At 49.0% G+C, this 140,910-nt stretch overlaps 5 protein-coding genes and 1 pseudogene across 13 annotated transcripts; 3 read left to right on the top strand and 3 right to left on the bottom strand.

Annotated features, from left to right (window-relative positions):
• Positions 1-6,400: 6,400 nt before the first annotated feature.
• On the bottom strand, positions 6,401-11,752 carry LOC138806633 (zinc finger protein 844-like). Its single transcript, XM_069992072.1, has 2 exons — positions 11,276-11,752; positions 6,401-10,437 (listed from the first exon to the last, which is right to left on the bottom strand). The coding sequence occupies exons 1-2, from the start codon at positions 11,750-11,752 to the stop codon at positions 10,291-10,293; spliced, it is 624 nt and encodes a 207-aa protein (XP_069848173.1). The 3' UTR covers positions 6,401-10,290.
• Positions 11,753-26,400: 14,648 nt separating this feature from the next.
• On the top strand, positions 26,401-53,067 carry LOC138806625 (complex I assembly factor ACAD9, mitochondrial). Of its 2 annotated transcripts, XM_069992065.1 has the most exons (19): positions 26,401-26,557; positions 27,104-27,163; positions 28,805-28,898; positions 31,887-31,988; positions 34,842-34,948; positions 35,865-35,965; positions 37,293-37,371; positions 38,971-39,145; positions 41,689-41,762; positions 43,043-43,118; positions 44,701-44,771; positions 45,232-45,351; positions 46,448-46,576; positions 49,188-49,267; positions 49,798-49,924; positions 50,138-50,215; positions 50,703-50,831; positions 51,745-51,817; positions 52,504-53,067. In XM_069992065.1, the coding sequence occupies exons 1-19, from the start codon at positions 26,429-26,431 to the stop codon at positions 52,602-52,604; spliced, it is 1,905 nt and encodes a 634-aa protein (XP_069848166.1). In that variant the 5' UTR covers positions 26,401-26,428; the 3' UTR covers positions 52,605-53,067. The 2 variants fall into 2 exon arrangements, with proteins under 2 accessions (XP_069848166.1, XP_069848167.1); XM_069992066.1 differs by lacking the exon at positions 27,104-27,163.
• On the top strand, positions 40,289-41,682 carry LOC138806626 (ATP synthase F(0) complex subunit C2, mitochondrial pseudogene; annotated as a pseudogene).
• LOC138806623 (uncharacterized) lies at positions 50,825-110,285 on the bottom strand. Of its 7 annotated transcripts, none has more exons than XM_069992060.1 (17): positions 100,441-100,457; positions 99,672-99,727; positions 92,192-92,490; positions 88,863-89,053; positions 87,654-87,858; positions 84,218-84,361; positions 82,952-83,039; positions 77,591-77,712; positions 73,240-73,380; positions 71,610-71,794; positions 67,122-68,026; positions 60,037-60,231; positions 57,953-58,250; positions 56,511-56,672; positions 55,780-55,986; positions 55,542-55,698; positions 50,825-51,148 (listed from the first exon to the last, which is right to left on the bottom strand). In XM_069992060.1, exons 3-17 carry the CDS (start codon positions 92,454-92,456, stop codon positions 51,000-51,002), a joined length of 3,414 nt encoding a protein of 1,137 aa, XP_069848161.1. In that variant the 5' UTR covers positions 92,457-92,490; positions 99,672-99,727; positions 100,441-100,457; the 3' UTR covers positions 50,825-50,999. The 7 variants fall into 7 exon arrangements, with proteins under 7 accessions (XP_069848161.1, XP_069848159.1, XP_069848160.1 ...); XM_069992058.1 differs by lacking the exon at positions 100,441-100,457 and adding an exon at positions 100,251-100,364; XM_069992059.1 differs by lacking the exon at positions 100,441-100,457 and adding an exon at positions 99,979-100,012.
• LOC138806632 (platelet glycoprotein IX-like) lies at positions 107,851-109,147 on the top strand. The gene is made up of 2 exons (XM_069992071.1): positions 107,851-107,886; positions 108,587-109,147. Exons 1-2 carry the CDS (start codon positions 107,860-107,862, stop codon positions 109,145-109,147), a joined length of 588 nt encoding a protein of 195 aa, XP_069848172.1. The 5' UTR covers positions 107,851-107,859.
• A 1,734-nt stretch (positions 110,286-112,019) lies between the features above and the next one.
• On the bottom strand, positions 112,020-140,517 carry LOC138806622 (ras-related protein Rab-43). 2 transcript variants are annotated; one of them, XM_069992056.1, is made up of 3 exons: positions 140,192-140,517; positions 120,136-120,319; positions 112,020-116,049 (listed from the first exon to the last, which is right to left on the bottom strand). In XM_069992056.1, the coding sequence occupies exons 1-3, from the start codon at positions 140,387-140,389 to the stop codon at positions 115,799-115,801; spliced, it is 633 nt and encodes a 210-aa protein (XP_069848157.1). In that variant the 5' UTR covers positions 140,390-140,517; the 3' UTR covers positions 112,020-115,798. The 2 variants fall into 2 exon arrangements, with proteins under 2 accessions (XP_069848157.1, XP_069848158.1); XM_069992057.1 differs by lacking the exon at positions 140,192-140,517 and adding an exon at positions 139,878-139,927.
• Between the last annotated feature and the right edge of the window lie 393 nt (positions 140,518-140,910).

The following is a 140,910-nucleotide window of genomic DNA, read 5'->3' as shown; positions in this document are numbered from 1 at the left end:
ACCCTGTGAACACACACAGATCACACACCTAGATACCCTGTGTACACACACAGATCACCCACCTAAATACCCGTGTGTACACACACAGATCACGCACCTAGTGCCCGTGTGTACACACACAGATCACACACCTAGATGCCTGTGTGTACACACACAGATCACACACCTAGATACCTGTGTGCACACACACAGAGCACACACAGATCACACACGTAGATGCCCATGTGTACACACAGATCACACACCTAGATGCCCGTGTGTACACACAGATCATGCACCTAGATGCCCGTGTGCACACACACAGATCACGCACCTAGATGCCCATGTGTACACACAGATCACGCACCTAGATGCCCATGTGCACACACAGATCATGCACCTAGATGCCCGTGTGCACACACACCTCAGCACAGGCGATGCCAACACCGAGGAGACGCGCTGGTTACACACTCACCCTAGGAGGCCCCGCCCTGCTCCTGCAAAGCACCGCTGGCTCCGCCCTGCTCCCCGCAGGCCCCGCCCTGCTCCCCGCAGGCCCCGCCCTGCTCCCGGCCCCGCCCTGCTCTCCACAGGCCCCGCCCTGCTCCTACACAGCCAGAAGACCCCGTCCCTCTCCGCAGGCCACGTCCTGGTCCCCGCAGGGGCCCCGCCCACCTTGCGCCGAGAGGCGACCCAGCGGCAGGCAGCCGACCAACTGTGGCAGGCCAGCGCTGCAGGATGTGTTGATCCTGGGAGTCCGTAGCCGCGGGGCCCAGGGCCAATCTCGGGAGAGGAGTGACAGAGGAGGAGGAGGGGTTAAGGCGAACGCCCGTGGGCGGGGCCAGCGGGGTGGGTTGGGGGCGGGGCCGGGATTTCCCGCCAAGCCCCCTCTCAATAGTGGGGTGCTTGTGAGGCTTGGCGGTGTGGGTGTGGCACGTGGGCAGGGCCTGGATTTCCTGTGGGGCGGGGCCAGGGGAGGGGCCTTGAGAGGAGCGGGGCCTTAAGAGGGGCGGGGCTAGGGCTTCCCGGGCGCGGTGGCCGGGGCAGTGCAGCAGCAGTGGCGGGAAGGCGGAGGCGCCCACGGGCGGAGCCTGGGTTCGAGACCCTACAGGAAAAAAGAGAAAAGAAAAGCACAAAACGTCCCGAACCCGCGTGCTCTGACCCAGAGGGTGGAGTCCGTGTCTGTGCAGGGGTGAGGGGAGAGGTACTGGGGTCAGGGTCAGGTGGAGGAAAAATCAGGAGGACAGGAAGAGGAGTTGTCAGTAGGAGGGGTCAGGAAAGGGGATCAGGAGGAAGGGTCAGGTAAAGGAGGGATCAAGTGGAGGACGAGCTCAGGTGGAAGAGGGTTCAGGTGGAGGGGGTCAGGAGAAGGGTCAGGAGATGAGGTTCAGATGGATAGGGGAAGGTAGATGGGGGCAGGGTCCCCTCCTCTGAACCCAGAGACATTTGGGGACAGGGACGAGTGGCCTTGGTGTGGTCAGAACTTGAGAATAAGGGACCAGGCAGGGGCCGAGATCAAAGGCAGCAGCAGAGATGCCTCCTAGACCTGGGGTCAGGGTCTCCTGGGGGTCAGGGTCTCCTAGATAGACCTGGGGACCCAGGTCTCCTGGAGGTCAGGTCTCCTAGGGGTCAGAGTCTCATAGACCTGGGTACAGGGGCTCCTGAGGGTCAGAGTCTCAGACCTGGGGACAGGGTCTCCTGGGTGTCAGGGTCTCCTAGACCTGGGGTCAGTGTCTCCTGGGGGTGAAGGTCTCCTAGATTTGGGAACAAGGTCTCCTAAGGGTCAGGGTCTTCTAGTCCTGGGTTCAGGGTCTCCTAGGGAACATGGTCTCATAGACTGGGGGTAAAGGATCTCCTGGGGGTCAGGGTCTCCTAGACCTGGGGACAGGGCCTCCTAGGGGTCAGGGTCTCCTAGACCTGGGAGACAGGTTCTCCTGGGAGTAAGGGACTCCTAGACCTGGACAGGGTCTCCTAGACTTGGGGGTCAGTGTCTCCTTGGGGTCAGGATCTCCTACACCTGGGTTCAGGATCTTCTGGGGGGGCATGGTCTCCTAGGCCTGGGGGACAGGGTCTCCTAGATGTAGGGTTAGGGTCTCCTGGGGGTTAGAGTCTGTCTGGGATTTCATTAATGTCCACTGGTCCTCTTCAGGGGCTTGGGCCTGAGATCTGGAGTTGGTGTCTGCATAAAGGGCAGCAGAGAGTGAGGGTGGGGACAATGGGTAGCTGGAATGTGGCACATTCCAAGACCAGCCCTGTGCCTCAGGTCACCTAGCATTCCTCTTGGGTTACAGGAGCAGAGGCAGACACTGGAGGTGATGAGTGTCCCAGCAGTGGCTGAGTGCTGAGTGCTGAGTGTCCCCACACAGGCCTGAGTGCTGAGTGTCCCCACAGTGGCTGAGTGTCCCCACAGTGGCTGAGTGCTGAGTGTCCCCACAGTGGCTGAGTGCTGAGTGTCCCCACAGTGGCTGAGTGCTGAGTGTCCCCACGGTGGCTGAGTGTCCCCACACAGGCCTGAGTGCTGAGTGTCCCCACACAGGCCTGAGTGCTGAGTGTCCCCACACAGGTCTGAGTGCTAAGTGTCCCCACAGTGGCTGAGTGCTGAGTGTCCCCGAGGTGGCTGAGTGCTGAGTGTCCCCACGGTGGCTGAGTGTTGAGTCTCCCCAGTGTGACTGAGTGCTGAGTGTCCCCGAGGTGGCTGAGTGCTGAGTGTCCCCACGGTGGCTGAGTGCTGAGTGTCCCCAGTGTGACTGAGTGCTGAGTGTCCCCACGGTGGCTGAGTGCTGAGTGTCCCCAGTGTGACTGAGTGCTGAGTGTCCCCGAGGTGGCTGAGTGCTGAGTGTCCACACAGTGGCTGAGTGCTGAGTGTCCCCATGGTGGCTGAGTGCTGAATGTCCCCACGGTGACTGAGTGCTGAGTGTCCCCACGGTGACTGAGTGCTGAGTGTCCCCAGTGTGGCTGAGTGCTGAGTGTCCCCACGGTGACTGAGTGCTGAGTGTCCCCACACAGGCCTGAGTACTGAGTGTCCCCACAGTGACTGAGTGCTGAGTGTGCCCACAGTATCTCAGTGAGTTTTTCTTCCCACCAAAGGGTGCTCTTGGCATGCACACTGTCCTCATCAGGACCAAGGATCTAGTAAGGGTTGCTTCCCACCAGAGGGTGTGCTGGGCGTGAGCACCATCCTCAGCAGAACAAGTGGTGACATGAAGGCTTCTACCTACCAGCGGGTGCTCTAGGCACATGAGCACCATGCTTCTCTCCTCAGGACCCGGGTTGTAGTGAGGGCTTTGGGGTGCATTCAGGCCTTCTTCTCACCACAGGGTGCTCTAAGCCGGCACACCAACCTCATCAGAACCAGGGGTGCAGTGAGGGCTTCTTCCACCAGAGGATGCTCTAGAGGTTCACACCGTCCTCATCAGGGTGCAGTGAGGGTTTCTTCCCACCAGAGGGTGCTCTAGAGGTGCACACCATCCTCATCAGAACCAGGGGTGCAGTGAGGGCTTCTTCCCACCAGAGGGCATTCTAGACATACAGTCCTCATCAGGGCCAGGGGTGCCATGAAGGCTTTTACCTACCAGAGGGAGCTCTAGGCATGCATACCATCCTCTCTCCTCAGTACCCGGGTGCAGTGAGGACTTCATTCCATCACAAAGAAGAATGAAGCCCTGCAGCAAGATTGTGTAACCTTTTGCCCTTTCAGGCGACCAGCTGGTGACCACCCAAGAATGAAGCCCTGCAGCAAGATTGTGTAACCTTTTGCCCTTTCTTATGGAGACTTTTTGCTATAAAAGTTTGTTATCCTCTGCATTAAATTGCACTCAGCATCCACTCCTCTTGTGTGTGAGTTGTCTGTTTGCCATCTCCCCACTTATTTCAGTTCCTCCACTAGGTGTCCTCCGTCGTCCCGACAGAGCCGGTCCGCGGCACCGGCACACCCACCTCATCAGAACCAGGGGTGCAGTAAGGGCTGCTTCCCACCAGAGTGCTCACTAGGCTTGTGAGCACCATGCTCCCTCCTCTCCTCAGAATCTAGGGTGCCATGAAGGCTTCTTCACACCAGAGGGCGCTCTAGGCAGGCACACCATCCTCATCAGAACCAGGGATGCAGTGAGTTTCTTCACGCCACAGGGTGCTATAAGCCAGAGCACCAACCTCATCAGAACCAGGGATGCAGTAAGGGCTTCTTCCCACCACAAGGTACTATAGGCATGCGCACCATCCTCGTATCAGGACCAGGGGTGTAGTGAGGGTTTCTTCCCACCAGAGGGCGCACTAGGCACATGAGCACCATGCTCCTCTCCTCAGGACCTGTGATGCAGTGAGGGCTTCTTCCCACCACAGGGTGCTCTAAGCCGGCGCACCAACCTCATCAGAGCCAGGGATGCAGTGAGGGCTTCTTCACACCACAGGGTGATCTAGGCATGCACACCATCCTATCAGGACCAAGGGTGTAGTGAGGGTTTCTTCCCACCAGAGGGCACACTAGGCACGTGAGCACCATGCTCCTCTCCTCAGGGTGCCATGAACGTGTCTTTCCACCGGAAGGTGCTTTAGGCATGTGAGCACTGTCCTCATCAGGACCAAGGGTGCAATGAGGGCTGCATCCCCCTAGAGGGTGCTCTAGGCGTGCACACCATCCTCCTCTCCTCAGGACCCCGGGTTCAGTGAGGGCTTCTTCCCAACACAAGGTGCTCTAAGCGGCACACCAACCTCATCGGAACCAAGGATGCTGTGAGGGAGTGAGGGCTTTTTCACATCACAGGTGCTGTAGGCATGTGCACCACCCTCATCAGGATCAGGTGTGTATTGAGGGCTGCTTCCCACCAGAGGGCGCACTAGACATGTGAACGCCATGCTCCTCTCCTCAGGAGCCGTGGTGCCATGAAAGCTTCTATCCACCAGAGGGCGCTCTAGGAGCGCACACCAGCCCTCAGTACCAAGGATGCAGTGAGGGCTTCTTCCCACCAGAGGGTGCTCTAGGTCTGCGCACCGTCCTAATCAGGAACAGTGGTGTGTAGTGAAGGCTGCTTCCCACCAGATGGCATGCTAGGACCATGAGCACCATGCCGCCTTGCCTCAGGATCTGGGTGTAGTATGGCTTCACCAGAGGGAGCTCTAGGCATGTGAGCGCCACGTTACTCTCCTCAGGACCAGGGGTGCAGAGCTGCTTCCCACCAGCGGGCGCACCCCTCCCCTGTCCTGCTCAATCCCTCGACTTTGCCCCGCCTCTTGTGCTCTGGCCCCTCCTACAGCCCCACCCTCCGGCCTCAGCCACGCCCGCTCCAGCCGCCTTTCCCCGAGGCTGTCCCTCGCCCTGGCTCCAGCCACTGCCCTTCGAGCGGCGGTCCGGCTCTGCCCCTTCCCACCTGGAGAGACAGGGCTGCGAACCGCAAGGGAAGCCGAGCCTGTGGACCAGACGGCTTCGGCTGCCTCGGTGCCTTGCACTGGCCTTGAGTCCGGCCTTCCCTCCCCGCCGAGGCCCGCCCGGGAGCCGCCCGCTCCACCGCCCGCCGCCCTGCCGGCCGGGCCCGGGTTGAGCTCCACGCCGCGGCCCCGCGCGGGCCAGACCGCGAGCCTCGGGACTCTGCGGCGCGGAGCCGGCGGGCCGCGGGGACTGGCGAGGGACGGAGGCCGGTCAGGCATGGGGAGGAGAGGTCACGGAGGGCACCGGGCAGACCGGAGAGCGGAGCGAGGCAGAAACCAGGGCTGCCCGTTACATCGTCTTCCGACCCCACCTCCCGCCCTCCCCTCAAAGGCGGAGAGGTCAGGACAGACGGAGCGGGACAAACAGCAGCAAGCGGGACGGACCGCAGCCAGCACAGACACACGGAAGCACAGCCCGTGACTTTGGGCGAAGGGACAAAAGCGGCAGCACACGGTGCTGAACAGGGATCCAGGGCTTTGCGTGAGCCGCGGCCGGGGTTCGATTCTTAGGCGCGACAGCAGCACACACGCCACAAAGGGAAACCATGAAACCGCATCCCACCCAACCACTCCACAAAGACAAGCTACAAACGGGAGAAAACCATCAAGGACAGTCATAGAAGCCTAATCAGAACAGCGACGTACCGAGGGGCCGGCCATGTCACCAGGAGATGATCAGCCGCCGTCTTTGCCTCGATAGACTACCACGGACCGGCCTGGAACAGAACTGAATTCCTCTTCGCTCTGGGTGTTGGGAGTCTCAGATCCAAGCTGTCAGGCCTGCTGGCCTGAGGCTTCTCCTGCAGCCTGCCCAAGGCTGCGCTCCTCACCAGGCCAGTCACAAGAAAGTGGACCCTGCCACTGGCCCTCTCCTGTGGTCACCACAGGAGGTGCGAGGGGTCTGCGCTTCCACATATGAATCCAAGGAGGCAACCGTCAGCCTGTTCAATCCACTCTGGAATCAGTTTCATGGAGTAAGACAGACATACAAATGGAGAGGAACCACTTAATATTTTTATTGTGCAAAGCACTGCTCTCCACTGACTTTCACCATTTGCTGTCCACGTAATAGACACAGGAATCACTCCAACACGGGAACCTTCATGAATTAAGCGATACCATCAAATGCAAGGTGAAACTTCAGTAACAAAGTGCTCAGTTCTCATCTTTTATGTCACACACTGGCACACAATAGCCCGGTTAATTGCCTACTATCCTGGAGAGGTGCAGAGAGGATCTGCAGACTAATCTCCTACGTTTGATACCAACATAGAAAGAACCATTACATTAAAGTTTTCCTATGACTTTTGAAGTCTAGGTGATTCTGGAGATAGTTCATACAGTGAAATAGAATTTTTTTATGTTGTTGGGGCTGGGAAGGTGGCTCGGTGGTAGAGTGCTCGCTTCGCATGCATGAGGCCCTGGGTTCAATTCCTCAGCACCACATAAGCAGAAAAAGCTGGAAGTGGCGCTATGGCTCAAGTGATAGAGTGCTAGCCTTGAGCTGAAGAGCCGAGGGACAGCGCCCAGGCTGAGCTCAGGCCCCATGACCGAGAAAAAAAAAAAAATTTTTTTTTCATGTTGTTAATGACAAGATCATCTAATTTCCAGAAATTTATGTCAGTCTGTTTCTGGGGGTTTTAACTAACCATTTCTAACATAATATACAGAAATCACTGCAATGAGGATATGAGATTGTTTTTATTTTTATTTTTAGCCAGTCCTGGGGCTTGAACTCATAGCCTGGGCACTGTCCCCAAGCTTCTTTTGCTCAAGGCTAAAGCTCTACCACGTAAGTCACCACACCACTTCTGGCCTTTCCTTTTTATGTGGTGTTGAGAAACTGAACCCAGGGCTTCATGCATGCTAGGCAAGCATTCTGCCACTAAGCCACCTTCCCAACCATATTTATTTCCTTATTGAACAGAAAGTGCTAGCATTCACAAGTTTCAGTTAAGGTTAGCTCTGTTATAAATTTTATTCAGTCTCATTCACGTCACTGAGCAAAAGAACTTTCAACACTTACCTCTTTGCAAAACACTAGAGACCTTTTATAATACTGTTACGATGCTTGTGGCATTACAGAACCAGTACCATGCTTGGCATGTAGTAGAAACCCCAATGTTTTGAGTGGTGGGTGCTATTTCATAACAGGTACTGTGCAATCACATACAGATTCTGACCTTCAAAAATCAATAACCGTCACTGCAATATAATCTCCACCTAACACAGCAATGTAATTATCTCTGGTTTTGCTCATACCAGGAGAACCCTGTTTTGGAATAAAGCAATTCAAATATGAGGTTCTCTGCTAATATTATATCCCATTTGTGTTCTTTGTATCTACAACAAGGATTTTAGAATTACATTGTAATAGGGCCAGGAAGGTGGCTCAGTGGTAGAGTGCTTGCCTCCAACGTATGAGGCCCTGGGTTCAATTCCTCATGACCACATACGCAGAAAAAGCCAGAAGTGGCACTATGGCTCAAGTGGTAGAGTGCTAGCCTTGAGCTGAAGAGCTCAGGAACAGTGCCCAGGCCTACAGTTCAGGCCCCATGACCAACAAAAAAAAATTACATTGTTATATACTGCCAAAATTTACATCCCTTCCCCCAAACTTATCAGTGTCCTTTTTCTCTAGAAATAACTACAGTCCTGAAATGGTGAGACTCAAGAAGGACCAACTTTCCAGGAAACCTGGTCTAGAAGCATGGATTCAATATTCATGACCATTACTGGTATTTTGCAGGCATATGGCCATGTGTTTTTGTGTCCCCCGTCAGTGTATCCCCATCCCCTTTGTTCCCTGGATTCCTTGCAGTTCTGTGCTTTTTTTCTTAATATAAATTATTGTTTAGATGATGATGTAAACAGGCTTTACAGCTTCATGAGTACATTTCTTGTCAAGCATTGTTACTCCCTCCTTTTTCTGCTACTATCCCTTCCCTCCCCCAGTTCTGTTACTTTTAAAGCAAGGCTTCCTTCTTACTTTGTCCAAAATGACCTGCAAACATCCTCATCAGAGGCCCATTTATTCTTTGGCGTTTAGGTCTGCCAGGGAACATTGCTAATGTTTATACAGCAAGACAAACAGACTTACTGCCATGGATATCCTACAGAAATATAAAAAGCACAGTGAAGTATTATTAAAACTAAGACTAGAGGTAGGGGATTCAGCTTAGTCAAAGTCCTAGCAAGTGCAAGGCCATGAGGTCCATCCTCAGCTAATACTAAAATACTAAATGCAAATACTAAAAATGACATAGCAGCTAGGCACTGATGGCTGACACCTGTGACCCTAGCTACCCTGTAGTACTATATCAAATTCACCCACAAAAAAAAAGCCAACCAGGCACCAGTGGCTGTCATCCTAGTTACTCGGGAGGCTGAGATCAAGGATCAAGGTTCAAACTCAGCCTGGGTAGGAAAATCCATGAGACTCTTATCTCCAATAAACCACCAGAAAACCAAAAGTGGCGCTGTGGCTCAAATGGTAGAGCACTAGCCTTGAGCTGAAGAGCTGAGGGACAGTGCTCAGGCCCAGGGTTTAAGCCCTACAACTGACAAAAAACAAAAACAAAAAAGCCTAAATGGTGAGCTGTAGCTCAAGTGGTACATCACCCTGGTATGCAAAAGTTCAGAGATAGCATCAATTCCGAATTGAAGCACAACAACCAAGGGGAAAAAAGTAACTATCAGTCATTAGAGAAGGGGAGAAACACATAACTTAAAAAAAAAAAAAAAGATACTTGGCCAAGGGAAGGAAAAATTGGCTTTGGCCATGCAAAAGTGTTAGTTACAACTTAGTAAGCGATTCAGACAAGGGTCTTGATGCGCTATCTCATTTCCATCTGTCTTTTTGTGTGTGTGCCTTTTTGCGTGTAACACATAAGAAGTATAAATCAGGGATCTTTGTTGGAGGTGCTATGTTTTGAAGCAGCACCCATGCTTGGATGGCACTATGCCACTTGAGACACCCCAACACTGCTTACTACTAGTTATTTAGGAGACTGTCTCAGTTTCTGCACAGACTAGATTCAAAACACCATCCTCTGAGCTCAGCCTCCTGAGACATAGCCAATTAACCATTCATGTCAGCACTTGTAAATAACCACAAGAAAGGCTCCTGAGCAACTAGGACAGACTATGTACATCCATGGATTATGGAGCCAGATAACCCACAGCAATTTCAGTTGCAATGTCCACTGTCAAAGTACCTACTACTTAATTTTTTTAAATTTTCATTATTATAGTGTTGATGTACAGAGAGGTTACAGTCACATAAGTCAGATAGAGCACATTCCTTTTTGGACAATGTCACCCTTTCCCTTGCTCTCCGTTTCCTCTTCCATCCCCACTGTCAAGTGGTATGATGCTCACAGGTGTCTAATGAGTACCACTGCTACATTTTGTTCACCCGTAGTGCCTCCATTTCTGTGCACACCCTTACCGCCTCCTAAGGTCAGATAAACAATACAAAAAGAAAACAAAAAAGGCACAAGGAAAAAAAATTTCCATTTCCTGGAGTTCACTGTTATGATCAGAGGCAAACAGGCATTGCGACTTTGTGTTCCTCTTCTAAAAGTATTATCCTTTGGTCTCACTGTATGACTGGAGTCACACAGAATTTAGCATTTACTGACATCTTTTAGATCCAGCTTCAACATGAGAAAAAACACGTGCTCCTTGTCTGAGTTTGGCTTTCCTTACTTAACGCAATTTGTTCTAGGTACCTCTGTGAACTATTCTACTTGGATTAGCTTTAAGCCACAACTCTGAGAGCTTAACCTCCTTCATCGCTAGGATTACAGGTGTGAGTCAATGCCACCTGGCTTAGTCTTTTCTTTACTATGTGTTCATTCACTCAGAGGTAACCATTCTCTGTAGGATTCACACATTGTGGGAATTCAGTATCACTTTCAGATACTTCAAAGTAGCTGAGGAACCTAAAGGCCTTTCCACATTGTTTACATTCATAGGGTGCTTCTCCATTATGTTTTCTTTCGTGGGCATGAAAGTAACTGAGATATCTGAAGGCTTTTCTGTTTACACATTCATAGTTTTTCTCCTGTATGTGTTCTTTTTACAAACTTGACTATAACTGAAACATCTAAAAGCTTTTCCATATTGTTTACATTTGTAGGGTTTTTCTCCAGTATGAATGACAGAGATGACAGAATGACAGAGGACTACTCAGACTTTGCCACATTGTTTACATTTATAAGGATTTATTCCAGTATGAGTACTTTCATATATCTGAATGTAGCAAGAACTCAAGGTTTTACCACAATGTTTACATTTGCAGGCATTTCCTTCAGTATGAGATCTTTCATGAGTTTGAAGATAGCTAAAACACCTCAGCGTCTTACCACATCCACATTCACAGGGTTTTTCTCCAGTATTTGTTTATGGAAATTTATATGTCTTTTTTTTTTTTTTTTTTTAAACTAGGGCTGAGAACCGAACCCAGGGCCTTGGACGCGCCAGGCGGGCGCCCTTCCGCTGGGCTAAACCCCCAGCCCCTGTTTATGGAAATTTAGAACTCAAAGCCTTACCACACTGTTTGCATTCATAAGGACTTCCTTACCATGTGTTCTCTCATGTACTCAAGGCATCTGTGATCTCTGAAGAATTTTTCACACTGTTTACATTCATGGGGTTTGGCTCCACTATGAGCTTTCATGGACTTGAAGGGAGGTGAAATATCTGAAGCTTCTCTAAGACCGTTTATATTTGTAGGGTTTCTCTCCAGTATGGATTCTTTCATGTTTTCAAAGAGACAGAGAAGTACTAAGAACTCTATCACACTATTTACATTTATACATTTCTCCAGTATGAGTTCTTTCATGTATTCTAAGGTAGCTAGAACAACTCAGGGTTTTACCACAATATTTGCATTTGCACGGGTTTCGTTCAGTATGAGTTCTCTCATGAGCTCGAAGGCAGCTGAGGTATTTGTAGGTCTTCCCACACCGTTTACATCGATAGGAACATATTTTAGCATGAGCATGTTCGTGTACTCGAAGGCAGCGGAGATATTGGAAGGATTCACCACATTGTTTGCATTCATGGGGCTTTTCTCCAGTATGAATTGTTCGATGCACTTTAAGAGAAGCAGAACAACTGAAATTTTTACCACATTCCTTACATTCATAGCATTTTTCTCCACTATGTATCCCTTCATGTATTCGAAAATAACGAAGACTTCTGAAGCTTTTTCCACAATATTTACATTCATAGGCTTGTATTCCACTATGAACTCCTTCATGTATTTGGAGGCTGCTGTGACACAAGAAAGCTTTTCCACATTGTTTGCATGCATAGAGGTTTTCTCCAGTATGAATTCTTTCATGCACTCGAAGATAACTAGAACAACTCAGACTTTTGCCACAATGTTTACATTCAAAGGGATTCTTAGCACTATGTGTTCTCTCATGTTCTCGAAAGTACCTGGCATGTCTGAAGGCTTTTCCACACTGTTTACATGCATAGGGTTTTCCTACACTGTGAGTTTCTTCATGAACTTTAAGACCATTAAGAGAACTGAGACTTTTACCACATTGCTTACATTCATAGGGGTTTTCTTCACTATGTGTTTTTTCATGCATTCGAATGGAACTACGTTGTTTGAAGACTTTTCCACATTGTTTGCATGCATAGAGTTTTTCTTCAGTATGAATTTTTTCATGCACTCGAAGATAACTAGAACAACTCAGGCTTTTGCCACAATGTTTACATTCAAAGGGATTCCTAGCACTATGTGTTCTCTCATGTTCTCGAAAGTAACTGGCACGTCTGAAGGCTTTTCCACACTGTTTACATGCATAGGGTTTTCCTACACTGTGAGTTTCTTCATGAACTTTAAGAGCATTAGGAGAACTGAGACTTTTACCACATTGCTTACATTCATAGGGGTTTTCTTCCGTATGTGTTTTCTCATGTATTCGAATGTATTTAAGTTGTTTGAAGGTTTTTCCACATTGTTTGCACGCATAGAGTTTTTCTCCAGTATGAATTCTTTCATGCACTCGAAGATAACTAGAAGAACTCAGACTTTTGCCACATTGTTTACATTCATAAGGATTCTTAGCACTATGTGTTCTCTCATGTTCTCGAAAGTACCTGGCACGTCTGAAGGCTTTTCCACACTGTTTACATGCATAGGGTTTTCCTTCAGTGTGAGTTTCTTCATGAACTTTAAGAGCACTAGGAGAACTGAGACTTTTACCACATTGCTTACATTCATAGGGGTTTTCTTCACTGTGTGTTTTTTCATGCATTCGAACAGAACTAAGATGTTTGAAGGTTTTTCCACATTGTTTGCATGCATAGAGTTTTTCTTCAGTATGAATTCTTTCATGCACTCGAAGATAACTAGACGAACTCAGGCTTTTGCCACATTGTTTACATTCATAAGGATTCTTGGCACTGTGTGTTCTCTCATGTTCTCGAAAGTAACTGGCCTGTCTGAAGGCTTTTCCACACTGTTTACATGCATAGGGTTTTCCTACACTGTGAGTTTCTTCATGAACTTTAAGAGCACTAGGACAACTGAGAAATTTACCACATTGTTTACACTGATAGGGATTTTCTTCAGCATGTGTCTTTTCATGTATCCTTAGGTACCCAAGTTGTTTGAAAGTTTTTCCACATTGTTTGCATTCATAAGATTTTTTTATACTCTGATTATTCTCATGTAGTTGACCTGAACTGTAACAAACAAAGGACTTATTTTGCTGGCATTTATACAGTGATTTTGTTTGGTGAGTTTGTTGATGTACTTGAAATGAACTAGAAGTATCAAAGATTTTCAAACATACCTTACATTCATAAGGTCCATTTATATTGTGAGATGCCATGTGTTGTTGAACACTTTTGTGAGAGATAAATGTTTTCCCACATTTTTTATATTTATATAGCTTCTCTCTGCATTCTTTATTTTCATATTTGTATCCAGAGTGAGATATTACATGCCTATTAAAGGAAGAATGACACATGAAAAATTGGGCATTGTCCCTGAGCTTCTTTTGCTCAAGGCTAGCACTCTTATCACCTGAACCTCAGTGCTACTTCTGGTTTATGTAGCACTGAGGAATCAAACCCAGGGCTTCAAGTAGGCAAGCACTTTACCACTAAGCCACATTCTCAGCCCCATGAAAATCTTTACAGTATTTTCACATGCTTTTAGTCCCACTGAACTTTTCTTCCCTATATTAAGATTTGGAACCAAGTGAAAGTATCGCCACACAAACCAAACTCTATCTGCCAAATAGCTTCTATAAAATGACAAGACATCAGTAGTAAGTGCTTTACTAATGAATATTTATTCATAGGTCTTAAACATAACACTGCTCCACAAATGAGGTGAAATGTGTATTTTCTGTTGTCTAGGTAGGATTAGTTGAAGCAGATGTTTCATTTACTTGGCAACATGGCTTCCACAGAACTATCACAAGAGCAACATTCATGTGTCCTTTTTTTACTACTGTTTGCAAGTGAAATGTTGTGCCAAACATTTAACATCCTTGTTACATCGAAATATATTTTTTGATAATTTTTTTCTAATAGTTAGAAGTTGTGCTCATTTGTTTTCTTCTTTTTTTTCATGGGGAGTGCCAGTCCTGGGGCTTTAACACAGGACCTGGACACCGTTCCTGAGCTCTATCTACTCAAGGCTAGTGTACTACTTCTTGAGCCACATCCCTAATTCTGGCTTAGTTGGGTGATTAACTGCAGATAAGAGTCTCAAAGACCTTCCTGCCTGGGCTGGTTTCAAACCATGATCCTAATATCACAGCCTCCTGAGCAGCTAGGATTACAGGTATAAGCCACTAGCACCCAGCCTTTTGCTTCTTTTTATTTTTATTTTATTTTTTTGCCAGTCATGGGGCCTCAATTCTGGGTCTGGGCGCTGTCCCCCCAGCTTCTTTTGCTCAAGGCTAGTGCTCTACCACTTGAGCCACAGCACTATTTCTGGCTTTTCCTGTTTATGTGGAACTGAGGAATCAAACCCAGGGATTCATGGATGCTAGACAAGCACTTTTCCACTCAACCACATTCCCAGCCCCAGCATTGCTTCTATTATGCACGTAAATTACCTGATATTTCTCTGAGAATTTTTGTGCTGATCATTCATGTTCAGGTCTGTCCATTTGCGTCCTAAATATGACCAAAAAATATTACCAATTATAAATTATAGAAAAGTAATACTAATTTCTAGGTTATATACATGGTAACCATGCCTGAAATATTCAACTTTTTCCCTATCTACATTCCAAATCTGTTGTCTATTTAGAAAAGAGAAGATATTGTGTATGTGTGTGCACATGCCCCTAACACTCTTGCTGGGCTTTGTCATTCCAGGCTGGTGCTTGGCCACTTAAGGCACACATCCATCTCTGGCTTTTGTGGTGGTTTACTGGAGATAAAGCCTCACAAACTTTCCTGAAAGGCTGGCTATTTACCACAATCCTCACATCTCAGCTTCTTGATTAGCTAGGATTACAGGAGTGAGCCATCAATTCCCGTCCAAAGGATGGTATTCTTACCTATACAGTTGAAGTTGCTGAAAGTTTCCAGCATTACATCTCTGTAGAAAGTCTTCTGAGAAGGATTCAGCAAAGCCCACTCCTCCTTGGTAAATTTCACAGACACATCCTTGAAGCTGAAAGACTCCTAAAACATCCCATATACATATACAGAACAGGTAAACTTACAGTACTATAAATGTACAATAATTCATAAACTGTTCTCAAGATTCTGTGGTCTCCAAATATTTACTGATTAGCTGTTACTCCCACATACTTATAGTACTAGAACTGAGCTTTTGAGGAAAAGAAATGCAGCAGATATATGTGATACACACATATAAACTGCCTAAAAATTTTCATGAATCTTGTCTTTTAATACACAGATACTACCTCACTATGGATATAAAGTATATGTTCCTCTCATTAATGGGACAAATAAGTAACATGTGGTGCTGAACTAACCATAAATTCTTTATGGCGAGAATCACTAGAACTTGTTATAACCAAGTCCTGCCACCTGAGGTGCATAAGAAAAATCATTACAACAGTCATGACACTGTCCTTATAAACTTAAGCTCCAAAAGTTTGACCTTGGGGCTAGGATATTGCTCAGTGGCATGGTGGTTACCACTAAGTAACATGACACAACCACAAAAGTGGCCCTGTTTGGAGGGGGAAACCAGCAAGGAGGGGGAATGGAGAGGTGAATGGAGGTACATTATATACATATGAAAAATAGCATAATAAATCCCAGCAAAAACAGCTAAAAAGCGGAGGATAGAAGGGAAACAGGAAAAATTAGATGGAGTGAATATGATCAAAGAACATTATATGTACATTGTCAATATAACATGAAGCTACTTTGTCCAATTATTTTTATTAATTATTTATTTAAAAACAAATTTAAATGTAGCAGTGGTACTAATTAGATACTATGTTGAAAATGAACTAAATACCTTGTGGGAGAGGACAAAAAGGAAAAACTGAGAAAACTAGGGAAGAAGTGACATTGTACAAAAAGATGTACTGCTGGGTGCCAATGGCTCACACCTGTAATCCTAACAACTCAAGAGGCAGAGATCGGAGGATCATGGTTCAAAGCCAGCCTGGGCAGAAAGTCTGAGAGACTCTTATCTCTAATAAACCACCAGAAAACAGGAAGTGGTCTTGTGACTCAAAGTGATAGAGTACTACCCTTGAGCTGAAGAGTTCAGGGACAGCACCCAGGTCCTGAGTTCAAGCCCCATGATTGACAAAAAAAAAAATTGTACTTATTACCTGACTATGTAACTGTAACCACTCTGTACGTTACCTTTATAATAACAATTACAAATTTACTTAAATTAAAAAAAAGGAAAAATTCTGCCAGGCACTAGTGGCTCATGCCTATAACCCAAAATACTGAGGATGATCACAGTTCAAAGCCAGCCCAGGCAGTAATTTCAAGAGCCTTATCTCCAATTAAGCAGCAAAAAGATGGAGGTAGAACTGTCGCTCACATTAAGAGTATCAGCCTTGCCAGGTACTGATGGCTCATACTTGTAATCCTAGCTACTCAGGAGACTGAGATCTGAGGATCGTGGTTCAAAGCCAGCCCGGGCAGCAAAGTCTGTGAGACTCTTATCTCCAATTAACCACCAGAAAACTGGAAGTGGAGCTGTGGCTCAAGTGGTAGAGCGCTTGCCTTTAGCTAAAGAGCTGAAGGACAGCACGTAGACCCCAAGTTCAAAGCACCATGACCAACAAAAAGAGTGTCAGCCTTGAACACTATGGACAATATGAGATGCTGGTCTCAAGTTCCAGGACCTGCAACAAAAAAAAATTTTTTTTTGGAAACAAGAGGTTCTTATTATGTCCTATATGCAGTTATTTCTTTTTTTTCTATTTTAATTTTCTGTATACCCTTTACCTTGTATATAAGCTTAGCTGATTAGTGGAGGGTAAGGGAACCACAGAAACAGCAGGACAAAAGATGAGCTAATACAACAATGATACTCATTAGACACTGTGTTGGAAATGAACCTTATAACAGGAGGGAGGGTAGAATGGGAAGCAGAAAAAAAATGAGGGAGAGGGTAACAGTGTTTAAAAAGAAATGTACCTTCCTTATGTAAATATAACTCCCGTTTATCCCCTTTATAATAATTTTTTTAAAAAAGATCATGCTCTCATTATGCCAAAATGGGAATTTTCAACCATCGCAGAAGTTGAGAATGCTGAGGCACTTATTAGATTAAACCCAACTTATTCAGACTCCATATTGACATCCCTGGCATTTTCTCTCCTAGCCTGGAATCATATTTGAAGAATACAGTAGAACTTTGGGCAGGTTAGTGCTTCTGGATCTTGCACATCTCGATTTCTCTGTGAAACTGTGACTCTTGTCCACTGGGAGAGTGACAGCTTGACGCTGGGATACTGGTGGAAAGCCAGTTTCAGGCGCTGTCCTGATGAGTTCACTGGGGGTCACCTGTGAGATGACCCGGGGCCTGCAGCCCAGGCAAGGCTCATCCTCCATCAACTCTCACTTCTGTTTTATCTACAACCAACTTTTTTTTTTTTAATGGTGGAGTTTAAATTTTTTTTTTTTAATTGTGAAATTACCGTAAAGAGGGGTTAAAATTACATGGGCAAGGCAATGAGTGCATTTCTTATCGAGCATTATTGCATCCTCCTTTGTTTCCCCTTACCATCCCTGAGCCCTGTCCCTCAGCTCACAGACTTTCCTGCTGGGGCTGGCTTTGGACCGTGATCCTCAGATCTCAGCCTCCTGAGTAGCTAGGATTACATGCATGAGCCATTGGCACCCAGCTTTTTTTTTTTTTTTTCCTTGACAATCCTGGGGCTTGAACTCAGGGCCTGAGCACTATCACTGATCTGCTTTTGCTCAAGGCTAGTACTCTACCACTTGACCCACAGCACCACTTCCAGCTTATTTTTTTTCTGTGTATGTGGTACTAAGGAATCAAACCCAGATCTTCAGGCATGCAAGGCAAGCACTCTACTACTAAGCGACATTCCAGCCTTTCCTCCAGTTCTTAAAATTCGTGTTTTGTTTTGTTTTTTCCATACATGAGATAGCTTTCATTTTTATCTGGCATGTCATTTTACACAAAAGACATTAATGCCATGTAGGAGGCAAAATGCACTAATTAAAAAACATTCAAACATTCTATTTTACAAGAAACAAAAATCTTGTCTTAAAATTTATATTGAGATTGTACAAAATGATATGAGAATATCTTTCTCTGGAAATTTTTCCATTTAAGAAATGTACACATGGGCTGGGAAGGTGGCTCAGTGGTAGAGCGCTTGCTCTGCATGCATGAGGCCCTGGGTTTGATTCCTCAGCACCACATAAGCAAAAAGTAAAAACCCGGAAGTGGCGCTGTGGCTCAAGTGGCTGGGCCCTAGCCTTGAGCTGAAGAGCTGAGGGACAGCACCCAGGCCCAGAGTTCAGGCCCCATGACCGGACCAAAAAAACCAGAAGTGGTGCTGTGGCTCAAGTGGTTCCACACTCACTTTGAGCTGAAGAGCTAAGGGAGAGTGTCTAGGCCCAGAGTTCAAGCCCCACAACTGACCAAAAAAAAGTGATAATTTTTTTAAATTTTTACTAGTCTGTATTTTCCATCCCAAGACAAGCACATATAAAATAATGTTAAATTTTTCATATACATATGTATGAATAAACAAGCCTGTACATATGTAAACAAATCTAATCAATGATTAATAGATGAGCCATGTGCTGGAGGCTGATTCATGTAACCCTGAAATTGAGAGAGAACGTTTGTGGTTTGAAGCCATCAGGGCAGGAAAGTCTGTAAGACTTTTATCTCCAATTAACCACCAGAAAACCAGAAGTGGAGCTATGACTCAAAGGGGACAACACCCAGGTCCTGAGTTCAAGTCCCAAAACAGACAAAAACAAAATAGCCTGAAGCTGTGACTCAAAAATTAGTTTCACCCTTAAATGAAGAAAGTACAGCACCAAGGTCCTTAGTTCTAGACCAGTACTGGCACACAACACACAACAACTGTGCGTTACAAATGATGGAAAAGGCCTATATGGTCTCACTAAATTCTTCCATTAAGAAGAACTGACAGGCTGGGAAGGTGGCTCAGTGGTAGAGTGCTTGCCTTATGTGCATGAGGCCTGGGTTTGATTCCTCAGCACCACATAAGTAGGAAAAGCAGGAAGTGGTGCTGTGGCTCAAGTGGTAGAGTGCTTGGCTTGAGCTGAAGAGCTGAGGGACAGCACCCAGGCCCAGAGTTCAGGCCCCACAACCAACACAAAAAAAAAAAAAAAAAGAAAAGAAAGAAAGAAAGAAAGAAAGAAAGAAAGAAAGAAAGAAAGAAAGAAAGAAAGAAAGAAAGAAAGAAAATGAAGGGATAGTGGGAGAACAAGGGAAGGGGTAACAATGCTCAATAAGAAATGTACTCATTGCCTTACTCATGTAACTGTAACCCCTCTTTACAGCATCTTAACAATAAAATAAAATTTAAAAAATATAAAAAAATAAAAAATTAACAAGCCGGGCGCCAGTGGCTCATGCCTATAATCCCAGCTCAGGAGGCTGAGATCTGAGGATCACAGTTCAAACCCAGACTAAGCAGGAAAGTCAGTGAGAGTCTTATCTCCAATAAACCACCAGAAAAACAGAAGTGGCACCATGGCTAAAGTGATAGAGCAATAGCCTTAAGCTGAAGGGCTGAGAGACAGCGCCCAGGCCCAGAGGTCAAGCCCCACAAAGGACAAAAAATGAAAATAAAAAACTGCAATAAGAACAGGGCACTGGTGGCTCACACCCGTAATCAAAGCTTCTCAGTAGGCTGAGATCTGAGGATCACAGTTCAAAGCCAGCCTCCTGGGCAGGAAAAGTCCATGAGACTCTTGTCTCCAATAAACTCAGAAAACCAGAAGTGGCACTGTGGCTCAAGTAGTAGAGTGCTTTCCTTGAGCTGAAGAGCTGAGGGACAGCACCCAGGCCGAGTTCAAGCCCCATGACCGACAAAAAAATAAAAAATAAATGTTGCAATTACATTTCAAAATATATTTTTTAATTCGACCCAACAAATTAGGACAGATGTTTTATTTGTTTTGGGTGTGCTAATTACATCCAAACTTCAAAAAATGGAGCCTAGCATTGGTGACTCATGCTTACTATAATCCTAGTTACCTGTAGGCTGAGATCCGAGAATCACAGTTCAAAGCCATCATGGGCAGAAAAGTCTGAGATTCTTATCTCCAATCAACTACCCAGAAGAAAAAGTCAGAAGTAGTGCTGTGGCTCAAGTGGTAGAGTGCCAGCCTAGAGGTGAAGAGCTGAGGGACAGTATCCAGGCCGAGTTCAAACCCCACAACCGACAAAAAAAAAAAAAAAAAAAAAAAAAAGAGGTAGAGCCTAGCCTTGATCTGTAGAACTCAGGGACAGAGCCCAGGCACAGATTTCAAGCCACATGACCAACCAAAAAAAAAGGAAGAGTTTGTTCAAGATCACGCAGCTGGGCTGGGAAGGTAGGTCAATGATAGAGTGCTTGCCTCACATGCATGAGGCCCTGGGTTCAATTCCTCAGCACCACATAAGTAGAAAAAGCAAGAAGTGGTGCTGTGGCTCAAGTGGTAGAGCGCTAGCCTTGAGCTGAGGGACAGTGCCCAGGCCCAGAGTTCAAGCCCCAGACCAAAAAAAAAAAAGATCACAAAGTTTACAAGGAGGGGCTCAGAGTAGAGCTCAGTGCCCCTTTGGCCCCAAGTCCAAGCAGTTAAGGTGGTAAATATTGCCATCTAGAAGGCAGGGTTCCCAAAGACAAGGGACTCTCAGAGGTGCTAAGAGCAGAGGCGGAATGTTGAGTGGATACTATGGTAGGTGTGCTAAGGGCAACCAACAGGACACCAGCAACAGTAGCCTCCAGTGAATACAGGACTACCAAGGATGACAGGCAGATAACCAGGGAAGGGAAACAGCCCAGATGCCCTATCACCAATGGATGGATCAATAACATAAAGTGTGTGTGTGCGTGTGCGTGTAAGCGTGCATATGTGAATGTGTATATTTTTTAAAATAAACTGCCATCAGCATTTCCCGGGGCATTTTTCATGTTAAATAGCTCCACACTCCTCTCTTGCCATCTAATTTTTCTGTAATTCTTTGATAATTTTGTTACTTAGCTTGTTGATGGACTATATTACATTCATGTGATAGGATACATTACATTCATCACGGTTTTTTTTCTTTTGTGTGTTGAAATTTGCAACTAGGTTCTTACATGAGTAGCATGTGGTCTGCCACTTAATTACACACAGCCCTCCCCTTTTTCTTAAATTAAAATAGACTGGTAGCATAAAACTGATATACAAAGGCCCCTCATATGCATATGAAATGAAAAACCAAAAGCCAAGAATATCGAGAAATTCTTACATACATAAATCTAAATAGAACCAAGACACAATTTCCAACGAAAATGGAAAGCTGACCTTAGAATTAGATATTTATTTATTTATTTATTTATTTTTCCTATGGTAGGTCCTGGGGCTTGAACTCTGGGCCTGGGTGCTGTCCCATGAGCCACAGCGCCACTTCCCGTTTTCTGATGGTTCATTGGAGGTAAGAGTCCTTTCCTGCCCGGGCTGGCTTTGAACCGCGATCCTCAGATCTCAGCCTCCCGGGCAGCTAGGATGACAGGAGCGAGCTTCTGGCGCTCCCTAACAAGAATGTGGGGAACGCGGAGGCGGGGCGCGGAGCCGCCCCGGGCCGGCGGGGAAAAGGCAGCCCCGCCCCGTCGGCGCGTGCGGGAGGCCCGCGGGCCTGGGGGGAGGGGAGCCTGAGGCTGTGCGTACTGAGACGGGGAGGCCCGGGCCGGCTCCGCCGGTTCCGCCAGGCTCAACGCAGGGTCCCACTCACCATTTCCCGGACTGCAGGGCCGCCCGGGTCTTGGCCCCGGCGGCGCAGACAGCGGGCAGGAGTTCCACGGGAGGCCGAGTAAGGCCCGCGGCACCGCGGGACGTAAGCAGCAGCCAGGGCGAGGCGCAGCGCGCCGTCCTTCCCGACGCACGGACCCCGATTGGTCGGACGGCCCTCCCGACGCGCCACCCCTCCGATGCGCGGGCCCCGATTGGACGGCCCTACCCCTGACGCAACGCGCCTCCGACGCGCGGGACCTGATTGGACGGCCGTCCCTCCCGACGCACCGCGCCTCCGACGCGCGGGCCCGGATTGGACGGCCCTCCCCAGACGCACCGCCTCTCCGACGCGCGGTCCCCGATTGGACGGCCGCCCGCCGTACCCTTTCAAGACCGAGAACGAGGAGCCTGATCCCCGCCAGCGCTGGTCGCCCTCTCGCAATCCCGGCGGCGCTGGAGGCTGAGGTCTGAGCGTCGCGGTTCCCCGCCAGCCGGGCGGGACAGTCCGTGAGACGCACACCGGCACAAGGCAGGGAGCGGTGGCCCGAGTGGTAGAGCGCTGTGGTTTACGAACGAGCGGGTAAAACGCAGGCTTGAGGGGAACCCTTCCTCGGCACCCCAGGCCTGACGGCGGAACCCCAGCGGGAGCGGGAGCGGGAGCGAGGAACGCCCGCTGCGGCCTTGGAGCACCGACGGCCGCGGGGAGACGGCGTGGTCCACGGGGACGCCGCGTTCCGGGGACCGGGACGGAGCCCCGCGCGCGGCCGTGGGAGCCCCGCGCGCCCGCTGCTCGTGGTGCTCTCGGGATTCGAGCGAGTGGAAACGTGGGGCCCCTCTGCGCGCGATGGCTTCCCTGGAAGCACACAGAACGCTGCAGATGAATTCTGTTCTGCCGCCTGCGGCTGCAGCCCCCGTTACTAGAAGCCAAGTAAAATGTCTGGGCACCAGGGACTCACGTCTGTGACCCTAACTTCTCAGTGCGCTGAGTCTGAGGATTGGGGGAGAAAGCAGCCGGGCAGCACAGTCTCCAGCCCGGCCTCAACTCCCGGCCTCTGCAGGCCCGGAGTTCAAGCCTAGGACTGGCACGTAAAAGGTAAAGTGTGTTGATCTCATTACAAAAATGAGAAACTCGCTTATTTAACACTGAATTGATTGTCTGAAATACACCGTTATGTCTTTGTTCATTTCCAGGTACTCATCCAATTATAAAAATTAAATAGGCTATCTTTGGTCCTCTTTTGTTTTGGCACTTTGACTGTTTGCATGATTCTACTTGTGGACTCCATATTACATTCCATTTACAGATGTGTACATTATTTCCCCAACATCACTCTTAAATCCTACGGCTTTATAGTAAGTACTACAATGGGAAGCTAACTTCTTCAACATGGTAACAATATATCATATGTATCTTAGCGGGTTATGTTTGGCTGGCTGAAGATTTCTCTCCCCCGAACTAGAATATAAGCTTTATGAGACATGAAACTTCATTGTACTTGATTGTTGTTTTTTTCCCTTCCTATATCTAGCATAATAGTTAGAATGTAGTAAAGTGCCAACGGAAATATTTTAGTTAAGTGAATGAAGATAGGAATGAAATAAAAGGCATGGAGACGGGCTGGGAAGGTGGCTCAGTGGTAGAGTGCTTGCCTTGCATGCATGAGGCCCTGGGTTCAATTCCTCAGCACCACATAAGCAGAAAAAGCCAGAAGTGGCGCGGTGGCTCAAGTGGTAGAACACTTGCCTTGAGCTGAAGAGCTGAGGGACAGCGTCCAGGCCCCAGAGTTCAGGCCCCATGACCAACCAAAAAAAAAAAAGACAAGGAGAATTATTCACAAGTGGGAGGACATAAATGGTGATACCATTCATCTGGTGAAGAAAGATCCTAACCTTCCCTCCTGGGAGAACAACTTTTGGTGAAGATGGAAAATAACTGGCTCAGTGTGGGACACGGTTCCCACTATACCTGTTATCCCAAGCCAGGTCCATGTCCTTCATCCATGCTCTGCCTGGCCTGGCCCTGAAACACACATCTGGGCCTCTTTCTGGAGCAAAGGTTAAAAATAATTTTTTTAAATTTTTTGTTGGTTATGGGGCTTGAACTCTAGGTGCTATCCCTGAGCTCTTCACCTCAAGGCAAGTGCTCTACCACTTGAGCAACAACACCACTTCCAGTTTTCTGGTGGTTTATTGGAGATAAGAATCTTACAAACTATCATGCCCAAGCTGGCTTTGAATCACAAGCCTCAGATCTCAGCCTCCTGAGAAGCTAGGATTATAGGTGTGAGCCATGATGCCCGGCTCAAGGTAAAAATATTTTAACCTGGGACCCTTCCAGTCACCACCACCTTGAATCTCAAAGACCAAATTAAGCCATAATTAGCAAAAATTACAGTGTCTTTGGCATGTTTTAGGAAGGGAGGCCTCTCACAGTTCCTTAGATGTCTTTCTCCCATCTGGGCCAAATGAACAGGAGAATATCATTTATGATGAATGTAGGTACAGGGAGTCTGGGGTTTTTTTTTAGACGTTTGAGTAAGGCTGTCAAGAGAATACAAAATCTTATGTTTTTCCCAAACCTCAAAACATTTGTATCAAAGTAACTAGTCTTCCTAACATCCACTGCATGGGCTGGGAAGGTGGCTCAGTGGTAGAGCGCTTGCCTTGCATGCATGAGGCCCTGGGTTCAATTCCTCAGCACCAATAAGCAAAAAGAAAAAAGCTGGAAGTGGCACTGTGGCTCAAATGGTAGAGCGCTAGCCTTGAGCTGAAGAGCTGAGGGACAGCGCCCAGGCCCAGAGTTCAGGCCCCATGACCGGACCAAAAACAAAAACAAAAAACAAAAAAAAACATCCACTGCATGCAGTGAAGAAGGAAGATACAAAAGTCCACACAATGGATGTGCACTGGCCACCAGAACTGAGAAATCCTCCAGTCATCTCTGTCATGCTAATTCTCCCTCACAGGGAAGCTGAGAACCTCCTTCCACACACCAGGGACCAGGAAATCACCACCGCCTAGCTCAGTCCCCTCCTCTGATACATACCTTAGATCAAAAGAAACTTCTCCCCTTCAGGAGTGAAACGGGGTGCCCATAAAACAAAGCCAACCCAAAATCCACCCTTCCTGTGGCAGAATCTAGAATTCTAGGGGACAGGGAGGTAGCAAGGAAGCAGCACTGTGAATTATAGAGGTTTCATGTCATCAGCACATGTTTTACTGTCTAACACTCCACATCTGAGCCTATGGTTCTGGGGAAGGATGGCCCTGTGTGACAAGGGGAGACTGACTTCTGCTTGACAAGGTCACACCATGGGAGATCATAATGTCCCTCACTCTTTAACACAGAGCCCTCCGAGAGGGGTGCCCAGCCACGCCCACAAATACTTTGCAGCTAAGGCTGCAGGCTTTCTTCCTGTAGGATTGGCAGTCAACCTTGCAATGGGCTGGGCTGAACACACTGAGGTAAGGGTCCTGCTCCCAGAGCATACCAGTCAAGGTGCAGGAAGCATTTTCAGTACTGCAGCTAAAGCTGTAATTAGGAAAGGCACTCAGTGAGAAGGCTGGGAAGGAGGGTGTGTACTTCCTGGATGAAGCTGGGAAGCTGGACCCTCCAGGGCAAGTGCACTACTGGATGCCTGGCCTCTCCTGCTTGCCCTGTCCTGTCAAACATTCTTTCTCTGTGTATCTTTGTAGTGTGTCTTTGCTAGGGATGGTGGAAACACAAGAGTTTTATAACAAAGGCTAGGCAGCTGGGCACCAGTGGCTAATGCCTGTAATCCTAGCTACGCAGTAGACTGAGATCTGAGGATCATGGTTCAAAGCCAGCCTGGCAGGAAAGTCCCAGGGAGACTCTGATCTCCAATTAATCACTAAAAAAAAAAAAAAAAAAAAAAAACTGGTAGAGTGTTAGCCTTGAGCACAATGAGGCTCAAGGACAGGGTCCAGGCCCTGAGTTCAGGACCCACAACCGACAAACAAGAACAACAAAAAGGTAGGAGGTTGTTTGGGCCTGAAATACCAACACTTGAGAGGCAGGAGAACCATGAGTCCTAAGACAGCCTTGGGGCCTAGTGAGAAAGCCCAGGTGCAGTGGCGCTCCCCTGCAGTACCGGATACTTGGAGGCAGGGACCGGGAGCTGGGGTGGCCCGCGTCAAGCACGCCAGGAGGCTCAGGAGGACCGTCGTAGAATGCGGGCCCTCGGCAAACAGGCCGCATCTGAGAGGAACCACCGCGGCGAGAAAGGGCTGGGGCTGGCTCAAGGAGCAGGCCGCTGGCCGGGTAAGCCCCGGGCCTGGGCCCGAAGAAAGACCGCGACCGACGGGGGGGGGGGGAGGGAGGCCTCTCCTTCATCAGATTAGACGGTAGGTGACAGACAGACAGACAGATGTCCTTAACGCCGCCAGTCCAGGGACACAGGCAATGGACCCGGAAGCGAGGAGGCGAAGCAGAACGGGTCCCGCGACCCACCAGCCCCGCCGGACGCCGGCTCGCGCGAGCGGCCGCGGGGAGGCGCAGGCCAATGACGTCACCGGGCCCCGCCGACGGAGCCCCGCGCGCGCGCAGCGGCTCGGCCGCAGCTTCGCAGCGCTCGGCGGCATGAGCCTGCGCGCGCTCCTCCGGCCCCGCGCGGCGGCGGCGGCCCTCGCGGCGAGCCGGCGCTGGCTGGGCGCGAGCGCGCGCAACCGCGCGTTCGCCAAGGAGCTCTTTCTGGGCAAGATCGAGCAGGTGAGACGGGCCCGGTGTCCGCGCGGCGTCGGCCGCCCGCGCCCTGCGCACTGCCCGGGCACCGGCCCGACCCCCCCCCCCCCCGGCTCCGAGCGCCGCGGGGCCCGGCCGCCCCTCCGCCTCGGCTGCGGGCCGCCCCGCGGGCTGCAGCTGTTGCCTTGTTGTTTGTTGGTCGGTCGGTCGCGGGGCCTGGGCGCTGGCCCTCAGCCCCGCAGCTCCAGGCGCGCGCTCCACCACTGAGCCGCGGCGCCGCTTCCGGCGTTTTCTGCTGATGTGGTGCTGAGGAATCGAACCCAGGGCCTCGTGCATGCGGGCCAGCGCTCTTTTGCCGGGCTCTGCAGAGCCGGGAGGAGCCGCCAGTGCAGCTCCGGACTTGTCCCGCGATCTCTGAACGGAGCTCAGTGCTCTGGCACCTTCCGGGGACCGCTCGGGAGACCGCGCTTCCCCTGCCAGAAATCTGGCTCCAAGGTTCTTCCCAACACTAACCCTTTCAGCCCCAGACCCATCCTGTAGCAGCCATCAATAACAAAGCACTCCTCTTCTTAGAAGACACGGCTTCTCGTGGGTCTCTTCCCGGGGCTGCTACAGAGACAAGTGAGAGACCGAGTGAGTAGGGTTTGGGCAACCCCAGCAGCCTCAGTCAAACCACTTGGCTTTAATTTGTTTGGCTTCTGCGATAGGTTTACTTGAACAACGTACTGGTGTGGGTGTGTTTTGTGCCGATCCTGGGGCTTGATCTCAGGGCCTGGGCACTGCCCTTGAGCTTTTTTGCTCAAGTGTGGAGCTCTATTACTTGAGTCAGCTCTACTTCTGACTTTCCAGGTAGTAAACTGGAGATGAGTCTTACGGACTTTTCTCCCCAAGCTGGCTTCTAACTTTGATCTTCAGATCTCAGTCTTTTGAGACTCCAGGGGTTTAGGTGTGAGCCACCAGTGCCAGGCACTGTTCATTGAAATTGAACTCTTCATTCAATTTTTGTTCATTGTTATTAGAGTCCTTTCTTCTGTGCAACCAGGATCTCTCGCTGTAGCACCTTGGCACACATGAGGTGCCAGAGTGCCTCCTCATCTGTCCTTCCCATCGGTGCCAGAATCACCTTTCTCTCACAGCTCATTGCCAAGGGCTAGAGCTCCAGTGAGGAGACAAAGGTGATTGTGGTGGAGATGGGTTGAGCCTCTGTGAATTCCATGAAGGAAACAGGTTTGTTCTGAGGAGCAACACTCCTGTTTTCCTTCTTGACCACCTTGACTATGGTATGCTAAAGGACAGAAGGTTGAGTCAACTGTCTCTTAAATAGAGACCAACCTGTAGCCTGGGCCCAGAGAGGAGCAAACAGATCTGAGCACATTGCTAGAATGGATGAAGTAGGTAGATAGAACTGCAAAGGCCGGGGAAAAATTGAAGGCTCCTCTGAAGAACTTTCTGGCCATGAGTGTAGACAAGAGCCAAACACTGGTGCAAACACTTTGTTACTTCATGTTTCTGAGTTGCATGGCTGCTCTCTGAAGAAGTTCATATGGAAGGGAAGGGAAACTTAGTTTCCCGAGGGTGATCTGGTCTCATTCCATAACCCAGCTCACTTAGACACTCATCTCAGGGAGCTGATGTTGGTAACAGGGACAGTGGTAACCTCAAACAGATAAGGGGCACAGTGGAGATCCTCCCTCCTGTGCTGATCACAGGGAGCTGATGTCAGTGACAGGCCCAGTGGTGACTCCATCCATCATGCTCAGCACCAGGTGTCAGTGTCAGCCACAAGAGGAAGAATGGCCTGAAGGAGCAGACAAGGTGACCATGATACGCTCTCATCAGTAGGGATCTTTTGAACTCACAATGCCTGATACAGAGTTGATTGGTCTATTGAAGAGCTTTCATAAATCCCATCTTCCACAATTTTTACAAGGCCTTGAGTAAATGTGGGTGCTGAAGGGTGATGGGATTTGTCCATGGCTTTGAGTTGATAAGCAGCAAAGACTAAACTTAGACTGTAAAAATACTTCTTGTTTATGGGACTGTCATTATCACTTCTTGAGAAGGAAGCTGGCAGAAAGTGATCATCTTATCTGCTTGCACCAGAGGAAGGTGGACTAGGTGAGTGGGCACATGAAGCATCTCGTGAGATTTGCTTTGGCCTCCTTCCATGGGTCACATCCTGTTGTTCAAGTGTCTTCTTCCTTGCCTTTTGACTACTATCCCATGCTGAGAGGTATTCACTTTGTAAATTTCTGTCCTGTTTATCGTTGTTAGAAAGCCGTTTTCCCATTTCCAGAAGTTAGCCAAGATGAACTTAATGAAATAAATCAATTTGTGGGACCTGTGGAAAAATTCTTCAATGAGGAGGGTATGTAAGATTATCAATACCATTTCCATTATAAAGGTGGTTATCCTGCTGTATTAGAAGCACTGTATACAGAGTCTTTTATGAGGAAGAAACAATGTCCTCATAATATTAACCTAAGGCATCATTCCAACTACTTCATAATGTGTAAACATCTAGTTCAGCAGTGCTTGTTTTCTCCATGGTTCACCATGGGCCACTTTGAAATGTTTTCAAGTAATAACCTCTACATTCCTCACCTGTACAATTAAAAAAAAAAAATGTAGCTGGGCACCAGTGGCTCACGCCTGTAATCCTAGTACTCAGGAGGCTGAGATCTGAGGATCATGGTTCAAAGCCAGCCCAGGCAGGAAAGTCCATAAGACTCTTCAATAAACCACTGTGGCTCAAGTGGTAGAGCACTCACCTTGAGCTGAAGAGCTGAGGGATAGCGCCCAAGCCCAGAGTTCAACCCCACGACCAACGCCCCCCCCCCCCAAAAAAAAAAAAATGTTTGTAAGCTGTTACAGACCAACACTTGAGCAAAATACAATAAAAGTAAGCAACTGTGGCTGGTCATGATGGTGCACACCTGTAGTCTCAGCTACTTAGGAAGCAAAGATTAGGGAGGTTACAGTTTAAGGCCAATGGGGCCAGAAAGTTACCAAGATCCTATTTTAATGAACAAGATGTGTGTGGTGGTATGCATCGTAATCCCAGCTATGCAGGAAGCATAGGTAGGCCAAGTTGTGTTTAATAACAATTTTAAAAATCTTTTTAATGTTTACCTTAGTAGAATACAGCAGAATTCCCCCTATCTGCTTTTGTTTAATTTATATATCAAGTACCCCTGGAAAAGTCGGCTGTACACCTTGGAGAGAATTAGAATTAGAAAGACAACAATAAAACAACCTTGAACATGAGGGCGCCTTTGAAGGTGTTACATATACTGAAAACTACTGCAGTCAATGTTACTATGTTGCTAGTGTTCAAAGCTGCAGAGTTGTCCACAGATACATTTTATATTTAAAAATATGCTGTTCCTTTTGTTCTGGTGGTTATCTTTCTTCTTTAATCTGTTTTTAATATCCTTGGTCCTTTGGTCTTTATTTAAACTTGAATATCTCACACTTCTAAGTTGTAACCTAACAAACAATCAGCACAATCCATTTGTTAAACAAATACATTTTCCATAGATGTTCCCCACCCCAGCTTCTTTTTGTCATCTTGGCTCTTGAACTCAGGCCTAAGTAGCTAGGATTACAGGCATGAGCCTTTCCCATTTTATTCTCTCTCTGTCCCTAGACAACTGTTCACATGCTTTTCCTCACATTAGTTTGTATTTTGTGGAATTTTATTTAAACAGAACCATACATTATGTATGGTTTTATTCAGCTTCTTTTACAGCATTTTCAGTTTTCTTCATGTTACATGTAACAGATTTGGCCCATCCTAGAGCTTGAACTCAGGGCCTGTCTCTGAGCCTCTTTGTGCTCAAGGCTAGATCTCTATCACTTGAGCTACAGCACCGCTTCTGGCTTTTTTGAGTAGTATATTGGAGATAAGAATCTCATGGGGACTTTTCTGCCCAGGCTGGCTTTGAACTGTATCCTCAAATTGTCAGCCTTCTGAGTAATAGGATTTTAGGTATGAGCCACTGACACCCAACCCAGTTGTCCCTTTTAATGCTGAGTAGCAATTTCCTTGTTTGAATATATGAAAGATTGTATCCTTATGAAGGTTAACATCAAGTGCCAGGATAACAGGTATGTGCTACCATGTATCGCTAAGATTGTTTATTAATGGAACCATACCACAAAGAAGCTCAGAGAAGTTCCCAGGCCTGAGTTCAAGCCCCAAAACCGGCAAAATAAGTAAATAAAAAAATAAAATAATAATTCAGTGCCTTAGGAGAGGAACACAAAGGTCCAATGCCTATGTGTGTCTGATCATCCAAAATTATACTTAATAAAATTAACTCCAGGAAATAGAAACAAAAGGATATTGTTGTTTGTTTGTTTTCAGTTTGGGTTTGTTTTTTTTTTGCCAGTCCTAGGGCTTGAATTCAGGCCTGGGCTCTGTGGCACTGTGATTCAATGTGGTAGAGCACTATCCTTGAGCAAAAGATCTCAGGGACAGTGCTCAGGCCCTGAGTTCAAACTCCACGACCAACCAAAAAAAAAAAGAGAGAGAAGAATTGTACTTTTTACAGGAATTACGTAATTGTAACCCCTCTGTACATCACCTTTATAATAACAGTAAAAAAAAATCTTTTAATCTGAGTACTTTTGTTGTGTGTGAACATACCATATTTTTTTTTGGGGGGGGGGTCCGGTCATGGGGCCTGAACTCTGGGCCTGGGCGCTGTCCCTCAGCTCTTCAGCTCAAGGCTAGCGCTCTACCACTTGAGCCACAGCGCCACTTCTGGCTTTTTTCTTATGTGGTGCTGAGGAATCGATCCCAGGGCCTCGAGCATGCAAGGCAAGTGCTCTACCACTGAGCCACCTTCCCAGCCCCACCATATATATTTTTTTTTTTTGGGGGGGGGGGATCCAGTCATGGGGTCTGAACTCTGGGCCTGGGCACTATCACTCTACCACTTGAGCCACAGCGCCACTTCCGGCTTTTTTCTTTTTGCTTATGTGGTGCTGAGGAATCGAACCCAGGGCCTCATGCATGCAAGGCAAGTGTTCTACCACTGAGCCATCTTCCCAGCCCACCATATATATTTTTAATCTTTATTTTTTTTTTTGTCAGTGGTAGGGCTTGAACTCAGGGCCTGGGTGCTGTCCCAGAGCTTTTTTTGCTGTAAGGGCTAATGCCCTTGAGCAGCAGCTCCTCTTTGGTTTCCTGGGGGGTGATTTGGAGATAAGAGACTCTTGGACTTTCCTGACTGGGCTGGATTTGAATCACAGTCCTCAGGTCTCAGCCTCCTGAGTAACTAAGATTACAGGTTTGAGCCACCAGTGCCTGGGTCTTATATTTTGTTTAATCAAAATTATTTCTTGTCAGTGGACTCTCGAAAAATTGACCGCGAGGGGAAAATCCCAGATGATACTTTAGAGAAATTGAGGCAACTGGGACTCTTTGGGATACAAGTTCCAGAAGAATTTGGTAAGTCGGGACAACAGCCACCTATCTGGTCTAGCACTCTAGTAAGCACCCGTATTTGTCCATGAAAGGATTCTTAACTGTTCAGGAAGACTGACCTTTAAATGTAGTACCTCTGCAATCTGGGTTGCAAAGCCTAGATGTATTATTGTGATTCTAGGCTCTGGAGCTTTTAACTGTCTGTCCTCTGATTATATTCTAGTGCTGCTTCCATGTACAATCAGCTAAGGATTTTGAGAGAAATAGCAGTTGGCAGCCCTTCAAGGGCTGGGCATGTTTTCTAGCTGTGAGTTGATTGTTTGGAGATGTCCAAAACAATACTTTTAAAAACTAATAGTTCTTGCCGGGCGCTGGTGGCTCACGCCTGTAATCCTAGCTACTCAGGAGGCTGAGATCTGAGGATCTCGGTTCAAAGCCAGACCGGGCAGGAGAGACCGTGAGACTCCTATCTCCAATAAACCACCAGAAAAACCAGAAGTGGCGCTGTAGCTCAAGTGGTAGAGTGCTCGCCTTGAGCTGAAGAGCTGAGGGACAGCGCCCAGGCCCAGAGTTCAAGCCCCACGACCGACCAAAAAAAAAAAAAAAAAAAAAAACTAATAGTTCTTGGGGCTGGGAAGGTGGCTCAGTGGTAGAGTGCTTGCCTTGCATGCCTGAGACCCAGGGTTCGATTCCTCAGCACCACATAAGCAAAAAGAAAAAAAGCCAGAAGTGGTGCTGTGGCTCAAGTGGTAGAGCGCTAGCCTTGAGCTGAAGAGCTGAGGGACAGAGTTCAGGCCCCACGACCGGACCCAAAAAAAAACAAAAACAATAAAAACTAATAGTTCTTAAAATAATAGTTGTTAGCTGGGCATGACTGAGATTGACTCAGGAGAGCACCTCAGCAAGGGGACCTTGATGTTCTGTGTCCCTGCCTGTTTGTCTCTAGAGATCAGAGGGTGGCTTCCCTTCTGCTTTGAAGACTGAAGGTAGAGTTAAGTTCCTGCTAATACCTAACTCAACAGGTCAATGCTGAGACAAATAGGAAAATGAAGGATAAATGAGTGTGATGCTCAATTTTCTTTGGGTGTGTATTTAAACTGTTGTGACATATCTTCCTGTCATGTCATTTCTCTCATCACATTACCAACCATATGAAAGAATTTGTCCTGTCCTTGCAGAATACCTAAGGTAATGAGTAACACTGCTAACCTAGTGGTGGGAAGCACAGAGCTCACCTCTACAAGTGACAACAGATATCCTGTTGTTTGTTTGTGTGTTAATACCTTGTTTTTCTTTTCTTTCTTTTTTTTTTTTTTTTTTTTTGGTTGGTCATAGGGCTTGAACTCTGGGCCTGAGCACTATCTCTCAGCTCTTCAGCTCAGGGCTAGCGGTCTACCACTTGAGCCAGAGCACCCCTTTGGGTTTTCTGGTGGTTTATTGGTTTCTTGGCCCATCTGGCTTTGACCCACAATCAAATCTCGGCCTCCTCAGCTAGGATTACAGGCATGAGCCACTGGCTCCCAGCTTACCCTGTATTTCTTAACACAAGCCCACTCTGTCTCTGTGTGAGGCTGTGGGAAAGACTGAACTTAGCCAGCTCTTTCAGGCATCAAGGTTGTGACTCCCAAGTGCTGGGTATTACCAGCATCACACGCAGCCACACTGCATGAAGATACGAGTGGAAAGGAGGTGGGCTTGTTTCTCATCAGCTTAACAGAATTAGGCAGCAGTAACCTTATGTTCACGCCCACAGGTTGAGCGAGAATTTTCCCAGGCTAGAGAATTGTCAAGGCTAGGTGGGAGCTACTATACCAGAAAGCTGAAGTGTTTATTGACCAAGCCTGGATCTCTTCCCTTCGTCTCTGCTTGCTGGCTACCCAGGGCCTACAAGTTGTTGCTTTGAGTCCCTCGCACCGCCAGCAGCCCCTTGCAGCTGTCAGCTGTTCCCCTGTGATTGCCGTGCCCACCCCAGCCCCAGCAGGACCCTTCTGCACCCTCAGGGACACCTTCCCATGGGGTGGGCCTCATCCTGAGGTCAAGACTAGACCCACTCTTTGTTGGCCTGATACCCTTAGTCTTTGAATTATCATCTATAAAGTGAACGTAAAGCCATTAAGCTATACCTGGGAGTTGAAGATTATGCAGAGCACATACTTGAGTGGATTTTGTATTTTTCTGCGTTTTTTTCTTGATATTTGTTTTTGCCAGTCCTGCAGCTTCAACTTGGCCTGGGTGCTGTCTCTGAGCCTATTGGTGCTTACATCCAGGGCTCTCCCACTTGAGACACAGTCCAGCTTTTACTTGAGTAGTTTATTGGAGATAAGAGCTTCACAGACTTTCCTGCCTGGGCTAACTTCAACCCACAGTCCTCAGATTTCAGCCTCCAGAGCAGCTAGGATTACAGGTGTGAGCCACTGGTGCACGGCTATTTTTCTGTTTTTAATACTTTTGTATTTTTACTACTGGAGCAGTGGTTCCCAAATGAGGAAGCAGTGTTACCCCTCATGGAACATTTGGCAGTAGTCAAGATGTTTCTGATGATTGTGGCTGGCATAGAAGCCAAGGGTGCTGCTAAAGGTACTGCACAGGACAGATCACACAGAAAGTCGCAACCCAAATGGTGCAGAGAAAGCCTGTCATGGAGCCCAGCAGATGCACTAAAAGTGTTAGCCTGCATGTATTTCTATACCTAGAAAAAGTATAAAAAGATGTACACAGAAAGTTTTTCCTGTATAGTTTGATTATGGGCAATTTTTGTGTTCTTTGTGCCGTTCTAGATTGTGATTTTAAAAAATGGTGATCTGCTGTTACTTATAATCACTTTCCTCAATGGAAGGACTTGGGCTAGACTGAGACAAATTGATGTCTTTCTCCTAGGCGGCCTGGGGCTCTCCAACACCATGTACGCTCGGCTAGGGGAGATCATTAGCTTGGATGGATCCATCACTGTGACCCTAGCAGCACACCAGGCTATCGGCCTAAAGGTCAAGTGTCTGGAATTCCTGTTGGGGGCTTTCTGGAGGGAGGAGCTTCTTCTCTGCTATTAGAAGGGAATGGGGCCTGATAGCTCAATATCTTAGAGAAGAACAGGCCCAGCTGCTCTTGGCACCTTGCCTTCCAGTTCACTCTGGCATCGGTTGACCCACGACCTGTACTTGGCTTATGTAAGCATAGCCCTTGGCTCATGGTGCCCCTTCCCATCAGACTTTCCTCCTGTGCCCATTACCTTGGACCCATCCTTCAAGATCTAGATCAGGTGCCACTCCTGGAAGTGAACCCATTCTGAGCTGTCCCCTGCTTTTTGTGCATGTGCTTCCCTACTCTGTTCAGCTCAGAGCACAGTGGGACAGGTCCAAGGGCACACAGCTATCAGTGGAATTGCATTACATAAACACAGACCACAAAGAGAGCAGAATGATCCCTCTGTCCAGCTCCTCAGCCCTCAAAGCAGGAACCCAACCCCATTTGGCAGTACCGAGTAGGGGTGGGGCACAACTGAACTTGCTGTAAACCGTTTCTGTGCCAGTTCCGGTGCTCCCACATCCACACACCATCATTCCACCCAGCCTGCCAGTGGCAGGGGAAGGGGCTGTCCAGCTCATACATCGTGAAGTGAAGGATCAGAGGGTGATTATTTTTGGCCCAAGGACAGGAGAGGAGCAGAGATGAAAATGGCAAATGCTGATTCCCAAGTTCTGTTGTCATGTACACATCACTGTAGTACATATCCAGAGAGGGTCCACCCAACAGCACAGTTCCCTGCCTTCCCAGGCTGAAAACCTGGTCTCGCAGCACCTTCTTCACAAGAAGTAGATATCCTCAGGGGAGTTGTCTTACAGGGATGTCTTGGACTCTTGTGGCTTACACTGATGTGTCTGTGTGCATGTGTGTTTCATTCAGGGGATCATCTTGGTGGGCAATGAGGAGCAGAAGACCAAGTACCTGCCCAGACTGGCATCCGGGGAACACATTGCAGCCTTCTGCCTCACAGAGCCAGCCAGGTCTGCCACCCTCCGTAGGATGTTCGTCAATTTCCAAGGTTTCCCCAGTCAAGGGACTATTATTGTATACAAAAGCTGGCTTAGTATTTCTCCCCTAACTGATTAATTCTAAAGAATTAACACAGTAACCATTCCTGCTAGCTCTCTGGATCTTATTTCTCTTTTTTTTTTTTTTTTTTTTGGGGGGGGGGCGTCCGGTCGTGGAGCCTGAACTCTGGGCCTGGGCGCTGTCCTTCAGCTCTTCAGCTCAAGGCTAGCGCTCTACCACTTGAGCCACAGCGCCACTTCCGGCTTTTTTTCTTTTTGCTTATGTGGTGCTGGGGAATCGAACCCAGGGACTCATGCATGCAAGGCAAGCGCTCTACCACTGAGCCACCTTCCCAGCCCATGGATCTTATTTCTCTGTCCTAACAGGACTGTGAATGATGACATTTGACAGCATCCACCAAGTCAGTGTTGGTTGTCCACAACTCACAGTACATTCAGGACTGCATTCAGGCTTCAGAGTACCTTTCAGAATACATGGAGTGGTCGTATGTTCACTCCTCCAGTTGAAGAGCTGAGGCTCAGTGAGGCTATATGAGCAGCTTCAGGTCACACAGCTAGGATGGAGCAGGACCAGGCAGGGTTCCAGGCGTCTGTTGACTGTCACTGGGATCTCACCAGGCAGGGTTCCAGGCGTCTGTTGACTGTCACTGGGATCTCACTTAGCCCTCCTTCCCTTCCCCTGAACCTGCACCAGTCACCCTTCTGCTGAGGCCCAGACTCCTCCCATTAGCTCACTGAGCCCCTGTAGAGTTCACATTCTGTTCTCGAAACCTAAACTCAGGTTGTTTTACTGTGTGAAAGAGACATGGCCGGAGGTCTGGGAATGTGGCTTAGTGGTAGAGTGCTTGCTTAGCATGCATGAAGCCCTGGGTTCAATTCCACAGTTCCATATAAACAGAAAAAGCCAGAAGTAGTGCAGTGGCTCAAGTGGTAGAGGGCTAGCCTTGAGCAAAAAGAAACTCAGAGACAGTGCCTAAGCCTTGAGTTCAAGCCTCAGGACTGGCAAAAAAAAAAAAAAAAAAAAAAAAAGAGACATGGCCGGGTTTACCCTTCCACTAGTTTTGTGAGAACACTTTTATTAGAACCTGCCTGTATCTTTACATAGGATTTTCTGTTCAGATTTTAGTGTTGAGGTGGCATCAAAATCATATAACTCAGAAACCCGAACATAGCTATTGTCTAACCCCACATTTTAAAAACTTAGCAACTTTCCGAGACGCTTACACATCTTTTTCTATTCCCAATAATGTCCTCCCTTGACCACATGGCTCCTCTGCAGTGGGAGTGATGCTGCCTCTATCCGGACCAGAGCCACACTGAGTGAAGATAAGAAGCACTACATCCTCAATGGCACCAAGGTACAGCCCACCCTCGCCAGTCACCCTCAGGCAGCACCTGTAGGTACAGCCCACCCTCACCAGTCACCACCTGTAGGTACAGCCCACGCTCGCCAGTCACCCTCGCCAGTCACCCTCAGGCAGCACCTGTAGGTACAGCCCACGCTCGCCAGTCACCACCTGTAGGTACAGCCCACCCTCGCCAGTCACCCTCGCCAGTCACCCTCAGGCAGCACCTGTAGGTACAACCCACCCTCGCCAGTCACCACCTGTAGGTACAACCCACCCTCGCCAGTCACCACCTGTAGGTACAGCCCACCCTCGCCAGTCACCCTCAGTCACCACCTGTAGGTACAGCCCACCCTCGCCAGTCACCCTCAGTCACCACCTGTAGGTACAGCCCACCCTCGCCAGTCACCCTCAGTCACCACCTGTAGGTACAGCCCACCCTCGCCAGTCACCCTCAGTCACCACCTGTAGGTACAGCCCACCCTCGCCAGTCACCCTCAGTCACCACCTGTAGGTACAGCCCACCCTCGCCAGTCACCCTCAGTCACCACCTGTAGGTACAGCCCACCCTCGCCAGTCACCCTCAGTCACCACCTATAGGTACAGCCCACGCTCGCCAGTCACCCTCAGGCGCCACCTGTAGGTACAGCCCACCCTCGCCAGTCACCCCATCAGTTCTCAGACACCACCTGTAGTCATGTGCAACCACTCTTCATAAGCCAGGAGTTATAAAAGATCTGCACATCGCCTCCTAACAAATTACTGGGAGCGTTATGCTTTGTGTTCACTAAAGCTGAGAGACTGGCCCAGGGCAGGCCTTTGAACCTTCAGCAACAGAACCAGAACTAGAGCAAGGCATTCTGGTTCCAGAGTCTCCTTTTCTGCAGTCCCAGATCTGCCTCAACTGCCATTGTGTGTTTGTTTTACATTTTTACTATACAAAATTGCAGTATGCTACACTTGGACAGCTCCAGTACCTGTCTTGAGTGGTCACGTGCTCACAGCCGGCAGTGTCTCCTACTGCCAACATGGTTACGGCTGGATGTCATCTGTGGCAGAGTACATGGCTCTCTGAAGGAAAATTCCTAACTAACCTGCATTCAAGTTTCCTTGATTTTCTCTTTTTTCTTTAATGGTTTGCTTGACTCAAGATTGAAGTAATTCCCAACCATTGCAGTTTGTCAGACAGTCTCCCTTTTTTCCTTTCCCTTTCTGAATTTTCATCTCTTTTCCTTCCTTTTTTTAAATTGACAGATATTGGGTATGGTGTGTGCACTTATGAAAATCTTGTGAGATGACCCAGTTTCTCTGTCCTTGAAGGTCTGGAGTCTGGTGGCAGGAGGAATGCCAACTGCCTCAGTGCCATTGGCTGTTCTCCACCCCGACCCCGGACATAGCCACCTGTCTCTTAGGGAGCTCCCCGCTATGGGAGAAGCTGGGTTGAGCCCCAGATCACAACATATGAGCCAGGCTTATTCATCCATATGAGTTTGGCTTCTTTAACACTCTGCTTATGACATTTCTTGCCTGAATTTTTACAGGCAGCTGGAACTATACAAACAAAGGTAGATCTTGCTAGGTGTCTAGAAAGACCTTTTGCTCTCTTCTCAGGTCTGGATCACCAATGGAGGACTAGCCACCATTTTTACTGTGTTTGCAAAGACGGAGGTGATTGGTTCTGATGGCTCAGTGACAGACAAAATCACAGCTTTCATAGTAGAGAGAGATTTTGGTGGAATCACTAATGGAAAACCTGAAGATAAATTAGGCATTCGGGGATCCAACAGTAAGTAACACAGGCACGTGTGTGACAGGAACTCTGAGCGAAACTATGCAGATAAAGTTGTACATTTGGGGTTTCACAGACTGACTTCTTTGACAATTCAGATAAACTGAACCCTGGCTGTGGCTTCGTCAGTCAGGGCTGTGTGCCTCTGAGCTTTCAGTTTTGATGACACGAGGCAGGTGAGGCCAGTGGACTTCTCAGCATGGCCAGGGATAGTGGGCAACATGGAGGCGGGATGGCAGGTGTCCTACGTAAATACTTCTTTCTTCTTACTGGCCCTCCCAGGCCTCTCATTCACCCATCCATTTGTTTACTTACCTAGTTTTTCCTTTAAATAGTTGCACAAAGGCTTTTACTGCAACGTGCCCACCCTTAGAAAGCCATTTGAGTCCTGCGGTCCATGTACTATATCATGAAATAGGAACCATCGGCCAATTTCAATGTACTTCATCTCTGGGCTCTTGGAGCAGGCGTGCAGGAAGTAGTTGAATGAAGATCAGCAGACCCAATTTGCCATGCCTGGTCTGGCTCCCCTTGAGTCCAAACTTTTCCAATCCTGAGTATCTTTTTCTAGGGTGGAAACTGCTGTGCTTATTTTAGTAGAACATGCAAACGTGTTTTACAGAAAATGTGGTATGGAAGACACTATACTATGCCTTCCTAGGCCCTGTCCTAATCCCTTTAGCTCCTTCCTCTGGCTGTGCTTCACAGTGATCTCCCCGTGAGAATGTCTCCTTTAACAGTAGCTAGCAGTCCCTGGCCACAGTAGCCCTATCTATCAGATACCTCAGAATGGGGCACACAGCAAGGACATTTTATTCTCACAGTATTCAGGTGCCTAGGACAGGCTGAAGCAGCCCATGATTTGGGTTTACGTCGCCCGTGTGCTTTCTTCATCACCCTGGGGCACAGGCACTCAAAGACTTCTACTCACATTGCATCACACTAGCCAAAAGTAGACTTAGCGGCAGAGAAAGCAAGGTCTGCCCTCCATTCATCTAGTGCTGGGAAGGGGGCTCAGTGGTAGAGCGCACGCCTACCACGCATGAAGCCCTGGGTTTGATTCCTCAGCACCAAATACACAGAAAAATGGCGCTGGTAGAGTGCTAGCCTTGAGCAAAAGTAAACCCAGGGACAGTGTCCAGGCCCTGAGTTCAAGCCCCAGGACTGGTCCCCCAAGAAAGAATACACAGCTGGAACCAAGAGTCCCATCTACTCTTTTCCCATGCTGCCTCTACCCCACTTCATCCTCAGGCCCTTTGTATCCATTCAACCTCTGCTAAATGTGATCTTAAATAAATCTTGGGGCCCTCTCTGTCTTCTCTGCCCTGGGAGCAGCTCTCCTGCCACATCCCCTCACCCCTGTGAAAATGCATGACTCCTCCAAGTTTGTCTCTACTCCTTCCTTGGTCAGGAGCACCTGTCAGCTGCTGAGCCCACCACTGACACCCAACAGATAAGGCCCACATTCCCTGACTTCACTTGTCCCCAGCCTCAACTTCTAGGCCATCACCATTTCAAGGGACATCGACACCACAGCCAAGGCAACCGAGTTCTTTGGGGCTGGAGCCGCCACAGTCGGGTGGCTGCCTCAGGCCGGGATTGTCCCAGTGTTGGAGAGCCTCCTCATTGGTTATGCCAGCAACCTTTCTCTGAAGCAGCAGCTCTTCTGTGCCATTCTCGGCTTTGCCCTCTCGGAAGCCATGGGGCTCTTTTGCCTGGTGGTAGCCTTTCTCATCCTTTTCACCACGTGAAAGAGCCAAGAAGTCTGGGGAAATTGGTAGACTCAGGGTTTGACAGGGAAGACAAAATAAATAGTATATTAATAAGGGAGGAAAAAAAAAGTCTTGGGTTAACCTCCCCACTCCCTCACCTTGCTCTTGGCTTTTTACACTCACAGTTGGTGCTTCTTATCACTTCTCCAGCTCTGACTTCATGCTGGTTAATTGGAGATGAGTCTCTTGTCGCCAGGGCACTGGCAGCTCACGCCTGTCATCCTAGCTACTCAGGAGGCTGAGATCTGAGGATCACGGATCAAAGCCAGCAGGAAAGTCCATGAGACTCTTATCTCCAATAAACCACTCAGAAAACCAGAAGTGGCACTGTGGCTCAAGTGGTAGAGTGCTCGCCTTGAGCTGAAGAGCTGAGGGACAGCACTCAGGCCCAGAGTTCAAGGCCCACAACAGACCCAAAAAAAAGTTGCTTGTCTTCTCCAGACCTTGATTCTCAGATCTCAGCCTCCTGAGAGTAGCTAGGATTATATATGTAAGAAGCCACTGGTGCTTGGCTTGACTCGGCCTTTAATATGAATGTTATGTAACATCTCCTTTAACCCCTCCCCATGTCTCTTCTGTGCCCTTTTTATTTTACCCATAGCACTGAGTATCACATCATGTTACCTTGTTTGTCTCCTTGTCCAAAGAATGAGCTCCATAGACAGGAGCTTGGGCATTGTGTCCTAACCTTCCAGACTGAATGGTACACATGCAAGTCAGGTGCAAAGTGATTTGCATTTGTTAGATGTCTTAATTTTTATGTTTCAGCTTGCGAGGTCCACTTTGAAAACACCAGGGTGCCTGTGGAGAATGTCCTTGGAGAAGTTGGGGGTGGGTTTAAGGTGAGTTGCTATCCAAGGCTCAGGTGAGTGCTGTGCATTTAGGGTGAGTTTGGGAGGCTGCTGCTCAGGCCAGAAAAGGAGAGAGAGAAGCAGAATCTAGAAGAGGGATCTGAATCTCACACACAGTGATATAATCTAGCCAGCCCACATTCCTGACTGGTATAAAAGCTGGCCAGTTCCAAGGACCACATTGTCCCTGAGTTTTCCAGCCGCCTTAATGTTGCTGGAGTAAACACTGGCCCCTTCACAGGGGTATACGAAACCATTTAGTCTCTGAGAATCTACTTGTTCCTCACACAGGATTTGATTTGAGAGATTCTACCCTTCAGATACAACAGAGTTCTACCTAAAGGAAAAATATGGTGTGGTATATTTTCCAAATCATACATAACCAAACACCCCATTAAAAATAATAGTTGAAATTGAGCTTTGGGGAAAACATACCATTCACAGCATTGTGGGGTTTTTTGTCGCTAAGCCCTGGCCCTGCCTTTAGGAACTGTCCATCAGTATCTCACACTTGGTCTGTGCTGTCTTAACAAGGCTCTACTGCTCACCCTCCGCTCAGGTGCTGCTTTCTCCCTGCTTGTCTGGGAAACCCGCCTGCAGTGTCTCTCCGAGAAACCTTTGCTTCCCAGCCTCCCAGCCCTCTCCAAGTCCCATAGTGCTGCAGCTCTCCCTCACAGAGTGGCCTCCTGTTGACTCACTGGCTGTTTGCACCCAAGACTGTGGTGGGTCAGGGCGCTTCCCGGACCGGACAGTGCTGCGGACCTTGTCTGTCCGAGGAGTGCACCTGTCCCTCTCTCAGCTGTTGGCTTTCTGCACTGGGTCAGCATAGTGAGGAAAGAGAGATGCCAGCAGCAGCATCGGGTCACTGTTGTTGGCACCTGGCTGAGCTCACGCTGGGAGGGCCTTGGGAGTGACTTCGCCGGGCTTAGGCTCAGCTTCTTGGTCTGCTGTTGTGTTTCTCTCAGCACTGCTGAGGGCCTTTAGGCCGCCTGGGGTTTCCGCTCCCTCTCCTGAGTGGGAGGGACTTGGGGAGGTGCTTTGACAGTAAGGCTCAGCGGCTGTAGTAGTCTCTTAACCACGTGGGTTTGAGAGCCAAGATTGCTTTCTCCCAGCTTGAGGGCAGATGGGATGACTCACTTGGCCTGGGTGCTAGCAGAGTTCTTTTATACTTGCCATTGTTTCTTAAAAACAATGTTTTTACAACATTTTTTAGTAGGTAAGTGTTCTCCCCTTGCGTCTAGCGTTGTATCTACCCTTTCCATCCCCTGCAGGTGGCCATGAACATCCTCAACAGTGGGCGGTTCAGCATGGGCAGTGCTGTGGCTGGGATGCTCAAGAGATTGATTGGTAGGTGGTCAGCCATGGCCAGGAGCCCTCTGCTGTGTCATGTTACCCTGGCTGCTCACACTGCAGCCTAGGAGGGTCTGTCTGCAGTTCCCCTGGGTAAGCCAGGGCTGACAGACCACCTGGACAGATGGTCAGCTCCAGTCTAGCATTTGGGCTTTGGTTTCAACCAGACAATGTGTATACTTTTCCCGGAGGTTAGGCTTTGTATCTCAACATTACTGTTTTATCTGCACACTGGGGTAAGAAGGAGGTAAGAAAGGACCACTGCCCTAAGAACAGCTGCTTGGTAAGCTCTAGCCGGGAGCTGGGCACCAGGTCAGTGTTAATTCTGATCTTCTTGTGTGCGTCCACATGGAGAGTAAAGAAGAGAGTTAGAACCCAGGTCCCTCAGCCTCTAGACCGTCACCTGATCCTCTCTGTCAGGGTAAGAGTCTCCTTTGTCTGTGAACTGAGAGCAGCCTGTGGCCATTCTCGTGAGGTGAGTGTGCCATGGGGGATGCCCGGGAAGAATGCGCCATCAGTGCTTTGTGCCTGGCATAGCTCGGTGCAAGGTGGGTACATACGGGCTTTGAGTAGGGTTCTTCCCTCTGTTTGGTAGATAAGGAAAGTGGGGTCCAAAGAGAGCAAGTGATTTGTCCAAGACCATGCGCCTGAAGTGCAAACCTGTCAGGCCTCAGGCTCAACATTCTTCTCTCTGTGTTGTGGTAGTTGTATGGGCTGTGCCTCCCAGAGTGGAGAACTAAGTGAAAAAGCTTCCTGGGTTCCTGTGGCCAACCTGTTCCCAAAGAGGCAGGACCTCTGATAAGTCCCACAGCTCAGAAATATGGATGTCAGCCAGGCACCGGTGGCTCACACCTGTCATCCTAGCTACTCAGGAGGCTGAGATCTGAGATTGCGGTTCAAAGCCAGCCCAAACAAGGAAGTCCATGATACTCTTATCTCCAATTAGCTACCTGAAAACTGGAAGTGACACTGTGACTCTACCAGCGCCAGGCCCAGAGAGAAAAAATAATCCTTGGGGATTATTTGGTGATAGTTACACCAGTGGAAGCATTTGGAAAATGGACTTCAGATGGAGCTAGGGGTGCTGGCTTGTTTCTTGGAGGGTCTCAGAATTCAGCCTTCAACTGTGTACCATGAAGCCCCAGGCCTGAGCTTTGAAACACCTAGGGTGTTTGAATGAGCACCTAGGGTGAAGAAGGGCTCTCCCACCTCTGGGGTGCTCTGTGTATCCAATTTGTGCCAGGCGTCTCCCACCTTCCATCAGATTACCTCTTCACAGCCATTCTGTCTACCAGGGAGGTGGAGTACTCGGCCCTGGCCTCCCACCAGTAGGAAAAGGGCCAAGACTCCATGTCCTTTTGCTCTTGCTGGCTCCCCTCATGGGTGAGGACCAGGTACCCTGTCTCTGGTCCACTGGTGCTGGAAAGGGGGAGCTTCTACATTCAGGGCATCTGATCTCAACAGATGATGTTCATAGTTCTTGTTGGATGTTGGAAGGAAAATGGTTACAGCTTTAGGAAATCACTTTCAGATAATGAGAAACGTTCTGGCACCTTCTAACAACTCTTCTCTTCGTCAGAATGGACCGCTGAATATGCCTGCACGCGGAAGCAGTTCAACAGGAATCTCAGTGAATTTGGGCTCATCCAGGTACTGAGGACAGACTTCATGTGTGGACGTGAACAGGGTGCTCTATTGCTGCCTCTCTGCTAGTGCCTTCGGTGCAACAACCTGGGAGTAAGACTGGATAAGACTTTGTTGACATAGGCCCTTTGATTAATACTGGATTTGATTCTTCAGTGTAGAAGGCTTCTGACAGTTACTTCTGTCTTGGGTTGTGAGTTTGGAACTTGGCACATACACATTGCTTCTTGATTGTGGTTTTATATTTTTGTTTTTTGTTTTTTGGGTCCGGTCATGGGGCCTGGGCACTGTCCCTCAGCTCTTCAACTCAAGGCTAGCACTCTACCACTTGAGCCACTGCGCCACTTCTGGCTTTTTTCTTTTTTGCTTATGTGGTGCTGAGGAATTGAACCCAGGACCTCATGCATGCAAGGCAAGCACTCTACCACTTCCCAACCCCTTGATTGTGTTTTTGTAAACACTCCAGGAAAAGTTTGCACTGATGGCTCAGAAGGCTTACGTGATGGAAAGCATGTCCTACCTCACCGCTGGGATGATGGACCAGCCAGGGTTTCCAGACTGCTCCATTGAGGCGGCCATGGTGAAGGTAATCGCAGTACATCCAGAGAGCTTGCATAGGAGAGAGATACAGAAAGCCTGCTTAGCTGCAGTCTCCCTGACGCACAGTGCTACCTGCCGTCTTCCTCTTCTCATCAGTTCATAGGTCAGCTTGGCCTTGGGCTAGGATTTTTGCTGTGCTCTGATGCAGCACAGAACAGCGTTGCTTCTTCAGACAGCCCACTGCTTCCCAGTGTGGTCTGGGCTGAGTTGTTATTGGCCAACTTATGGCTTATAGAAATGGGAGAAAACAGACATTGTAACTTCACATTTCTATAAAGTAGCAGCATTCCTGGGAAAGAGTATCTTTTGCTCCCTAGGTTGATGGCCTTTAATCTTTTTGGTATCAGACCATACTTTGGTAAAATGTTTGATAAGGTAAAAGCAGGTTACTAATTACAGAAACTCTTTGGTGAGTCACAGTACCGAGTTGGTACTCAGTCAGTACCCTGGTTTTCAATTTGAAAACAGACAAATCATTAGGCTAGAAACAGTGCTTCTATGCTTGGAGATTCTGAAGACATGTAGGAAACTTCCTGAAACTGTTTTAGCCAAGAAGCAGCCTAAGGCCCTGTCCCCATCTGCGGCTTTGTCAGCTGATCCCCTAGAAAGGTGGGTTGCTTCCTTCACCCAGACCAGGGCTCTCCAAGGACACTGACTGGGGACTTGGAGCTCAGGCCAGGCCTACAGCTAACTGCAACAGTGTCTCAGAGTGGACAGAGAGAAATGAATCACGGTCCTGCCGGGTGGGGTGTCCAGACATCTATCCAAGTGCAGAGGATCAAAATGCCAAAAGAGTTGATATCTAGGTGGGTTTTTAAAGCTGGAGTTACACCAGGTGTGGAAGGGGTAGAAGGCGGCCTAGAGGTAAGGAAAGGCATTGTGGGGGTAGAAACCACAGCTGGTCATTGTGATCTGGGAAGGCCAAGGGCTGGCTTGGTACCTAGTAATTTCCTCCTGCGGTCACTCATCTCAAAGCTCGGGTTCTTCACAGACAGCCACCGCATCCTGAGCAGCGGCCTCTGAAGTCTAGGTTCTCCTGTGGGCAGGGATGCTGTGCTGACCTCACCCAGCGTCTTTGGCAGGTATTCAGCTCTGAGGGTGCCTGGCAGTGTGTGAGCGAGGCGCTGCAGATCCTTGGGGGATCTGGCTACATGAAGGATTACCCCTATGAACGCCTGCTGCGTGACGCCCGTATTCTCCTCATCTTTGAAGTGAGTGGCCCTGCTGCCAGCCGCTGTTCTTCCTGTGTTCACCCCTTTGCTTCCTGCATCTGAAAGGTGTGCTGCCAAGGGTCCAGCAGAGGCTTCCCAGAGCCCGGGAGGGGGCGGAGAGGCCAGGCAGTGCTCAGGTCAGGAGCCTAAACCCTCCCTTCTGAGCCCACTGCCTCCGATTGATCTGCTGTGGGTCTTTGCCAAATTTCTTCTCACTGGAAAAGCAGGTCTTATTGGAGACCTGAATTCCAGTTCCATCTTAGGCTCTAATTCCATCCCTTACCTTTTGGGTCTTTACTTTTCTTCTTGGTATATTGAGATAGCTTATAAGGTCTCTCTGTTGGGTCATTAATTCTCACACTGTATTCTTCCATTTTTGCCCTGATGACTTCACAAGTCTATAAAGGGTCAGTTTGGGTGCTGGGAATGTGACTGGGTGGTGGAGTGCTTGCCTCCCACGTATGAAGCCCTGGGTTCCATTCCTCAATACCACATACACAGAAAAAGCCAGAAGTGGCACTGTGGTTCAAGTGGTAGAGTGCTATCTTTGAGCAAAAGAAGCTCAGGAACAGTGCCCAGACCCTGAGTTCAAGCCCCAGGGCAGCAAAAATAAATAAATAGATGAATAAAGGGTCAGTTCATTCAGCAGGTAGCAATGAGGAGTGGGGTTGGGCCACAGAGGCTGCCTTCTGGTGTGGTCCGATGGTGTGGCCTGACTGCACAGGGGCCTGGAGACACAAGATTGTAGCCGGGCGCCAGTGGCTCACGCCTGTTATCCTTAGCTACTCAGGAAGCTGAGATCTGAGAATCACGGTTCAAAGCCTGCCTGGGCTGGAAAATCCTTGAAACCCTTTATTTCCAGTAAACCACCAGAAAACCAGAAATGGTGCTGTTGCTCAAATGGTAGAGCACTAGCCTTGAGCTAAAGAGCTGAAGGGGACAGCACCCAGGCCCAAAGTTCAAGCCCCATGACCGACACTAAGACACAGGATTGTGTTCTCACAGAAGGAGCTGGAGTCCGGAGGAACAAACATGCACTTGGCCTTTGAGGGTTGGGAAAGACAGATTGGGACTGAGGACAGTTTAGACTGAAAGGCTGTGTCAGGCCTACACAAGTCTTAATGGCTAGTACTAGGGAAGCAGTAAGGAAGCCTTTCTGGGAACATTGGTTGGCTCAGGAAGTAGAATAGGAAGGAGGTTGGGAGGTAAAGGGTCAGTGGGAAGATAGAAAAGCAGCTGACTGTGGAAGACTGAGCAGCAGGGATTCTGGAAGTCAGAGGAAGTTTTCAAAGAAGGAACTATAATTTTCTAGGGAACATAGCGGGAAGAGAGGCCCGGGTGCTTCTGACAGGAAGGAGAGCAGACTCGGGGCCCGTGGGGGCCGGCCCCCAACAGGGAGTTTGGAGCTGTGCCCTGGTCCGCTGGAGTACCACCCCGCCGTCAGGTCCTGGGCCGTCTCACCCAGTGGAGGGCTTCCTTGGCCGACTCTGTTCCTAGGTGCACATGCCCCACCCAGCATCTCCTTTCCATTAGCCATCAAGGACCCACCTGAAGGTAAAAGAGCCGGCTCCTGAAGGACAGAGTGTATCAGCCCTAGGTACACAGAGTCTTCAAAACCCCAGTCCTCAACCCAGGGGGCTCCATTTTCTCTAAGGCCAGCAGGTCAGCTAGGTTAGGAAACTCTCAGGCTGTGCTTCTCATGTTGCCAGGTCTTCATTGTGAGACCTGCTCAGAGCTGGACAGTATTGTGAGAGCCTATGCATCCTTCTTGCCCCCTCTGCCGGTGGGGCCAGCCCAGCCACAGGCACGCAGGTCAAAAAGCTGGTGAAGGCCCTGGCTCACAGCATCATGGTGTTTAGTAGGCAGAAACCTTTCAGCCTCACAGCAACAGGGTGGAATTAGGTGGGGAGGGGCCGTGAGCATGTGAGCAAACTTCCAAGCCCCAGTACTGTGCTCACCCCAAGGAGCACTGCCCAGGTGCCCTGGGCTGCGCCTGCACTGAGGGTGGTATGCGCTAACAACCCCATTACTGCTGGGCCTGCACTGAGGTGCTCCCATCAGCTGTCCCAGCTTTCGTAAGGAATCTGACCTCAACCTAGGCCCAGTGGAGTCTGTCCCATAGTTGCTGTGCCCTAGGCATCGACAGCCCAGAGAGAACTAGCATTGGTTTTTGGGGGGATTTTGTTTGTTTGTTTGTTTTGTCGGTCGTGGGGCTTGAACTCTGGGCTGGGCACTGTCCTTTAGCTCTTCAGCTCAAGGCAAGCGCTCTACTTCTTGAGCCACAGTGCCACTTCCGGTTTTCTAATGGTTTATTGGAGATGAGAGTCTCATGGACTTTCCTGCCTGGGCTGGCTTAGAACAGTGATCCTCAGATCTCAGCTTCCTGAGTAGGATTACAGGCGTGAGCCACCGGCACCCGGCTTTAGCATTTGTCTTAATGAGTTTCGGGTTTACAGGCAGAGTGACCTATGCAAGACTAGCCATCTGGTCAGCTCCCTAAGCCACGCCTGTGCATGCGCGACACTGTGCTTCTGTCACGCCTGCCGAGCTGGGGCAGTCCTGCAGGTGCTGCCAGTAAGGTGTCTTTTCATCCCCACGTTGCTGGTCATAGGGAACCAATGAGATTCTTCGAGTGTTCATCGCTTTGACAGGCCTGCAGCACGCCGGTCGCATCCTGACTGCAAGGGTCAAGTATGTACCTCCACATCCCGCGGGGAAGGGGACCGTGCAGCCACACACACAGGCTCCATCCAGGCTTGTCAGGAGGGGAGGAGGGACTGAAAACCAGCCCTCCAGCTTGTCCTGCACCTGGGGGAGAGGAGCAGAGCCAGCAGCCACAGGGAGCCCTCACTCCTTACGCCTCAGGTCACACCCTCAGATCCCACACAGACACTCCATCGCCCCTTTCCCTGTGGCTCCCATCTCCCACAGCTACCCTGAGGCCATTTCCTCTCCTTTGTGTCCTGTTCTCTGCCCTGTCCTAGGTCACAACAAAATGTAATCCTTGATAATAGCATTTTCTGAGTCTTTGGTGAAAGCCAGGCACTAGAAAGCTGACCCCTTGACAGGCTGCTCCCTAAGTAGGCATCGGGAGTAGGCATCCAGGAGCCTGCATGCCAGCTGGGCATGCCGAGCTCCAGGGGACATGCTGATTCCCCGTGCTAATGGACCGTGGGAGCCAGCCGTGGGGACCTCGGGTCACAAGGCTGGACTTCCTGCAGGGAGCTTAAACGAGGCAATGTGACAGTAATCATGGAGACCATTGGACAGAAGCTTCGGAACTCTCTGGGCCGATCTGTGGACCTGGGACTAACAGGCAATCTTGGAGTTGTACACCCAAGTCTGGGGGTAAGTAGGCCCAACACGTGAATCCCTCGGTAGGGTGGCCTCCAGCAAGATATTCCCCTTCCAGAGGGATGAGACTGGAGGCCCAGGCTCCCCAGGGATGTTGGAGAGTCACCTAGAAGGCCCACTCCATCTCTCTAGGGCTCCGGGCAGTGGGTGTCAGGTGGGCGCAGTGGGGACGGGGTACTGAGCCCAGTTTTTCTTCTGCCTATGTAGGAAAGTGCCAACAAGCTCGAGGAGAATGTGTATTATTTTGGCAAGACTGTTGAAACCTTGCTACTCCGCTTTGGGAAGGTAAGCCTGCAGACCCGGGGCACAGCTGGCCCCCGGTATGGTCAGTAGCCATGAGATTCATTTGTGCCCATTGCTCAACCATGGGACCATCCTAGAACAGAATCCTTGAGTGTTTGGGTCTGGGTGATGTGGCTACACAAACACTGGGGAGGCCTCTGCTTGGTGAGTCTTCGACAGAGTTCTCTTAGGAGCCTTTCCTGTAGACTTCCTTCGGTGAGGTGAAGGGCCACTCACCGAGGGTCTAAATCTAGAGTGTCTGTGAACTCGGACTGCTAGAGGTCTCTAGTCTTGCCTTGGCACCTGTCTGAGTATATAAAAAGGAAAGCATTAAGTCAACCGAGAGCCTACCTCCGATAGCCTGAAGGAAAAGTTACACAGACCTGTGTTACTCAGGAGCACAAGGAGACAGGGACGGCACAGGGTGGCTCCAGAGGGCCGGCCAACTGGGCCAGGCGGCAGGCCTCTACCTCTGAGCCTCTGTCCCTAGACCATTGTGGAGGAGCAGCTGGTACTGAAGCGGGTGGCCAACATCCTCATCAACCTGTATGGCATGACGGCGGTGCTGTCACGGGCCAGTCGCTCCATCCGCACTGGACTCCGGAACCATGACCACGAGGTGAGCTGCATCCGCCCGTACAGGACAAGAACGGGTCAGATCCACTAGTTTTCTGGGTCAGGGCAGGAATCAGCAACTCACTGACTAAGCCAGTCCTGGTGTTCCATTCCAGTTTACTGAAGCCCAGGGCTGGGGAGGTGTGGGGTTGGGTGCCTAGGGAAGGAAAGGCTACGGTGTCAGTTGGTGGTCACTGACCATGGGTGAGTCTTGAGGATGAGTGGAAGTGATGCCCAGAAGGCTATGTATGCTTGTTCTGCCAGGGCCTTGAGAGGGACCGTGATGGTCTGGAGACAGGGCTAGCGTCTTTGGTTTCCTGCCTGAGAGAAGAGAGGGGAGTTAGTGATGGGTCCACACACCCATAGCCTCCCCCACCTCGCCATCTGTCGGCTTTGTGCATTCCTCCCTTCACCAGAAGAAGGCGGGTGCCGTCACCAGTGCTTCTGTGTACATGCCTGGTTCCAAGGGAGCATACCAACATGGATTATGTCATCTACCTCACAGAAGAAGCTGTCCCCTGGGCTGGGAAGTTGGCTCAGTGGTAGAGCCCTTGCCTTGTATATATGAATCCCTGGGTCTGATTCCTCAGCACCACATAAGTAGAAAAAAAAGCCAGAAGTGGTGCTGTGGCTCAAGTGCCTTGAGCTGAAGAGCTGAGGGACAGCGCCCAGGCCCAGAGTTCAGGCCCCCCGACCGGACCAAAAAAGAAAGAAGAAGAAGCTGTCCCCAACATTCTGTGTAGGTGGCTCTTGAGGACAGAGTGAGTTTGAGTTAGGGCTGAACATAGAACACAAAACTGACTTACAGGCTAGGGCTGAACCCAGCTGCCAGGAAGGAGCCCTGCCAGATTTCTCAGAGTTCAAAGTTCAAGCCAAAGCTCTCAGCAGCTGTCCTTTTGTGACCTCGGTTCTGGCAGGTTCTGTTGGCCAACATGTTCTGCGTGGAAGCTTACTTTCAGAATCTCTTCAGCCTGTCTCAGCTGGACAAGTGTAAGTGGGTAGTTTGTGGGAGGGAAGCCAGTCCAGACATCTGTCAGTGGGCCCGTTTCTAGGCCTTGTTTGCCTCTAGGACCTGCTAGCGGCTTATATGCAAGCAGGGATTGCGCTGCAGATGGAAACCAGCCTTCACACAGCCCTCTGTGTGGGTCCTGCGGGGTCTGCCTGTGCCTGGCCTCCTCTTGCATCTTCCCAAGGAAGGTCACAAAGGAGCATACATTATACCTGGTCAGAAGACAGCCTCCCTCCCTTTAGCCTCTGAACTTCTGCCAAAATAAAACTTGCAGTTCTCTGCAGAGAACATGGCCCTAGAAAATAGGAGGCTTCCGCTTGTCTAGAGTGTTGTTCCATAGGTCCTGGCCACATCTCGGAGTGTGTAGCTCAGGGTCTTCCTCCGACCCTTAGAGTTCTGGCAGCCTGCCTAGCTTAGCCCTTCCATCAGGAAATGGTGGTTAGGGCTATTAGAGCCATGCTGAAGAGGGTGGAATGTGATTTACTGTGGCTCTGGGAACTGATCAGGGGCCCCAGGCAGCTGGCAGGACTTTTCAGGCGTGGGGGGAGCATTTATGAATGGCCTTCTCCACCCTCGTGCTCTGAAAAACCTACTATCTGCAGCTCAGAATCGTACCTCAGAGGAGGTAGGGGCCCAACTTTGTATTGCCTCCTCTTTTTCCTCCCAGATTCTCCAGAAAACATGGATGAACAGATTAAGAAAGTGTCCCAGCAGATCCTTGAGAAGCGAGCCTACTTGTGTGCCCACCCTCTGGACAGAACATCATGAAACAGTCCGTGTCCCTACACCAGATGTCCTAGGCCCAAACTGATGTGGGACAGCCTCCTCACAAGTAGGAGACCTTGAGGCCCCAACTAAGGCTTCTCCTGCCGGGAGGGAGTCTCAGATTTGAACCTGCCAGCGCCTGTCTGCTGAGTACAGCTTCTGAACGGATGTGAAGAGACAGGAGTCACGCATTACTGGAACTGAGCGCACTGAGGGTTCTGTAGGTGCCATGGTGGAAACCGGGGTGCACGCTGCCACCTCCTGCTTGGGGCCTGGAAAGCTGTTTCTACTAGACTCCATATTCCAGAAACAGCTAAATGTGTGCATACCACTCATCGGAACTAGGAATAAAATATACCTACTACCTGTGTCAGGAACCATTCAGTTAACGAAAGAAAGAAAAATGTGCTATTTTGTGTGTCCCTTCTAGCCTGGCTGTGGAGCTTATATTACTACTTATGATTTGTTTTGTTGTTTGTCTATTTTGTTGCCAGTCTTGGGGCTTGAACTCAGAACCCAGGCTCTGCCCCTGAGATTCTTCCCCTCCCCCACCCCACTTCCTTTAAGGCTAGGGCTCCACTACCTGAGCCACTTCTGGCTTGTTCTGAGTGGTTTACTAGAGATAAGAGTCTCACAGAGCCAGGAGCTGGTGGTTCACGCCTGAAATCCTAGCTACTCAGGAGGCTGAAGTCTGAGGATAGTAGCTCAAAGCCAACCCAGGCAGGAAAGTTCTTGAGCCTCTTATCTCCAATAAACCACTAGAAAACTGGAAGTGGAGCTGTGGCTTAAAGGGGTAGAATGTTAGCTTTGAGCCAAGCCCTGAGTTCTAGTCCCATGACTCACAAAAAAGAAAGTCAACAGATTTTTCTGCCTGGGCTGGGTTCAAACATGTTCAGATCTCAACCACCTAAGTAGCTAGGATTACAGGCATGACCAACCAGCACCTAATTCAAGTTTGTGTCCCCCCCTCTCTCCCCGCCCTCCCTTCACCTCCCCCCCTCCACCCCAATCCTGGGGCTTGAACTCAGCCTGGGCACTGTCCCTGACCCTTTTTGTGCTCAAGGCTAACAACACTCTACCACTTGAGCCACAGTGCCACTTCTGGCTTTTTGTGGGCATGTTAAGAGTCTCACGGACTTTCCTGCCCAGGCTGGCTTTGAACCACAATCCTCAGATCTCAGCCTCCTGAGTAGCTAGGATGACAGGCATGAACTGCTGGCACCCAGCTAAAATTGGCTTTCAATGGATACCCTTTGATGATGGCTTCTCTTTAGTTTTTGGTGGTCCTAGAGTTTAGAACTCAGAGTTCTGTGCTTTGCCACTTGAGCCACACCTCCAGACCATAGCACTTAGCACACACAGGCTCAGTTCACACAGTCCTCAGCGCACACAGCACAGTGCTCAGTACACCCCTTTCAATTGACTTGAAACACTGCATTGCTTGGAGTATAACAGTAGTGTTGTTTGAGGTTTTGTTTTTTGATTGGCCTCTGCTTCTGCAAAAAGAACGAGCAGACATTTTTTCTGGTCAGTCATGAGCCTGAACTCAGGGGCGTGGGCGCTGTCCCTCAGCTCTTCAGCTCAAGGTGAGCGCTCTACCACTTGAGCCACAGCACCACTTCTGGTTTTCTGAGAGGGTTATTGGAGATAAGAGTCTCATGAGGACTTTTCTGCCCTGGCTGGCCTTGAACCATGATCCTCAGCTTTCACCTTCCAGAGTAGCTAGGATGACAGGTATGAGCCACTAGCGCCCAGCTTCTACAAGAGTTTTGATAACTAATCTTTTTTTTGGGGGGGGGGGTCTGGTTGTGGGGCCTGAACTCTGGGCCTGGGTGCTGTCCCTCAGCTCTTCAGCTCAAGGCTAGTGCTCTACCACTTGAGCCATAGTGCCACTTCTGGCTTTTTTCTTTTTGCTTATGTGGTGCTGAATCGAACCCAGGGCCTCAGGCATGCAAGGCAAGCGCTCTACGACTGAGCCACCTTCCCAGCCCTTGATAACTAATCTTAAAAAGGGGAAAGTTAGCAGGGAGAAACAGGTAGGCTGTATGCCACCACGCCTGGAATGGCAAGCTTCCCTGGCATGGGAACTCAGCAAGCTGCCTGTCTCTGGCAGCATAAGCCTTTATGACCAGGTAGAGAACCCTTGCAGACTAGTTTTTCTGACACATATCTTCACCTGGCACTGGGCAGGCTGGTAGTAGAGCCCAGGGAAGGAGAACTCTAGCCTGAGAGTGAAGCCATGTCAGGGCAAGTGCAGAAACTGACATTCCAGAAACTTAGCAATTCTTCCTACTTCAGGAAGATGTTACAGTGTTATCAGCTGTCCTCAGGAGTAAAGACAGGAACTATTAGCCTTGTTTTGGTTGCATCTAACTTTCTGGGAATCTCTTTTTGCTAGAGAAACACTTCTGTCTCCCTGAACAAAGTGTCTATGTTCTATATCCACTTTTAAATGATCCTGAGCATCTTCCTAAACAGGATGAAGGAGACAAGAATACTCAGGAGTATTAGTGTAGCAAGCTTCATGCTGCTTTTCTCCCTGGGGGACTGGTAATAGCCTAGAAAGGATTTAGAAGACACCTGTGAGCCCCAGCTTCAGCACTGACGGGCCCAGGGGCTGTGGTGACAGCTCTGATGCTCCAGAAGCCTTGACACCAGCCTCCCACGCCCCTCGCCTCTTCCCCCCTTGTATAGCCATACCCAAATCGGGGGGGGAAATGTGCTCAAAATTGCACAACGACTACCACACATGGGACTAGAACTCAGGCTTCCTGTTTTCCAGCTGTGTGTATAACAGGCAACAGACCAACCCTGGTAACTATCTAGAATACAGATATTGGCTGCATTCTGAAAACAAGTAGCTAAGAGTAAGGATGCAGTGAGCCAGAGCTTTGCCTGCCAGCACATCAAGAGTGTCAATGCAGAAAGGTGCTGTCTTACCTGTTACAGGCTTTGAAACTACAGGAGGAGGCAGCTCTATGAAAGGTGGTGGCTTCTTGTACAGATCAAAGTCTAAGTGGCGCTGTTCCCAGCTCCACCTGTCTCGATCCAACACAGGCTTCAGCACATTAGCAAACAGTTCATTTGCCTTCCACTCCTAAGTCGGGGAACAGGCGGGTTAGGAGGAAAGAGGTGTGTGAAGACCCCTTCCCCCGAGGCCCTGCTGCCCGCTGCGCACCTCATGCAATCCTCCGATGGTGCTCAGGCTGAGAGGCTGGTGATGGCTTTCAGTGTCACTCTGAAGCCCCAACACTTGGAACCCATTGGCTGTGAGCCAGGCCTGGCGAGACTTCTTCTGGGCTTTCTTCTTCTCTTCCTCTGAGTCTTGAGGCTGCACGGTAGCTGAGAGGTAATTCTGTGAGTATGTGAATCTCCTTCTCGGCTCCTAGAAATGAGTGAAAAACAGATATGGAGAGATATTTGGGAATCGTGGTGATAGGGTGGAGTGATCGTCAGGATCCCAGGTAAGTATCAGAAACAGCTGGAAGTGTAATGGAAGTTACCGACACTGGAAACAGTTCACTCAGATTAAGCTCTGGAACCCCAGAACAGTCACATGATTGCCCCACCACCACACCCTCCCACCAGTTCTTTGTGTAAGAAGTACTAACGGCCTAAACCAGGGTGACAGCTGCTGTCAATAAGCAGCAAAAAGAATCCTCCCAGAAGTCAAGTCTCTGCACTCTCAGCATATTTATCCAGACCTATGCTGAGGATTCTGGCTCACCTTTGAGCATGAAGGATTGCACTTACTGTGCAATGGGACTCCTTTCCCAATACCTGATCCCTTGTCCATTTCCCATGGCTGAGTGGTTTTCTTCTCCCGGGAGATCTCTTACTGACCTGTTGTCAGAGACGAGTTTATTGTATCAGCTAATTACCTTTGTCCTGTTTGGGCCTCTTACTCACCTTGGCCATCTCTTTGTACAGCTCCTTCTTGGCAAGTTCTGCTGAATTCAGGGTCTGAATACTATAGTTGTGCACAGCCTTGTTGGGAGCTGTTGAAATTCTGATCATCTTTACTGTGGCCTTAGAAGGCTTCTTGACCTGGTAGACTTCCACGATATTTTTCTGAAGAAAGAGAATATAGTTGTTACCATACCAGACAGCCAGCTAATGTGCCAGGAGATAGTCTCATACACAGAGCAGTGGGCAGTTGGTTAAAGATTTTTAATACCTATGGTATGTTTTCATTCTAGCAGCTTTTTTTTTTCCTTTTGTCGGTTGTGGGGCCTGGTTAATTGGAGATAAGAGTCTCTGGGAAGCCGGGCACCCATGGCTCAGGCCTGTAATCCTAGTTTCTCAGGAGGCTGAGATCTGAGAATCGTCATTCAAAGCCAGCCCAAGTAGGAAAGTCTGTGAGACTTTTATCTCCAATAAACCACTCAGGGGGCTGGGAAAGTGGCTCAGTGGTAGAGTGCTTGTCTTGCATGCATGAGGCCCATTCCTCAGCACCACATAAGCAGATAAAGCCAGAAGTGGTGCTGTAGCTCAAGTGGTAGAGTGCTCGCCTTGAGCTGAAGAGCTGAGGGACAGCGCCCAGGCCCAGAGTTCAGGTCCCATGACCAAAAAAAAAAAAAAAACCAGAAAGCTGGAAGTGGTGCTGTGGCTCAAGTGGTAGAGCACTAGCCTTTAGCTGAAGAGCTGAGAGACAGCACCCAGGCCCAGAGTTCAAGCCCCATGACTGACCAAAAAAAAAAGTCTCACGGACTTTCCTGTCCAAGCTGGCTTGGAACTATGATACTCAGATCTCAGCCTCCTGAGTAGCTAGGATTACAAGCCTGAGACACCAGTGCCTGGCTGGCATCCATGCTTTTAAGCAGCTTGAAGATGTTACATACACACACACATTTTTCTCTAGATGCAACATGTCTTAAGAACATTCCTCCTCTTCAGGAAGTACAGCTGAGATAAGACAAGGCTTGGAAGCTGGGCGCTGGTGGCTCACGCCTGTAATCCTAGCTACTCAGGAGGCTGAGATCTGAGGATCGCGGTTCAAAGCCAGCCCGGGCAGGAGAGACCGTGAGACTCCTATCTCCAATAAACCACCAGGAAACCGGAAGTGGCGCTGTAGCTCAAGTGGTAGAGCGCTCGCCTTGAGCTGAAGAGCTGAGGGACAGCACCCAGGCCCAGAGTTCAAGCCCCACGACCGACAAAAAAAAAAAGACAAGGCTTGGAGTGAATAGTTTCGGATGGCTTCCTTCTCTATCTGATGTTTCTGGCTTCCCAGCCTTCTGTCTCAGGCTAGAAGCGTAGACAGGCCAGAAGTGCCCAGACTACATCTCTCAGCCAGTGTGGAGACAGCCTAGCGGGGCTTGGAACCCTGGGACAGAGGAAGGAGAAATGCCCACCTGAATCAGGCTGTCCTTCTGGCCTTTGTTTTTTAGCAACATTGCATTCCGCCACTGCAAGTACTTCTCCTTGTGAGCATGGATCTTGAAAGTGAGAGTCGAGGTCTGCTTTTGGGTACCTCCAGTGGTGGGAGTAGACGGAGGTACTGTGGTCAACAGTGCTCCACCTGTGAGCTCTTCTTGTGAAATGGGCATCCCGAACTCTTGGCTCAGGTCTTTGATCATGGCAGAGGAAGGCATCAGGTCTCTCACAATCACCTCCTTGAGCCTAGTGCTATTGTGGCAGATGTCGTAGACCCTGGAACAAGAACAGCCACCTACTCAACCTCACCTGCCTTGCAAGATAGGCACAACCAGCCCCAGCTTACAATGGGTGAAAATCAGAAAAGCAGAGTCTAGTTGGGTGGTCTGGCCTCCTTTCCTTTTTCTCTGAGTCCCCAGAAGTTAAGGTTTCCCAAGAACTACTGAGTGCCTTTCTATGACTACAGTGTTCATGTCCTTCATTAGCCTACACAACTGGGGAGCAGTCCCAGTATACTAGGGGTACATCTCTGCACCCTCCTAAACCAAGAGGGGACAACATGCACACCTCCTCACCTCTGAGTGAATCTCAAGGCCTGCATGATCAACTTTCCTCCTCAGGCCCTAGAATTCCCTCTTGGTGCCCTCTTCAGGCCTGGCCTGCAATGGGCCTTTGGTCAATGCTGACCAGAAAACACACCTGGGAACTGTCACATGACGCCCCGTCTCTGGGTCCCCAAGGCTGGTGAGGTGAATGCCTAGCAGATTCTGCCTCTTGCTGGCCTTTGGTGACCCTCTACTTCCTCAACTCTCAGACAGGAAAAATGCCTTGTGGACATAGCTCCCGAATGCAGAAAACACTTCATTTGACAAGCAATGGCTTTCATTTTCCTGATAGAACCTCAGCTACTTCTCAACACCTACCAGGCAGGACAGGCCCAATATCGCCAGCTGAGACTCAAGGTTGCCAACACCCAGGCCACCAGCACCTCCATATGTCCCTCCCTGAGAATTTCTGTGTGAGGATTACTTATCTATGCCTGTTCAGTCCCTGGCTCAGAGCTGGTGGGACATTGGGAAATAAAAGCCTTTAAGCTCTGAGTTCTTGTTCCATTTCTCTCCCTCCTGAAGTGCTGCTTCCACAACTCTTTCCTCCTCCTCTTCTTCCTCCTGATTCTCCTCCTCCTCCTCCTTTATCAACACACTCCACAACCTTTCATAGGAGCCTCTTGTCCAGATCTACTATGGGCTGTGCCAGTAGGAAGATGGGAGTGGCTCCTGAGCACTGAGGGGAGCTGTCTGAAGAGCGAGCTGCTGGCTTCCCCAGCCCTGCCCAAAGAAGTCCTGCTCTTCTCTCTCCCAAGAGGCTGCACAGAAACGAACCCTGTGCCTATTCCTTATGCCCAAAGCTTCTGAACCATGGAGAGAGGAGAGAAAGGGGTCTGGCCCCCTAAGAGGCCGCTCAGTTGTAAGCCATTGAGTACAGGAATGCGGAGAGCCCCGGAGGTGGCGTGGCAAAGGCACCAAGTGTCAGAAGATGCAACCCTTTAGCCCCTGTGGGGCAGAGGGTGAAACAGGCTTAGGGACTAAGCAGAGGAGAGGCATCAAAGCTGGGGGAAAAGCTATGTTGGCCAGCTGTGTGTATGGCTGCTGGTGGAGTCCATTTCCTCAGTTCTCACTAGAAAATGTTTTATGTTTTTTGTTTTTTTGTTTTTTTTTTTGCTGGTCATGGGGCCTGAACTCTGGGCCTGGGCGCTGTCCCTCAGCTCTTCAGCTCAAGGCTAGCGCTCTACCACTTGAGCCACAGCACCACTTCCAGATTTTTCTGCTTATGTGGTGCTGAGGAATCGAACCCAGGGCCTCATATATGCAAGGCAAGCACTCTACCACTGAGCCACCTTCCCAGCCCCAGAAAATGAGTTTTAACCAGCCCTTTCTCAGGCCCTTCTGGGTGTATCAGACATAGCGGCATCGTAAGGGCACACAAATGCCCAGTGCTCCTCCAGAATGTCAGCTTGCACCTGAGGTCCCCTGGGGTCTACTAGTTTTTTACCCATCCCCACCTGGCCAGTGCCAGGAAGGCTCTGCGTGGCACAGCGTTGCGCACATAGAGTGCTGGGTGTCGCATGAGCAGTGACAGGGGCCTGAACAGGTGCACGTGGTACAGAATGGTCTCCAGGTCTGCATAGAGACGGTGGCGAAACAGGAGCTTTGAGTTGTACAGCACCTTGCATGTCCCGTGCACAGATGGGGGTGCCCTGCAAGAGAGAGTCAGACAGTGAAGGAATTAACACCACTGCAGCCCTGGAACATTAGCTTGTTTTGCTCTGCCAGCAGCTTCATTTTATTTTTGCTTGTCAAAAAATAAGCAAAAGAGCCAGGTGCCAGTGGCTCACACCTGTCATCCTAGCTACTCAGGAGGCTGAGATCTGAGGATCACGATTCAAAGCCAGCCTGGGCAGGAAAGTCCATGAGACTCTTATCTCCCAATTAACCACTAGAAAACCAGAAGTGGCACTGTGGCTCAAGGGGTAGGGAGCTTGCCTTGAAATGAAGAGCTGAGGGACAGTGCTCAGGCCCAGAGTTCAAGCCCCATGACCGACCAAAACAAACAAACAAACAAAAAAAAAAAGCAAAAGGAACCTACTGATACTACATGCATTTAAAAGACTCAAAATCTGGAAAGGAATTGTCAGTGAACCTAGCGGGCTCTCCCTCCCCTCCGAGCCCTGGGTGCCAGCACTCTGGCACTTCTCGCACTTCGTAGTCTGTTAGGGACCCTGAGTCTGTGCCATGCTGTCACTGCTGTGGTGTGCGATTTCCATACTGCCTTCACCTGGCAAAGTCTATGCTCACCCTTCCAGCATCACTCTGAAAACCCTAATTACCTGCCCAAATAATTTGCCATCCTCTCAGTGGAGTGTTTTCATTGCTGTTCCATTGAATCATAAAGCCTGCTGGGAGACAGTCTCTGTTACGTAGCCTAGGCTGTCTTGGGGCTCAGGACCCTTCTGCCTCAGGCTCCAGTGCAGAAATTTTAAGCATGTACTATCATATCTGGCAACAAGACTTTTTAGATAAAGGGTTCTAACACTGTTCCATATGTTGAAAGCATTTTTTTTTCTGCTTGTGACTTGTCTTTTTATAATTTTGTGGTGATTTTTTTTTAGTAGTGATTTGTTTTGGGTTGTTTTTTTTTTTTTTTTTTTGGTCGTAGGGCTTGACCTCCAGGCCTCGGCTCTGTCCCTGGGCCATTTCATTCAAGGCTAGCGCTCTACTACTTTGAGCCACAGCACCACTTTCAGTTTTTTTGTGGTTAATTGAAGATAAGAGTCTCACACACAGTCGGGCACTGGTGCCTCACGCCTGTAATCCTAGCTACTCAGGAGGCTGAGATCTGAGGATCGCGGTTCAAAGCCAACCCGGGCAGGAGAGACGGTGAGACTCTTATCTCCAATAATCCACCAGGAAACCGGAAGTGGCGCTGTAGCTCAAGTGGTAGAGCGCTCGCCTTGAGCTGAAGAGCTGAGGGACAGCGCCCAGGCCCAGAGTTCAAGCCCCACGACCGACAAAAAAAAAAAGAGTCTCACACACAAATGACAAAGGGTGAACCAATGCAACAGCAATACTCACAAGATAATATGCTGGAAATGAACTTTATAACTTAGAGGAGGAAAGTTGGGGGGGAAGTGGGAGAAAATGAGGGAGGGGTAACAATGTTCAACAAGAAATGTACTCATTACCTTACATATGCAACTGTAACACCACTATACATCACCTTTACTATGAAATTTTTTTTTCTGCTTATGTGGTGCTGAGGAATTGAACCCAGGGCCTCATGCATGCAAAGCAAGCACTCTACCACTGAGCCACCTTCCCAGCCCCTACTATGAAATTTTTATAAAAAGTTTCACATACTTTCCTGCCCACACTAGCTTTGAATCATGATACTCAGATCATATATCCTGAGTAGCTAGGATTACAGGCATGAGATACAGGCACCTAGCTAACATTCCATATGTAAAAAGGAACAGCTCTAACATTAAAAAAAATGATTGTAATGACATCATACATATGATGACTGCTTAATACCTCATCAAATTGGAGATGCTTCATCAGTCATTCTCAAGAAGAAATCCAAGCCATGTTGGAATAAGTAAAGAAGAATTTGCAAGAAGAAATCCAGAGCTGTACTCAATCCAGCAAATTTGTTAGCAAATTAGAAAGTTATATACAAAATTTAGTGGCAATTGGGGCTGGGAAGGTGGCTCGGTGGTAGAGCGCTTGCCTTGCATGCCTGAGGCCCTGGGTTTGATTCCTCAGCACCACATAAGCAAAAAGAAAAAAGCCAGAAGTGGCACTGTGGCTCAAGTGGTAGAGCGCTAGCCTTGAGCTGAAGAGCTGAGGGACAGCGCCCAGGCCCAGAGTTCAGGCCCCACAACCGGACCCAAAAAAAAAAATTTAGTGGCAACATAAACTTTGAAGGTGATACAAGTTAAACATTCTATAATACTATTGGGGGAGGGGGGATCTCTGGGGCTTGAACTCAGGGCACTGTCCCTGAGGTCCTTTGCTCTCAGCTAGACCTCTACCATTTCAGACACAGCTCCACTTCTAGGCTTTCCAGCCTGGGCTGGCTTCAAACCACAATCCTAGGGCTGGAAGGTGGCTCAGCAGTAGAGCGCTTGCTTTGCATGCATGAGGCCCTGGGTTGGATTCCTTAGCACCACATAAACAGAAAAGGCTGGAAGTGGCATTGTGGCTCAAGTGGTAGAGTGCTAGCCTTGAGCTGAAGAGCTGAGGGACAGCGTGCAGGCCTAGAGTTCAAGCCCTACGACCTACCAAAAACAAAACTAAACTAAACTAAAACAAGCCACAATCCTCAGATGTCAGCTGCCTGAATAGTTAGGATTACAGGCATGCATGATCCCAACTTATAGTACACTTAGGGTTTTTTTTGTTTGTTTGTTTGTTTTTTGGGTCCAGTCATGGGGCCTGAACTCTGGGCCTGGGCGCTGTCCCTCAGCTCTTCAGCTCAAGACTAGCACTCTACCACTTGAGCCACAGCGCCATTTCTGGGTTTTTTCTTTTTTGCTTATATGGTGCTGAGGAATCGAACCCAGGGCCTCATGCATGCAAGGCAAGCACTCTACCACTGAGCCACCTTCCCAGCCCCTACACTTAGTTTATGTTTAATTAATTTGAGCATTGCTTTAAATAATTTCTCTCCTTCAAATGACATGAAAAGGCAAAGTTTCTTTTTCTTTTTTTTATGAATTTAAGTTTTTATTTACATATTTCACTGTAGTTCTGTGACAACAAAATTATATCTGTGTACCAGACCATACATACATTAAAGGCAAAGTTTCTTTTTGTAAAAATGGAAACATGCCTATTTTCATGTCTTGTTTGTTTTATATTTTAAACAATACATTATTCATCCTTGTGTTTTACATAATGATTATATTGAGGTTAGGTTTTAGGTCATGTTATTAAAATTGTTTAAGCAATCTTTATAAAAAAGAAAGTCTGAATGGGGCTGGGAAGGTGGCTCAGTGGTAGAGTGCTTGCCTTGCATGCCTGAGGCCATGGGTTTGATTCCCCAGCACCACATAAGCAAAAAGAAAAAAGCCGGAAGTGGAGCTATGGCTCAAGTGGTAGAGCGCTGGCCTTGAGCTGAAGAGCTGAGGGACAGCACCCAGGCCCAGAGTTCAGGCCCCACGACCGGACCCAAAAAAAAAAAAAAAAGAAAGTCTGAAGTATTTTTTCTAAAAAAAAAACTCTCTAAACCTATAAATAAAAGCAATATCACTTTTCAATAAACCTTTCTTTTTTACTATAAAAAATATTAGAAAGCAGGGAAAAAATTTGAATTGCTGATCTGGGTCTCCATGGACCAAAGGAAGGCCCAGTGTAGGTAAAGATACCAAAATACAGGCAAAAACTAGTGAAAATAAAAATTACTGAATCTTAAACCTCTAAAAAAAAATGCAGGAAGAAAAGAAATATTAGCCAGGTGGACCTGTGGGGGTGGAAGCCCTCTGCAGTAGTAGAAATTCCTCCTGGATCTTTTTTTCTTCTTTGCCCTTTCTCAACTTCCCTCCTAATGAGAGAACAATAGGCAAGCTCATCTTGGGGAAAAGGCAAAGCAAATATGCAGCTGTGTCCCTCAGAATAAACCGGAGGATGGAAAGACAACCCGTGCTCATAGATGAGTAGATTACTACTGTGACTACCAAAAACTATCAACCGCAATGCAATCCCAGCCAACATCCTGATGTCATTCAAAAACATGGAAAAATCATATGGCAGCATGAAAGACCCTAAATAGCAAAAAGCAATCCTGGGCAAAAAAAGAGCAACCCTGGAAGCATCACAGCATCAGACTTCAAATTATACTACAGGACACAACAACAAAACCAGCATGATGCAGACTAACTGATCAGTACAAGAATGCAGGAACAGAACCACACAAGCTACAACCAACTAATTTTTGACAAAGAAACTTAAAAAGAAAGCACCTTCCATAAGTGCAGCTGGGAAACTGGTTATCCAAGTAACAGAGAAGTGAAACTTGCTGTCCCACACTCTGCATACAAACCAGCTCGAAATAGATCAAGGATCCTAGGGTAAAATCTGAAACTTATTTATTTATTTATTTTTGTCAGTGGTGGGGCCTGAACTCTGGGCCTGGGCGCTGTCCCTCAACTCCTCAGCTCAAGGCTAGCTCTCTACCACTGAACCACCTTCTTAGCCCCAAAACATGAAAATATAAAAAATTACAAAGAAAACTCTGGAAGATATAGGGATAGGTAATTTTGTTAAGTAATATTCCAATTGCTTAAGAAGCACAAGAATTGACAAATTGGATAAAATCAAATTTAGAGGGCTGGGAAGGTGGCTCAGTGGTAGAGCGCTTGCCTTGCATGCTGAGGCCCTGGGTTCGATTCCTCAGCACCACATAAGCAAGAAGAAAAAAGCCGGAAGTGGCGCTGTGGCTCAAGTGGTAGAGCGCTAGCCTTGAGCTGAAGAGCTGAGGGACAGCACCCAGGCCCAGAGTTCAGACCCCATGACCAGACCCCCCCCCAAAAAAAATCAAATTTAGAAGTTACTGCACATAAAAGAAACACTTGCCAGAACCAAGACATAATCCATGGACTGGAAAAAAACTTTGGCAGCTATGTAAGGTATAAAAGCTCACTATCCAGAATATTATATAAGAGTTCCAAAAAGTAAACAGCAAAAGGACAAATAATCCAACTAACCCATGAGTAACTGAATTGAACAGACAATTCTCAGAAGAAAAAAAATACCGCTAATACATACAGAAATGCTCGTCAAAACTATACTAGGATTCCATCTTACCCAAGAAAACAAACCATATGTAAGCTAACAGAACTTCAGTGGCATTCAGTATGGAGGCTCCTCAAAAAACTAAACATATGACACACAGACGCATGCATGCACATGCTTGGACTGTGGAATATTTCTCTGCCACTAAGGAAAACGAAGTTTTGTCATAGCTATGAGACTTTCAGTGAAATGGAAGTGGAGATTCAGTAAGCCTGAGCCCCATTTTCTCCCTCATTTGTGAAGTATAGGTGGAAAACAGATGATGAAAACGATGATGATGATGACGATGACGAAGACAAAAACGATGATGCAGATGATGACAATGATGATGGTAATGGGACAAGAATGTAAACAGAACTGTCTAGGAGGTTGTCAGTGAGAAGAGGAAGAGAAAAAAAGGGAAGAGTGGTATTGAAGAATGTTACACACACACACACACACAAACACACACACACACACACACACACACAACCACACCCTAAAACCTACCAAAGCTGTTTGAAAAGGAGCTGCAGAGGGAGAACAGGAGGACTGGAAATGTAGTGGACAGGATGAAATTTCTTTAAGTGTACTGTATGTATATATGGAAATATAAGGCCTGGAATAAAACTGGTTCCTTCCACAACTTCTGTCTCTGCGGTCTGGTAGAGTGTGGAACACTGCTGACCTCACATTCTAACACTAGGCAAGATGGCTCTTTGTGCCTAGCTTCTTTATATAGCATAATGTTTTCAAGGTAGAATCATGTTAAAGTGTCTCAGTACTTGAATTCTTCAGCTCAAGGCTAGCACTCTACCACTTGAGCCACAGCGCCACTTCTGGCTTTTTTCTTTTTGCTTATGTGGTGCTGAGGAATCAAACCCAGGGCCTCATGCATGCAAGGCAAGTGCTCTACCACTGAGCCACCTTCCCAGCCCCAGTACTTGAATTTTTCTGACTGAATAATATCTATCTTATAAACATACCACACATTGCTAATCCTTTGATGAACTTTAGGTTGTTTCTATTTCTGAATACTTATGACTGTCATGTATTATGACATTACAAGTTTTTCTGTGTCCTAAGCACAGGCCCAGATGTAGGCCAGATTCCTTCTGGTGCCTTGTGGCTTGTCAGCGGGTCAGGGCAAGTTTGCCTAGTGCTGACCACTCTCTTGGGCAAACATACTCACTTCTGGATTCCTCGCTGCCAGTACATGTGAGCTCTGTGGGCCAAAGAGGGTTCTTCCCACTAGAGGGGAACCTTATTTACTCAGATGTGGATGCTTCCAGATTGTCACAGAAGAAGAGTTATCACACCACTGAAACTCAAGAATGCGAGACTCATGAGAGCTGCTCTGGCACAGAACCTGATGCTTTATCTCTACGATGTCCTCCAAGGATCCATGCCAGTGCCTCTGAGGAGTCCAGAGACAAGCAGCTTCCTATTCCTGAACATCCTCACTGGGCTCAAAATGGTTACATTAGTATTTCTTGGGATGAACTGAAAACTAATACAGAAATTCTGCCCTGGCTGTCAAAGATAGCCCTTGCTCAGACGTCTGAGGCAAGATTCATTCTCTGAATTACCAGATCTTATGTATTCCATTCAATTCTTCACCTCAACCAAAGGCAAAAATTCTGGTTATCAACTCCCATTCCTGAGCTCTGACAGGCAGCTGACAATAAACTCTTGAGGGGAACAGAATCTCTTTCTCAGACTAAGACACTAACCCTAACCTTGGCTTTGAAAGGCTGTTCTACTCTTTACGACCAGAACACTGTTTCCCATCTGAGATATGGAGGGAGTCACTCACCTACTCTGATGTTTCTCCCACAGTTGCTTCAAGCCTTGGTCTGCCAAGCCTTCCAGGATGAGGAGGTGGATCTTCCCATCCAGCAGGTGGAAGCCGGTGAGCAGATCCATATCCAGTTGGTCCTGGATCTTCACCCGCATCTTGAAGGCAGACAGGATCTGCCGGATATTCTCGGCTGGGTATGTATCCAGCTCCAGGGCCTTGGCATTGATGGCAGTGATGTCCTGCAGCAAGCTCTGCAGAAGGAACACCTTCTTGGAGTCAAACACAAAAACAATGCGACCAAACCGGGTGGCTGTGAGGTCTGCACTGGGGGCTTGTACCCCAACATTCAAGGGCACTGCCACATCCACTCGCAGTTTGAGCAGTGAATCAGCCTCCAGGTAGTTGCCCATGGGCATCGGGCTGAGCTGGAGGATATCTGTGGGAACTTGGGACCTCACAGCCTTCCTGCTCCTGAGGGCCCAGCTGTGGCTTGTGCCCTTGGGCTCACAATTGTGGATGGGGACAACCAGGTTCAGGTACTTGTGGCCAAGGAGGAGGTCAGCAAAGCTGACCTGGGCAACCCCGTAAGGGTCCCATGTCTTGTTCTGGGACTTAAAGGGATTGTTCTCTGTCTCTTTGGAAGAGATGAGGGTCTGGAGGTTGATGTATGGATCCAGAGTACTCTCTCCAAAGGGGGTGAGCTTGTGAGAATACTCTTCTGACTTCCGGTCCCGGTCATGAACTTCCACCACCATTGGGGGGCCCTCCAGGTACTCCCTCAGGTCACTGGGATGGATGGCTCCAAGGAAGATGACATTGATGTCCTGGAAGTATACATGGGTCCCGTGTGGCTCCCCCTTTGTCTTGTGAACTGGCGTCTTGTAGAATTGATAACTGCAGTAGACAGGTGCGCACAGCCTCTGTAAGACAGCAGGTGACAACAGCAGGCACTCAGGAGGGAAATGCACAGCCTGGGCACACCCCACCTGCTACCCGCAGCCCCAGAGCCTGAGTTTCCTCTCCACAAGATGCCTAACATGAAGCCCACTCTGTGAAGCCAGTGCAGGCCCACACACAATACACATGAACATACTCAAGATGGTAGCTGGCACAAGACAAGACTGACTTGGTGATGGGCACTCAGAATCATTTTCCATCCACACTGCAAGATCCAAAAGCACAGGTCATGTGTCTTTGATTCTGTGTTTCTGGTTCCTGTACTAAGGCTAAGTATGAAAAAAGGTGGAGATAAGCAGGTTTTTGAAAAGATAATTCCACTGGTGTGTGAATAAGCAGAACACTTTCCCAACATGCTGGATACCCTGAGTTCCATTACCAGCTCCACAAAAGAAAAATCTAATATCAGGCTGGGAAGATGGCTCAGTGGTAGAGTGCTTGCCTCACATGAATGAGGCCCTAGGTTCATTTCCTCAGTACCACATAAGCAGAAAAAGCTAGGAGTGGCACTGTGGCTCCAGTGTAGAGTGTTAGCCTTAAGCTGAAGAGCTGAGAGACAGCGCCAAGGTCACACGACAGACAGGAAGGAAGGAAGGAAGGAAGGGAAAGGAAGGAAGGAAGGAAGGGAAAGGAAGGAAGGGAGGGAGGGAAGGAGGGAGAGAGAGAGGGAGAAAGAAAAAGAAAGAAAGAAAGAAAGAAAGAAAGAAAGAAAGAAAGAAAGAAAGAAAGAAAGAAAGAAAGAAGGAAGGAAGGAAGGAAGGAAGGAAGGAAGGAAGGAAGGAAAGGAAAGGAAAGGAAAAGAAAAGAAAAGAAGGCAGGCAGGCAGGCAGGCCTCATGTCTACAAAAGTTTATCTGCTGTTTTCCTGACATGCATCTGGAAGTTGGCAGGAGCCTCTTTTGGCCTGGCATAGGTATCCAAGCTGAAAGCAGTCACAGGGAACAAAGGAGGCATGCAAGGAGGTTGGGGTTACAGAGAGTGTGGAGAACAGGAGGAAGCAGAGGCAGAAGGTGGAAAGGTATGCATGCTTCAAGCTTGGGGCAAAGACTTTGTAATCAACCACGGAGCACACAAGTCTGCAGTCAGGGTGTCCAGGTGACTCAATGCATGTTTATAAAGGAAAGCCATCATCAGGGGGGTGCTCTTGCAAAGTACATATGGAAATATGTACAGTAATGTTCATGGAGTCATGGAAGGTGAAGAAATATGGAAACCAATCACATGTATACTTCAGGCAAGAGGACAGAATGCAACAGAATTTTTTTGGGGGGTCCAGTCATGGGGTCTGAACTCTGAGCTGGGCACTGTCCCTCAGCTCTTCAGCTCAAGGCTAGCGCTCTAGCGCCACTTCCAGCTTTTTTTTCTGCTTATGTAGTACTGAGGAATCGAACCCAGGGCCTCATGCATGCGAGGCAAGCACTCTACCACTGAGCCAACTTCCCAGCCCGCAACAGAATTTTTTTTTAAAAAATGAGGTACAGTTGCCATGTGAGCATGGATGAATCCCACAGGATACACTATGAAATATCAACTAAATGCACAAAAAGTAGTAATAAAGGAATGGAGAAATGCATGAGACATACAAAAATAAACAGCAAAAGCAAAGGCTTCTTTTTCAGCAATTGATCATGTGTAACTACAGTCAGGTTATTTTATTTTATTTTTTTTTTTGGGGGGGGTCCGGTCGTGGGGCCTGAACTCTGGGCCTGGGCGCTGTCCCTCAGCTCTTCAGCTCAAGGTTAGCGCTCTACCACTTGAGCCACAGCGCCACTTCCGGCCTTTTTGTTTTGTTTTGTTTTTGCTTATGTGGTGCTGAGGAATCGAACCCAGGGCCTCTGGCATGCAAGGCAAGCACTCTACCACTGAGCCACCTTCCCAGCCCAGTCAGGTTATTTTAAATAAGGGCAGAGATTGAGATTTTTTTGTACCAGTTGTGGGTCTTGAGCTTTGGGCTTGGACACTGTACACTTTTTTTTCTTGAGGCTAGTGCTCTACCACTTAAGTCACAGCTCCACTTCTGGCTTTTTGGTAATTAATTCAAGATAACAGTGTCATAGACTTTCCTGCTTCAGCTGGCTTTGAACCACAACCCTCAAATTTCAGCTAGGATTACAGACATGAGACATCAGCACCTGGCTAACAGATATTTCTTTTTAAGGTTCCCCTGGCTGGGTGCCAGTGGCTCACTCCTGAAATCCTAGCTAGTCAGAAGAGTTATATGTCCTTATCATGAAAAAATATTTCTGCAGCTTGAGGACAATGGACATCTACCCACATGATAAAATGGCATACACACATTGAGCCAATGTTAATGTCTTGACTTTAATATTTTGCTGTCATTATGTAACAAATAGGCACTGGAGAAAATTGGAGGAGACATGGGTCTTGCTATGAATCTTTGCAACTTCCTATGAATTTACATTTCAATATGAAAAAGTATAATGAATCTGTATGGATATATTCATATTAAAACACATAAATAGTTTCAGAAGACAAAAGGAAGGTTCTACAGGCTTTGAGAAAAATAAAAAAGAGCATGTGTGTGTGTGTGTGTGTGTGTGTGTGTGTGTGTGTGTGTGTGTATACACACACAGAATATACCAGAATATGAACAATGCTTTTAAAACTGAAAGAAAATGATTTCTTTTTTTTTTTTTTTTTTTTTTTGTCGGTCGTGGGGCTTGAACTCTGGGCCTGGGCGCTGTCCCTCAGCTCTTCAGCTCAAGGCGAGCGCTCTACCACTTGAGCTACAGCGCCACTTCTGGTTTTCTGGTGGTTTTATTGGAGATAGGAGTCTCACGGTCTTTCCTGCCTGGGCTGGCTTTGAACCGCGATCCTCAGATCTCAGCCTCCTGAGTAGCTAGGATTACAGGCGTGAGCCACCAGCGCCCGGCAGAAAATGATTTCTTAAGGAAACAATTTTTAACCTGTAGTTCTATAATCAGCCAAAATATCACCAAGTGTGAGGGTGGAAAAAAGATATTTTCAGACATATAAATAAAGAGGGCAGGCTGGGTGGCAAAGCGCTTGCCTAGCAAGTGCAACGTCCTGGGTTCGATCCCCAGTACCAAAAAAGAAAAGACAAAAAAAATACAGTTAAAAAACAAAAAATAAATAAATAAATAAATAAGAGGGCTGGGGGGAGTATCACATTGACTTTTTCTCAAGAAGTTACTGGAGGATGTGCTCCAACAAGACCAGAATAAACCAAGAGGAACACAGAGCCCAGTACACAAACCCAATCAAGACAAGATCAATCAGCTGCAGCACTAAACCTGTCAGTTCACAAGTGACCACCTGGATGGCTGTTGTTTTAACAGAGGAGCCGCAATTTTCTGAAGAGAAGTTAGTAACCAAGAACCTGTGTTGTGGTGAGGAACCTCAAATTTTGTGGCTCCTAGCCTCAGGAGTTTAATCTCTTTCATGTCTTCCTGTGGAATCCTGAGTGTCAGAATTCTCCTCAGTGACCTTTCTCACAGAGCCACTGGAAGGTTTAGAGAGGAAATGCAGAAAGAGCATGTCACCCAGGGGTCCTGTTTGGTCTTACCTCTAGATCATTCACAGGCACAGGCTGTGAAGGAAGGCAGGAGGCACACTTGATCTTTATGGTCAGGGGGTTTAGATCCTGCTTTTGCTCCTCTGTCATGATAGGAACTTCTGTTTTTAAACTCAAAAAGCAATCTAAAATGTTGGCAGACTTCTCACTGCCACGACTTACGACAGTGTAACATCCTGGGAAGAAATGCAGTGTTAGCCCTTGCTCTGGACAGCCACAGATCAGAGGGCACGCACTCCATGGTGAGAGGCGATTTAAGACTTCCAGCTTAGACTGTACCACCCACCACAGTAGAGCAATTAGAACTTAAATTAATTCATATTCAATGCAGTTTACAGTGCAGTTTTAATCAAGACATTCACAGATTATGACCCTCAGCTGTCATCTGTGTTTGCACATAGGTTTATCTTTCCAGCCTCCTTGCTGAAGTCCCAGGACCCAGCACTGGCCAGTCCCTTGTCCTGGAGGGCAGGCACCACTCCCATCAGCCATCACTCGGTTCTGCTGTGTGCAAGGCCCCCTGCAAAGTCGTTTACACGCATCACCCTTAAAATAATACTCTGGAACTGGGTGCCAGTGGTTCATGCCTAGAACCCTAGCTATTGAGGAGGCTGAGATCTGAGGATCATAGTTATGAGCCAGTCAGGGTCAGGCAAATCTAAAAGACTATCATACCTAACTAACCAAAACTGGAGGTGTGACTCAAGTGGCAGAGCACCAGCCAGGAGCACAGAAAGCTGTGCAATGAGATGGATTAGGCTTTGACCCAGGAGAGTCTCAGGAGGTTCTAGCTCAACGACCAGAATCCACACCTCTCCAGAGGGTGGCCAATCCTACCTACCAGTTAATAGTCCAAATGAGCTTTGAAATTGTTTTCTCTAAAATGAGGCTTTTGCGCGCGCGCACAAGCACGCGTGCACACCCACACCCACACAACCCTTCTTTGAGCAAAAAACCCCACATAATTTTACAAAAAATATTCACCTTTCATATAGTAAAAATCTTACTGATTACAAAAATGGAAAAAAAAACAGCCAATAAATTGTGATTAAATGTAAGCAAAAGAATCTAATCCTTATTTTCCATTGACCTGAATTGCCTTGGGTAAGTTATTAACCTCTCTGTGTATGACAATGAAAAGCTCTGCTCACAACTTCACCCCCACAGGGTGGGAGTTTCTCATGAGAAGAAATAATCTCACATATGTGACAGGTACCTAATGCTCAGAAAAACGTTTCTCTTTGCTCATTACTTTTACTACAGACTTCCTGAAACCTTGTAGTTAAGTGCGCACTAGAAACATCTTATTTAGAAACTTACTTACTTATTTAGAACTTACATTCTAATGTAAATTTCTTTGGATTTTAGAATCAAACAGACCTGAGCTCAAAACCTCACTTTGCACTCATTAGCTATGAGATCCTGGGCAATGTACTTAACTTCTTGGGGCCTCTGTTTCTTCCTCTGTCCTTTGGAGACAGTTCCCCCACATATCTGAAGGGACAGTGAGGGTGAAGGGAGGTGGGAACACAGCAGGGGTTGGTGGCCAGGAGCATCCCATGTGAGAATATCTAGTCTCATGTGGCAAGACAGGCAGAACTGCAGGGAATGTGTTAGCTACCAGCAAGGAGCGGCATCACTGCCAGCTGGAGAGAGAAGGTGCTCTGCTCCCAGGCCTCCGGCAATTTAGCGTCTATGTCATCTTCTGTTCGAGATTTCTTCCCTTTCTGTGGGTATTTCTTCTTCCACTCTGAATCTTTTCCTTTCAAAAGGAAAGAAAGGAAATAAATTTTAACAGAAGTTCATCAGGCTACAATCCATGAAGTTCTACAGACAACCAGAAGCCTAGACTGGCAGGGGCTGCTGCTTATCCCCAGCAACTACAAGTGGTGCACAGAAGTGATTCACAGACCAAGTTCCAGCTACACGTGGACGTTTGGAGACTGTATCCTCATCACAGACACCACCTGCAAATGAGCAGGCAGGGCTAGGCTCACCCCGATGAGGTGCACTATTCAAAGGCAGCTCAGCCACGGGCTGGCAGTTCAGGCTTTGAGTCCTATCCCCCAAAGAGAGTGTGTCAGGACTTACTCACTCTGATCCTCAGCTACCTAATCTGTCAAATGGGAGCTGCAGCACTCACTTTCCCTAGTGTTGAGAAGATAAAATGTGTAAAGACATACAAACACTCAGTGCAGCACCAAGCTCAGCTCAAGAGGAAAAGACGTGAGCCATTGGTTCAATAACATAGAAGCCAATGGAACAGACTAGAAAGTCTAAGGCACACAGAGGAGAACTGAACAAATGTCAGAGGTGGCATGTCAAGTCAATGGGCACACATAGACTCACAAGCAAACCACAGGGGCTGTCCACTGAAGTTGATTCCACCTATGAAATGAATTCCAGACTAAAGAAAGAAAACAGGAAATCACAGACAAATGTCTAAAAAACTGTACTGACATCTAAACAACGAGGATTTCTCAGGGCTGGGAAGGTGGCTCAGTAGTATAGTGCTTGCCTTGCATGCCTGAGGCCCTGGGTTCGATTCCTCAGCACCACATAAGCAAAAAGAAAAAAGCCGGAAGTGGCGCTGTGGCTCAAGTGGTAGAGCACTAGCCTTGAGCTGAAGAGCTGAGGGACAGCAGCGCCCAGGCCCAGAGTTCAGGCCCCACCACTGGCAAAAAAAAAAAAAAAACAAACGAGGATTTCTCAGACATTAGCCAAAGCACAAACCAAGGAGGAAGAGTTAAATAATGTGTTCAGAGCAAGACATCCTATGTCAAGTGATAGGCCACAGACCCGCATCTGGAAGAGTTACACATAACATGCCATTTAATGACCCCTAAGGTATAAAATTAAAGCATGAAGCTCAATAAGATAAGCTTTTACATTTTTTAATTATAAAGGTGATGTGTAGCGGGGTTACAGTTACATAAGTCATGTAAAGAGTACATTTCTTTCTGGACAATGTCATCCCTTTCCTTGCTCCTTTCCATTTTTCTCTCCAATCTCCACCCATAACTTGTATAGTGCATGTTCAACACAGCATCCAGTACCACTGCTGCATTTGTTCACCCTTTGTCCCTCTACTTCTGTCCTTCCCTTGCCTTCCAAAGACAGATAAACAGACAAACAAGACAAAAAGAAAAAACAAAAATAGCAACAAGGAAAAAACACTCTTGCTTCCATTTCCTGGAGTTCAATAAATACTTTATATGATCAGATGCACATGGGATTGCTCCTTTGTGTTCCTCTCCTATGAGTATCTTCCTTTGGTCTCACTGTATATGAATGCCTACAGACCTGTAGAATTTATCATGTCCCAGTGTATTTTAGATAGAGCTTCCACAGATGAGAGAAAATGTGCCATCTGTCTCTCTGATCTTGGCTTACCTAACATGATTTGGTCTAGGTCCATCCATTTCACTTCAAATGACATATTATTCTTTCTAATGGCTGTGTAAAATGGTATTGTGTATAGGTACCAGATTTTGAATCCACTCATTTATTGTAGAACATCTGGGCTGTGTGCATATCTTGGCATTTGGGAATAGTGCAGCCGTGAACACTGTCTTTGCAGTTTCCCGGGTCATCACCTAGAAGCGATATGGCTGGGTCATAGGGAAAATCTATGTTTAGTTTTCTAAGGAACTTCCTGACCATTGTTCAAATCAATAAGGTAAGTTTTAAAACCAACAGAAAAATAAGGTGAAGTAAATAAAAAGCAAGCTGCAGGAAGGCACATAGATCATCAGACTGTCTCTATCCCTTATAAAACAAAAGTCAGTGCATTCTTGTTTGCTTGTAAGAAGGGTGTTCATCGACTTTGATGTCAGGAAAGGGCATGCTCCTCCAAGGAAAAGATAGAATATCTCTAATATCTTCTTTTCTTTAAGAAAGGAAAAAAGAGCTGTCTATAATCCTAACTATTCAGGAGGCTGAGATCTTAGAATCATGGTTGAAAGCCAGCTCTGGTAGGAAAGTTTGTGAGATTCCAATTAACCACCAAAAAGCCTGGAAGTGGAGCTGTGGCTCAGGTGGTAGAGCATTAGCCTTGAGCATAATCACTGAGTAACAGTGCCTAGGCCCTAAGTTCAAACCCCACAATCAACAAAAGAAAAAGAAAAAAAAAAAGCAACTGGGGAAATGCAGAAAAATTCAGCACCTAAGCTTTGTGTACATAGTTGTTTTATTTCTCTAGAAATTTTCCTTTATTCCAAAATAAAAAGTATTTGAAAAAAATTTCATTAAAATACTTAACACATGTTCTGTGTGTGTGTGTCAGTCCTGGGACTTGAACTCAGGGCCTGGGGACTGTCCCTGAGCTTTTATGCTCATGGATACTTAGCTCAACCACTTGAGCCACAGCTACACTTCTGGCTTTTTGGTAGTTAATTGGAGATCAAAATCTCACAGTTTCTTGCCTGAGCTGACTTTGAGCTGCAATCCTGAGATCTCAGCCTCCTAAGGAACTGGAATTACAGATGTGAGCCACCAGTGCCCAGCCTTAAAGCATTTTTTTTTATTTTTTTATTTTTTTGTCAGTTGTGGGGCTTGAACTCTGGGCTTGGGTGCTGTCCTTGCACTCTTCAGCTCTACCGCTTGAGCCACAGCACCACTTCCCATTTACTGGTGGTTTATTGGAGATAAGAGTCTCACAGGCTTTCCTGCCCGGGCTGGCTTTGAACCACTATCCTCAGATCTCAGCCTCCTGAGAAACTAGGATTACAGGCGTGAGCCACCGGCGCCCGGCTTAAAGCACATTTTTAAAGGAATGGTGTTGTTTAATCTGGAAAGAAGAGACTCGAAGGAGTTGATAGGTGTTCTGACGTGAAAGTATAGACTTGTCTTCAAAGACCTTAAACATGGGAATCCAGCAGACAGCCAACTCACAGCCACTTCCCTACGTGAAGGCCCATTTCAAAGCATGCCTGGTACCCACATGGCTCTACAAGTTTCCACCTCCTATTAGAGACCACTACTGAAAAACTGATAAGGGGAATCTAGACCAAGATCAAGGAGGACTCTTGTTGCCCCAGCGTCTGTCACTAAGATTACATGCTTCTGCAGGAACAGGCCCCACCTGTGAGATGCTCTTCATGCCGCAAAGGAAGCAAGACATTTCTTGTCATTCTGGGAGTCTTTCCCTAACTCCAACCAACCACGTACCTGCCCCTGCCACATCAGCTATCACATACAGTGGCAACTGTTCACCTGAAACTTTCCAGTAGACTTCAAAGATTTTCATGTCCATAGGCATAACATTATAGATGAGACACCCAGCAGCGCTGGTGGGGTGGAGTTGGGAGAGGAATGTGTATATTATAGTAGCTACCATTTTAGTCAGATGCCAAAAAATCATATTGGAGTATCCTGAATTTTAATAGGCTTTCTTTTCTTTTTTTTGGGGGGGGGGTGTCCAGTCGTGGGGCCTGAACTCTGGGCCTGGGCGCTGTCCCTCAGCTCTTCAACTCAAGGCTAGTGCTCTACCACTTGAGCCACAGTGCCACTTCCAACTTTTTTCTTTTTGCGTATGTGGTGCTGAGGAATTGAACCCAGGGCCTCATGCATGCAAGGCAAGCACTCTACCACTGAGCCACCTTCCCAGCCCCGAATTTTAAAAGATTTTTCCAAATTTACACTATGAAATTTCAAGGCGTCACATAGTAAGAACCTGCTAAAGAAGAAAAAAAGGGGAAGAGGAGGAAAAGAAGAAAGAAATGTGGGGGGGAGAAAATTCAAAATCCCAACCTGGGAACTAAAGGTATAGCTCAAGTGGGAGAGCACCAGCCTTGAGTAGCAAAAGCTGGGCAAGAGTGTGAATCCCTGAGTTCAAGGCCACTCATAGCACACACACACACACACACACACACACACACACACACACACACACACACACACACACACACACACACACACACACACACACACACACACACACACACACACACACACACCTCATTGTAACTTACTTGGAGACTTATGTTTTTCTGATACGTTTGTTAAGCTACTTAATGATGTTCTCTCAATTAATTCCTTAATATCCAACATGGCAGTTCCTGCCAAAGAAGCTGTTGTTCTTGAAGTACTTCGTCTAGAAAATCCAGAGAGAAAAGTTAAGGGACACAAAATGTGCAGGGGCCAGATGTACGAATCTATTTTCTGCACAAAATTACAGCAGATTTTTTTTTTTTTTTGGGTCCGGTCGTGGGGCCTGAACTTTGGGCCTGGGCACTGTCCCTCAGCTCTTCAGCTCAAGGCTAGTGCTCTACCACTTGAGCCACAGCACCACTTCCGGCTTTTTCTTTTTGCTTATGTGGTGCTGAGGAATCGAACCCAGGGCCTCATACCTGCAAGGCAAGTGCTCTACCACTGAGCCACCTTCCTAGCCCCTGGCAGATTTTTTAAAATGTGATCATGGTCCTCTTACCCAGTGATTCTCAAGTTAAATATACAGAGGAACATCTGGCACTCCTGACAAATAAAATGTGTACTTCACAAATCTGAGGAAGCCTGAAATTCCCCAGATGATGACAAGGCAGTCTGCAGACCACATGACACCTTCAAGGGACAAACCAATAGGAAATTTCACGGAAAATAACATGCTGTGTGTTTTTTTTTTAATGTATCAAAAAGTATAAGAGATCTAGAAATTCACTTACTGGAATTATCCATGTCATGTATAGGAAAAAATTAACTGTATTAATGGAACTAAAAGGAAGGTCTAATTAAGTGTAAGGATTTGTCATTATCATGGACAGAGAAACCTGACAACAAAATGAATGTCAAGCCAGGCACTGGTGGCTCATGCCTGTAATCCTAGCTACTCAGGAAGCTGAGATCTGAGGATTGTGGTTCAAAGTCAGCCCAGGCAGGAAAGTCTGTGAAACTCTTTTTTTTTTTTTTTTTGGTCAGTCGTGGGGCTTGAACTCTGGGCCTCAGCACTGTCCCTCAGCTCTTCAGCTCAAGGCAAGCACTCTACCACTTGAACCACTTCCGGTTTTCTAGTGGTTTATTGGAGATAAGAGTCTCACAGACTTTCCTGCCAGGGCTGGCTCTGAACTGAGATCCTCAGATATCAGCCTCCTGAGTAGCTAGGATTACAGGCATGAGCCTCGGGCGCCCGGCTGTGAAACTCTTATCTTCAATAAACCACCAGAAAACCATAAGTGATACTGTGGCTCAAGTGGTAAAACACTTGCCTTAAGCTGAAGAGCTCAGGGACAGCACCCAGGCCCAGAGTTTAAGCCCCATGACTGACAAAAAAAAAAATTTTAATGTCAATTCTGCCCAAATTAACCTATACATTCAATGCAAAAACCATTTTTGTGAGAGGTTACAGCAAGAAGGATGTAAAGTATCTCCATTTTGGCTCTGTGAATGAGAACAATCTTGTCAAAGAGGAAACTAGATTCTAAAGAAAGAGGAAGGGAGCAAGAAACCACAAGGGAGGTGAAGGGACACAGAAAGCTACAAAGCAACTACCCCAGTGGGAGAAAAGCAACAAGGAGAGCTGAGCCAGTATCTGGCTCCCTGAGTGTGAGAAGAGAAATGGAGGACTGAAACAGAAGGCAAAATTAGATGGTCTGCCAACAGACTGTGAACTCTAGCTAGCCCTGGTTCTAGTACTGGGATTTGTGAGTCAGCAACTATCTGATCTAAGCCCTAGCCTTGGTAAAGAAAGGCATTCTGTGTCTCCTAGTTTCCCAGAGAACAAAGAGAAGTCACCATCTTGAGAGAAAAACTGTGGGGCTCTTCTGAGCCCCCTGGAGACTCTGCTACTAGGCAAACTCAGCTCAATGATACAGTACAATGTGCCATAAGATTCAGGTGTAAGTCTCTCATAAGAGGTAGTCGAGGAGAGGAGTGTCTGACAGGACTCCACAGAGAGTCTGGCAGGAAGGGACAGTCTTGGGAAGCCTGGCTATGTTAGGTAGTAAAAGAGGCATGGGTCTGGTAGCTATTGTTTTTACCCATAAAGAACTGTAATGGAAACTCATCTGGCTGGAGGCCACCATTACAGGCAGCTAAGACTCCAAAACACAACTGGTCCAGAGGTTAGCAGTGAAAAACCTAGGAACCTTCTGGACGCAGAGCTGTGGCACCCCACAACTACACAGACAGACACACACACCACCCAGGAGAGATCCGCACAGCCTGAGGTCAGGGCATCATGGTCCTCTGAGAAGTACCACTGTGCAGAGCCTGCTCCTTGCTTGTACACTGACTCTGAGGAAGACAGAGCCCTTACACCCAAATCTAAAGAAAATGATTTCCCTGCAGAGAGGTACACACACACACACACACACACACACACACACACACACACACACACACACACAAACACACACACACACACACACACACACACACACACGAATGATAGAAAATTCATACTTTTATATAAGACTTTGTTGCTCTTTTGATTAAATTTTGTATTTGTTTAACTATATGGATTTCTTCGTAAATAGCTGAGACAGGCCATTTACTTTTTAGTGTAGGGCATTTACCTGCTGCCATTTTTGTTGTTGTTGTTGTTGTTGTCATGGGGCTTGAACTCTGGGCCTGGGCACTGTCCCTCAGCTCTTCAGCTCAAGGCTAGCGCTCTACCACTTGAGCCACAGTGCCACTTTGGCTTTTTCTGCTTATGTGGTGCTGAGGAATTGAACCCAGGGCCTCATGTATGCAAGGCAAGCACTCTTACCACTGAGCCACCTTCCCAGCCCCAAGTGCTTTTTATCTTGTAATTCAACAAACAGAAAGAATAAGCATAGAATAATTTATCTATGTAGCCATGTCACTGTGAATAACAATTCCTTGCATATTTAACCATTTTAATTCCCGTTTGATATTTACTTCTCTGTTGCTACACAAAACCGATCAAAGGAAAGTAAGCTTGTTTTACAAGCTGTATGCCTAAAAGCAGGTACTACTATTTATTTTACTGGCTTTTTTAAGTGATTCACTTTTGTAAGAGTCAGATGGCATTATGTTTGTTGTACAATGCCATATTGGTATATGACATAACAAGAAACAGTATTATATGACATATTTATAAATACTGTAAAGAAAATATTGTGTTTCATGCATTTAGAAACTGGTTGTTTAAATTCTCCCAACTGGGTTGACCTTTTTGCAGACACCTGTCCATACATTATGGTGAGCCTTACCAGCACAGACTAAATGTAATGTGGAAGTCTATTTCTAAATTCTGTTCCTTTGGAAGCAATTGCCAGGTCATCATAATTCTGACTTTCCTCCAGTAATGTTAACTTTTAAAATTAATTTTCAGTAAAGAAAATTTTAACTTAAAAAAAAAAAAAGCGGTACAGCCAGGCACCAGTGGCTCATGCCTGTAATCCTAGCTACCAGAGAGGCTGAGATCTGAGGACTGTGGTTTAAAACCAGCCCCACCAGAAAACCGGAAGTGGCACTGTGGCTCAAGTGGTAGAACACTAGCCTTGAGCTGAAGAGCTGAGGGACAGCGCCCAGGCTCTGAGTTCAAGCCCTACAAGAAGAAAAAAGTCCTCTGCATGTTACCTATTGGTAACTTATGAAAATATATGATAACTATACTAAACATTAAATGTCATTATCAAACTGCTAAAATGAAATTCTAATGTTTACCATTTACTGGGACAGGCCATCTCATGCACTGAACTTCCTTCATGGGAAATACATCTATTGTTAAGCATTTCTGTTGTGTTGACCATTTTAAATTGACATGTGATATGGACTTTTTTTTCCAGTCAGTCATGGAGCTTGAACTCTGGGCCTGGGCACTGTCCCTCAGCTCTTCAGCTCAAGGTGAGTGCTCTACCACTTGAGCTACAGCGCCACTTCTGGTTTTCTAGTGGTTTATTGGAGATAAGAGTCTCACGGACTTTCCTACCTTGGCTGGCTTTGAACTGTGATCCTCAGATCTCAGCCTCCTAAGTAGCTAGGATTATAGGCATGAGCCACTGGCGCCTGGCTTGACATGTGATGTGGTATGTATGTGCCTATTATGTGAAAAGGAATCACAAAATACATGTGTAATAACTTTCCAACCTTTCAGGATTCAGTTATATACAGATGAAGTACTTCATTATTTTTAAATAGTCATTATAGAAATCAAACGAGATAAATCAAATGAGACAATAAAAGTACAATGGGGCCCGGCACTGGTGGCTCACGCCTGTAATCCTAGCTATTCAGGAGGCTGAGATCTGAGGATCATGGTTCAAAGTCAGCCCAGGCAGGAAAAGTCTGTGAGACTCTTTTTTATTTTTTATTTTTTTTAATTGTGAAAATACTGTACAGAGGAGTTACAATTACATGGGCAAGATAATGAGTACATTTCTTATCAAGCATTGTTGCCTCCTCCTTTGTTTCCACTTCCCATCCCTTCCCATCTCCCCCCACCCCATTCTCCCCTCTGTGAGACTATTAACTCCAGTAAACCACTCAGAAAACCACAAGTGGAGCTGTGACTCAAGTGGTAGAGTGCTTGTCTTGAGCTGAAGAGCTGAGTGACAGGACCCAGGCCCAGAGTTCAAACCCCACAGACAAAAAAAAAAGTGCAATGGCCGGGCGCTGGTGGCTCACGCCTGTAATCCTAGCTACTCAGGAGGCTGAGATCTGAGGATCTCGGTTCAAAGCCAGCCCGGGCAGGAGAAACCGTGAGACTCCTGTCTCCAATAAACCACCAGAAAACCGGAAGTGGCGCTGTAGCTCAAGTGGTAGAGTGCTCGCCTTGAGCTGAAGAGCTGAGGGACAGCGCTCAGGCCCAAAGCCCCACGACCGACCAAAAAAAAAAAAAAAGTGCAATAGGGGTAGGGTAAGCTGGAGAAAACAAAGGAGGGGTAATGATGTTTGACAAGAATTGTGCTCATTTCCTTACTTATGTAACTGTAAAACCCTCTGGGGGCAGGGGGATGAGAAGGGATGGGAAGGGGAAACAAAGGAGGAGGCAACAATGCTTGATAAAAAATATACTTATTACCTTGCCCATGTAATTGTAATCCCTCTGGTATGGTATTTTCACAATAAAAATTTTTAAAAACCCTCTGTACACCACTTTTATAATAAAATTAAATTTAAAAGTACAATGCCTGACACATACATGCAAATATAAGCTTCCCTTTCTCTCCCTATTCCTTTCATTTGCTTGGATTCAACTTAGCCAGAAGTGCTAAAATTAAAATAATAATAATAATGAAAAGAAGAGGAGGAGGAGGAGGAGGAAGAGGAGGAGGAGGCGGAGGAGGAGGAGGAGGAGGAAGTAGTACATGACTCAGAGTAGGACCAATACAAGAGTTCCCATCTCCCCTAATGACATGGTCCATCCTTACCGAAATGGAGAAAGATCATCCATTTTGAGTGACTTTTCATATTCTTCACTGTTCTTAGAAGAAATTTCAAGGTCTGTTTGGTGGGAACCTGGTAATATTAGCAGATGTCACCACATCTCTTCTTCCATGCTAGTTCTCTAAGAAAGGAGGCTCCTTACACATTTCTAATACATCTCTGTGGCAGAAAGCCTGGCACACATTCAGTAACAATGATTTCAAAGGATCGTTAACAATAACTAAGTGGATGAATATATACAGACCAGACTGATTCTGTTGGACAAATGGGAGCAAGCATAGTCTTGCGTGACTTTATTTATTACCTATGGAATTGTCCACTTTAGCACTTTTACATGGTTAGGCAAATTGCAATCCCATCTACAGATGAAAGATGATCATGTCAAATGTACTGTCATAGAAAGTTCTTTTTTTTGGGGGGGGGGCCGGTCATGGGGCCTGAACTGTGGGCCTGAGAGCGCTGTCCCTCAGCTCTTCAGCTCAAGGCTAGTGCTCTACCACTGAGCCACAGCGCCACTTCTGGCTTTTTTCTTTTTGCTTATGTGGTGCTAAGGAATCGAACCCAGGGCCTCAGGCATGCAAGGCAAGCGCTCTACCACTGAGCCAACTTCCCAGCCCTGTCATAGAAAGTTCTTAAGCAGAGAGGAAAGTACTTGTGATGACACATTAATAATCTCAGTATACAGAAATACTGAATGCATCCAGGATAACCTAGTATTTAAAAAAAAAAAAAAAGCCTAAGAGTGGGCACCAGTGGCTCATGCCTGTAATCCTAGCTACACAGGCGGCTGAGATCTGAGGATCTCAGTTCAATGTCAGCCTGGACAGGAAAGGCCTTGAGATCTTCTTTCCAGTTAACCACCAGAAAACTGAAAGTGGTGCTGTGACTCAAGCGGTAGAGCACTTGCCTTGAGCTGAAGAATTGAGGGACAGTGCTCAGGCCCAGAGTTCAAGCCTCATCACTGACAAAAAAAAAAAAAAAAAAAAAAAAAAAAAGCCCAAGAATGAAATCAGAGAAATTTGCTATAATATGGTAAATAAAATGTTAAGCTGATTGTAATTGGTGATAGAATGATTCTTTTTCCTGTCTTCTTTTACTTTTCATTACTATTCATTGGGTCTTTAAAAATACATATCTAATTTCTACCATCATAAAAGTTATTTGTAAGTCATAAACCATATGAAAATACAAGAAAAGAATCAACAACCAAAAGTGGTGCATGCATGTTGTACCCACAGTTGTCTACTTACCTTGTTGAGACTGTGAGTGTTTTTCTGCCTTTTCTTTTGTTCCTGACAGATATTCCTTATCGTATTTCTCTCTGACAGTGCTGACTCTCTCAGTATCCATTTCAGACATTTTTTTCTGATTTAAAACCAACATTCTTACTTCCTCTAGAACACAGGAGAAAGGTCCACCGGCTTAGTGGATTAGAGATACCTACTGACCCGCTGGTGTATGGCAGTCACTACCTTCTGGTGGACATGAGACAGTGGATACACAACGTGGGGGGTGCTGTCCTCCAGGACAGCTGCCCCCAACCAGGAACCTCAAAGAGCAATAATGCCTGCTTTCAGCTGACAGTGGTGTCTGTCAGTGAAGTCACCGAGCACTTAGGTGACACCTTTTCAGGGTCACTGTCTTTTTTTTGTTGTTTTTTTGTTTGTTTTGGGTTTTTTTTTTTCTGCTTATGTGGTGCTGAGGAATCGAACCCAGGGCCTCATGCATGCAAGGCAAGCACTCTGCCACTGAGCCACCTTCCCAGCCCAGGAGTCACTGTCTTGCTAGGGGGAACACAGCATTACGTCCCTGTTCTACGGGCAATGCATGGATCTGGCACTTGAGTTTCTTGTGGCAGAACTGGTCCATACCAGAGTTTATCCCCAGTGAGGGGCAAAGCCAGGCTTGCACCAGAGCTCCTGTACCCACCACCTTCACTTTTTTTTTTTTTTGGCTGGTTGTGGGGCTTGAACTCTGGGCCTGGGCGCTGTCCCTCAACTCTTCATCCCAAGGCTAGTGCTCTACCACTTGAACCACAGTGCCACTTTTTCTGCTTATGTGGTGCTGAGGAATTGAACCCAGGGCTCATGTGTGCAAGGTGAGCACTCTACCCCTGAGCCACCTCCCCAACCCCTCCACCTTCCCTTTTATCAGCAACAGGGCATTGCAGGCTCTTGGCAGCGGTCAAGAGGGGATGGAAGGCATGAATGATGATAGCAGTAGCTACAAGAAAGAAGTGTGGGGCAGGGACCAGGAAAGGAAGTGAAATTTCATTCATTTTGAAGGGCAGATAAAATCTGTGGAAAAAGAGATAGGAACCAAGATCCTTTGGAATATGGATTGTGCCTCAATGAAGAAGAGCCCTGTAACTTCAGGAACCAGGAGGTGTGGGAGCAGCACAGGATCAGAGCCTTGAGGAGAAAACCATAAAAAGCCTTTAGAGTCAAACTCAGAAGGATACACTTGGTCTTCTAAGGCACTGGGAAGCTGTGAAGTCTCAGAGCAATGAAGTGCCAGTATCACCGTGGTAACATGGGACGGGCAGGCTATGGTGTCAGAGAGAGGAAGAAACACCACCTCCACCTGCCCACCCCCCAACCCCAGAATGGAGTGAGCCAGATTGCATAAAGAGAAGCTGCATAACAGAGAACACCAAAGAGCATCAGCCAAGCACAGACTTCAGGCAAGTGGGAAGATGGGAGTCAACCTAATGAGAGCACAGGAAGGGCAAAATCAGATTTGAGGGTTTCTAGAATGTCCTCTCCACTCAGCACTGGGAAACCAAGGGGCTAAGCAGATAGAAGCAAAGTGAAATAGTAACTCTGGTAAGGACATTCCACCAAGACCATTGGCTCTAGGGCATGATCTACCAAACAAAAACCCTTCCTTTATAACAGGAAGCAGGCCTCCTGAGGGTGTTTCCGCACCCTTCACGATGCAAGTGTCTATAACATATCTCAGCAGGTGTCAGAAGACAGGACTACAGACAACAGGTGGGCTAGACCTACAGGAAAGCTGCTGACAGTGATTCTAGACAGACATCAGATGGCTTGAATTCGTTCTGCTTTCTGCCACTCAATTTCTAAACTGTTCTTAAGAAGTGAATACATACGAGTCTTTTAGTGGTCAAGATATACATAAAGGAATAGTCAATGATGCTAAGCTAGCGTCAGGCTTTGAGGAGAAGCAGGTGCCGTAGTCTTAGGAGCATTCAGGCCATGGGCTCTCTCTGCAGGGTCCAGAACATTCCTTCCTTTGGCCCATGATTCCATGCAGCCTTCTAGACATAGCCCCTACTGTTCCCTAGCCAGAAAGCTTTCCTGACCTCTTTTCCAGCACTCATATTGGAATGCCAGTGTGAGCCCATCACAAGGCAAGGGAGTATGTCAGGTGGAGGGATTTGAGAACATGATTTGAGAACATGTGTCTTCCCATTCATCTAGTTAAGAAAAAGATTCACAGCTAGGGGCAATTTTGGCAGTATTATGTAGGAATTGTTTATTATCATGCTGGAAGGCTGACTCAAGTCCAGTGAGCAAAGGCCCAGGACACTGCTCGACACCCTGTTATCTGCATAAAAGCCCCCAGAAGAAAGCACCTGTAAAGCACTCTAACACTGAGCTATACACCAACCCAACTTTTCTCCTTTGTTTATTGATATTCTTAGTGTTTTTTCTAGTGGACATAATACAGACAGACTAGTAATGGCCACCCATGTCAGGGCTGCACTGGGACAAAATATACTGAAAGGCAGTAGAAGAACACAGATGCAGGCTGGGAAGGCGGCTCAGTGGTAGAGTGCTTGCCTAGCCTGCATGAGGCCCTGGGTTCAATTCCTCAGCACCATATAAGCAGAAAAAAGCTGAAGTGGTGCTGTGGCTCAAGTGGTAGAGCACTAGCCTTGAGCGGAAGAGCTGAGGGACAGTGCCCAGGCCCAGAGTTCAGGCCCCACAACAACAACAGCAAAAAAAAAAACCCACAGATGCTGGCCATCATGTCATGACTCTCCAAGAGACACCTCCTGTTCCCCAAGAAGGGCCTAGGGGAATGACATGCCATCAAAACAAGAAGCAATGTGTATATTGGGCAAACTAGGGGATGGATGTGAAAGAAGGCTGGCTTCACCCCAATACCACAAGTTGAATATTTCTCACCTAAAATGCTTGGGATTTTTTTCAGTCAAGAATATCTGTATATGTAAGTGAGCTATTTTGAGAAAGAGGTCCAAGTCTAAACATGAAATTTCTTTATGCTGAATGTATAACACATTTATACAAGCTTAAATGATTTCACATAGTATTCTTAGTGTGCCCTCATTTTAATTAGTCAGGTGAGATCAGTTGTGGAATTTCTCACTAAAGGCATCAGAGTGCTATTTAAACTATAGAGCATTTCAGACTTCTGTAGTGAGAAATCTCAAAACTCCACAATCATTTAAACAAAACAAAAATTACATACTTAGGGCTGGGAAGGTGGCTCAATGGTAGTGTGCTTGCCTTTGCATGCATGAGGCCCTGGGTTCAATTCCTCAGCACCACATAAGCAGATAAAGCCAGAAGTGGTGCAGTGGCTCAAGGGCTAGAGTGCTGGCCTTGAACTGAAGAGCTGAGGGACAGCACCCAGGCCCAGAGTTCATGCCCCACGACTGGCCAAAAAAAAAAAAAAAAAAATGACAGACAGACTTACCAAAAGATCCTGTGTCCTCTGAATAACCACCAGTCTTCAAACGGTAGTACCTGACTTTCTTGGAGACCTTGTCCTTGGTGTCCCAGAGCCTCAAGGTGATCTTGTGGAAATTTATTTTCTTTAATAACTCCTTTGTCATATTGACATTGAAAGTTTGGCTCCATGACACCCAGATTTTGTTACCTTCTCGCCACGGCTTCACCGTCTGTGTAAAACAACCATTCAGAAGCTGCACAGAGTTCAACAGAAACTGCAGCCTACCCCACCAGCAACGGGGTTAGCACACTGCCCTCTACTGGCTATGTTCTGTGATTACCTCACTCCTGGCTCTGAACTCACTGTGGGAAATGGACATTATGTACTGGGCCCTGGCAGACCTCTGCATTTCTCAGGAAAAATAAAAAACAAAAAAAAGAAAATTCATGTAAATAGTGTCCTCTCTGATTATTTCAAAGCAATAATGCAGGCCAAGTAGGAACAACAAGCAGCAGTCAGGCACATGAAAAACACACACACACACACACACACACACACACACACACACACACCTCAAGAGCTACTGAAACTTTTTTTTTTTTTTTGGGTCCACTCGTGGGGCCTGAACTCTGGGCCTGGGCGCTGTCCCTCAGCTCTTCAACTCAAGGCTAGCGCTCTACCACTTGAGCCACAGCGCCACTTCCGGCTTTTTACTTATGTGGTGCTGAGGAATTGAACCCAGGGCCTCGAGCATGTAAGGCAAGTGCTCTACCACTGAGCCACCTTCCCAGCCCCTACTGAAACTTTTTAACACCTTAAATAAAGTAAAAATACTTTAAGTAACCTATATATTTTTGGGGAGAGAGAATGGGGCTTGAACTTGGCTGGGGTGCTGTCCCTCAGCTCTTCAGCTTATGGCAAGAGCTCTACCACTTGAGCCACAGCACCACTTCCAGTGTTCTGGAGATAAGAGTGTCATGGACTTTCCTGCCTGGTCTGGCTTTGAACCGTGATCCTCAGATCTCAGCCTCCTGAGTAGTTAGGATGACAGGCCTGAGCCACCAGCACCTGGCAACCAGTATTTTTTGATGACTTCAGATTCTCACTCAGGAGGTCTGAGGTGGCCCCAGGACCCTGCGCTTTAGCCAGTTCTGAGGCTGCCTGTGCTGCAGAACACTCACAGCAATATTGTGACTACTGCATTCTGTACACAGTCAGACAGACACCACGCACCTTTACTACTGACTCCAGGAACACTTTGGCAACTCCTGGAAATACCACTACATCAACTTTTTTTGGTTCTCCATCATCGGGCAGGAAGACATACTCAATGTGATAGAAACGGCGAGATTTTGTAGTGCGATTGTCCGGTTTAGAGTGTTTCTTATGTTTATCAGTAAAATTTGTGTATTTTCCTTTTTGACCTAAAAAATACAGATTTAATAAGTCTCATTCTAATCTTGTATAGAAAAGCAGACCTGTCTCCACAGACTCCTGGAGGCAAGAAAGAACACTATGGTTTGAAAATGTCCCCAAATTCACAACTAAGGGCTCAGTGCCCAGCTTGAGATGCTGCTGGGAAGGGTGGAACCATTCTGGGCAGAGCCTAGTGGAAGGAAGTGAGGGCACTGGGGGCAGAAGTAGGCCACGCTCTCAAAGGAGGCATTACAGGGGGCACTGGGGAGAGTGATTTTCCTGCGTTTTTCACAGTCTTTTGTTCTTTCTAATGATGGAGATGGAATACAAGGCCTTGCACATTCAAGGCAACTGTACTACTACTGCATTGCACCTTTGCAAACCTCAGCTCTTCAGCTCAAGGCGAGTGCTCTACCACTTGAGCTACAGCACCACTTCTGGTTTTCTGGTGGTTTATTGGAAATAAGAGTTTCACAGACTTGGGGTGGGTGGGATGGGAAGGGATGAGAAGGGGAAACAAAGGAGGAGGCAACAATGCTTGATAAGAAATGTACTCATGGGGCTGGGAAGGTGGCTCAGTGGTTGAGCGCTTGCCTTGCATGCATGAGGCCCTGGTTTGATTCCTCAGCACCACATAAACAAAAAGAAAAAAGCCAGAAGTGGCGCTGTAGATCAAGTGGTAGAGCCCTAGCCTTGAGCTGAAGAGGGACAGTGCCCAGGCCCAGAGTTCAGACCCAAAAAAAAAAAAAAAAAAAAAAAAAAAAAGAAATGTACTCATTACCTTGCCCATGTAATTGTAACCCCTCTGTACAGTATTTTTACAATTAAAAAAAAAAAAAAAAGAGTCTCACGGACTTTCCTGCCTGGGCTGGCTTTGAACCACAATCTTCAGATCTCAGCCTCCTGAGCCACTGGCGCCCGGCTAACTTTCATATTTTAAAAAAAATTGACAATTCAAAATCTTAGAGGTGTCGGGCACCGATGGCTCATGCCTGTCATCCTAGCTACTCAGATGGCTGAGATCTGAGGATTATGGTTCAACGCCAGCCTGGGCAGGAAAGTCCGTGACACTCATCTCCAATAAACTACTCGAAAACAGGAAGTGGCACCGTGGCTCAGGCAGTAGAGCACTTGCCTTGAGCTGAAGAGTGCAGGGAGAGTGCCCAGGCCCAGAGTTCAAGCCCCACAACCAACCAAAAAAAAAAAAAAAAAGGAATGTTGTAGAATAGACCATGTGGGACCTAATTTTTCTTTCTTTTTTTTTTTTTTTTTTGGTCAGTCATGGGGCTTGAACTCTGGGCTTGGGCGCTATCCCTGCACTCTTTGGTTCAAGGCAAGAGCTCTACCGCCTGAGCCACGGCGCCACTTCCAGTTTTTGAGTGGTTTATTGGAGATAAGAGTCTCACAGACTTTTCTGCTTGGGCTGGCTTTGAACCATGATCCTCAGATCTCATCCTCCTCAGTAGCTAGGATGACAGGTTGTGAGCCACCAGCACCCGGCTCTAATTTTTCTTAAATAACATATAAATATTTATATACTTACTATAAATATTTAAGTATTGAAGGGAAATAATGGAACCTAGAATTTTATTTCCAGACAAAGGTATCTCAAAGATTTCGCAAGGTTTTGAAGATAAATTCTTCAAATGCCTTTTGAAGGAGTACCAAAATAAGAAAAGAAAATCTCAAGGGACAGGGCTAGTAATTCACATCATAACCCAACTACTTGAGTGCAGATCAGAATCATAGTTCGAGGCTAGCCTCAACAAAAAGTCCCATCTCAACAAATAAGCCAGGTGTGTTAGACACATCTAGTTATATGGAGGCATATGTAGGGAAAACATGGTCTGAATTCAATGCCAGGGGAAAAAATGAACCCTAACTGAAAAATAAAGCAAAAAATGAAAAGGGCATGACTCAGTGGCATAGCTCCTACCTAGAAAGCACAAGGCTTGGGTTCCAATATTAGTTCTAGCACAAAAAAAAAAGAAAGAAGAAAGAAGGAAGGAAAGAAAAAAAGAAAGAAAAAGAAAGAAAGAGCCGGGTGCTGGTGGCTCACGCCTGTAATCCTAGCTACTCAGGAGGCTGAGATCTGAGGATCGCGGTTCAAAGCCAGCCCGGGCAGGAGAGACCATGAGACTCTTATCTCCAATAAACCACCAGAAAACCGGAAGTGGCGCTGTAGCTCAAGTGGTTGAGCGCTCGCCTTGAGCTGAAGAGCTGAGGGACAGCGCCCAGGCCCAGAGTTCAAGGCCCATGACTGACCAAAAAAAAAAAAAAAGAAAGAAGGAAGGAAGGAAGGAAGGAAAGAAAGAAAGGGAAGGAAGGAAGGAAAGAAAGAAAGGAAGGAAGGGGCTGGGAAGGTGGCTCAGTGGTAGAGTGCTTGCCTTGCATGCCTGAGGCCCTGGGTTCGATTCCTCAGCACCACATAAGCAAAAAGAAAAAAGCCGGAAGTGGCGCTGTGGCTCAAGTGGTAGAGCGCTAGCCTTGAGCTGAAGAGCTGAGGGACAGCGCCCAGGCCCAGAGTTCAGGCCCCACGACCGGACCCAAAAAAAAAAAAAAAAAAAAGAAAGGAAGGAAGGCGGGCTGGGAAGGTGGCTCAGTGGTAGAGCGTTTGCCTTGCATGCATGAGGCCCTGGGTTCGATTCCTCAGCACCACATATGCAAAAAGAGAAAAAAAAGGAAGGAAGGAAAGGAAAGAAAGGAAAGGAAAGAAGGAGGGAGGGAGGGAAGGAAAGAAGGAAGGAAGGAAGGAACAAAGGAAGGAGGGAGGGCTGCGAAGGTGGCTCAGTGGTAGAGCACTTGCCTTGCATGCCTGAGCCCCTGGGTTCGATTCCAAAGCACCACATAAGCAAAAAGGAAAAAAGCCGGAAGTGGCCCTCTGGCTCAAGTGGTAGAGCACTAGCCTTGAGCTGAAGACTGAGGGACAATGCCCAGGCCCAGAGTTCAGGCCCACGAACGGACCCAAAAAAAAAAACAACAACAAAAAGGAAGGAGGGAAGGAAAGAGAAAGAAGAAGCAAGTGTATTATTAGGGATATAAGGGCCAGTGAGGAAAGATGCCAGGCATATGTGGCTGAAGACTCCCAGGAGGAAGTCAGTAATGCTTTCTGGGAGAGAATTCTGGAATTCTGCCGAGGCACCTACCTGCATTTGCTGGGAAAGCAAGTGAAATAACGAATTTGCAGGGGACGACCTGGGGTGCGTCTGAGTCAAAGGTGCTGGCGGTCTTGAATGAGGAGTCCATACTGAAGTGGTCATCAGAATCTGACTCCTGGGCCCTGGCCTTGGCCCTGAGGTATTCTTCCACGTCACAGTCACTCAGGGACTTGTAAAAACTTGCCAGAGGAGAGATGGGTTCCATGCTTCCCTGATCCTCATCTTCTTCCCACTCCCAAGCCTGCAGAGACATACCTGCAGAGTGTCCACCAGACTGGCAGTCCTGCCTGAGAGAAAGAGAAGACTCCATCACCAGGAGTGAGCCCTGTCTCCTATAGGAAGACCACTTCCACGCCCTGCTCTGCCTCACCCTGTGAACTGCCTAGACCTGAGTCACTGCTAGTCTTAGATTCCAGGGTTCAACATACTTGGGGAATGAATGGGTGAAATAACCATTGACATGGCAGCTGACATCTTATTTCTCTAGCTGCCTCTTCTTTCACAAGTCAGGAGTTAGTCTGGCACCAGTGGCTCATGCCTATAATTCTAGGTACTCAGGAGGCTGAGATCTGAGGATTTCAGTTCACAGTCAGCCTAGACAGGAAGGTCCAATGAACCACCACCAGAAGTGGAGCTGTGGGTGAGTGGCAGAGGACACTCAGCTCCAGCTTAGCAGCACACGCTCCTCCTCACCTGGGGCTTACTCAGAACATGGAAGGCAGAGAATCCTCTGACTTTGTTTCACTGTTGCCAGGAAACCCAGGACTGGGCTGTTGGGGCTCTAGATCTCCCTCCTGATGCCAAGGTTCCTGCCAGCTGCAGCACAAAAATGAACTCTGCAAACAGGTGTATCCAGATTCTCTGAAGCCACTTACTTCATTCACTGATTCGTTCTATCTTTAAGACATTCTTACTCTGGATAAAAGCACCTGTCGTGCAGCTGGCTTGGATCTGTACTGTGCAGGCAGGAGATCTGCAGGGCCCTCCCTATAGCTCATTTATTTCTCATTGCTTATTTTATTTGTGTGTGTGTGTGTACATATATATGTGTGTGTGTGAGATGCTTGTGAGTGTGTGTGTGTATGTGTGTAAAACTAGAGTTTGAACTCAGTACTTTCTGCTTGCTGGGAAGGTGCTCTACAACTTCAGCCACAACTACAGCCCATTTTTTTTTGGTCAATCATGGGGCTTGAACTCTGGGTCTGGGCGCAGTCCCTGAACTCTTCAGCTCAAGGCTAGTGCTCTACCACTTTCAGCCACAGTGCCACTTCCGGTTTTCTGGTGGTTTATTGGAGATAAGAGTCTCACGGACTTTCCTTCCCGGGCTGGCTTTGAACCTCAATCCTTAGCTCTCAGCCTCCTGAGTAGCTAGGATTACAGGCTTGAGCCATTGGCTTCCAGCCACCCCACCCATTCTTTAATAAATTTCAAGGAAGTAGTAGTCTCGCCATACTCAGATACATGCACACCCAAACATAATCTTGTTATATTTTCTACTTGTGTCTCGACCTGAATTTATCACAAGACCCAACTCAAACAGGAGAAATTGGGCTTAGAGAAGTGAAGTTTAAAGTGGTTCAAGGTTACACAATGCCTGTGCAGCAACACTGGCTTGAAATCTAGACTCCGGATGCCAACGTTTAGACTCCTCTGTAGAACCCATGAAAGCACAGTAGGCAAGCCACAGTGTACCCAGATTCACAAAGCTAAAGAAACAGGCTCTCTACAGAAGGGGGTGGGCCAAAGCATACTGCAAAAGGACAAACATCTACAAACCCAGAGCTGAAGTCACTCATAGCCTGACTTTGCTTCATTCTTCCTCCCAAATGGGAATGTGCTAAGTGTCGCAGGGCTGGCAGAGGCTTTGTGAAGCCATTACAAGATACCAGTAGAGGGCTGTGAAGTGGCTCAGTAGTAGAGTGCCTGCCTTGCATGCATGAGGCCTTGGGTTCAATTCCTCAGCATCACATAAGCAGAAAAAGCCACAAGTGGCACTGTGGCTCAAGAGTTAGAGCGCTAGCCTTGAGCTGAAGAGCTAAGGGACAGCGTCCAGGCCCAGAGTTCAGGCCCCAAGACTGGCAAACACAAAAAACAAAAAACAATCAAAGCCAGGCACCAGTGGCTCATGCCTATAATCCTAGCTATTCAGAAGGAAGAGACCTGAGGATCACAGTTCAAAGCCAGCCCAGGCAGGAAAGTCTGTGAGACTCTTACCTCCAATAAACCACTAGAAAACTGGAAGTGGCGTTGTGGCTCAAGTGGTAGAGTGCTCCCCTTGAGCTGAAGAGCTGAGGGACAGCGCCCAGGCCCAGAGTTAAGGCCCCATGACCAGCAAAAAAAAAAAGACACCAGTAGTTGAAAGCACTTTAGAGAACAGCTACATACCAATCTTAGCCAAAACAGTGCCACCCTTTTTCAATGGGGTATAAATAAATAATGCATAGATAGGGGCTGGGAAGGTGGCTCAGTGGCAGAGCCCTTGCCTTGCATGCCTGAAGCCCTGGGTTCGATTCCTCAGCACCACATAAGCAAAAAGAAAAAAAGCCGGAAGTGGTGCTGTGGCTCAAGTGGTAGAGCGCTAGCCTTGAGCTGAAGAGCTGAGGGACAGTGCCCACGCCCAGAGTTCAGGCCCCACAACAAGACCCAAAAAACAAACAAAAACAAAAAAAGAAAAAAACAAATGCATAGATAAAACACATTCATTTTGATGTAAGAATTCAGTGATTTCAGAAACTTTACCAAGTGGTATAATTATCATCATAAATTAGTTTTAGAGCATTTTTTATCTCTATAACACAATACTTCTCATATAATTAATAGTTAATCTCTGTTTATACTTCCTAGACAAGTACTAATCTGTCCTCTGCCTAAAACCTTTCCTTTCTGGACATTACATATAAAAAAGGTGATACAAAATGTAATGGATGTATCAGCTCAGGGAAGGGCTCTGAACAGTATGTTTCTGAGTATCACTTCTGCTGCTGCACATGTGGGCATTAACTTGGGCCTAAACACATTTAAAGAAATTTTGCCAAGCACCGGTGGCTCACGCCTGTAATCCTAGCTACTCAGGAGGCTGAGATCTGAGGATCACGGTTCAAAGCCAGCCCGGGCAGGAAAGTCCATGAGACTCTTTTCTCCAATAAACCAGTAGAAAACCGGAAGTGTAGCTCAAGCGGTAGGATGCTTGCCTTGAGCTGAAGAGCTGAGGGACAGTGCCCAGGCCCAGAGTTCAGGCTCCATGACCGGCAAATAAACAAACAAACAAAGAATCACTGGTTTTTACAGTAGTTTTATGGTTGACTTTTTAAGAACATGACAAACTGCCTTTCAAAGGAACTGTTTCATTGTACATTGCCATCTAAGGTATGTGAGGGTTCCTACTTCTTCATTAATGACCATTTTATAGCCACTTTCATGGGTGATGTAATATTTATTTCACTGTGGTTTTATTTTGCATTTCCTTAATGATCAATGATACTGAGATCTTTTGTGGGCCTGGTGAGAATCCATTTAGTATTTGATGAAATCCCTTACCTTTACCCACTTTTTAATTCAATTTTACATCTCCTTGTATATAAGAAATTCATAAGTTACAAGAAATTATAAACTCTGAATACAGTCCTTTATCAGTCTCTTTTTTTTTTTTTTTTTTTTTTTGGTTGTGGGGCTTGAACTCTGGGCTTCGGCGCTGTCCCTACACTCTTCAGCTCAAGGCAAGTGCTCTATGCTTCAGTCACAGTGCCACTTCCAGTTTTCTAGTGGTTTAGTGGAGATAAAAGTCTCATGGACTTTCCTGCATGAGCTGGCTTTGAACTGTGATCCTCAGATCTCAGCCTCCTGCGTAGCTAGGATGACAGGCGTGAGCCACCAGCACCCAGCTTATCAGTCTCATTTTTTCCCCACACACACACTTACTGTCCCCCAAAATCCTGCTTCAGCCACCTGAGTGGTAGAATTATGAACACCTACCATACATTCACCATTTTCTTCATTCTGTCCTTTAACACCTACCATGCATTCACCATTTTCTTCATTCTGTCCTTTGAAGTGTAATAGTTTTGGACTTTAATGAGGCTCAAACTGTTAAATTCATTAGATATTATTGTACTTTAGGAATCTTTTCCTAGTTGTATGCCCTCTTTATTCTTATTTTGCTTTAACACTAATAACAATTAACCCGGACTGGGAAGGTAGCTCAGTGGTAGAGCACTTGCCTTGCATGCATGAGGCCCTGGGTTCAATTCCTCAGCACCACATAAGCAAAAAAGAAAAAAGCCGGAAGTGGCGATGTGGCTCAAGTGGTAGAGTGCTAGCCTTGAGCTGAAGAGCTGAAGGACAGCGCCCAGGCCCAGAGTTCAGGCCCCACAGCCAGACCCCCCCAAAAAAAAAAAAAACAAGGCTTGCCTATGCTAGGAAAACCTTGTCCCTCTAAGTAAATCACCATCCTAACCCCCCTTTTAATAGAAAGAAGTAAAAATGGATGCCTCAATACTAAATAGATCTAAAAATCAAGCATCCTAAAGACCTAAAAGCTTTATAGCAATGAAAATAATGTCTTAAGGACACTCTAGATTATCCAACACAACATATATACACAGAGAATGACAGAATGATGCAACTTCATGAAAAAAAACTTGCCAGTATCAAGTTCTTGTCCCACTAGCAAAGGACCCAACATCTAGACTACACCATTCTCAGTATTGTCTTAATGAAGGAACACTGAAAGCTACCTCCCTGTGACCCCAGTGCAGTAGAGGGAGTGTGGAGCCACTTCCATAAGAAAGCGCTAATGCTGGCATGGCTGTTTATGAAGCTGAGTGCCCACGCAGATTCTTATGTTAAGTGGGATGAGGTACGATTTACATACCTAAAACTTGCCCTTTATGTTTTGACAAATGCATTCAGTCGTGGAATCAACACCAATGATATTATAAAGTATTTTCATGATCCCAGAAAGCTCCTTCATGCCCCAGTACATGGAGACTCTGTAAATAAACCTATCAGAAACACAACTCTCATCTTCATATCAGGATAGTGGATATTTTATGCTTCTTAGCATTTTCCAGATTTTATAACAGCAATTTGAACGACAGACAGTTGGAAGTAACTCAGACAACACTGAAGTGACTTCAAAAAGTAGCCAGGACCATGACTGACCACAGTTGCCCCATCCCATCTAATACAAAGAGTTACAGACTCTGCCCAGAGTGGTCCTACCCCTTCTCCTACAAAGGGACACAGAGGTTTCTAAGTTTGCTTACTTTGAACCTCAAACAAAACCTTGTATAGCTAAATGGAATTCTTTCAGGGGTGCCTAGTAACACGACCCACAGACAAACAAGCCTGACAGCACACCATTATAAACCCTTGCCTCCCCGAGCCATGGGGGAGCAGAGACCAGGCAATGACTCCATAGCCAGATAGAGAAAGCTTTCTTTTCAGCATTGACTGATCCTGGAAAGTAGTAAGCTGCATGGGAGAGGGTAACCAGTGTATACTACATCATTGGCTGAGGCTCCTCTGCTGAAATGTGATTTGACATAGAGTCAAGCTGCAGAGTCTTGCTCTAAATGCACACCTCAGGCCCCATCACAGGGCATCCAGCCTAGAGGCTTCCGCAGTCCAGCGGGAGCTCTTGAGTCTCTACCAATAACCAGAGCCTTAAGAGCTCCCCATCACTGGGCCAGAGGACCTTCAATTCCCACCAATGTTTACTACAGATAGTTTTCTCTGGGGGCTTACATCCACAAAAGTATGTCCATAGAAATCTACAAAGAGATTAATGTCTACGTTGTGCATCAAGATCCCCAACTGCGTGTAGCTGGACCTTGGGTAAGGCTCACAGATAATATGGCAACATAGACTGCTTTTTTAACCCCACATCAATAAAGGTATCTGCAGAGAAAATGCCATCTACAATGGCAACTGTGAGGAGGCTGGAATACAAGCCCAAGTTTCTCTCCATGTACCAAAAGAGTTGCAGTTTCAGGTGACCAGAAGAGGAAACATCCCTCACCTTGTTGGTCAGTTCAATACAGGAGACAGACAAAGCAGAAGGATGTAACCAGCTAAAGCTGGGTACTATCAGTCCTCATGGAAATTAGAGAAATTGAAGCATAGAACTTGAAGGAGGTGAAGGATCGGAGTTATAATATATCTGAGTGAGCATATATGCTCCAGCTTCATTCACTCTCCTCATTTGCTGATTTGTCCTGCCTGATATCCCATGCATAGCAGTTTCTCACTAGTATAAACAATAGTGCAGTGAATCTCCTTAGTAAATAGCTTTTTCTAAGGTAGAAGCCAAAAAGTGGAATTGTAAAACTTTTTGTCAAATTGCCATTATTTTTATTATTCAGAAATAAACCTTTCCAGGCTGGGAAGGTGGCTCAGTGGTAGAGCGCTTGCCTTGCATGCCTGAGGCCCTGGGTTTGATTCCTCAATACCACATAAGCAAAAAGAAAAAAGCCGGAAGTGGCGCTGTGGCTCAAGTCGTAGAGTGCTAGCCTTGAGCTGAAAAGCTGAGGGCCAGCACCCAGGCCCAGAGTTCAGTCCCCACGACCGGACCCCCCCAAAAAAAGAAAAGAAAAGAAAAGAAAAGAAATTAACCTTTCCATGTGCTACTGACTCTAGCTTGTAATTCTAGCTATCAGGAAGATCTGAGGATCATAGTTGGAAGCCTGGGCAGTAAGTCCCTGAGACTCTCATTTCCAATAAACTACTCAGAAAAAGCCAGAAGTGATGGTGTGGCTCAAGTGGTAAAACCCTAGCCTTGAGCAGAAGCTCAGGGACAGTGCCCAAAGTTCAAGCCCCAGGATCTAAAAACAAAACAAAACAAAAACACTTTTAAAAAAATTGCCCTATGGGGTTGGGAAGGTGGCTCAGTGGTAGAGTGCTTGCCTTGCATGCATGAGGCCCTGGGTTCGATTCCTCAGGACCACATAAGCAGAAAAAAAAAAAAGCCAGAAGTGGCGCTGTGGCTCAAGTGGTAGAGTGCTAGCCTTGAGCTGAAGGCCAGAGTTCAGGCCCACGATCGGACAAAAAAAAAAAAAAAAAATTGCCCTAGCCAGGTGCTGGTGGCTCACACCTATAATCCTAGTTAGTCAGGAGGCTGAGATCTGAGGATCGCTGTTCAAAGCCAACCCAGGCAGGAAAGTCCATGAGACTCTTATCTCCAATAAACCACTAGAAAACTGGAAGTGGTGCTATGGCTCAAGCGGTAGAGTGCTGGCCTTGAGCTGAAGAGCACAGGGAAAGCACCCAGACTCAGAGTTCAAGCCCCAGGACTGACTGAAAAAACAAATTGACCAAATGGTTTGGGATTAGGTAAGCAAAAGTGTTCAAGAATGAATAGAAATTTGTCAAATGGACAAAGTGTTTGATTCTGGAGTAGTATGGCAGAAAAAATGAAAGTTTAGTGCTTTTCAGATGGAAGGATTGAACACTTAAAATCAGAATTACTTACAAGGTAAGCCCATCTTAGAAAAAGGACAGCTGAATCTGCTTCTTGCTCCATCTTAACTGGGTAACATTCCAAGGACAGAGAAATAAAAAAAAACCATTATTAGACTATTGAACAGGTTTTGTTCATCTTCCAGAACCTCCAAAATGTGGCCAAACGGCAGCCTCTGGGCCTAAACATTGACCCAGAGAATTGAGGTCTGAGTGCACACTGGCCAAGGTGAGGCATGGGGTGAACAATGGAGACACCTACTCGGGGTCCTGTCCCACTTGTCTACTCAGGGTCCACACGTCCACTCGGGGTCCCACACCTCCACTCGGGGTCCACACGTCCACTCAGGGTCCACACGTCCACTCGGGGTCCACACCTCCACTCGGGGTCCCACACGTCCACTCGGGGTCCCACACCTCCACTCGGGGTCCACACGTCCACTCAGGGTCCACACGTCCACTCGGGGTCCCACACCTCCACTCAGGGTCCACACCTCCACTCGGGGTCCCACACCTCCACTCGGGGTCCCACACCTCCACTCAGGGTCCACACGTCCACTCAGGGTCCACACATCCACTCGGGGTCCCACACCTCCACTCAGGGTCCACACGTCCACTCGGGGTCCACACGTCCACTCGGGGTCCACACGTCCACTCGGGGTCCACACGTCCACTCAGGGTCCACATGTCCACTCAGAGTCCACACGTTCACTCAGAGTCCACACGTCCACTCGGGGTCCACACGTCCACTCGGGGTCCACACCTCCACTCGGGGTACACACCTCCACTCGGGGTCCACACGTCCACTCGGGGTCCACACCTCCACTCAGGGTCCACACGTCCACTCGGGGTCCACACGTCCACTCAGGGTCCACACCTCCACTCAGGGTCCACACGTCCACTCGGGGTCCACACCTCCACTCGGGGTCCCTCACGTCCACTCGGGGTCCACACCTCCACTCAGGGTCCACACGTCCACTCGGGGTCCACACCTCCACTCGGGGTCCCTCACGTCCACTCGGGGTCCACACATCCACTCGGGGTCCTGTCCCACACCTACACTCGGGGTCCACACGTCCACTCGGGGTCCCACACGTCCACTCAGGGTCCACACGTCCACTCGGGGTCCACACCTCCACTCGGGGTCCACATGTCCACTCGGGGTCCTGTCCCACACGTCCACTCGGGGTCCCACACCTCCACTCGGGGTCCACACGTCCACTCGGGGTCCCACACGTCCACTCAGGGTCCACACGTCCGCTCAGGGTCCACACGTCCACTCGGGGTCCACACGTCCACTCGGGGTCCCACACCTCCACTCAGGGTCCACACGTCCACTCGGGGTCCCACACCTCCACTCAGGGTCCACACGTCCACTCGGGGTCCCACACGTCCACTCGGGGTCCCACACCTCCACTCGGGGTCCCACACCTCCACTCAGGGTCCACACGTCCACTCGGGGTCCCACACGTCCACTCAGGATCCACACGTCCCCTCAGGGTCCCACACCTCCACTCAGGGTCCACACGTCCACTCGGGGTCCACACGTCCACTCGGGGTCCACACGTCCACTCAGGGTCCCACACCTCCACTCAGGGTCCACACGTCCACTCAGGGTCCACACGTCCACTCGGGGTCCACACCTCCACTCAGGGTCCACACCTCCACTCGGGGTCCACACGTCCACTCGGGGTCCACACGTCCACTCGGGGTCCACAGTCCACTCGGGGTCCACACCTCCACTCAGGGTCCACACGTCCACTCGGGGTCCACACGTCCACTCGGGGTCCACACCTCCACTCGGGGTCCACACCTCCACTCGGGGTCCCACACCTCCACTCGGGGTCCACACGTCCACTCGGGGTCCACACGTCCACTCGGGGTCCACACGTCCACTCGGGGTCCACACCTCCACTCGGGGTCCCACACCTCCACTCGGGGTCCACACGTCCACTCGGGGTCCACACGTCCACTCGGGGTCCACACCTCCACTCGGGGTCCACACCTCCACTCGGGGTCCCACACCTCCACTCGGGGTCCACACGTCCACTCGGGGTCCACACCTCCACTCGGGGTCCACACGTCCACTCGGGGTCCACACCTCCACTCGGGGTCCACACGTCCACTCAGGGTCCACACGTCCACTCAGGGTCCACACGTCCACTCGGGGTCCACACCTCCACTCGGGGTCCACACGTCCACTCGGGGTCCCACACCTCCACTCAGGGTCCACACGTCCACTCAGGGTCCACACGTCCACTCGGGGTCCACACCTCCACTCGGGGTCCACACGTCCACTCGGGGTCCACACGTCCACTCGGGGTCCACACCTCCACTCGGGGTCCACACCTCCACTCGGGGTCCCACACCTCCACTCGGGGTCCACACCTCCACTCGGGGTCCACACGTCCACTCAGGGTCCACACGTCCACTCGGGGTCCCACACGTCCACTCGGGGTCCACACGTCCACTCGGGGTCCACACCTCCACTCGGGGTCCCACACCTCCACTCAGGGTCCACACGTCCACTCAGGGTCCACACGTCCACTCGGGGTCCACACGTCCACTCGGGGTCCACACGTCCACTCGGGGTCCACACCTCCACTCGGGGTCCACACGTCCACTCGGGGTCCACACGTCCACTCGGGGTCCACACCTCCACTCGGGGTCCACACCTCCACTCGGGGTCCCACACGTCCACTCGGGGTCCACACGTCCACTCGGGGTCCACACGTCCACTCGGGGTCCACACGTCCACTCGGGGTCCACACGTCCACTCGGGGTCCACACCTCCACTCGGGGTCCCACACCTCCACTCGGGGTCCACACGTCCACTCGGGGTCCACACGTCCACTCGGGGTCCACACCTCCACTCGGGGTCCACACCTCCACTCGGGGTCCACACCTCCACTCGGGGTCCCACACCTCCACTCGGGGTCCACACGTCCACTCGGGGTCCCACACCTCCACTCGGGGTCCACACGTCCGCTCGGGGTCCACACCTCCACTCGGGGTCCACACGTCCACTCGGGGTCCACACGTCCACTCGGGGTCCACACGTCCACTCGGGGTCCACACGTCCACTCGGGGTCCACACGTCCGCTTGGGGTCCACACCTCCACTCAGGGTCCACACGTCCACTCGGGGTCCACACGTCCACTCGGGGTCCTGTCCCACACGTCCGCTCGGGGCCCACACGTCCACTCGGCTGATTCTGCCTGGTTCTCGTCACCGTGTGCGTCAGGAAACTGGCGGCTGACTCTAGGAACGGCAGGGAAAGGCCGAGCAGAGCTGCGCCTCACGCGGGCGCCGAGTCCGGGTCCGAACGCTGAGGGCCGGGCGCCGAGGGCGCGGCGTCCCCGCCCAGCCAGCTCCGCGGGGGCGGGGCGGGGCGGGACGCAGGGGCGGGGCGGGACGCAGGGGGCGGGGCGGGGCGCAGGGGCGGGGCAGGGCGGGACGCGGGGGCGGGGCTGGACGCAGGGGGCGGGGCGGGACGCCGGGGGCGGGGCGGGACGCCGGGGGCGGGGCGGGACGCAGGGGCGGGGCGGAACGCGGCTACGCGGAGGCTTGCTGAGGGGCGGGGCTAAGAGGGCCAGGCTCCGCCCCGCCTTCGGTGGAACGCCCGGGCCTCCGGTGGTGGCGGGCAGCCGGGTGGGGATCTGAGGAGGGACCGGAGGTGCGCGCTTGGCGGCCCTGGCCCAGGTCTGCGTGAAGAGCGCGGCGGGGGACCCGTCCCGGAGGCCGGTGCGCACGCCGGGGCTGGAGCCGCGCCCCGGGCCTGGGCGCGGAGAGCCAGGCCGCGGTGCCGGCCGCCGGGCTGGGCCAGCGCCTGCGGGAGGTCTCCGCCCCGACGGCCGCCGACCCCCCTCCTTCCCCGCCGCCGTCTTAGCGCCTGTCCCGCTGCCTCCTGAGCCAGAAGGGGATGGGTGGGGTCTTAGCACCAGTTGCTGCACAGCCCTCCGCGCGGGGCCGTGCCCACTCCGCCCTCCGCCCTCCGCGCGGGGCCGTGCCCACTCCGCCCTCCGCCCTCCGCGCGGGGCCCTGCCCACGCCGCCCTCCGCCCTCCGCGCGGGGCCCTGCCCACGCCGCCCTCCGCGCGGGACCGTGCCCACGCCGCCCTCCGCCCTCCGCGCGGGGCCCTGCCCACGCCGCCCTCCGCCCTCCGCGCGGGGCCGTGCCCACTCCGCCCTCTGCCCTCCGCGCGGGGCCCTGCCCACGCCGCCCTCCGCCCTCCGCGCGGGGCCGTGCCCACGCCGCCCTCCGCGCGGGACCGTGCCCACGCCGCCCTCCGCCCTCCGCCCTCCGCGCGGGGCCGTGCCCACGCCGCCCTCCGCCCTCCGCGCGGGACCGTGCCCACGCCGCCCTCCGCGCGGGACCGTGCCCACGCCGCCCTCCGCCCTCCGCGTGGGGCCGTGCCCACGCCGCCCTCCGCGCGGGGCCGTGCCCACGCCGCCCTCCGCCCTCCGCGCGGGGCCGTGCCCACGCCGCCCTCCGCCCTCCGCGCGGGACCGTGCCCACGCCGCCCTCCGCCCTCCGCGCGGGACCGTGCCCACGCCGCCCTCCGCCCTCCGCGCGGGGCCGTGCCCACGACCGTGGGCTTTTGGCCAGGACTTGCGGCCCTGGGGAGGAGGCGGACCACGCCGCGCAGGGCCTGCGGGCAGGGCGGAGCCTCAGCAGCAAGAATTCCCAGCACTCCCAGGTCTCCAGGGCCCGGGAGCTGGGCCGCCCCGGGCCGCGGCCCCTCTGGCTGTGTGGCTACTGCAGCCTCCAGCCCCAGGGCTAAGACCCAGGCTCCTTGACTCGCTTTCTCTCCCTTGCCCCCCCCCCCCCCATCAAAAGAGTATTTACAACAAAGCCTTGAGGGACACCCAGCAAGCGAACTAACCACCTGAACACCTTCAGCCCCTGACTTTTCCTGCCAGGCTGCCACCCTGCTTTAAAGAGCAGAAAGCAGCTAGACGGCATCCTGGGCTCTCTGGCCCTGGTGAGCAGTGTGGCCTTGAGTGGCAAGGTTGCCACTGCCAGCCTCAGTTTCTCTTGCCATCCCTAGCCCTTTCTGAGCCCTCCAGGACAGAAGCCCAGACCCTCTTCTTGGGCTGACACCCTTGGCCAACACCAGCTGTAACCACAGGCCTGGTTGGAAGACCTCTTCCTCTCCTCAATGGCCTATCTTGTTCTCCAAAGTTCTAACAGCCCCAGAGCCTGGCCTTTCTGGTTAAGGACTCTGTTTATTCACGATGCTAGAATAGCACCTACATGAACCCAAGGCCTCTCCACACCCCAGAGGTGTCCAGAATTCACCAGCCACGTATTCCATGTGCAAATTTTACCACCTGCAAACTACTGGCTGACTTGGTTAATATTTCATAATTATGAAACCTTCATGACATTTTAAAATGTAAGCATTAATGTTCTAATGTTATAAACTCTTACACTTCATTTTTACTAATATACTAAAGATATAGTGTAAGTAAAAATAAATGCATTTATGTTTAAAGGGAACATTGTATGACTGAAAAGGAAAAGGACATTATTTCCCTAAGTAGAGGGTAGTCATTAAAGTAAGATGCAAATAAAACAGTGATCTTAAGTCCCAGCTAGCCGCTAACTCCTGGCAGAGGTTCTGAGCTTAGGTCTGCAGCTTTTCATTAGAAAGTATCAAAGCTGGGTGCCGGTGGCACCAGTCATCCTAGCTACTCAGGAGGCTGAGATCTGAGGATCACAGTTCAAAGCCAGCTGGGTCAGGAAAGTCCTTGAGACTCTTATCTCCAATAAACCAACAAAAAACCAGAAGTGGGACTGTGGTTCAAGTGGTAGAGTACTAGCCTTGAGCATAAGAGCTGAGGGACAACGCCCAGGCCCAGAGTTCAAGCCCCACAACTGAGAGAAAGAAAGAAAAAGAGAGAGGAGAGGGGAGGGAGAGAGAGAAAAAGATCAGGGAGCATGAGGAAAGGTACCAGGGCACCAGAAAGAGACTCTGTTTGGCCTGTTCAGGGGAACTGAGGAAAACTAAAAATGTTGAGAGCAAACTGTCTAGCCTTGTGTCGCTCCATTTTATACAACAACGCTGTTGACCAAAGCTACTCCATTTTGAGTATTAGTGACAAGACAGAATAAATTTACACCTTGTTTATACAAGTAATCAACCACCACCTGCCAGCACAATATGAGGCACAAACTGGTTGTTTATTTCTGACAATAAACAATTACATTTGTAACTTATATCAAATCATATTGGAAACACCACACACATAAACTTATAAGTCGCACTGCTGTAAGCCCCTCATCTGAGAGACAGCACAGCCCTGAGACTGTCGGGCGCCTGGCACACCGACCCATCACACATCACTCAGGGAGAACCGCACAGCAAAGGCCCTGCTTCTACCCTGGACTCCAACTGAGCCAGCTTTTCCTACTTGCCATGCAGACTTCTGATGAGGAACTGCTCTGCCACTTAGACCTGCTCCCAAAAGCTGTGCTCACAACAGCTTTACACCAGAGGTTCATAAAACTTCTTTCCAGGCCCTATAGAGAAGTCTCCTTGGGTTTGGGGTGTTTTTGTCTTGATTTTTTTTTAATGCTTTTATCACCTCTTTGTGCCTTCCCTACAATGCTCTGACCTCTGCAGCCTCTCTCTTTCTTAACCCACTCAGCCATATGTTCCATAATTAGTAAATAAAAAATTAGAATAGTGAAACCTGTGTTTGCTAATGGCTCCTAGCTAGCAGGTGAAATCAGTAACACTTGGTATATTAAAGGCAACAAAACTAGTAAGTGTGGGTGATGGTGGCTCACACTTATAATCCTAGCTACTAAGGAGACAAAAGCCAGCCAGGCAGGGAAGTCTGTGAGACCTTTATCTCCAACTAACCAGCAAAAACCTGTAAGTGGAGCTCTGGCTCAAGTGGTAGAGCATTAGCCTTGAGCAAAAAAGCTCAGGGGTTGGGAAGTAGCTTAGTTTGTTTTGTTTTTTTGGGGGGTCCGTTTGTGGGGCCTGAACTCTGGGCTTGGGCGCTGTCCCTCAGCTCTTCAGCTCAAGGTTAGTGCTCTACCACTTGAGCCACAACGCTACTTCCGGCTTTTTTCTTTTTGCTTATGTGGTGCTGAGGAATCGAACCCAGGGCCTCATGCATGCAAGGCAAGTGCTTTACCACTGAGCCACCTTCCCAGACCAGGGAAGTAGCTTAGTGGTAGAGTGCTTGCCTAGCATGCATGAAGTCCTGGGTTCGATTCCTCAGTACCCATAAACAGAAAAAGCCAGAAGTGGAGCTGTGGCTTAAGTGGTAGAGTGCCAGCCTTGAGCAAAGAAGCTCAGGGACAGTGCCCAGGCTCTGACTTAAGTCCCCAGGACTGACAAAAAATAAAGCTCAGGGATCGTGTTCAGGCCCTGAGTTCATGCTCCAGGACTAGCACACACACAAATAAAACTTGATATGATATGTGATTTATTATAATTCTACAAATTCTGGCATTGTGGAATAACACAAGTGTGTCTCTTTCTTTTCTTTTTTTTTTTTTTTTTTTTTTTTTTTTTTTTTTTTTTTTTTTTTTTTTGTCGGTCGTGGGGCTTGAACTCTGGGCCTGGGCGCTGTCCCTCAGCTCTTCAGCTCAAGGCGAGCGCTCTACCACTTGAGCTACAGCGCCACTTCCGGTTTTCTGGTGGTTTATTGGAGATAGGAGTCTCACGGTCTCTCCTGCCCGGGCTGGCTTTGAACCACGATCCTCAGATCTCAGCCTCCTGAGTAGCTAGGATTACAGGCGTGAGCCACCAGCGCCTGGCTAAGTGTGTCTCTTTCTATTCACTATCTGTCCTTAAAATTCCAGCCTGTCCAGGCACCAGTGGCTCATGCCTGTAATCCTAGCTACTCAGCAGGCTGAGATCTGAGAATTGTGGTTCAAAGCCAGCCCCGGCAGTAAAGTCCACAAGACTCTCATCTTCAATAAACCAACAGAAAACCAGAAGTGGCCTGCGGCCTATGGCGCACTGGAGGAAGGTGGGTCTCCCTCCATAACCTGGCCACAGCCTGTGGTTCTGGACATGTAGCCCTGGGACGGGAGGAGATGATATGCCCTCCTTTGGGGCTGCACTCGGGGGATAGGGCAGGCTATTTTCATCATTTCCTTCCTCTCTGAAGTGGCAGCCCTCGCTGATGAGCTAGCTCCTACTGCACTGCCCGCTGCCAGGGAGCACAGACCACAGGATGAGGAGTTCAACCCAAGCCCTGCAGGTACGTGCAGCCCTCCTACCCAGGGTGGCCTCCACGCTGACTCCCTACTAGAAGGGGGGAGGGGGGCAGACTTTTTCTAAGCTATCACTGGCTCCTTGGCTGAATGAAGATGGATTGATCGGTTGAGTGACTACTGCTGTGAAGGGTCCTGGTGGGGAGCTGGGCCTGACAAGGGGACCGCTCCCCACCCAGGCCCTCAGCGAAGGCCACAAAGCAGACAGAAGGCTGCAGTGGCTCCTGGTGACCCTGAGCAAGCTGCTCTCCCTCCCAGACCTCCATTTCCCAATTCTAAGCATGAGTCTAGACAACTGGCTTTCCAGACAGGCCCCTGGGACTCCATCCCGCACCTCACAGAACACCCTTCTGCAGTTTTCTGCATGGCGTGTTGTGGGACAGGGTACTTAGCACAGCTGAGCTGTGGAGAACTATGATGGTTCGAACCATCTGTGGAGGGTTCTACCCTAGCCTGGGCCTGGCTGAGGCCTGGGGCTGGGTGTGGCTAAGAAGCACTGTGCAGTCTTTCAGAGCCGGGATCTGGGCAGGAATCCCTCCGTCCTCTACCATGCCACCACCCAAGCAGGGCCTTCTAGGGACCAGAAAGGTCCTCCCCCTCCCACAACACACGCCGGTGGTCTGCCCCCTCTCAGCTTCCGCCCCATGTCACAGAGGGGGCTGAGGCCTGGACGTTGCTCTCCCCCAGCCCGCCCGCCTGGCGCCCGCCCGGAGGCTCCTGTTCCTGCTCTGGCTGGTGTCGTCGAGGGCCGCCCAGGCCTGTCCTGCAGCCTGCACCTGCCAGGCCTTGGAGACGATGGGGCTGAGAGTTGACTGCGAGGGACGGGGGCTTACAGCCCTGCCTGCCCTGCCAGCCCACACGCGACAGCTCCTGCTGGCCAACAACAGCCTGCGCTCGGTGCCCCCGGGTGCCTTTGACCACCTGCCCCAGCTGTGGCACCTGGACGCCACAGGGAACCCCTGGCACTGTGACTGCAGCCTCGCCTACCTGCATCTCTGGCTGGAGGACCATATGCCCGAGGCCCTCATGCAGGTCCGCTGCGCCAGTCCAGACCAGGCTGCACACCGCCCGCTGGGCCGGCTGACAGGCTATGAGCTGGGCAGCTGTGGCTGGCAGCTGCCGGCATCCTGGGGCCACCCAAGGTTCTGGTGGGACCTGGCACTGGTGGCCATGGTTGTGCTGGGCCTGGCTCTCCTCGCTGGGCTGTTGCGCTCTTGCAGAGAGCCCATGACCCCGACTCCAAAGTGACCCATGCCAGCAGGCCGGGCCAGAGGAGCCTCCAGCGCTCACAGGCCTGGGCAGCCCAAAGTGGGGCTGACAAGCAGCTTCGTATGAGAGCAAAAACCTTACTTGTGTCTGAGGACTGAGTCTGGCTCCTTTTTGAATGGCAGGTTTCTTTTGTTTTAACCAAGCGTGAGTGCAGCAACTCTGTGGCTCCCATTTCCCACCATCTCTGGGTCCTGTGATTCCGGCTCTCACAGGCTCATTGGTCTCTTCACAAGCCCCTCCAGTGACGGCCAGGCCACACCCACCCACATCCAGCCCTCCAGTGCTTGCTGCCAGAGCAGTGTGAGCTGCACTGCAGGTCCTGGGGTAGGGAGCAACTCCATGAAGAGAAACACCTTGAAAGGCACATCACCTTTCTTGTGTGCCCCTGCCCACCACACCTTGGACACAGCGTGGCTGCCCAGGCTCACTGTCCTCCTCTCCCACCTCTCTGTTCTTCAGTACAGGCAGAAACCCACCTTGTCTCATAGGAAAGATCTCTCCTCCAAGCTCTGATGCCAGCTACCTCCAAACAGGTCCCTCCTATCCCAAACAATAGGCATCACATGCTACCAGTGTCACAATTCTCTCCCTCTAAGATTCTGTGCCGCTGTCAAAATGGCCCCTGTGGCTGACAAGCCCGGCAGCTCCCAGGCTGTGGGGAGGGGAAGCCGGGTGGCCTCCTTCCTGCACACTCCTTGGTCACAATGTCCTGAGTCACCATGGGCAACTGGACCCAGCACTGAACTGTCTAAACAGGACTTTCCTGCTGGACGCCACTGGCTCATACCTGTCATCCTAGCTATTCAGGAGGCTGAGATCTGAGGATCTCAGTTCAAAGCCAGGCCAGACAGAAAAGGCCATGAGACTCTTTTTGTTTTGTTTCAGTCATGGGCCTGAACTCAGGGCCTGAGCACTGTCCCTTAGCTCTTCAGCTCAAGGTGAGTGCTCTACCACTTAAGCCACTGTGCCACTTCCAGTTTTCTGGTGGTTTATTGGAGTTTCACAGCTTTTTATTGGAATTTCACAGCTTTTCCTGCCCAGGCTGGCTTTGAACTGCAATCCTCAGATCTCAGCTTTCTGAGTAGCTGGGATTACAGGCATGAGCCACCTGCACCCGGCCCCATGAGACTTTTATCTCCAATTAACCACAGAAAACCAGAAGTGGCGCTGTGGCTCAAGTGGTAGAGCACTTAACTTGAGCTGGAGATGTGAGGGACAGAGCCCAGGCCCAGAGTTCAAGCCCCATGAGCGACAAAAACAAACAACTATCTTCATTAATTATCCCCAGTATTTTTTCATAGTGGTAGAAACCTAACACACAGTAATTTATAAACAATAATTTATTTCTCACAGTTCAAAAGGCTGGTGAATCTGAGATTAAGGGAGCAGCATTTGGTGTCTGGCTGGGGTTGGGGGCAGCACTCATACTAGTCCTGTGTAGACCCTGACCTCTTCCAGCAGGACACCACTCACACTAGCCCTGTCTACACACTGACCTCCTCCTGCAGGCTGGAGTTGGGCAGGCCTGTGAACGGGGTCTTTTTTTGTTGTTGGTTGTGGGTGCTGAGCTCTGGGGTTGGGCTCTGTCCCTCAGCTCTTCAGCTTAAGGCTAAAGCTCTTGAGCCACAGCACCTCTTTGGCTTTTTTCTGCTTATATGGTGCTGAGGAATCAAACCCTAGGGCCTCATGCATGGGAGGCAAGTGCTCTACCACTGAGCCACCTTCCCAGCCCCAAACTTGGGCTGGGGGGCGGGGGGGTCTTAATAATGTCCTTCTGAGCTCCAAGACTGGACATGGAACTCTCCCAGACATGAAAATTAGGCCTGCCTGCCCATGTGTCTACTAGCCAGATGATATCTTGAATGTGTCTTGAGTTCTAGCCAGTGCAGCTGCCTGGACAGAGGTCCTGTGTGGCACCGAGGGATCCAGCCTTCATACGCTAATGGGATTTGTCTTCCAAGGGGCACAGTGAAGCTGGGGGCACCTTCTGTCAGGCAGTCCTTCTCTGTAGCCTCTCTGGAGACTGAGGGCTCCAGCCTTCATACACTAACCCCCTGGAATGCAGGACTGACCAGCAAGAGCTGGTCACCGGTCACCGGATCCAAAGAGGAGACCTTCCCCATGGTGGGCCCTAGCCAGGGCCGATGGCGGCTGGTCTGCTGCAGTTAGGCCAGTCCACCTCAACGGGGCTGGGCAGGTCACAGCCCCGTCTTCTGGAAGCCCCTTTCAGCACAGGGCTGTCGGAGAATGAACCAGGTTACCAGGATGGTGAATGGCACGGAGGGCGTGGCTCTGCTCTCTGCCGGGAACCGAGGAGCAGGCTGGCTGCACAGGGGCTCTCAACCAGATTCTGAATGATGGCTCTACTTTCCCCTGCTGACAGCCCCAGCACCCAAGAGGCCTCCCCAATTCAACCAGCTAAGTAGCTGTGGGCCCAGAAAAGGGTGCTGGCTTGTCCAGGGTTTATAACCCCCTGCCAGCCTTCCCTCTCCCTTTTTTGTGGTTGGTTGTGGGGCTTGAACTCAGGATCTGGGCACTGTCCCTGAGCTCTTTGTTCAAGGCTAGAGCTCAACCACTTCTGGTTGTCTGGTGGTTAACTGGACCTGAATCCATGGACTTTCAAGCCCAGGCTGGCTTTGAACTGCAACCATCAGACCTCAGCCTCCTGAGTAGCTGGGGTTACAGGTGTGAGCCAGGCGCCTGGTGAGTCAGCCTCCTCTGCTCAGGGGTTGTAGGTGCTTCTTGCTCTTAGGGGTCCAGCTGAGGAATCTCAGCAGTGCCAGGCAGGCACTGGGCTGGTGAACCTCCACCTCCCAGTCCTCCCCAGGCCTGGAGACCAGCTCCGACAAGGTCTTGGGCAGAAACATTTAATGGCTGAGGAACACATATACGCTGGCTCTCCAAAGTCTCCAAAAAGGCAACTTTCCATGTTTTAAAAACACTTGATACAAAGACATATATTCATAAATAGATAACATGAAAATATCCCAAATTGAAATGGCATCCTCGGGCCGGCAAAGCACCAGGCCACCGACCCTCCAAGGCTGGAGAGCCCTGCTGGGGAAGCCCTCCTGGGGGAGAGCAAGAGAATTCAATGTGAATCAGGATCTTCTTCCTACAGCCCCCACACCGGGTCCTGTGACCCTGGAGAGTCCAGAAACCTCCAACCCAGCAAAGAGCCAGCCTCCACCTGCTGCTGTGTTATTATAAACAAGGCAAGATTACCACGCTCTCACCCCAGAGGCCCTGGGCTGCAGTGAGCCTGCCAAGCCTGCCACTGGGAAGGGGGCCAGTCCGCTCTCTCAGTTCGTTTTCTCACTGAAGCCCAAGTCCCCTTTGACAGAGGCCCCTCCACAGGAAACTGGCTTCAGCCAGACTCCAGGGACCTTGTAGGTCTGAGGGTGGTGAGGAGTCTGCTCTCAGAAATCTGCCCTGCCAGGGCTGGGAAGATGACTCTGTGGTAGAGCGCTTGTCTTGCATGCATGAGGCCCTGGGTTCGATTCCTCAGCACCACATAAGCAGAAAGAAAAAAGCCGGAAGTGGTGCTGTGGCTCAAGTGGTAGAGTACTAGCCTAGAGCTGAGGGACAGCGCCCAGGCCCAGAGTTCAGGCCCCATGACTGGACCCTCCTCCCCGCCAAAAGAAAAATCTGTCCTGCTGATCACTCCTTGGATTCTGGCTCAGGCTTGGTAAGCAGGAGGGGCAGGTGGGGCGCCAGGGGTCTGGACTGGGGAGCCCCAGGTGCCAGACGGCAGGGCGCACCACCTCTTGTGCTCTGAATCCGGTATGAGCCTCTAGACTGGCCACATGGCAACCTATCTTGGGCCAACGGCAACAAGGTGTTTGTGGCTGGACAGGACAAGGTGGGCTGAGAGAGGCGGGCAGAACAGCCATCAGAGCAGCCTGGAGTGGGGCTGCTCCCCTCTGGACCGCGAGAGCAGGGGTTCACTTAACCCACAATCTAACACCTTGGCTTTGAGAAAAAAGGAGAAAGATGGGCCTTGCTACAGGAGCTAAGAAACCACTAATGCTGGGCGGTGGTGCTCAAGCCTGCAATCCCAGCTACTCAAGAGACTGAGATCTGAGAACCAGCTTGAAGCCAGCCTGGGCAGGAAAGTCCATCAGACTCCTAGCTCCAAATAGCCACCAAAAAAGCCAGACATGGAGCTGCGGCTAAAGTTGTAGAACGCCAGTCTTGTGAAAGCTCAGTGATAGCACCCAGATCCTGATTAAAAGCCCCCAAACAGGCCTCCAGCCCTAGAGGGGGTAAGGGCGGTGCCCAGGGTGACAGGTGACCCTCAGCCCTAGAGGAGGAAAGGCAGTATCCAAGGTGACAGGTGACCTCCAGCCCTGCGGGGAAGGGCGGTACCCAGGGTGACAGGTGAACCCCCAAGGCAGAAGCCACAGTCCCTGTGAACTGAACTGCAGTGGGCAGCACACAGCAGTGAGTATGATGCTACCTGTGGCCTGATGCTGGACTCACGCCAGGTGCAGGTCCAGACCCCGGCGCCCTCACACCAGCAAGGCTGGTGTTAATGCCTGGCCCCTGGGTTGGAAGCCCAGCTGACCTTGTTATCCAGAGGCACTAGCCACTGCCACGATGGTGGGGCTGGGGAAGGCGCTGTCTGTGGGGCACAGCGTTGCAGGTGAGCGGGGACCCTGAATGGCCTGACAGGCACTGGGCCCTGGCTGTGGCCAGACTGCCACGCCGGGGCTTTGGGAGGCTCCCTATCAGTAGATTGAGAGTGAAAGCAGGAAGTGGGGGCCTGGGCCCCACCTGGCTTCACTGGGCCACGTGAGCCCGCAGCCTGTGCCTGCACACAGGTGCAACCCTACTTTGACCACTCCTTGGGCGGGGCCAGCCTGCCTTCTCTCCAGAACCAGGCCTGGCCTTCTCAGCAAAGGGAGCTGTTTCAGACCAGTGTGGGGAGGGGCCGAGCCCGGCCCTCCTGGCCAGGTTCAGGGTGGGAGCTCACTCTTTTTTTTTTTTTTTTTTTTTTGTCGGTCGTGGGGCTTGAACTCTGGGCCTGGGCGTTGTCCCTCAGCTCTTCAGCTCAAGGCTAGCGCTCTACCACTTGAGCTACAGCGCCACTTCCGGTTTTCTGGTGGTTTATTGGAGATAGGAGTCTCACGGTCTTTCTTGCCCGGGCTGGCTTTGAACTGCGATCCTCAGATCTCAGCCTCCTGAGTAGCTAGGATTACAGGCGTGAGCCACCAGCGCCCGGCTTGGGAGCTCACTCTTGAGTCTGTGCATTCCATCTCTGGAGGCCCTCACTGAGCAGTGTGAAAAGGCAGAATGGCTGACACAGAGGCCCTGGGCCGGGCTTGGGAAAAGCAGCTCCTCAGCCCCAGGACCCTTCCCCGTGACCTGAGCCTCCACTCTTTCCAGAGACTCTGCCTTCTGCTCTCTGACCTCAGCACCCAGCACAGGCTGAAGACCACTGGCCACACACTCAGCCCAGTGTGAAGCTGACCGTGCCAGAAGAGATTCTGTACATGAGTAAGGAGGAGCCTCAGACACAATACAGGGCTTCTTTCTTCTTGCTTCTGTTTTCTTGTTTTGTTCTGGTACTGGGGATTGAACCAGGTCCTGTGAATGCTAAGCATCAGCCACACCCTCTCCAATCTTTTTTTTTTTTTTTTTTGGTTGGTCGTGGGGTTTGAACTCTGGGCCTGGGCGCTGTCCCTCAGCTCTTCAGCTCAAGGCGAGCACTCTACCACTTGAGCCACAGCGCCACTTCCGGTTTTCTGGTGGTTTATTGGAGATAAGAGTCTAACGGTCTCTCCTGCCCGGGCTGGCTTTGAACTGTGATCCTCAGATCTCAGCCTCCTGAGTAGCTAGGATTACAGGCGTGAGCCACCAGTGCCAGGCTCCCCCAATCTTCTTTTACCTCAAGTTTTCACTTCCCACCTTAACCCCCACCCTTCGGAGAAACTGCTGGAAGACTAGCTGGTTTTTCAACCTGACTGGTACAATTTTGGCCCCAAGCCAGCAGACAGTCCCTAGCTGGCTATGGCCATGACCCCACACTTGTGCAGATGAAAATGAGAAGCTTCATGGAAAACCACAAGAACCCAAGAGGTCTTGATAAGGCAATGAGCCAGGCCCCAGCAAGCATCTCTAGAGAGCTCAAGCTGGCAGTGAAGGCAGATAGCCGCTCCTGCTGGGACATGCCCAGGCATCCCTGGGCAGGGCTCAGGCACCACGATCCTGGTCTGGTCGCCCTTGCTCCTGGTGCTCCAGGTGGAGGGTCTGTAGGAACTGAGGACTGGCTACATCCCGGGAGAGTAGCCGCAGCAGCCAAGGTTGCAATGGTCAAAACCAGCAAGTGAAGGATGGAGGCCAGGTCTCCTGCCCCTGAGGTCCCATTAAAGGGCTCACAACAGTCCTGGAATGTGAACAACAATGAGAGGCCCCAAGCTGGCTTGCAGGATGGGTCACCGTTCCCCTCTGCCAAGAGGCCCCTGCAAGGGGGGCCCTGTGGCCCCTTCCCACCACGTATCCACACCAGGGTGCAGAACACCAGGGCTGACACAGCAGCAGTTGAATGGCTGGGGCCCTACAAGAGCAGACTCCACAGGCCAGAGAGAAAGGTGGCTCAGCCCCTGGCCTGCTGGCCCTGTGCCCTGGTCAGCACCCACAGCCCCAGCTTTCCCCAATGTCCTTGCTGTCCAGCTGGATGTGGTCGGTACTCTTCTCACTGAACATGGGGCCCCCGTGCCTCATGATGAGCTCGGTGGCCACCCTCGTGAAGGCCTCGTCCACGTTGCTCGAGTCCTTGGCAGAGGTCTCAATGGCACACAAAATGTCGTAGTGTTCTGCTAGGCTCTGAGCCTCAGCCAGGGGGACTTCCCGGAGCTCAGCGAGGTCCAACTTGTTTCCTGAAAGAAAAGCTGGGTGTAGGTGTGGCCTGGGGAGCCCACTGAGATCCACCCTGCGATCCACCTGCGCTTTGCAGTGAGCAGCACAATGCAGAGCCATCCTGAGGAGCACACAGCCTTCTGCTCAGTGGTGCTAAGTGCAGCCTGTGAGGACTGCAGAGCCCTTCGAGAGCTCACCAATACCCTGGTCCTTGGCCTGCTAAAACTAAACATTTCTGAATATGGCAACCCATCTTTCTTAGTCTTTCTTATTTTAACAAAAGTGGGTTCTCATCTGCTGCCCAGACCAGCTTCTAGCTCTTGGGTGCCGGAGCCCCTTCCACAGCATAGTTGGGACTATGAGTGTGCCACTGTACCCAGATGCCTTTCTATTCTAAAGCTCTTACTCTACCCTTCACTCTCTTACTTTGCTTTTTTAAAACTGCTTCTTTTAAAGCTTACTTTGCAGGGCTAGGGATGGAGCCTAGTCTTCTGCACACCCTGTGCCTCGCCCTGCCTCCTCTGAGAGGAAGCCTGCTGTTTGATGAGAAGCACATGGAACTGTGGAGCTGCAGCTCCAGCCTCTGTCCTCGCTGCAGGAGCTCCAGTGAGCAGGTTTCCCAGGTCAAGTATGCCATGCTCAGGACAGGAGAGCAGGGCAATGTGGAAACGCTGGCACTTAAGAACCCCACAAATATGGAAAGGACAGAAATCTGGTGTTGCTATTTTTTTTTGTTTTGCTATAAGTTCATAACTATTATGTGTCCTCTTTTTGGGGGGGAGGGTTGGTTGTGGGGCTTAAACTCTGGGCCTAGGCACTGTCCTTGAGCTCTTCAGCTCAAGGCAAGTGCTCAACCACTTTAGCCACAGCACCACTTCCAGTTTTCTGGTATTTTATTGGAGATTAGTCTCACAGACTTTCTCAGATCTCAGCCTCCTGAGTAGCTAGGATTACAGGTGTGAATCACCAGCACTTGGCTCATGGACTTTCTTGCCTAGGCTGGCTTTGAACTGTGATCCTCAGATCTCAGCTTCCTTCTCAGCTGGGGTTACAGGCATGAGCCACTGTTGCCTGGCTTTGGGTTTTTTTATTTTTGAAATGGGGTCTTGCTACGCTGCCCAGGTTAGCCTCAAACTCCTAGGATGTAGTGATCTCCCTGCTTCGGCCTCCTTAGTAGATGTGGACACCCTCATTGTAGGCATGAGACACTGGCATCCAGCTTGAGTTGCTTTCTAAGAAAATGTTAGTATTTGTAGATGTGAAAATACTATTTTTTTTTTTTTTTTGGGTCCGGTTGTGGGGTCTGAACTCTGGGCTTGGGCGCTGTCCCTCAGCTCTTCAGCTCAAGGCTAGTGCTCTACTACTTGAGCCACAGTGCCACTTCTGGCTTTTTTTTTTTTTTTCTGTGTATGTGGTGCTGAGGAATCGAACCCAGGGCCCCATGCATGCGAGGCAAGCATTCTACCACTGAGCCAACTTCCCAGTCCCTGAAAATACTATTGCATATGTGTGTGTGTATGTATGTATGTATGTATATATGTGTATACACACACACACATATAATTTTTATTTTTGGCCTGTCTTGGGGCTTGAACTTAGGGCCTTGGGCACTGTCTGAGTTTCTTTTTGACCAAAGCTAGCACTCTACTACTTGAGCCACAGTGCTGCTTCAGGCTTTTTTCTGTGTATGTGGTACTGAGGAATCGAACCCAGAACTTCATGCATGCTAGGCAAGCACTCTACCACTAAGCAACATTCCCAGCCCTGCTTATGTAATTTTAAATATCTGTGTTTTATAGACTTATGCTGTAATTGTTACAGAGGAAACAGTTTGGTGTCTGAGATTAGTACCAAAGTAATACAATGGAAAGGAGTGGCCAAAATGAACTCAACTGACAGTTACCAGAAGCAGGAGAGCAGGCACTGGGGACCTAGGATACTATTCTACCTTTTTTTTTTTTTTCCAAATTTTTTGTGATTAAGTGGTTACATAATTTCCCAAGTGTCACAGTATTGTGGCATAGTGATGCTAGTTAAAGTCATAAACACATTCTAACTTTCATGGAGCAAATTGTCTACCATGGTCTATAACATTTATGAGTTCTATGAGCTTTGCGATACAATAATTCTTCCACATTGGGTGATATGTACATTTCTTTTGTTTTGCATAGCATCAGCTGTTCTACTATTCTATTTTTTGCACTATGTAAAATGCACTATAATAGAATGTTTTCTAGAAATGTCCTATATAAAAGAAATGTGGTTGCCGGGCGCTGGTGGCTCACGCCTGTAATCCTAGCTACTCAGGAGGCTGAGATCTGAGGATCACGGTTCAAAGCCAGCCCGGGCAAGAAAGACCGTGAGACTCCTATCTCCAATAAACCACCAGAAAACCGGAAGTGGCGCTGTAGCTCAAGTGGTAGAGCGCTCACCTTGAGCTGAAGAGCTGAGGGACAACGCCCAGGCCCAGAGTTCAAGCCCCACGACCGACAAAAAAAAAAAAAAAAAAAAAAAGAAATGTGGTTGTCTCAAGTGGTAGAGTGCTAGCCTTGAGCAAAAATGTTCAGAGATAACACCTAGGCCCTGAGTTTAAACCCCAGAACAGGCAGGAGTGGGTGCGCACACACACGTGTACACACACGTGTACACACACGTGTACACACACAACACACACACACACACACACACACACACACACACACACACACACACACACACACGAGCAGCTGAGCCAGACAAGGCAGCTCTGCTCCTGCCAGGGATCTGGGTCTGGAGTGTACTTCCATGCCCTATGGAAGGCTAGCCAGGAATACTGGCAGCAAAAGTAGGAAAACCGTCTTCCAGGCCAGCCTAGGCAAAAAGCAAGGATCTATCTGAAACAAAGCTAAAGCTAAAAGGGAGAGAGGTGTGGCTAAAATGGTAGGGTGCCTATCTAGCAAGCATGAGACCCTGAGTTCAAACCCTGGTGCCACCAAAAAACAAAAATCAAAAATGTACATCCATGGGCCCTAACCTCCTGACTGAAGTAAGCCTACCACCTGCACTTTAACAAGCCTTCTAAGTGATTCTGAAACCTGCAAATGGCGGAGTATTCACAGGGAAGCTGGACAGAGAAACCCATTGAGTTGTGCTCAGCAAACTCAACTCAGACTCTACATCTTTGTGCTAACAGGCTGTGTAGAATTGGATAAATTGTTCCACTTTTTTTTTTTGGGGGGGGGTCAGTCGTGGGGCTTGAACTCTGGGCCTCGGTGCTGGTCCTCAGCTCTTCAGCTCAAGATGAACATTCTACCACTTGAGCCACAGCACTACTTCCTGTTTTCTGGTGGTTAAGTGGAGATAGGAGTCTCACGACTTTCCTGCCTGAGCTGGCTTTGAACTGTGAGCCTTAGATCTCAGCCTCCTGAGTTGCTAGGATTACAGGCGTGAGCCACGGGTGCCCGGCTCCACTTCTCTGAATCTCATCTCATCTCATCAGTGAGGAGGAGCCATGGTTAGGAGAGCTAAATCTCACGTCAACCCTGAGCACTAACACAGTGACCACTGCAAGGGTTGGGTCTGCAAAACCCAGGCTGCAGTCTAATTGCCACCATGAAGTGTGGCAGTACGCACTCAACCGTGCCGTTTAGCGGGGGAGGTGATGAAGGTGGGAGGTCTTCGGGACAGAATCCCCATGACACAAGACAAGCACACAAATGTACTTTGTTTCCTGCCATGGGACTGGTGCTACCTAGAATCTGCCGGCAAAAAAGCAATTACTAGATATAATTCTTGGTCTTGGACTTCCGGGACAGTAATCTACAATAAACCTATTTATAACTAACACAGTCTGTGGTATTGGTTTAGGAACAACAGAAAGTAAACTAAGTAAGACACATGGGCTGCAAAGCAAATTTCAGCTCCCCTTCTGTCCTCTAGGCTCATTTTTAAATCTAACTGTAAAGTGATTAGCGCGATTAGGCTCTACAAAATCATGTTGAACTTGAAGCTCACTCCTGTGTGGCTAGACTCAGCACTTCTGGACTTGAAAAGGAGAGAGGCAGAGGCACAGAGGTGAGCTTTATTGTCCCAAGGCCTCTGTGGGCTGCCTGGGGTTACCAGCTCACCAATCAGCAGCTGCACGATGTTAGAGCCTGCGTACTTCCTCACATCCTCAATCCAGTGAGGCACAGACAAGAAGGAACTCCTCTTGGTGATGTCATAGGCAAGGATGGCCCCGTTGGCACTTCGGTAGTAGCTCTGGGTGATGGTTCGGAATCGTTCCTGGCCAGCTGTGTCCCAGATCTGCAGCTGGAGAAAGAGGGAATCTTGGGTGAACTTGGTGTTACGTGTGGATCACAGGAACTACAGACCAATTCGGATAGCAGCTATTTCACTGGCCTTCAGAGGCAATAGCCCACAGGATCAAACTTCCTGAGTGCTTACAAGGCAATTCAGAGGCTGGGTGCCAGTGGTTTGGGCCTATAATCCTAGCTACTCAGAAAGCTGATATCTGAGGACTCTGGCTCAAAACCAGCCAGAAAGACAAATCTGAAAGTGTCTCATCTTCAGGAAGCAGCAAAATGCTGAAAATGAGTTGTGGCTCAATTAGTACATCAGCGATCACTGAAGAAGCCAAGCTAGAGTGTGAGGCCCTGAGTTCAAGACCCAGGACCAGCACAAAAAAGAAAAAGGAAATACAGATCATGGCTTTAAGTAGGCCTAGGAACATATGTCTGTGAGATTCTATCTCCAAAATAACCAGTAAAAAGCAGAGCTGGAGGCATGGCTAAAGTAGAAGAGTGCCAGCTAAGCAAGTACAAGGCCCTGAGTTCAAATACAAATGAACAAATGAAGAAAGGAAGAAAAGAGAGAGAGAGAAAGGAAAGAAAGAAAGAGAGAAAGAGAGGGAGGGAGGAAGGAAGGGAGGGAGGGAAAAGAAAAAAGAAAAGAAAGGGAGGGAGGGAGAAGAGAAAGAGAAAGGGAAAGGGAAAGGAAAGGGGAAGGAAGGAAGAAAGGAAGGAGGAGGGGGAGGGAGAGAGAGGGAGAGAAAGAGTGAGAGAGGGGGGGAGAGAGAGGGAGAGGGGGGGGGAGAGAGAGAGAGAGAGAGAGAGAGAGAGAGAGAGAGAGAGAGAGAGAGAGAGGTGCACTAGTGGATCACACCTATAATCCTAGCTACTCAAGAGATCTAAGGATCACAGTTTGAAGCCAATCCAGGCAGTAAAGTTCATAAGACTCTTATCTCCAATTAACCACCAAAAAAAAAGCAGAAGGGGCTGGGAAGGTGGCTCAATGGTAGAGCGCTTGCCTTGCATGCCTGAGGCCCTGGGTTCGATTCCGCAGCACCACATAAGCAAAAAGAAAAAAAAGCTGGAAGTGGCACTATGGCTCAAGTGGTAGAGTGCTAGCCTTGAGCTGAAGAGCTGAGGGACAGCACCCAGGCCCAGAGTTCAGGCCTCACAACCAGACCCCCCCCCCAAAAAAAACAAAACAGAAGTGGAGTTGTGGCTCAAGTGGTAAGAGTCCTAGCTTTGAGCAAAAAAAAGCTAAGGGACAGTGCCTAGGCCCTGAATTCAAACTCCACTACTAGTACAAAAAAAAAAAAAAAAAGACAAACAGTAAACTAAATAATACTCATAATTACAATAAATATAAATTCACTAAATGTCCAATTAAAAGCCATAAAAAGCAAGTAAAAGGCAAAACCTAAGCCAGGCGCCAGTGGCTCACAATTATAATCCTAACTACTCATGAAGCTGAGATCTGAAGATCATAGTTCAAAGCCAGACTGAGAAGGAAGGTTCAGGAGAGTCTTAGCTACAATTAACCACCAAAAAGCCAAGTAGAGCTGTGGCTCAAGTGAGAGCACTAGCCTTGAATAAAAAAGCTCAGGAAAAGCATCCAGGACCTGACACAAGAATTAATTAATAGTGAATATGTAGACATTTAACAAAAAACAAAATGACTTTTACTAACAGGAAAAATTAAGAGTTCAGATGAGCCAGGCATCAGTGGCTCACGGCTGTAATCCTAGCTACTCAGGAGGCTGAGATCTGAGGATTATAGTTCAAAGCCAGCCAAACTCTGTGAGACTCTTATCTCAAATAAACCACTGAGAAAACCCGAAGTAGCTCTGTGGCTCAAGTGGTAGAGCACTCGCCTTGAGCTGAAGAGCTGAGGGACAGCGCCTAAATCCAGAGATCAAGCTCGATGACGGACAAAACAAAAAAAGGAGATAAGATGGAAAGTAAAAAATAACAGCATATTTTTTTTTTTTTTTTTTTTTGTGTCAGTCGTGGGGCTTGAACTCTGGGCCTGGGCGCTGTCCCTCAGCTCTTCAGCTCAAGGCGAGCGCTCTACCACTTGAGCTACAGCGCCACTTCCGGTTTTCTGGTGGTTTATTGGAGATAGGAGTCTCACGGTTTCCCCTGCCCGGGCTGGCTTTGAACCGCGATCCTCAGATCTCAGCCTCCTGAGTAGCTAGGATTACAGGCGTGAGCCACCAGCGCCCGGCATAACAGCATATTATTACAAAATTAAAAACTTGTACATTCACAAGACCAAAGGAGGATATTCTTAGGAGAGAAACACAAAGGTGCAATGGCCTATGTGCATCTGATCATTTATCAAAATGAACTCCAGGGAATAGAAATGAAGTTTTTTCCTTTGTTGCTGTTTTTGTTTTTATTTTGTCTTGTTTGTTCATTTATCTGTCCTTGGGAGGGTAAAGGGAGGCATAGAAATGGAAAGATAAAGGGTGAACAAATGCAGCTTTGGTACTCACTAAACACTATGTTAAAAATGAACGCCATACAACTGGAGGGTGGGGATGGGAGGGGAAATGGGGAGAGCGAGGGAAGGGGCAACAGTGTCCAAAAAGAAATGTGCTCTTCACCTGACATGTGACTGTAACCCCTCTGTACATTATGACCTTTATAATAACAATAAAAACAAACAGGTCAGGCTGGGAAGGTGGCTCAGTGGCCTTGCATGCATGAGGCCCTGGATTCGATTCCTCAGCACCACATAAGCAGAAAAAGCAGGAAGTGGCACTATGGCTCAAGTGGTAGAGCCCTAGCCTTGAGCTGAAGAGCTGAGGGACAGCGCCCAGGCCCAGAGTTCAGGCCCTACGACTGACAAAAACAAAAAACAAAAAACAAAAAACAGGTCTTCTGTTACAACCAATTAAAAAAAGAAAGGTATTCGTTGCCTAACTTATAAAACGATAACTCCTTTGTACATCACCTTTATAATAACAATTTTAAAAATACTTGTATATTATGCTAGGGATCTAACTCAGTGGTACAACACTTACCCAGAATGTGCTAGAACCTGAGTTTGGTTGGTAAAACCGCACGTGCACGTACACGCACATGCGCACACACACACACACACACACACACACACACACACACACACACACACACACACACACACACACAGCTTGTGTACATCAAAGTATACCACCAAATGCGTACACACACACACACACAGAGCTGGTGTGCATCCAAGTATACCACACTCAGGTTTAGTTATGAACAGCATTTACTAATGTTATTACTGATTACTGATGCAATCATTTGACATTACAAAGTGTTTACTAGAAATACTATAGCTAACAGACAAAAAAATCCTGCCCAAACTTACAGCCTAGTACATAAGATAAACAAGATATGTAAGATTAACAATATATAATAAGCTAGGGATAAGTATAAGCATTTACATTTATTAAGTATATGTATATATAAACTATGACTAAATAATAAAATAAAAGCGTGCTAGGTAACTGTAAGGAGGAAAAAAATAAGTAGGGAAAGAATACAATATGAGGAAGAGTGGAATGTCAGACAGGATGATGTAATGGCTTCATAGACCTAACTGTTGAGGGAAGATCTGAAGTAGTTAGTCATGTGGACACTACAAGAATATTCTTTTTTTTTGGTCATGGGGCTTGAACTCTGGGCCTGGGCGCTATCCCTCAGGTCTTCAGCTCAAGGCAAGCGCTCTACCACTTGAGCCACAGCACCACTTCAGGTTTTCTGGTGGTTTATTGGAGATAAGAGTCTCACAGACTTTCCTGCCCCGGCTGGCTTTGAACCATGATCCTCAGATCTCAGACTCCTGAGTAGCTAGGATTACAGGCGTGAGACACTGAGCCTGACATGAGAAATGTACTCTTTTCCTGACTTATATAACTGTAACCCCTCTGTACAACACCTTTATAACAATAGAAAGGAATATATATAAATTTAAAAAATTGTACAGGAAACTGAAAACTAAAGGGGTTAGGCATGGCTCTGGTGAGCCCCACAACTCATTAGCCTAGCCAAAGTCAAGGCCACCTGCTCACAGAAGAAACCAACCATGGGATGTCTGGCCAGCCTCGTTTTTCTCCCCTCCCCTCATACCCACACAACAGCAGGAGCCCTGGCCAGCCAATGCTGCAGCTGCATTTTAATGATCACCCCAGAAAGTGGGGTGCAGCAGACTCCCAGGCCTGAGTTCCATCCTCAGCAACAAACTCACTCACTAGAAATATCAGTTTGGCCGCTGGCTGGAGAATAGTCCTACAGTGGACTGCAAAGAAGGTGAGGGTAAAAGGAGCCTCAGTCTCTTGGCCCAAGTGCTTTCCATCATCCAGAAGAGGAAGGAGAAGCCAAGCCAAGAGAACCCTGCGTCCCAAGGAATAAGCATTCCCTCCCCAGGCAAGCTCACCATCTGGTAGTACCCAAGGGAAATAGGGGGGAAGAGAGGGTCTGCCACAGTGGCTGTTAGGAGATGCAGGCACCACCATACACACCAGGCAGAGACCTCCTACACTATCACGGGACAGTTCTGTGCCAGGCCCAGGGGCTCAGAAGCCCAGCAAACCAAGTCCCAGGGATCTGTGGGAGTCCTGGCTCTGTCACCCTCACCACAGCCCACAGAGGCTCTGACGGGTGCCCAGCACAGCCGAGGCACCTAAACTCCGAACAGTGGCTTCCTCAGCAAAGCCTGAGCGCACAGTCTGCAGCACACTTGTGATCTTCTACCCAGTCCCCTCGCCTCTCTTCTCTTAGGTACCATGGGGTATTGTAGCAAGGTTCCCCTGCTGGATGTTGTCGTAGGCACGATCATGACCATTTCCTTTATTTCAACGAACACTTTCACCTATACTGAGAACTATTTCATGAGCATCCTCTTTTTTGCAGTACTAGAGATTTGACTCTAGGGCCTTGAGCATGGTAGATAAGCATTCTACCACTTGACTAAACCCCTAACTCTAGTTACACCTGTAACCCTAACTACTCAAGAGACAAATATCTGAAGGACTGTAGGTCAAAGTGAGCCTGGACAGAAAAGTCCATGAGACCCCATCTCCAAAATAACCAGCAAGCCAGGCTAGAGGCATGATTCAAGTGAAAGAGCACCAGCCAAGAAAGTAAGCCAAGCAAGCTGGAGGTCTTGAGTTCAAACCTTGGTACATGGGGAAAAAAACAAACACTAGTCCCATCCTATCCCTTAACCCCAACTTCTCTTTCCCTTTTTCTTTCTTTGTTTTCTTGGATACTAGGGACCAAATCCAGGACTTTGCACATTCTCACAAGCATTCTACAACTACACTACACCCCCAACCTAGACCCAACTGAATTATCTGGTGTACTTCACTGCATTGCCTCAAGACTTAAGAAAGCCTTCACTAGAGCTGTGAACCAAAAGAAATGTTTTCTGTATACATTTTTAAAAAAGAAATAAAGATAAGGCTATACTTCCTAAAGCAAATTCATTCTTGTGTGGGATGAAGATGGGACTGTAGAGCAGGAATTGGCCGAGGACACTCAGTATGTGACTCCAAACTTATCATTAAGAATGGGCTTTGAAGAAAGGCCCCTTCGGACAGCTCCACTCTCGAGAGTGGCCAGCACTGAGCCTGCACCGGGCAGGCCCTCCTCCGAACGTCAAGAGTCCAGAGGCGGGTTCAAGTGGTCAGGCAGGGGCTGCATGTTACAAGCCCCCAAGAGCAGTTCACACGTGTCATGGGGGTGGGTGGTGGGTGGAAATCAATCTTGTGTAGTAACACCTCGTTTAAAAACAGTTAGTTCAGTTATAAGGCCTGTATAAAACCTTTCTGTCTCTCCTGACAGAAACAAAGGAAGAATCTGCTTGAAGTCTTGTCCTAAGTAAAAAAGGAGACAGTGGAAAATTCCTTACCTCTTCATCTTAGGGAGAAAAAACAAAAACACCTTGGAAAAGTTAATTCTCAGGACATACGTTGAAATGGTCACAGTGATCCACATACCCATTCCTGAGCTCTCCCTATGGTATCCTGGGAGGTGGTAGGGCAGGTTGGGATTGAGGGCCTCCTCCTACTGTGCTCTGTTCTTCAGGGGAGTTTGTCTGCAGGTCTGCAGATGCTGCAGAAACTCTCCTGTGTCATGTTATGTTACCTGGCCCACAGTCAGGCAGGTAGACATGTTACCCAATAGCTGGCTGGGGTCCTTCTAGTCTACCTAGAATCATGAGCAAGCAAGGAGAAATTCCTCCAGGGCCAAAAGTCCAGGGCCTGGAAGTGGCGCTGTAGCTCAAGTGGTAGAGCGCTTGCCTTGAGCTGAAGAGCTGAGGGACAGCGCTCAGGCCCAGAGTTCAAGCCCCACGACCGACAAAAAAAAAAAAAAAAAAAAAGTGCAGGGCCTAGGGTCAACTACAGACCCAAAGGCTCACAGCTCAAAGCCCTGAGAGCTGAAGGCCTACTGCTCAAGGACTTAGCAGCTAGACTTACAGCTCTGGGCACTCATGTGGAAGGCTTAGTACTCTGGGCTTTAACCACCAGTGGCCCCCAGCACTGGTAGCTGCTGTAATCATAATCCTCACCTACCACTAGCAGTGAGCATCAGCAGCAGGTATCACCTACTAGTATATAACAGCTCTAACAGGATTCAGGAATCTGAACCCTTAGCTCCATAGCAACTCCTGTTACAATTCTCCAGCCCAGGCTGTTTAGAACACCTGGCAGCCCCTTGGAGCTCTTCCAGCCGCCAAGTCCTTCAGTTTTTCATCTCAGGCTCCTCACAACTCATCTCTTAGCCTCAGCTGTCCACCTCTCTCAACTTCTGCTGTCACTCATTGGTCTCTATCACCTCTGTTCCCCATCATTTCTGTTCTTGCCAATCTGTGAAACTATTTTTTTGGGGGGGTCCGGTCATGGGGCCTGAACTCTGGGCCTGGGCGCTGTCCCTCAGCTCTTCAGCTCAAGGCTAGCGCCCTACCACTTGAGCCACAGCTCCACTTCCGGTTTTTTGCTTATGTGGTGCTGAGGAATCGAACCCAGGACTTCATGCATGCAAGGCAAGCAGTCTACCACTGAGCCACCTTCCCAGCCCCTCTGTGAAACTCTTTAGCTGACCTCTCATTACTATTCCTACTTTCACTGTCTTCCACTACCAGCTCAGCCAACTCTACAAATGACAGATCAAAAGATGACATCTGCAAGCACAGTCTATCAGAGATGCTCCAGGACCCAAAGTGAACCCTATCCACCTCTCACATTAACCTCCTGTATCCTACCATTTGATCCTCGGATAGCACCCCGCCCTGGGGCTTCAGCCCAGCTTTGGGCCCTCCCATTTGTCCTTCTCCTCCAAGCTGCTCTGTAGAGGCATTAGCCTCTCAAGAACAAACAATGGCAAGCAGTCTTCTGGGGTTCCTAGACACAGCTGACCACTTTGCTTCCAGCTGCCTTCAGGTGGCCCTGCCAGCAGGTAGGCCTGGGAGTTTTCCATAGACTGGTCTCCACTACACTCCTGCCTTGAAGAGCCTACAGTCCTCTGTGTCCATCTGATACTCCAGGCAGGTGCCTGGACAAACATCCTCCACTCCTCTTGCACCGTGGCCCTGCATTGACACAGTATGGCATCTAAAGCCCCTTTCATGCTCCTCCTTAGGAATCACCTACCTTTCAGCGTTTCTCTGAGCCCTCATGCTTCCTCTGGGATGGCCTAGCCTGTGGTGTACCACTGCACAAATTCATGACCACTGTGAGGTCCCGCCCTGCAGGAACTGTAACTCATGAGAATATTCGGCCCTGCTGTTGCTACAGTGACCCTAAGTGTACCTGTCAGGCAAGGGGTCTGGTGCTTGGCTCAGAGACCCCAGTTACCATAGAGACGGCATTAACAGCCTCACACGCTAAGTACTTTTTATGTAACTGTTCCCTCAGCCAGCAGCGAATACCAAAAAACAGGGATTGCCTCTGAGTTACCTTTTTTCTTTGGCACTTGGAGCAGAGTTTAGGAGGGCAGGTACAAATAAACCAGGATCTAATCACAGCATAGTTATCTCCCTGACTTAAGCTGAAGTTCAGCCTCTAGACAACAACTTCAGCCTCCACAGACAGCCTTCCAGTTTAGAGGTATGCTTCCTTTCAGTCCTATCTACATTGCTGCTGCTCCTAACAGCTAAGGTCACTGGCATTTTTTTTTTAACTCAGGTGCTGGGAAGGAACATAGAGCTTCAAGTAGGCTAGGTACATGCCAGAAGGGTATCTATGAAAATAAACAGCAAGTGAAGTGACAGAGGTTTGAGACTGATTGGGATATACTGTAAACGTGTGACAAGGATCATACATAGCCTAACTTATGGAGGACTGATGTCTTGGCTTCAACAAGTAGCAGGAAAAAGCACATATTACCTGTAATGTATTCTCATCAAAGCAGTTGACAGTGTTACTTGAGGCTCAATTTAACCTCCAGCTTACAGGAAATATAAAGAATAAAGAAACAGCAGGCCTATAATCCTGGATCCAGGATCAAGGTTCAAAGCCAGCCAGCCAGGAAAGTCAGTGAGACTCTTATTTCCAAGTAGCCTTGGGTTCTATCCCCAGCATAAAGGGGGGAAGGGGTGGAAGAAAGGTAACAGACAAGGAATATATATCCTTAGGTTTTAGCTCCTATTCAACATAAGAAAAAAACTGAGAGAAAGAGGAGCTATTAAAAGAGCTACTTCAATTCCACAGAGCTTTAGAAAGATAAGAATTATCATATTGATTATATATACCAAGTTCAGAGCTAGATGAAGAACTGCCCTATACCTAGACACTCTTCTAATATTTCAGGACATCAGATTTTTTTTTTCCCCCAGAAATCTATGCTTCCAAAAAGAAAAAGCCAGGGCAAGAAAAACAGTACTTTGGGCTGGGAAGGTGGCTCAGTGGTAGAGCACTTGCCTTGCATGCTTGAGGCCCTGGGTTCGATTCCTCAGCACCACATAAGAAAAAAGCCGGAAGTGGTGCTGTGGCTCAAGTGGTAGAGTGCTAGCCTTGAGCTGAAGAGCTGAGGGACAGTGCCCAGGCCCAGAGTTCAGGCCCCACGACCGGACCCCCCCAAAAAAAGAAAAACAGTACTTCATCTACAATCAGACTACATCAACAGCACTGGAAGCAGTATCTTCAAAATTCTGAGGAAATTATTGTGTACTTAGATTTCTATCTTTAGCTTGGCTTACATGAAAATGAGAGAAAAAATGAAGTTAATTTTGAATCTGTGATTACTGAAAGTTTATCAGGTAGTGGGAACTGAAAAATCTTCATAAGGCCTATTAGAATTTAAAAAATTAAAAAAAAATAAATTTCAAAAAGATAAAAAAGTAAAGTGAGGCCTAGTGTGAGTAAGTTGGGTCAACAGGGGTGTGTTCTTGAAGGAGATATTGAACATGGGGCATCATTTTGGACAGAGAACTGCTAATACTATGTCAGGCTCCAGTGGCCTGTGACTAGCTCCAATCATCACATCCACCCATGAAAGACCTGCCAAAAGAGAGAGCTACAGTTTCAAAACAGATGTCAAGTGCAGAATGTCAGTTGATTCAACATTTAGGAGCTGTAATTTCTCAAGGAACCAACTCTGAAAAGAACAACACCCACCTCACACGTAAGCTCTAGCCTGTTATTTCTAGTCACACTCCATATATCTTTTGTTTTGTTTCTGAGATAATTCTCACTGTCGCCCAGGCTGGCCTTGAACTCCTGGGCCCAAGGGATCGTCTTGATTTGGCTTCTAAGTAGGCTGGGACCACTGCACCCAGCTTAAAAACTCCACATTTGGGATGATGTCAACGTGATCATTCATGAACACCCAAGTGAAAAATCTCTAAGAATTAATGCTCACATACCTCACTGAAGATTAGTTTCCCATGTTTTTGGGGAAAAGTAAAGGCAGGGGCACACAAATGGAGGGAGGAAAGGTGAGCATGTGCAGACATTATATTCAATGTACATTACATACAAACTGAACTATGTAACCTGAGAGTAGAGATGGAAGGGAGAATGATAGGAGAGAAATGTAAGGGGTAACACTGATCAAGAAGCATTGTACTCATAACCTGACTTATGAAATTATAATGTTTGTACAACTACTTAATAATAGTCTTAAAATAATTAGTCTCCTTTTTTCCAACAGAAGAAAGGGAAGTTTGCAAGCTAAAGTGGTAAGAATAGAGAAGATATTGAGTGGTGTCTATTAATGACCCAGGGTCCTTATTAGGATTTCACTGGTTTCTGTTCTGAACAATAGAACACTTAGTAGGCCATGGGCTGGGAAGGTGGCTCAGTGGTAGAGCACTTGCCTTGCATGCTTGAGGCCCTGGGTTCGATTCCTCAGCACCACGTAAGCAGGGAAAAAAAAGCCGGAAGTGGAGCTGTGGCTCAAGTGGTAGTGTGCTAGCCTTGAGCTGAAGAACTGAGGGACAGCACCCAGGCTCAGAGTTCAGGCCCCACGACCGGCCCCCACCCCCCAGAAAAAAAAAAAAAAAAAAGAACACTTAGTAGGACAGTCTAAAAGGTAAGCTTTTTTTTGCCGGGCATAAGTGGCTCATGCTCGTAATCCTAGCTACTCAGGAGGCTGAGATCTGTAAATCACAGTTCAAAGCCAGCCAGGGCAGAAAAGTCTGTGAGACTCTTATCTCCAATTAACCAGCAAAAAACTGGAACTGGAGCTGTGGCTCATGGGTAGAGCCTCAGACTTTAGCAAAATGGCCAAGTAAGACCATGAAGCCCTGGGTTCAAGACCCAATACCAGCACACATGCACACACACACAAACACACACATACACAAAAGTAAAATACAAGTGATCTATAAAATTAGTCGACTTTTCTTGGTTGTTCTTTTGTGTATTCTGTTTGCTGGAAGTGTTGCAGGATATAAAGCTGCAAAGAGAAAATTCCTGACCAGGAGCCAAAGGCTAGGCTCTGGTTTACTCCTTGTCATATCCAGGCCCAGAGTGTCCTGAAGATCAAACAGAGCATTGCATAAAGAAAGTGGTGAAAATCAGTAAAATATGAACACCTGTGAGAAAACACTTTTCCTCTTGCTGAGAACTCTTCATGCCCATAGCACCCAAAGAAAACCACACAGCCTCACCAGAGGTGTACAGGTCAACAGGAAGCAAAGAAAACATACAGGGTTTTCAAAGACTTACAGGTTACAAAGAAAGGGGGCTGGGAAGGTGGCTCAGTGGTAGAGTGCTTGCCTTGCATGCTCGAGGCCCTGGGTTCGATTCCTCAGCACCACATAAGCAAAAAAAGAAAAAGCCAGAAGTGGCGCTGTGGCTCAAGTGGTAGAGCGCTAGCCTTGAGCTAAAGAGCTGAGGGACAGCACCCAGGCCCAGAGTTCAGGCCCCACGACCGGACCAAAAAAAAAAAAAAAAGAACAAAGAAAGGGAATGAATAAACTGGGTGCCAGTGGCTCACACCTGTAATCCTAGCTACTAAGGAAGCCGAGATCTAAGGATCATGGTTCAAAGCCAGCCTGGGCAGGAAAAGTCCGGAGACTCTTACCTTCAATAAACCACCAGAAAACTGGGAAGTGGCACTGTGTCTCAAGTGGTAGAGTGTTCACCTTGTGCTGAAGAGCTGAGGGACAGCACATAGGGCCAGAGTTCAAGCCTCATAACCAATGACAACAAAAAAAGGGAATGAATAGACAAGGGGTGCCCTAATGCCCATGTAGAGCAGTGAGGTACTCAAAGGCCTCCTGTGACTTTACCTCCCCATTATCACTCAACTGGTTTCCAGTTACTGCCCAAGCCCCCTCCAGTGCTAACACAATCACTGGAATCCAATCTCCTTCCCTTTCTTACATAGAAAACCTCCTGTAGACAAGTTAGATATGACTTTCCTCACTTTATCTACATGGTAACTAATCAGTGAGTGACCTACTCATATCAAGTAGGCTAAGCACATAAGCTTCCTGACTCCCTTTCCTACTCTCTCTTTAGGTGCTTAAGGTACACTGATGATCCACAAGGGTCAGGTCCTTAAAGGGGTTTTGCAGGTGAAGGAGACAGGAAGAGGTAACATCACATGTTCAAGGTAATAAATACATAGCAAAGCCAAGGCTCTAGCATGGTGTTGTGAAGTTCTGAAACCAGCCTTTTTCCCCTGGCTTTCACTATTCACTGCATCAGGGTTTTAAGAACCCTTAAGGAGATGGAGGTGTGGTTCTGCTGGTAGAGCACTAGCCAACGAGCCAATGTGTCAGGTTCTGAGTTTAAGTCCTGGTCTCAGGCCCCCTGCCTTTCATCCCCCACCCCCAAAATGAAGGAAAATAAGAAACCTTGGGAGGGAAGGGTTACTTGGCAGTGAGAATGGTTACCATTAGAATTAAGAACAGATTTCTGAGAGCCAGTGGCAAACACCTGTAATCCTAGCTACTCAGGAGGCTGAGATCTGAGGATCACAGTTCAAAGCCAGGCCAGGCAAGGAAAGTCTGTGAGAGTCTTTATCTACAATTAACCACCAGAAAATGGGAAGTGGAGCTGTGACTCAAGTGGTAGAGCACTTGCCCTGAGCTGAAGAGATTGGGGACAGTACCCAGGCCAGGCCCAGAGTTAAAGCCCCACAACCCACCAAAAAAAAAAAGAACAGATTTCTTCACACAAGCAGTTTGTCCTACAATGCCTTCCTTATCTAATGGTCCTTTTGCTATTTTTTTTTTAATTTTTTTTAATATTATTTTATTTTATTTGAGAACATACTGTACAGAGGGGCTACAATTACATGGGCAGGATAATGCATACATTTCTTACCAAGCATTGCAGCCTCCTCCTTTGTTTACCCTTCACCTCCCTTCCCAGCCTCCCCCCTCCCCCCACCAAATTATACCCCCCTCCCCCCCCACCGACATTGTAAAGCTGGTTTTGACATGACATTTTGTACTTCTCATTGTTGCAACAGGTCCACCTGAATCCTTAAACGACTTGTTTGCCCCCATCTCCTCCACATGTTATACTGACATCAAATATAGTGAAGGCAGGGGTTACACTGTGGGGGATCCTTTTGCTATTTCTGATCAGAGCTGAAAAGTTAAACTGACTTTATTCAAGTAAGAAATGTACACAAGCAAATCCAGACTCAATTGGAAGGAGAGGCCAAACTAAAAAAAATTAAAAATAGGGGCTGGGAATGTGGCTCAGTGGCAGAGTGCTTGCCTAGCATGCATGAAGCCCTGGGTTTGATTTCTCAGTACCACATAAACAGAAAAAGCCAGAAGTGGTGCTGTGACTCAAGTGGTAGAGTGCTATCCTTGCCCAAAAGAAGCTTAGGGACAGCGCCCAGGCCCTCAGTTCAAGCCCCAGAACTAGCAAAAAAAAAAAAAAAAAAAAAAAAAAAAAAAAAAAAAGAAAAGAAAAGAAAAGAAAAGAAAGAGAGAAAGGAAAAAATAAATAAAAATAGCCAGGTTAAAAAAAAATAGCCAGGTACTGGTGGCTCACACCTGTAATCCCAGCTACTCAGGAGGCTGAGATCTGAGGATCAGGAAAGTTCATGAAACTCGTATCTCCAATTAACTACCAGAAAACCAAAAGTGGAGCTGAGGCTCAGTGCCCAGGCCCAGAGAGTTCAAGCCCCATGACTGACAAAAAAAAAAAAAAAAAAAAAAAAAAAAAGTTAAAAATAAGCCAGGGCTGAGATGTTGGCTCAGAGGTAGAGTGCTTGCCTTGCATGCATAAGGCCCTGGATTCGATTTCTCAGCACCACATAAGCAAAAAACAGTTGGAAGTAGCGCTGTGGCTCAAGTGGTAGGGCATACTAGACTAGAACTGAAGAGCTGAGGTACAGCATCCAAGGCTGAGTTCAGCCCCCACAACCTACCTAAACAAAAAAAAAGGCCAGGTACCTGTGACTCAAGCCTGTAATTTCAGAAGGCTGAGATCTGAGGATTGTAGTTCAAAGCCAGGCTGGACAGGAAAGTCCATGAGACCCTTATCTCTAACCACCAGAAAACCAGAAATAGAGCTGTGGCTCAAAGTGGTAGAGTGGCAGCCTTGAATGAAAAACTCAGAGACCAGAAGTAGAGCTGTGGCTCAAAGTGGTAGAGTGGCAGCTTTGAATGAAAAACTCAGAGACAGTGCCCACACTCTGAATTCAATCTCCACAACCAACTAAGTAATTAAAATAAAAAACTTTTTTTTTTTTTTTTGGGTCTGGTTGTGGGGCCTGAACTCTGGGCCTGGGCACTGTCCCTCAGCTCTTCAGCTCAAGGCTAGCGCTCTACCACTGAGCCACAACGCCACTTCCGGCTTTTTTCTTATGTGGTGCTGAGGAATCGAACCCAGGGCCTCAGGCATGCAAGGCAAGCGCTCTACCACTGAGCCAACTTCCCAGCCCTTAAATAAAAAACATTTAAAAATCCAAGTTGGGGATGTAGTTCAGTGGTAGAGCACTGACGTAGTAAGCATGAGCCACTGTCACTCACACGCGCGTGTACACACACACACACACACACAATTCCTTTCACCCTACCCTGACCTTTCTTTGGGAATTACCAGAAGCAGCTACAAAAACAAAGACGTGTGGGGCCATGGGCAAATTGACAACCAAGGCCAAAGGTCCTGAAATCTGGAGGCTAAGACCCAAGGGCAAAGACTTTCACCTCTATGAATAACAGATCAGACCCGAAAGAACCTCAACAAATAGACAGCAAGCTTTGACAGCTGAATAAGGGGTAAGATTCTAACAAGGCTGACCCTAGTTGCTGCAGGCTAGTGTGCCTGGTGATTTGCAAAAGTGACTTTACATAACAAGCCTTTTTGTTGTCCCAGATAAAAGGGAATACAGCAGCATTCACAAGGGTTTAAGGCTTGAGAGCCAGCTGAGATTTCCTGGGGGACATTGTGATCAGCGAAATGGGGGGGGGGACAGGCTAAGACATTTTATGTGGAAAGTGGTAACAGCAGCAATAAGCAAATAAATCCAAATACTAGTTTACATTTATATCTTGTTTTCCTTATAATACATTTAACAAGAAGTAGGTAATATAGATTGCTTCTGTTAAGAGTAGCTTAGAGGGCAAAGGAAAAAAAAGGGATTTTTTCCCCCTATGTATCCATTTAAGTGTTCCAAATTTTGGAACCTGAACCATGTAAATGAGCTATCTATTCAAAAACACATAAAGGAGGCCGGGCACCAGTGGTGAGATCTGAGAACCAAGGTTCAAAGCCAACCCAGCCAGGAAAGTCCATGATACTCATCTCCAATTAACCACCAGAAAACCAGAAGTAATGCTGTGGCTCAAAGTGGTCGAGCACTAGCTTTGAGCAAAAAAAGCTAAGGGACAGAACACTGGTGCTGAGTTCAAACCCCATGACTGAACACAAGAAAAAAAAAATAAGGAAATTTTAAATTATTTTAGGCATGTCCATTATTTTTCAAAATTAGGCAGAATGATCAAGTCCCATTTCACGGATGAAGAAGTCTGAGGCACCAAGCAGAAAGTGGAATTACTCAAGGTTGTGGCACGGGTTGAGTAAGGACCAAGCCTTCAGACTCCTGATCTAATGTCTGTCTTTCAGAAACGCCACAATCAGGAAGACAGTACTCAGACTTACATTACAATTCCAGTCCAGGGAGTTAGAACCAAACAAATGCATGAGGGAACAGGAAATAATGACCATGCAGAAAGTTTACTAACTAGCACAGTAATTGATAAATACCCTTAAACTCTTTGGGTGCCAACACTTACTAGTGAATAACTTTTGTAAAACACCCTAGTCTACATTTTTCTTTTGGTGAGTGCAACAGGCACATTGCATTTTCACTAGATTCACCCACATTCAGAATCTCGTGGTCAACTTTATAGGCTAAGAGTTAATCAGAAAGTGGTCAGGTGTAAAAATAAGCACTGGGTTTCGCCAGATAGACACTGTGTTCAAATCCTGGTTTCACCAATGACCCATGAAAAGCCCTAGGTAAGCCGGTCACTCACCTTGGCCTCAGCTTCCTCTCTATAAATATTAACCAGTATACAGGTATATATGAACACCATGTGCTAGTGCATCTCACTGGATACAGGAGAAGACATATCAGATAATTTTAAGTCCAAATAAGTGCTATGAGCAGATACAATAATGGAAAAAGAGGGTCTGGGAGATCAGGAAAGCCCTGTCTAAAGAGGTTACATTCACACTGGAACCCAAACAATGAACACAACAAGTACATAGGGATCTGGGGACAAAGTATGACAGCAGGGGAACAAGCACAAAATTCTCGAGGCAGGAACAATCTTGCATGTTTAAAGGACAGAGGGCTAGTGATGCGAAAAACAGAATGAGAGGCACGGTGAAGAAAAATGGAGTTGGATATTATTAATTATTGGGCTGGATATTAATTATTGGGTTGATATTATTATTAATGGGCTGGATATTACTGTTACAGTGGCAAGTGACTATGGGGAACAGTAATTAATTTAATTACATTTAGCAGCAAAACTCTTTAAAAGCAAATAACAAGTGAAACTTCTTCAATATGCAGCTGGTAAAAGTGGTAGTATTTAGGCAGGCTGGGAAACTAGTTAAAGCCTCTGGGCTTCAGCCTTTTTAGCATTCCCAACTCACCTCAATGTATATACCCCTCAGAGGAGCTACATATTCTCAGATGATCTATTTCTAAGGTTCCTCAAACTGTTATGAAATCCAGCATCAGAGCTGGAGGTATGTCTGAGTGATAGAGTTCACATGCCAGGCCCAGGTCAAACTGAGGGCTGAGCATGTGAACTCTAGCCATAAAAAGAATAATACAATTATCATTATCATCCTGCATGTTATTTGTAAACTGATTTGTTGGAAGGTAACTCCTTTGCACAACTACTTCAACTATTAAGGATAAAAATACAATTTAAAATAATAATAGTGTCCTCCAGCAACCAAACACAGTCTTTCAGAAAGGTAACCACCGTACCTTGGAGGCCTCATAACTCTTACTCAGCCCAGGCTGCCTCTCAAGGAAGCAATCTGGAAGCAACTATAAAGAAAAGAAATAATGGGCTGCCCACGTCTGCACTGCACAGCCCATGGGTGGGTACACAGGCCACCCGGCTCCACATGCCACAGGTAAACAGGGACCCTGCAGCCAGCACAGAGCCACCACACCCCACTCCAGATGCAGCCCAGCAGCTGGCCAGGCCATCACTGCACTTTCAATGTGACTGCTCGCAACATCAGGAATACAAATTCAGCCACAGAACCCTGTGGGGGTGGTCCTGAATAACTCAGAGCTCCCGGCCTACACCTTGCCCTTTCCTACACCACGAAAACCAAACTGCACTGAAACTCCAAAGACTACAATATTGCAAAGCAGAAGTTTCTGCTGACCCAGTTACATCTACTCTAGAGGCAGTGAGGTCATAAAAATGCCTTTGACTTACTTAGAGAGACAACATCCAGAAATGACCCCAATTTTTACAGGGGCAAAAACAAAGAGCTAATTATCCTGGCCAAAGGCAACAATAGCAGGCCTGCAGCCTGGGGAATAGGACCCTTAAAAAAATCCCCTTGGGAGCTGGGTGCGGGTGGCTCACGCCGGTCATCCTAGCTACTCAGGAGGCTGAGAGCTAAAGATATCCCGGTTCAAAGCCAGCCTGGGCAGGAAAGTCTCCAATTAACCACCCAAAACCCGGAAGTGGGGCTGCGGCTCAAGTGGTGGAGCGCTCGCCTGGAGCTCCGAGCTGAGGGACAGCGCCCAGGCCCAGAGTACAAGGCCCACGACCGTCCAAACAAAAAATCCCAATGGTAGAGATCTACAGACACCACCGCGCAGCGCAGCGCCGAGAGCCCCGAGGCAGACCCTGCCCCGCGCGGCCTGTGCCCCTGGAGGTGAAGCACGGGCCTCCCTGCGCACGGCCCCGTTTCCGCTTCCGTTCCTGCACCGGGAGACACTGAAGCCATCACGAAGGATTTCCGCACCGTTCAATTCAGAAAAGATACTGGGCGCCCCGTGAGCGAGGAGCACACGGGCCGGGCCGGGGGGCAGGGAGGGCAGGGGGGAGGACGGGGGCAGGGGGGCCGGGCCGGGGGGCAGGGCAGGGAGCGGGGCACGGGGCAGGGCAGGGAGCAGGGGAGAGGACAGGGGGCAGGGCAGGGAGCCGGGCACGGGGCAGGGCAGGGAGCAGGGGAGAGGACAGGGGGCAGGGCAGGGAGCAGGGGAGAGGACAGGGGGCAGGGCAGGGAGCAGGGGAGAGGACAGGGGGCAGGGCAGGGAGCCGGGCACGGGGCAGGGCAGGGAGCAGGGGAGAGGACAGGGGGCAGGGCAGGGAGCAGGGGAGAGGACAGGGGGCAGGGCAGGGAGCAGGGGAGAGGACAGGGGGCAGGGCAGGGAGCAGGGGAGAGGACAGGGGGCAGGGCAGGGAGCAGGGGAGAGGACAGGGGGCAGGGCAGGGAGCAGGGGAGAGGACAGGGGGCAGGGCAGGGAGCAGGGGAGAGGACAGGGGGCAGGGCAGGGAGCAGGGGAGAGGACAGGGGGCAGGGCAGGGAGCAGGGGAGAGGACAGGGGGCAGGGCAGGGAGCAGGGGAGAGGACAGGGGGCAGGGCAGGGAGCAGGGGAGAGGACAGGGGGCAGGGCAGGGAGCGGGCACGGGGGGAGGGCAGGGGGCAGGGGGGAGGACAGGGGGCAGGGCAGGGAGCGGGGCACGGGGCAGGGCAGGGAGCAGGGGAGAGGACAGGGGGCAGGGCAGGGAGCGGGCACGGGGGGAGGGCAGGGGGCAGGGGGGAGGACAGGGGGCAGGGCAGGGGGCAGGGGAGAGGACAGGGGGCAGGGCAGGGAGCGGGGCACGGGGCAGGGCAGGGAGCAGGGGAGAGGAGAGGGGGCAGGGCAGGGGGCAGGGGAGAGGACAGGGGGCAGGGCAGGGAGTGGGGTGGGGCACGGGGGAGGACAGAGGGCAGGGGAGAGGAGAGGGGGCAGGGCAGGGAGCGGGCACGGGGGGAGGGCAGGGGGCAGGGGGGAGGACAGGGGGCAGGGCAGGGAGCAGGGGAGAGGAGAGGGGGCAGGACAGGGAGTGGGGCACGGGGGAGGACAGAGGGCAGGGGGCAGGGGGTAGGGGCCGGGGGGCAGGGGAGAGGACAGGGGGCAGGGCAGGGAGCGGGGCAGGGGGCAGGGGTGAGGACAGGGGGCAGGGCAGGGGGTCGGGGCCGGGGGCAGGGGTGAGGACAGGGGGCAGGGCAGGGGGGTCGGGGCCGAGGGTCAGGGGGCAGGGGTGAGGACAGGGGGCAGGGCAGGGGGTCGGGGCCGGGGGTCAGGGGGCAGGGGAGAGGACAGGGGGCAGGGCAGGGGGTCGGGGCCGGGGGTCAGGGGGCAGGGGAGAGGACAGGGGGCAGGGCAGGGGGTCGGGGCCGGGGGTCAGGGGGCAGGGGAGAGGACAGGGGGCAGGGCAGGGGGTCGGGGCCGGGGGTCAGGGGGCAGGGGAGAGGACAGGGGGCAGGGCAGGGGGTCGGGGCCGGGGGTCAGGGGGCAGGGGAGAGGACAGGGGGCAGGGCAGGGGGCAGGGCAGGGAGCGGGCACGGGGAACAGGCGGGCAGGGCAGGCGGGCTGACGTGGACAAACTTCTCATTCATCACAGACACGCTTACCCGGCCGCCGCCTTCGCCGGGGCCCCATGGCAGCCACATCCTGCCGAGTCCGCCGGGCGGCCGCGGCGGGTCCCCGCCCTCCGCCCCCCCGTCCCCCCCGCGGCCGCCCGGCCAAGGCTCCGCCGCCCTCACCGCAGCCGGCCGGGGGCGGGGCCGGGCCGGAAACTGACGGAAACTTTGGGCCCTCGGGCCCCGCTCGGCCCCGCTTCCCGGCCGAGCTCCCACCGCGGGCGCGCGCCCGGAAGGCGGCGGGAGGGCAGCCGCCCGGCCGCGCGCGCCCCGGCAGCCCCCGCCGGACCCGCGGCCCGGCCCACCTTGACCCGCTTGCCCTGGATCTCCAGCGTCTTCATGGTGAAGTCCACGCCGATGGTGCTCCCCTGGCGCTCCGAGAAGGCGCCCGTCTTGAAGCGCTGCACCACGCACGTCTTGCCCACGCTCGCGTCCCCCACGAGCACGAGCTTGAACAGGAAGTCGTACTGCTCGTCCTGCTCGGCAGGGCCCGGCCCCGCCATGGCCTCGCCCGGCCCCGGGCCCGCTCCGGCCCGCGCGTCGACGGCGACGTGGAACCGCCGCACCTGAACCCGCTGCGCCGCCGGCCGCCGGCCGCCGGCCGCCTCCCGCGGCCCCGCCCCGGCCGGCGCCCCGCGGACTCGGCTCCGCCCCGGCCCGCCCCTACTCCGCCCAAGGCCGGTCAGACGACGACGACCGCCGAGCTCCGTCCTAAGCGGCGCCTCGCAGCCCCCTCAGCACCGCCCGGACCCAGCCCTCAGCACATGACTCCGCCCCCAAAACGTGCTCCCGCAGGGCCCAAGCCCCGCCCCTCTCCACTCAGCCCCGCCCCTTCCCGCGCAGCATCTCCCCTAAGCCCCGCCCCAACAGCGCCTCCGTCCCGCCCTCAGCGCCGTCCCCTCCCCTCCAGGTCCTCCCTTTCCCTCAGCACCTCGGCCCCCAGTCTCCGATGCTCAGCTTTACCCCTTACTCCGCCCTCGGTACGCGGCCCCGCCCCTACCTCCCCGGAAGCCCGCCCGCTAGT

This window comes from Dipodomys merriami, unplaced genomic scaffold (genome assembly GCF_024711535.1).
Source record: "Dipodomys merriami isolate MVZ:Mamm:240054 unplaced genomic scaffold, mDipMer1.0.p SCAF_401, whole genome shotgun sequence".
NCBI lineage: Eukaryota > Metazoa > Chordata > Mammalia > Rodentia > Heteromyidae > Dipodomys > Dipodomys merriami.
Note: the sequence above shows the minus strand (reverse complement) of the source record. Positions and strands in the feature narration are given on the sequence as shown.

Excerpts from the sequence above, each read along its gene's own strand:
- LOC138806633 (XM_069992072.1), bottom strand. The coding sequence starts at position 11,752 with ATGAAAGAATTCATACTGGAGAAAACCTCTATGCATGCAAACAATGTG. Across the intron at positions 10,438-11,275 it reads CAAATATTGTGGTAAAACCC|CCTTCAGATATCTCAGTTAC; the intron begins TGAGTTGTTCTA and ends TAAACAGAAAAG.
- LOC138806625 (XM_069992065.1), top strand. The coding sequence starts at position 26,429 with ATGAGCCTGCGCGCGCTCCTCCGGCCCCGCGCGGCGGCGGCGGCCCTC. Across the intron at positions 43,119-44,700 it reads GATGCTCAAGAGATTGATTG|AATGGACCGCTGAATATGCC; the intron begins GTAGGTGGTCAG and ends TCTCTTCGTCAG. Across the intron at positions 50,216-50,702 it reads TGCTACTCCGCTTTGGGAAG|ACCATTGTGGAGGAGCAGCT; the intron begins GTAAGCCTGCAG and ends CTCTGTCCCTAG.
- LOC138806623 (XM_069992063.1), bottom strand. The coding sequence starts at position 92,456 with ATGTCTCTGCAGGCTTGGGAGTGGGAAGAAGATGAGGATCAGGGAAGC. Across the intron at positions 60,232-67,121 it reads TGGGAGAAACATCAGAGTAG|GGCACCCCCATCTGTGCACG; the intron begins GTGAGTGACTCC and ends TCTCTCTTGCAG. Across the intron at positions 55,987-56,510 it reads TGTACAAAGAGATGGCCAAG|GAGCCGAGAAGGAGATTCAC; the intron begins GTGAGTAAGAGG and ends ACTCATTTCTAG.
- LOC138806632 (XM_069992071.1), top strand. The coding sequence starts at position 107,860 with ATGAGGAGTTCAACCCAAGCCCTGCAG. Across the intron at positions 107,887-108,586 it reads GTTCAACCCAAGCCCTGCAG|CCCGCCCGCCTGGCGCCCGC; the intron begins GTACGTGCAGCC and ends GCTCTCCCCCAG.
- LOC138806622 (XM_069992056.1), bottom strand. The coding sequence starts at position 140,389 with ATGGCGGGGCCGGGCCCTGCCGAGCAGGACGAGCAGTACGACTTCCTG. Across the intron at positions 120,320-140,191 it reads TCCAGGGCAAGCGGGTCAAG|CTGCAGATCTGGGACACAGC; the intron begins GTGGGCCGGGCC and ends CTCTTTCTCCAG. Across the intron at positions 116,050-120,135 it reads CATCGTGCAGCTGCTGATTG|GAAACAAGTTGGACCTCGCT; the intron begins GTGAGCTGGTAA and ends CTTTTCTTTCAG.